The sequence below is a fragment of the Panulirus ornatus genome, chromosome 25 (genome assembly GCF_036320965.1).
Source record: "Panulirus ornatus isolate Po-2019 chromosome 25, ASM3632096v1, whole genome shotgun sequence".
Classification (NCBI taxonomy): Eukaryota; Metazoa; Arthropoda; class Malacostraca; order Decapoda; family Palinuridae; genus Panulirus; species Panulirus ornatus.
Window position 1 is genome coordinate 25,464,144 of NC_092248.1, and position 144,179 is coordinate 25,608,322.

The following is a 144,179-nucleotide window of genomic DNA, read 5'->3' on the forward strand; positions in this document are numbered from 1 at the left end:
AAATAAAGTGCGTAAGACAAGGGAGCAAATGGGAACTTCAGTGAAGGGGGCTAATGGGGAGGTGATAACAAGTAGTGGTGATGTGAGAAGGAGATGGAGTGAGTATTTTGAAGGTTTGTAGAATGTGTTTGATGATAGAGTGGCAGATATAGGGTGTTTTGGTCGAGGTGGTGTGCAAAGTGAGAGGGTTAGGGAAAATGATTTGGTAAATAGAGAAGAGGTAGTAAAAGCTTTACGGAAGATGAAAGCCGGCAAGGCAGCAGGTTTGGATGGTATTGCAGAGGAATTTATCAAAAAAGTGGGTGACTCTATTGTTGACTGGTTAGTAAGGTTATCTAATGTATGTATGATTCACGGTGAGTTGCCTGAGGATTGGCAGAATGCATAGTGCCATTGTACAAAGGCAAAGGGGATAAGAGTGAGTGCTCAAATTACAGAGGTATAAGTTTGTTGAGTATTCGTGATAAATTATATGGGAGGGTATTGATTGAGAGGGTGAAGGCATGTACAGAGTTTCAGATTGGTGAAGAGCAGTGTGGTTTCAGAAGTGGTAGAGGATGTGTGGATCAGGTGTTTGCTTTGAAGAATGCATGTGAGAAATACTTTGAAAAGCAAATGGATTTGTATGTAGCATTTATGGATCTGGAGAAGGCATATAATAGAGTTGATAGAGATGCATAGTGGAAGGTATTAAGAATATATGGTGTAGGAGGCAAGCTGTTAGAAGCAGTGAAAAGTTTTTATCGAGGATGTAAGGCATGTGCACGTGTAGGAAGAGAGGAAAGTGATTGGCTTTCAGTGAATGTAGGTTTGCGGCAGGGGTGTGTGATGTCTACTTGTATCTTAACTTTCTATAAAGGGAAACAGAAGGAGGAGTCACGTGGTGAGTGCTTATCCCCCTCAAAGACTCAGATTGGGGTGTCTAACTGTATGTGGATGTAACCAAGATGAGAAAAAAGGAGATAGGTAGTATGTTTGAGGAAAGGAACCTGGGTGGTTTGTCTCTGTGTAAAACGAAGCTCAAGGGTAAAGGGGAAGAGTGGTTTGGGAATGCCTTGGGAGTAAAGTCAGGGGTTAGTGAGAGGACGAGAGCTAGGGAAGAAGTAGCACTACTCCTGAAACAGAAGTTGTAGGAGTATGTGACAGAGTGTAAGAAAGTAAACTCTAGATTGATATGGGTAAAACTAAAAGTGGATGGAGAGAGATGGGTGATTATTGGTGCATATGCACCTGGGCATGAGAAGAAAGATAATGAGAGGCAAGTATTTTGGGAGCAGCTGAATGAGTGTGGTTTTTATGCACAAGACCGTGTTATAGTGATCGGTGATTTGAATGCAAAGGTCAGTTATGTGGCAGTTGAGGAAATAATTGGTATACATGGGGTGTTCAGTGTTGTAAATGGAAATGGTGAAGAGCCTGTAGATTTATGTGCTGAAAAATGACTGGTGATTGGGAATAACTGGTTTGAAAAGAGAGATAAACATAAGTACACGCATGTAAGAATGAGATATGGCCAGAGAGCGCTATTGGATTACGTGTTAATTGATAAGCGCGCGAAAGATAGACTTTTGGATGTTAATGTGTTGAGAGGCGCAACTGGAGGGATGTCTGATCATTATCTTGTGGAGGCTAAGGTGAAGATTTGTAGAGGTTTTCAGAAAACAAGAGAGAATGTTGGGGTGAAGAGAATGGTGAGAGTAAGTGGGCTTGGGAAAGAGATTTGTGTGAGGAAGTACCAGGAGAGAGTGAGTACAGAATGGAAAAAGGTGAAAACAAAGGAGGTAAGGGAAGTGGGGGAGGAATGAGATGTACTTAGGGAAGCAGTGATGGCTTGCGCAAAAGATGCATGGGGCTTGAGGAGCGTGGGAGGTGGGTAGATCAGATAGGGTAGTGAGTGGTTGGATGAAGAAATAAGACGATCAGTAAAAGAGAAAAGAGAGGCATTTGGACGATTTTTGCAGGGGAATATTGCAAATGAGTGGGAGATGTATAAAAGAAAGAGGCAGGAGATCAAGAGAAAGGTGCAAGAGGTGATAAAAAGGGCAAATGAGAGTTGGGGTTAGAGAGTATCATTAAGTTTTATGCAGAATAAAAAGATGTTTTGGAATGAGGTAAATAAAGTGCGTAAGACAAGAGAACAAATGGGAACTTCGACGAAGGGGGCTAATGGGGAGGTGATAACAAGTAGTGGTGATGTGAGAAGGAGATGGAGTGAGTATTTTGAAGGTTTGTTGAATGTGTTTGATGATAGAGTGGCAGATATAGGGTGGTTTGGTCGAGGTGGTGTCCAAAGTGAGAGGATTAGGGGAAACGATTTAGTAAACAGAGAAGAGGTCGTAAAAGCATTGCGGAAGATGAAAGCCGGCAAGGCAGCGGGTTTGGATGGTATTGCAGAGGAATTTATCAAAAAAGGGGGTGACTGTATTGTTGACTGGTTGGTAAGGTTATCTAATGTATGTATGATTCACGGTGAGTTGCCTGAGGATTGGCAGAATGCATAGTGCTATTGTACAAAGGCAAAGGGGATAAGAGTGAGTGCTCAAATTACAGAGATATAAGTTTGTTGAGTATTCCTGATAAATTATATGGGAGGGTATTGATTGAGAGGGTGAAGGCATGTACAGAGTTTCAGATTGGGGAAGAGCAGTGTGGTTTCAGAAGTGGTAAAGGATGTGTGGATCAGGCGTTTGCTTTGAAGAATGCATGTGAGAAATACTTAGAAATGCAAATGGATTTGTATGTAGCATTTATGGATCTGGAGAAGGCATATAATAGAGTTGATAGAGATGCATAGTGGAAGGTATTAAGAATATATGGTGTAGGAGGCAAGCTGTTAGAAGCAGTGAAAAGTTTTTATCGAGGATGTAAGGCATGTGTACGTGTAGGAAGAGAGGAAAGTGATTGGCTTTCAGTGAATGTAGGTTTGCGGCAGGGGTGTGTGATGTCTTCATGGTTGTTTAATTTGTTTATGGATGGGGTTGTTAGGGAGGTGAATGCAAGAGTTTTGGAAAGGGGGGCAAGTATCCAGTCTGTTGTGGATGAGAGGGCTTGGGAAGTGAGTCAGTTGTTGTTCGCTGATGATACAGCGATGGTGGCTGATTCATGTGAGAAACTGCAGAAGCTGGTGACTGAGTTTGGTAAAGTGTGTGAAAGAAGAAAGTTGAGAGTAAATGTGAATAAGAGTAAGGCTATTAGGTACAGTAGGGTTGAGGGTCAAGTCAATTGCGAGGAAAGTTTGAATGCAGAAAAACTGGAGGAAGTGAAGTGTTTTAGATATCTGGAAGAGGATTTGGCAGCGAATGGAACCATGGAAGCGGAAGTGAATCATAGGGTGGGGGAGGGGGCGAAAATTCTGGGAGCCTTAAAGAATGTGTGGAAGTCGAGAACATTATCTAGGAAAGCAAAAATGGGTATGTTTGAAGGAATAGTGTTTCCATCAATGTTGTATGGTTGCGAGGCGTGGGTTATGGATTGAGTTGTGCGCAGGAGGGTGGATGTGCTGGAAATGAGATGTTTGAGGACATTATTTGGTGTGAGGTGTTTTGATCGAGTAAGTAATAATAGGGTAAGAGAGATGTGTGGTAATAAAGTACGAGTGAGAGAGCAGAAGAGGGTGTTTTGTTATGGTTTGGTCACATGGAGAGAATGAGTGAGGAAAGATTGACCAAGAGGATATATGTGTCAGACGTGGAGGGAACGAGGAGAAGTGGGAGACGGAATTGGAAAAGGAATAGAGTGAATTGGAACGATGTGGTATACCGGGGTCGACATGCTGTTAATGGATTGAACCAGGGCATGTGAAGCGTCTGGGGTAAACCATGGAATGTTCCGTGGGGCCTGGATGTGGAAAGGGAGCTGTGGTTTCGGTGCATTATTCCATGACAGCTAGAGACTGAGTGTGAGCGAATGTGGCCTCTGTTGCCTTTTCCTAGCTTTACCTCGCACACATGAGGGGGAGGGGGTTGTTATTCCATTTGTGGCGAGGTGGCGTAGGGAATGAATAAAAGCAGACAGTATGAATTATGTACATGTGTATATATATATATGTCTGTGCGTGTATATATATGTATACAATGAGATGTATCGGTATGTATATATGCGTGTGTGGACGTGTATGTATATACATGTGTATGTGGGTAGGTTGGGCCATTCTTTCTTCTGTTTCCTTGCTCTACCTCGCTAACGCGGGAGAGAGCGACAAAGCAAAATAAAAAAAAATAGAATAATAATTCATATTTTATATATTTGTTTTACTTTGTCGCTGTCTCCTGCGTTAACGAGGTAGCGCAAGGAAACAGACGAAAGAATAGCCCAACCCACCCACATACACACGTGTATACATACCGCTCCACACACGCATATATACATACATATACATCTCAACGTATACATATATATATACACAGAGAGACATGCACATATATACACATTTACATAATTCATACTATCTGCCTTTATTCATTCCCATCGCCAACACACCACACATGAAATAATATTCCCCTCCGCCCGCATGTGCGCGAGGTAGTGCTAGGAAAAGACAACAAAGGCCACATTCGTTCACACTCGGTCTCAAGCTGTCATGTAATAATGCACCAAACCACTGCTCCCTTTCCACATCCAGGCCCCACAGAACTTTCCATGGTTTACCCTAGATGCTTCACATGTCCTGGTTCAATCCATTGACAGCACGTCGACCCCTGTATACCACAACGTTTCAATTCCCTCTATTCTTTGCACGCCTTTCACCCTCCTACATGTTCAGGCCCCGATCACTCAAAATGTTTTCACTCCATCTTTCCACCTCCATTTTGGTCTCCCACTTCTCCTCGTTTCCTCCACCTCTGACATATATATCCTCTTGGTCAATCTTTTCTCACTCATTCTCTCATTGTGACCAAACCATTTCAAAACATCCTCTTCTGCTCTCTCAACCACACTCTTTTCAGTACCAGACATCTCCCTTACCCTATTATTACTTACTCGATCAAACCACCTCACACCATATAGTGTCCTCAAACATCTCATTTCCAGCACATCCACCCCCCTCCGCACCACTCTATCTATAACCCACGCCTCTCAACCATATAACACTGTTGGAACCATTATTCCTTCAAACATACCCATTTTTGCTTTACGCGATAGTGTTCTCGACTTCCACACATTCTTCAACTCTCCCAGAACTTTCGCCCCCTTCCCCATCCTATGATTCACTTGTGCTTCCATGGTTCTATCCGCTGCCAAATCCACTCCCAGATATCTATAAAGCTTCACTTCCTCCAGTTTTTCTCAATTCAAACTTACCTCCCAGTTAACTTGTCCCTCAACCCTACTGTACCTAATAACCTTGCTCATATTCACATATACTCTCAGCTTTATTCTTTCACACACTTTACCAAACTCAGTTACCAGCTTCTGCAGCTTCTCACACGAATCAGCCACCAGCGCTGTATCATCAGCGAACAACGACTGACACTTCCTAAGCTCCCTCATCCACAACAGACTGCATACTTGGCAATTTTTCCAAAACTCTTGAATTCACCTCCCTTACATCTCCATCCATAAACAAATTAAACAACCATTGAGACATCACACACCCCTGCCGCAAATCAACATTCAAAGAGAACCAATCACTTTCCTCTCTTCCTACACGTACACATGCCTTACATCCTCTATAAAAACTTTTCACTGCTTCTAACAACTTGCCTCCCACAACATATATTCTTAATACCTTCCACACAGCAACTCTATCTATCAACTCAATCATATGCCTTTGCCAGATCCATAAATGTTACATACAAACCTATTTGCTTTTGTATGCATTTCTCACATACATTTTTCAAAGCAAACACATGATCCATACATCTTCTACCATTTCAGAAACCTCACTGCTCTTCCCCAATCAGATGCTCTGTGTATGCTTTCACCCTCTCAATCAATACCCTCCCATATAATTTACCAGGAATACTCAACAAACTTAAACCTCTGTAATTTGAGCACTCACTTTTATCCCCTTTGCCTTTGTACAATGGCACTATGCAAGAACTCCGCCAATCCTCAGGCACCTCACCATGAGTTACACATACATTAAATAACCTTACCAACCAGTTAACAGTACAGTCAAACCATTTTTTGATAAATTCCACTGCAATACCATCCAAGCCCGTTGCCTTGTCGGCTTTGATCTTCCGCAAAGCTTTTACTACCTCTTTTCTGTTTACCAAATCATTCTCCCTAACCCTCTCACTTTGCACACCACCTCGACCAAAACACCGTATCATCAAACACATTCAACAAAACTTCAAAATACGCACTCCATCCCCTTCTCACATCACCACTACTTGTTATCACCTCCCCATTAGCCCCCTTGCCTGAAGTTCCCATTGGTTCCCTTCTCTTACGCACTGTATTTAGCTCCTTCCAAAACATATTTTTGTTCTCCCTAAAACTTAATGATACTCTCTCATCCCAAGTCTCATTTGCCCTCTTTTTCACCTCTTGCACATTTCTCTTGACCTCCTACCTCTTTATTTTATACGTCTCCCATTCATTTGCATTATTTCCCTGCAAAAATCGTCCAAATGCCTCTCTCTTCTCTTTCACTAATGATCTTATTTTTTCAACCCACCACTCAATACCCTTTGTAATCTGCCCACCTCCCACGCTTCTCATGCCACAAGCATCTTTTGCGCAAGCCATCACTGCTTCCCTAAATACCTCCCATTCTTCCCCCACTCCCTTTACGTACTTTCTTCTCTCCCTTTTTCCATTCTGTACTCAGTGTCTCCTGGTACTTCCTCACACAAGTCTCCTTCCCAACTTCGCTTCCTCTCACCACTCTCTTCACCCCAACATTCTCTCTTCTTTTTTGAAAACCTCTACAAATCTTCACCTTTCCCTCCACAAGATAATGATCAGACATCTCTCCAGTTGCACCTCTCAGCACATTAATATCCGAAAGTCTCTCTTTCGCGCGTCTATCAATTAACACGTTATATAATAACGCTCTCTGGATATCTCTCCTATTTACATACTTATACTTATATATATCTCTTTTTTTAAACCAGGTATTTCCAATCACCAGTCTTTTTTTAGCAAATAAATCTACAAGCTCTTCACCTTTTCCGTTTACAACATTAAACATCCCATGTACACCAATTATTCCCTCAACAGCCACATTACTCACCTTTGCATTCAAATCACCCATCCATCACTATAACCCGGTCTCGTGCATCAAAACTAGTAACACACTGATTCAGATGCCCCTACTATACATTTCAGCGGAGGACAAACGCTGGTTTTCACGAATTTCTGCTAAACGAAACGTTGTATCACTATGATATTTCAGCACACTATTCTTAAAACCCGGGCCTAATTTATGGCTGATATACCACATTGCTATATGTGTTATGTGAGGAGTTTACTGAGTGATATCAAGCCTACACCAGTCATCATATCGAAGGCGTTATAGCGAATCGGACGAGTGTGGGGTACTCGTCTAACCCTCCCTCAACACCTTCATACACCCCCCCCTGACAACTCCCCCCCACCCCCCATATCGCAGTATTTCCCTCCCCATTTCCGTCTTCATCCCCATATTTACATCATCCATTGTCTATATTTGATTTTGTCGTATTCTAACTACGTACATAAGTAATAGGTATGACAGTATGTATATACGTATCATACATTAGTAATAATATGTAATACAGTTACTGTGTGTGGACGTAAAAACTGTAGTGCGTCAAACGACCATGAAGGCACCAGGTAGTCCCGTTGTTGATAACCGACGTGTCGACGGCGACCAGAAGGATGAAGTCAGTTTTGGTTTTGGACAACCAAATGAAATCGTTTATGGTTACTTCATGTGTTCTTTACGTTTTTAAATAAGAAATATATGCTTTAATATAATATCCACAGTCGCCCATATCCCCTCCCCATCTCTGAGGTATGGCGTACCCCATCCCGAGGCTACAACTCTAGCGACCACCGAGGCGCGCGCGGTCATCATCAGCAACAATGTGGTCGCGCACCAGCTACCGACGTGTCCGGAGCTGCTGTCGTCTAGCAGAGCTAGGTTGTAGCTGTTCCCCCCTGTGTTGTCGCTATCCTAACTTTGTTTTGAAGGTAATTTTTCTAAAGCTATTGTTCATCAGTATCTTTATAAGGTTGTTTTGTGCAAAATTAATATTTTATTGGGTGTCCGCAGAACTTCGCCTGGCCTTCTGCAACAGGCTCAGCCCCGAAAATTTTCTGCTTAGAACAATTGCCTGATCCTTTTTTGGGGGGTAGCTAGTTTTTTTTTTTTCCACTGTCTGGGGTGGTTTGCCACCCCAGACTTTGGAGTTAAGCCCCTAGGATGGACCCGGGTAAGCCATCCACTGCCCCCCTAGAGGGTAGTGAGGACGGACCTTCGATCAAAAGTAGAAATGCTGATTATGTTTTGGCCGCATCATGCGACCGGGGCAACGACCCTGGCCTCCCTCAATCCCTTCCTAATCAGGAAGGTCATTGATGGATCGTCTGGGTCTGTTGAAATGCCAGAATGGTCACACTTCAGAGTCTTGCACTCTTTCTGCAAGGTGCGGGAAGTGTGCTGAGGAGGGTCATACTGTGGAAGATTGTGCGAGGAACAGGATGTTGTGTGTTAACTGTAATGGCAACCACCCAAGCTCGGACCGGGCCTGTCCCCGGTTCCAGTTTGAGAAAGAACTGTGTACAACTAAGACTCAGAACAACATTTCATATGGCGAGGCTAGGAGGAAGGTTAAGGAGTCTCATGAGACTCCTAAACCTAATGAATCCTACGCGTCGGCTCTGAAATGTAAGTCGGTTATGTGTACGATCTCTACGCAAACTCCTTGTGACACGCCGACCGCCACTGCCAAGAACCCAGCTCCACCTAATCCTATACCAATTTCTCCACTCAAAGGCCGCAAAAAATCCTATGTCAACACCACATCCTCATCCAACAAATAAAGATAAGAAAGTGAACAAGACTAATGTATCCCTAAATTTAACTAAACTAGAATAAACTACGTCGCACGTCATTGTACCAGTACCTCCACCAAAGAGGTCTGTGATTCACAGGTCCACTTCGTTGGAGGACATAGAATTGTTGGAAGCCAGAACATCCGTCTCCAGGGACCGATCAAGTTCTCGCCCAAGTCCCGACATAAACGGGCTAAGAAAACTGGTCGGTTAAATAACTCTTACACTAACACGTTCAACATCATCCAGTGGAATTGTAGAGGCCTTAGGCATAAGCAAGCACAACTGCAACTGTTGCTTGCACTGTATAGGCCAGCCGTGATATGTCTACAGGAGACCCTTCTAAACGACACAGTCGTATAGAAGAGATGAGAATCGTGGGGTGGCTATCTATGTACAAAAATTTACCTCACACAGGAGTGACTTTAAATTCTACTGTAGACGCTGTCGCATGTAGAGTGAAATTTAATAACACGTACCTGGCCATTTGCTCAATTATTGCTCCGGTTCCAATGCACTTTATAATGATGAGTTAAACTTGCTTGTTAACCAGTTGCCCCCACCATAAAGTAGTTTTAGGAGACTTCAATGCCCATCGTTATCAATGGGGAAACATCCGGGCAGACGCCAGGGGAGAACAAATGGTTGATTTTATGATAAACGCCAACCTCGCTCTGCCAACCTCGCTATTCTAAACGATGGTAGTGGAATTCGTGTAGATGACCGAACTGGCAATATCTCGGCAATTGATTTATCCTTGTCATCGCCGGATATACTTAACGACATCACTTGGGGTATTTATGACGATTCCCTAGGAAGTGATCATTTCCCGATCTGTCTTTCTTATTCATGCGACATTATTACCAACCCGTCTCAGCCTAAATTTAACTATAAGAAAGCAGACTGGGTGTCATTTACATGCCAAGCCGTCCTTGATATATCTGGTGGTGACATTGATGCAAAAGTCCTCAAGGTTACCTCCACCATACTGAAGGCTGCTGAGAACTCTATACGTAAGGTTTCTACAATTTCCACAAAGCATAGAGTTTCTTGGTGGACACCAGATTGCCGAAATGCACTGCGTGAGCGCAATAAGAAATACAGGATTTTCGACAACGAGCCTTCAGATAATAACTTTGTTGCATACAAACGTGCGAGGGCTCAGGCAAGAAGAACTGTCAAACAAGCCAAACGAGACTCCTGGCGCGGCTTTGTCTCTACCGTGAACAAGGACACACCAATAAGTCAGGTCTGGTTCACAATTAATAAGATAAAGAGAAAATACAAGCCACCACTTCCTCCTCAAATCCTCCACCAAGATCGAATAATCGACGACCCGGTGGACATTGTCAACACACTCGTCAGGAGATCCTCAGAAACAAGCAGCTCGGCCAATTACGACCCGCGCTTCCTACACCACAAGCGACAGGCCGAGCTACAGTTACCAGACTTTGCCACAGAAGATACTTTTGATTACAATCAAACGTCCACCATGACAGAATTGCTTCTTGCCCTGAAATCCTGTAAAGGTGCGAGCCCGGGACCCAGCGGGATCACTTACGGGATGATCCAGCACCTTAGTCAGGCTAACCTGACTAAGCTGTTAGCATTGTACAATGAGATTTGGACGTCTCGAACGTTTCCAAACTCATGGCACTTTGCGCACGTCATCCACATCCCAAAAGGCTCCGGACGCCTTACGAATACAAATTCGTTTCGACCTATTGCGCTCATGAGCTGCATTTGTATGGTCATGGAGACAGTGGTTAACAGAAGGCTACTTTTTTGTTAGAATCGAAGGGTTTATTAAATGATCAACAGTGTGCTTTCCGTCGTAACAGAGACACATTGGATCATTTAATACACCTAGAACATTCTATCCTAGAGTCAATCAGTAAAATGCGTTTTTTTTTGGTTGCCGTATTTTTAGATTTAGAAAAAGCCTTCGACATGACATGGTGAAACGGAATTTTAAGCAAACTTTATGCGTTTGGTTTAAGAGGTTACTTACCCATATTCATTAAGTACTTTTTAAACAATAGAACTTTTGCTGTGAAACTTGCAACACTCGGTGTCACTTAGGACACGTTTGTCCAAGAGAATGGGATGCCGCAAGGCAGCGTTCTTAGCCCAACATTATCTAATATTATGATTAATGATATTCTCTCTCCAACTTCCGTCCCGCGAGATCTTAAATACTCACTTTATGCTGATGATTGTGCGCTATGGCACTCTTCGCCTAGTGCACAGTTTTCGGCTGAGCGGGTTCAAGTTGCGCTTAAGTCCGTTCATCGTTGGGCGCTACTGTGGGGATTTAAGTTCTCACCTAACAATAGTAACACGGTTGTCTTCACTCGAAAAATTAATATCCCGAATTTGCATTTAACGTTAGACAACAACCCGATCCGGTTTCGAAATACAGTTAAATTCCTCGGCTTAGATTTTGTTAAAGGACTAAATTGGAAAAGTCATGTCGACTATCTAGTAAAAAATTGCAGTAAAAGACTAAATGTTCTTAAATGCCTTTCCGGTTCCTTCTGGGGAGCCGACAGAAGACCTTCATTAATGATTTATAAGTCCCTAATTAGATCTAAATTAGACCATGGCTCTCAGGTGTATGCTTCGGCGAGCAAGTATACCCTGAGGAGGTTGGATGTGATACAGAATAAATGTTTACGGATGTGTCTCGGAGTCCTAACCTGTACCAGAGTTCCACGATTGGAAGTCGCGGCCCATGTACCTCCTCTCCGACTAAGACGCGAGATCCTGTCGTGGCAAAGCGGTATTCTGATAGCCAGAAGGAACAATACAACTGCCTGTCGCCTCATTCTAGAATGTTCACAGCTCGTCAGCAGAGGCGTCAGGCCCCTGGCCGTCAGAATACACTTCCTCAGTGAGAGCCCCGGTATTAAAGTAAATGAAGTGGACTCGCTGGTTAAGAATTCCCTACCCCCTTGGGTGGGCTCCAAAATTAACATCAAGACGAGCTGGCTACCAGCCAAAAAAGCACACACATCGGAGGGCGAGGTACACCAGCGTTTTCTTCAGGTCATCATTGATCACTTATCGTATGTTCACTTCTTCACTGATGGCTCCAAGACGGATGAATGTGTGGGTGCAAGTGTATGGTCGATGGAGTGTGCACTCAGATACCGCTTGCCGAACCATACATCTGTACTTGGCGCTGAATTGGTTGCCATTGATCAAGCCATAGACTATATAATTAATTCAAATTACAGTAAAGCCGTAATTTTTTTCTGATTCTCTTTCCGCTTTTAAAACAATAGGCTCTGAATATCCAGAGTCCTGTGAATTAAAAGGCAATATTATTGATAAACTAAACTCATGCAAAAAAGATATCGTCTTGATCTGTGTGCCTGGCTGGTCATTGTGATATATACGGCAATGAGCAGGCAGACAGCTTGGCTACGTCGACCTCAGAACTCGAGGAGATCGTTCCGATCCCTCGGGAGCTGGGCTCCTGCCTTTCCTTGGGGAAGAGATCAATCCATCTTCTGTGGCAGAGTCAGTGGACCGACCTGGCCATCAACAAGAAATACAAACAAGAAGTGGCGGACTGGCCGATCTCGTACCGCAAGAACAGAAGAGATGAGATCGTGCTGGCCCGCCTCAGAATGAACTGTACCTACACCACCCACCTGCAGCCATACACAACCAGAGGTTTTCCACCAGTATGCCAACAGTGTAAACAAACCTCTACAATAGAACACCTACTGCTGAAATGCAAGAGATACGAACAACATAGAAGGAAATTTTTTAACTACCACGTCAACCAAAACATTTCCCTCAACATCATTAATGTACACGGGGATAACCCGAGTACTATCGACAAATTGATGTTCTTTCTCAGAGAAAGAATTAATCAAGATGATGTAAGGTGGTTTGCTGATTCTCCACTGTGGCGGAGTCGGCTTGGTGTGCGGCTCCTCCTACTTGGGCTGGTCGCATGGTGGGTGGACGTGTCCATTCATTAGGCGGTCGGCCTCGGAGGGAGGTGGTCATCCTCCGGGTCGGCTGCGCCATGGTGTTGAGTCGGCGGACCTCCGACTAACTATTGTGTGTGCATGTCATGGTGGAAGACTGTCCCTAACCTGTCCTATCTTCTCGCATTCTTGGGTCAAATTCAACCGTGGATACTGTGCCGACTGGGTGGTATTTGCCGCCACGTCGGCCCAATACCCACAAATCTTTTATTTTCACTACTTATATTTATCATTATTTATCTTTATTATTATTACATCAAAATTACACATCTTTTTTTTAATAGGTATTTAGGAATGATGACATCAGTCATACATTAAATAGGGTTGCAGGCCTAATGACCTTCCTCATAGGTCGATGGCCGTAAAGCCCAACAAACAACAACAACAACAACCATGTTGTCCTTCTGCCTCCGTGGATGCAGGACAGCGTTTGTTCTTCGTCTTGTTGTCACGATGTACAAACGTGAATGCACCCGCGGTAGAACGTACATAAGTTTGAATAGGTACGTAGACAATATATTATGTTTCGAACATACATTATTACATTTATATACATATGAAATATGAACGTAAAGCAGACTGTATTGTATCGCAATGTCATATTAATTATCATAGTGAGGTGAGACGAAATGTGTAACATCATTTTTATGCACACAGGCCTTGCGAGCGAGTTGCGCACATCGTGGGCGTGACTGTGTCAAGAGTGAGGGACATAGTCAACACCACCACCACAACCTCCCCGGCACCACCACCACAGCCTCCCCGGCACCACCACCACAGCCTCCCCGGCACCACCACCACAGCCTCCCCGGCACCACCACCACCTACATCGGCTGGTTGTGATAACTTTACCCTCGGTGCAATACGGCGCCACATCCACAAGAAGTTTTGGAAAAACAATATTTAACTCTGAGAGTCATATCAGCCGACCTGAAAACACATGTTATCCTCCCGGAGGATACCTCTGACACAACAGTTTGGTGGATCCTGCACATCATGGGATTTCAATACAGACTGTCACAGCGAAAGATGTATGTAAGGAGGGAATCGCTGGACGATGTGTGTCGTCGGATTGACGCTCTGCGGGCTCTACAGCGCCACCGAGAGGAGGGAAGGAAGGTGGTATATGTGGGTGAGACATGGTTTTCCACTAGGATGGGCCACAGTAGGGAGTGGGTAGATACCACACAGGCTCCAAGCAACACCACGTACAGTCGTCAGGTAACACCTGGTGAAGGGGAGCGATTTGTAGTGTTGCTACCCAGCCAAGACCAACCAGGGTGATTATCATGGAGAAATGAATGCCGAACTGTTCCTGCGATGGCTAACAACGCAGCTCCTTCCGTCACTGCCAGAGCCATCGGTACTTGTGCTAGACAATGCACCATACCACAGCCAGGCCATCGGTACTTGTGCTAGACAATGCACCATACCACAGCCAGGCCATCGGTACTTGTGCTAGACAATGCACCATACCACAGCCAGGCCATCGGTACTTGTGCTAGACAATGCACCATACCACAGCCAGCTGACGGAGGAGAGTCGATGCCCTACCACAGCCACCAGGAAGGCGGACCTCATCAGATGGCTGGAGCAGCGCAAGATTTCCATCCCACCTGCTGCCACTCGCCCTGAGCTGCTGGTCCTCTGCCAGCAGAACCGTCCACAGCCCAAGTATAAGATCAACAACACCATCCGTATGTGGGGCCAAGAGGTCATACGGTTGCCACCTGGCCACCAAGAGCGCAACGCCATCGAGCAAGTAGGGGGATTTATGAAGCGTCATGTGCGCTCCACACTCCAGCAGTTTACCCGGACGGAACTAAAGGGAAGATTGGAAGAAGCCAGGAAATTGGTACACAAGGACGTGTGGGCGGGAGCTGTTCAGCACTCACATAAATCTGAAGAATACCAGAGGATTGACAACATACACGAGGGAGTCGAACCCGATATTATTAACATCGCCTGTGATGATGAAGACGATGACGTTTTCTTTGATAGTGATTACGAATATAGGTATACGTTTATACAAGTATACGTGGGTGGGATGGGCCATTCTTTTCTCTGTTTCCTTGCGCTACCTCGCCTTGCCTAAATGTGTGTGAATGTAACCAAGATGTGAAAAAAGGAGAGATAGGTAGTATGTTTGAGGAAAGGAACCTGGATGTTTTGGCTCTGAGTGAAACGAAGCTCAAGGGTAAAGGGGAAGAGTGGTTTGGGAATGTCTTGGGAGTAAAGTCAGGGGTTAGTGAATGGACAAGAGCAAGGGAAGGAGTAGCAGTACTCCTGAAACAGGAGTTGTGAAAGTATGTGATAGAATGTAAGAAAGAAAATTCTCGATTAATATGGGTAAAACTGAAAGTTGATGGAGAGAGATGGGTGATTATTGGTGCATATGCACCTGGGCATGAGAAGAAAGATCATGAGAGGCAAGTGTTTTGGGAGCAGCTGAATGAGTGTGTTAGTGGTTTTGATGCACGAGACCGGGTTATAGTGTTGGGTGATTTGAATGCAAAGGTGAGTAATGTGGCAGTTGAGGGAATAATTGGTATACATGGGGTGTTCAGTGTTGTAAATAGAAATGGTGAAGAGCTTCTAGATTTATGGGCTGAAAAAGGACTGATGATTGGGAATACCTGGTTTAAAAAGCGAGATATACATAAGTATACTTATGTAAGTAGGAGAGATGGCCAGAGAGCGTTATTGGATTACGTGTTAATTGACAGGCGCGCGAAAGAGAGACTTTTGGATGTTAATGTGCTGAGAGGTGCAACTGGAGGGATGTCTGATCATTATCTTGTGGAGGCTAAGGTGAAGATTTGTATGAGTTTTCAGAAAAGAAGAGTGAATGTTGGGGTGAAGAGGTTGGTGAGAGTAAGTGAGCTTGGGAAGGAGACTTGTGTGAGGAAGTACCAGGAGAGACTGAGTACAGAATGGAAAAAGGTGAGAACAATGGAAGTAAGGGGAGTGGGGGAGGAATGGGATGTATTTAGGGAATCAGTGATGGATTGCGCAAAAGATGCTTGTGGCATGAGAAGAGTGGGAGGTGGGTTGATTAGAAAGGGTAGTGAGTGGTGGGATGAAGAAGTAAGAGTATTAGTGAAAGAGAAGAGAGAGGCATTTGGACGATTTTTGCAGGGAAAAAATGAAATTGAGTGGGAGACGTATAAAAGAAAGAGACAGGAGGTCAAGAGAAAGCTGCAAGAGGTGAAAAAAAGGGCAAATGAGAGTTGGGGTGAGAGAGTATCATTAAATTTTAGGGAGAATAAAAAGATGTTCTGGAAGGAGGTTAATAAAGTGCGTAAGACAAGGGAGCAAATGGGAACTTCAGTGAAGGGCGCAAATGGGGAGGTGATAACAAGTAGTGGTGATGTGAGGAGATGGAGTGAGTATTTTGAAGGTTTGTTGAATGTGTTTGATGATAGAGTGGCAGATATAGGGTGTTTTGGTAGAGGTGGTGTGCAAAGTGCGAGGGTTAGGGAAAATGAGTTGGTAAAGAGAGAAGAGGTAGTAAAAGCTTTGCGGAAGATGAAAGCCGGCAAGGCAGCAGGTTTGGATGGTATTGCAGTGGAATTTATTAAAAAAGGGGGTGACTGTATTGTTGACTGGTTGGTAAGGTTATTTAATGTGTGTATGACTCATGGTGAGGTGCCTGAGGATTGGCGGAATGCGTGCATAGTGCCATTGTACAAAGGCAAAGGGGATAAGAGTGAGTGCTCAAATTACAGAGGTATAAGTTTGTTGAGTATTCCTGGCAAATTATATGGGAGGGTATTGATTGAGAGGGTGAAGGCATGTACAGAGCATCAGATTGGGGAAGAGCAGTGTGGTTTCAGAAGTGGTAGAGGATGTGTGGATCAGGTGTTTGCTTTGAAGAATGTATGTGAGAAATATTTAGAAAAGCAAATGGATTTATATGTAGCATTTATGGATCTGGAGAAGGCATATGATAGAGTTGATAGAGATGCTCTGTGGAAGGTATTAAGAATATATGGTGTGGGAGGCAAGTTGTTAGAAGCAGTGAAAAGTTTTTATCGAGGATGTAAGGCATGTGTACGTGTAGGAAGAGAGGAAAGTGATTGGTTCTCAGTGAATGTAGGTTTGCGGCAGGGGTGTGTGATGTCTCCATGGTTGTTTAATTTGTTTATGGATGGGGTTGTTAGGGAGGTGAATGCAAGAGTCCTGGAATGAGGGGCAAGTATGAAGTCTGTTGGGGATGAGAAAGCTTGGGAAGTGAGTCAGTTGTTGTTCGCTGATGATACAGCGCTGGTGGCTGATTCATGTGAAAAACTGCAGAAGCTGGTGACTGAGTTTGGTAAAGTGTGTGAAAGAAGAAAGTTAAGAGTAAATGTGAATAAGAGCAAGGTTATTAGGTACAGTAGGGTTGAGGGTCAATTCAATTGGAAGGTGAGTTTGAATGGAGAAAAACTGGAGGAAGTGAAGTGTTTTAGATATCTGGGAGTGGATCTGGCAGCGGATGGAACCATGGAAGCGGAAGTGGATCATAGGGTGGGGGAGGGGGCGAAAATTCTGGGAGCCTTGAAGAATGTGTGGAAGTCGAGAACATTATCTCGGAAAGCAAAAATGGGTATGTTTGAAGGAATAGTGGTTCCAACAATGTTGTATGGTTGCGAGGTGTGCACTATGGATAGAGTTGTGCGCAGGAGGATAGATGTGCTGGAAATGAGATGTCTGAGGACAATGTGTGGTGTGAGGTGGTTTGATCGAGTAAGTAACGTAAGGGTAAGAGAGATGTGTGGAAATAAAAAGAGCGTGGTTGAGAGAGCAGAAGAGGGTGTTTTGAAATGGTTTGGTCACATGGAGAGAATGAGTGAGGAAAGATTGACCAAGAGGATATATGTGTCGGAGGTGGAGGGAACGAGGAGAAGAGGGAGACCAAATTGGAGGTGGAAAGGTGGAGTGAAAAAGATTTTGAGTGATCGGGGCCTGAACATGCAGGAGGGTGAAAGGAGGGCAAGAAATAGAGTGAATTGGAGCGATGTGGTATACAGGGGTTGACGTGCTGTCGGTGGATTGAATCAGGGCATGTGAAGCGTCTGGGGTAAACCATGGAAAGCTGTGTAGGTATGTATATTTGCGTGTGTGGACGTGTGTATGTACATGTGTATGGGGGGGTGGGTTGGGCCATTTCTTTCGTCTGTTTCCTTGCGCTACCTCGCAAACGCGGGAACAGCGAAAAAAAAAAAAAAAAAAAATATATATATTTTTTTTTTTTTCTTTTTTTTTATACTTTGTCGCTGTCTCCCGCGTTTGCGAGGTAGCGCAGGGAAACAGACGAAAGAAATGGCCCAACCCACCCCCCCCATACACATGTACATACACACGTCCACACACGCAAATATACATACCTACACAGCTTTCCATGGTTTACCCCAGACGCTTCACATGCCCTGATTCAATCCACCGACAGCACGTCAACCCCTGTATACCACATCGCTCCAATTCACTCTATTCCTTGCCCTCCTTTCACCCTCCTGCATGTTCAGGCCCCGATCACACAAAATCTTTTTCACTCCATCTTTCCACCTCCAATTTGGTCTCCCCCTTCTCCTCGTTCCCTCCACCTCCGACACATATATCCTCTTGGTCAATCTTTCCTCACTCATTCTCTCCATGTGCCCAAACCACTTCAAAACACCCTCTTCTGCTCTCCCAACCAAGCTCTTTTTATTTCCACACATCTCTCTTACCCTTACGTTACTTACTCGATCAAACCACCTCACACCACACATTGTCCTCAAACATCTCATTTCCAGCACATCCATCCTCCTGCGCACATCTCTATCCATAGCCCACGCTTCGCAACCATACAACATTGTTGGAACCACTATTCCTTCAAACATACCCATTTTTGCTTTCCGAGATAATGTTCTCGACTTCCACACATTTTTCAAGGCTCCCAAAATTTTCGCCCCCTCCCCCACCCTATGATCCACTTCCGCTTCCATGGTTCCATCCGCTGACAGATCCACTCCCAGATATCTAAAACACTTCACTTCCTCCAGTTTTTCTCCATTCAAACTCACCTCCCAATTGACTTGACCCTCACCCCTACTGTACCTAATAACCTTGCTCTTATTCACATTTACTCTTAACTTTCTTCTTCCACACACTTTACCAAACTCAGTCACCAGCTTCTGCAGTTTCTCACATGAATCAGCCACCAGCGCTGTATCATCAGCGAACAACAACTGACTCACTTCCCAAGCTCTCTCATCCCCAACAGACTTCATACTTGCCCCTCTTTCCAGGACTCTTCCATTTACCTCCCTAACAACCCCATCCATAAACAAATTAAACAACCATGGAGACATCACACACCCCTGCCGCAAACCTACATTCACTGAGAACCAATCACTTTCCTCTCTTCCTACACGTACACATACCTTACATCCTCGATAAAAACTTTTCACTGCTTCTAACAACTTGCCTCCCACACCATATATTCTTAATACCTTCCACAGAGCATCTCTATCAACTCTATCATATGCCTTCTCCAGATCCATAAATGCTACATATAAATCCATTTGCTTTTCTAAATATTTCTCACATACATTCTTCAAAGCAAACACCTGATCCACACATCCTCTACCACTTCTGAAACCGCACTGCTCTTCCCCAATCTGATGCTCTGTACATGCCTTCACCCTCTCAATCAATACCCTCCCATATAATTTACCAGGAATACTCAACAAACTTATACCTCTGTAATTTGAGCACTCACTCTTATCCCCTTTGCCTTTGTACAATGGCACTATGCACGCATTCCGCCAATCCTCAGGCACCTCACCATGAGTCATACATACATTAAATAACCTTACCAACCAGTCAACAATACAGTCACCCCCTTTTTTAATAAATTCCACTGCAATACCATCCAAACCTGCTGCCTTGCCGGCTTTCATCTTCCGCAAAGCTTTTACTACCTCTTCTCTGTTTACCAAATCATTTTCCCTAACCCTCTCACTTTGCACACCACCTCGACCAAAACACCCTATATCTGCCACTCTGTCATCAGACACATTCAACAAACCTTCAAAATACTCATTCCATCTCCTTCTCACATCACCGCTACTTGTTATCACCTCCCCATTTACGCCCTTCACTGAAGTTCCCATTTGCTCCCTTGTCTTACGCACCCTATTTACCTCCTTCCAGAACATCTTTTTATTCTCCCTAAAATTTACTGATAGTCTCTCACCCCAACTCTCATTTGCCCTTTTTTTCACCTCTTGCACCTTTCTCTTGACCTCCTGTCTCTTTCTTTTATACTTCTCCCACTCAATTGCATTTTTTCCCTGCAAAAATCGTCCAAATGCCTCTCTCTTCTCTTTCACTAATACTCTTACTTCTTCATCCCACCACTCACTACCCTTTCTAAACAGCCCACCTCCCACTCTTCTCATGCCACAAGCATCTTTTGCGCAATCCATCACTGATTCCCTAAATACATCCCATTCCTCCCCCACTCCCCTTACTTCCATTGTTCTCACCTTTTTCCATTCTGTACACAGTCTCTCCTGGTACTTCCCCACACAGGTCTCCTTCCCAAGCTCACTTACTCTCACCACCTTCTTCACCCCAACATTCACTCCTCTTTTCTGAAAACCCATACTAATCTTCACCTTAGCCTCCACAAGATAATGATCAGACATCCCTCCAGTTGCACCTCTCAGCACATTAACATCCAAAAGTCTCTCTTTCGCACGCCTGTCAATTAACACGTAATCCAATAACGCTCTCTGGCCATCTCTCCTACTTACATAAGTATACTTATGTATATCTCGCTTTTTAAACCAGGTATTCCCAATCATCAGTCCTTTTTCAGCACACAAATCTACAAGCTCTTCACCATTTCCATTTACAACACTGAACACCCCATGCATACCAATTATTCCCTCAACTGCCACATTACTCACCTTTGCATTCAAATCACCCATCACTATAACCCGGTCTCGTGCATCAAAACCGCTAACACACTCATTCAGCTGCTCCCAAAACACTTGCCTCTCATGATCTTTCTTCTCATGCCCAGGTGCATATGCACCAATAATCACCCACCTCTCTCCATCAACTTTCAATTTTACCCATATTAATCGAGAATTTACTTTCTTACATTCTATCACATACTCCCACAACTCCTGTTTCAGGAGTATTGCTACTCCTTCCCTTGCTCTTGTCCTCTCACTAACCCCTGACTTCACTCCCCAGACATTTCCAAACCACTCTTCCCCTTTACCCTTGAGCTTCGTTTCACTCAGAGCCAAAACATCCAGGTTCCTTTCCTCAAACATACTACCTATCTCTCCTTTTTTCACATCTTGGTTACATCCACACACATTTAGGCACCCCACTCTGAGCCTTCGAGGAGGATGAGCACTCCCCGCGTGACTCCTTCTTCTGTTTCCCATTTTAGAAAGTTAATACAAGGAGGGGAGGATTTCCGGCCCCCCGCTCCCGTCCCCTCTAGTCGCTTTCTACGACACGCGAGGAATATATATATATATATATATATATATATATATATATATATATATATATATATATATATATATATATATATATATATATATATATATATATGTGTGTGTATTTCTTTTTTTTTTTGCTTTGTCGCTGTCTTCCGCGTTTGCGAGGTAGCGCAAGGAAACAGACGAAAGAAATGGCCCAACCCACCCCCATACACATCTATATACATACAATCCACACACGCAAATATACATACCTACACAGCTTTCCATTGTTTACCCCAGACGCTTCACATGCCTTGATTCAATCCACTGACAGCACGTCAACCCCGGTATACCACATCGCTCCAATTCACTCTATTCCTTGCCCTCCTTTCACCCTCCTGCATGTTCAGGCCCCGATCACACAAAGTCTTTTTCACTCCATCTTTCCACCTCCAATTTGATCTCCCTCTTCTCCTCGTTCCCTCCACCTCCGACACATATATCCTCTTGGTCAATCTTTCCTCACTCATTCTCTTCATGTGCACAAACCATTTCAAAACACCCTCTTCTGCTCTCTCAACCACGCTCTTTTTATTTCCAAACATCTCTCTTACCCTTACGTTACTTACTCGATCAAAACCACCTCACACCACACATTGTCCTCAAACATCTCATTTCCAGCACATCCATCCTCCTCCGCACAACTCTATCCATAGCCCACGCCTCGCAACCATACAACATTGTTGGAAACACTATTCCTTCAAACATACCCATTTTTGCTTTCCGAGATAATCTTCTCGACTTCCACACATTCTTCAAGGCTCCCAAAATTCTCGCCCCCTCCCCCACCCTATGATCCACTTCCGCTTCCATGGTTCCATCCGCTGACAGATCCACTCCCAGATATCTAAAACACTTCACTTCCTCCAGTTTTTCTCCATTCAAACTCACCTCCCAATTGACTTGACCCTCAACCCTACTGTACCTAATAACCTTGCTCTTATTCACATTTACTCTTAACTTTCTTCTTTCACACACTTTACCAAACTCAGTCACCAGCTTCTGCAGTTTCTCACATGAATCAGCCACCAGCGCTGTATCAACAGCGAACAACAACTGACTCACTTTCCAAGCTCTCTCATCCCCAACAGACTTCATACTTGCCCCTCTTTCCAAATTTCTTGCATTCACCTCCCTAACAACCCCATCCATAAACAAATTCAATAGCCATGGAGACATCACACACCCCTGCCGCAAACCTATATTCACTGAGAACCAATCACTTTCCTCTCTTCCTACACGTACACATGCCCTACATCGTCGATAAAAACTTTTCACAGCTTCTAACAACTTGCTTCCCACACCAAATATTCTTAGTACCATCCACAAAGCATCTCTATCAACTCTATCATATGCCTTCTCCAGATCCATAAATGCTACATACAAATCCATTTGCTTTTCTAAGTATTTCTCACATACATTCTTCAAAGCAAACACCTGATCCACACATCCTCTACCACTTCTGAAACCACACTACTCTTCCCCAATTTGATGCTCTGTACATGCCTTCACCCTCTCAATCAATACCCTCCCATATAATTTACCAGGAATACTCAACAAACTTATACCTCTGTAATTTGAGCACTCACTCTTATCCCCTTTGCCTTTGTACAATGGCACTATGCAAGCATTCCGTCAATCCTCAGGCACCTCACCATGAATCATACATACATTAAATAACCTTACCAACCTGTCAACAATACAGTCACCCCCTTTTTTGATAAATTCCACTGCAATACCATCCAAACCTATTGCCTTGCCGGCTTTCATCTTCCGGAAAGCTTTTGCTAAATCTTCTCTGTTTACCAAATAATTTTCCCTAACCCTCTCACCTTGCACACCACCTCGACCAGAACACCCTATATCTGCCACTCTATCATCAAACATATTCAACAAACCTCCAAAATACTCACTCCATCTCCTTCTCACATCACCACTACTTGTTATCACCTCCCCATTAGCCCCCTTCACTGAAGTTCCCATTTGCTCCCTTGTCTTACGCACTTTATTTATCTCCTTCCAGAACATCTTTTAACTTTCCCTAAAATGTAATGATGCTTTCTCACCCCAACTCTCATTTGCCCTCTTTTTCACCTCCTGCACCCTTCTCTTTACCTCCTGCCTCTTTCTTTTATACATTTCCCACTCATTTGCATTTTTCCCTTGCAAAAATCGTCCAAATGCCTCTCTCTTCTCTTTCACTAATAATCTTATTTCTTCATCCCACCACTCACTACCCTTTCTAATCAACCCACCACCAACGCTTCTCATGCCACAAGCATCTTTAGCACAGGCCATCACTGCTTCCCTTAATACATCCCATTCCTCCCCCACTCCCCTTACCTCCTTTGCTCTCACCTTTTTCCATTCCGTACTCAGTCTTTCCTGGTACTTCCTCACACAAGTCTCCTTCCCAAGCTCACCTACGCTCACCAATCTCCTCACCCCAAAATTCCCTCTTGTTTTCTGAAAACCCCGACAAATCTTCACCTTCGCCTCCACAAGATAATGATCAGACAACCCTCCAGTTGCACCTCTCAGCACATTTACATCCAAAAGTTTCTCTTTCGCGCGACTGTAAATTAACACGTAATCCAATAACGCTCTCTGGCCATCTTTCCTACTTACTTACGTATACTTATGTATATCTCGCTTTTTAAACCAGGTATTCCCAATCACCAGTCCTTTTTCAGCACATAAATCTAAAAGCTCTTCACCATTTCCATTTACAACACTGAACACCCCATGTATACCAATCATTCCCTCAACTGCCACATTACTCACTTTTGCATTCAAATCACCCATCACTATAACCCGGTCTTGTGCATCAAAACCACTAACACACTCATTCAGCTGCTCCCAAAACACTTGCCTCTCAGGATCTTTCTTCTCATGCCCAGGTGCATATGCACCAATAATCACCCATCTCTCTCCATCAACTTTCAGTTTTACCCATATCAATCTAGAATTTACTTTCTTACACTCTATCACATACTCCCACAACTCCTATTTCAGGAGTAGTGCTACTCCTTCCCTTGCTCTTGTCCTCTCACTAACCCCTGACTTTACTCCCAAGACATTCCCAAACCACTCTTCCCCTTTACCCTTGAGCTTCGTTTCACTCAGAGCCAAAACATTCAGGTTCCTTTCCTCAAACATACTACCTATCTCTCCTTTTTTCTCATGTTGGTTACATCCACACACATATAGACACCCTAATCTGGGCCTTCGAGGAGGATGAGCACTTCCCGCGTGACTCCTTCTGTTTCCCCTTTTAGAAAGTTAAAATACAAGAAGGGGAGGGTTTCTGGCCCCCTGCTCCCGTCCCCTTTAGTCGCCTTCTACGACACGTGAGGAATGCGTGGGAAGTATTCTTTCTCCCCTATCCATTTCCAGCGTTAGCGAGGTAGTGTTAAGAAGAGAGGACTGAGCCTTTGAGGGTATATATCCTCACTTGACGACCTTCTCTGTTCCTTCTTTTGGATAATTAAAAAAGAGAGGGGAGGATTTCCAGTCCCCCGCTCCCTTCCCTTTTAGTCGCCTTCTACGACACGAAGGGAATACGTGTGAAGTATTCTTTCTTCCCCTATCCTCATGGATAATATTCATATATGTATATATATATATATATATATATATATATATATATATATATATATATATATATATATATATATATATATTGAGGGTCAAGTCAACTGGGAGGTGAGTTTGAATGGAGAAAAACTGGAGGAAGTGAAGTGTTTTAGATATCTGGGAGTGGATCTGGCAGCGGATGGAACCATGGAAGCGGAAGTGGATCATAGGGTGGGGGAGGGGGCGAAAATTCTGGGGGCCTTGAAGAATGTGTGGAAGTCGAGAACATTATCTCGGAAAGCAAAAATGGGTATGTTTGAAGGAATAGTGGTTCCAACAATGTTGTATGGTTGCGAGGCGTGGGCTATGGATAGAGTTGTGCGCAGGAGGATGGATGTGCTGGAAATGAGATGTTTGAGGACAATGTGTGGTGTGAGGTGGTTTGATCGAGTGAGTAACGTAAGGGTAAGAGAGATGTGTGGAAATAAAAAGAGCGTGGTTGAGAGAGCAGAAGAGGGTGTTTTGAAGTGGTTTGGGCACATGGAGAGAATGAGTGAGGAAAGATTGACCAAGAGGATATATGTGTCGGAGGTGGAGGGAACGAGGAGAAGAGGGAGACCAAATTGGAGGTGGAAAGATGGAGTGAAAAAGATTTTGTGTGATCGGGGCCTGAACATGCAGGAGGGTGAAAGGAGGGCAAGGAATAGAGTGAATTGGAGCGATGTGGTATACCGGGGTTGACGTGCTGTCAGTGGATTGAATCAAGGCATGTGAAGCGTCTGGGGTAAACCATGGAAAGCTGTGTAGGTATGTATATTTGCGTGTGTGGACGTATGTATATACATGTGTATGGGGGGGGGTTGGGCCATTTCTTTCGTCTGTTTCCTTGCGCTACCTCGCAAACGCGGGAGACAGCGACAAAGTATAATAAAAAAATAATATAATATATATATATATATATATACATATATATATATATATATATATATATATATATATATATATATATATATATATATATATATATTATCCCTGGGGATAGGGGAGAAAGAATACTTCCCACGTATTCCCTGCGTGTCGTAGAAGGCGACTAAAAGGGAAGGGAGCAGGAGGCTGAAAATCCTCCCCTCTCATTTTTTTTAATTTTCCAAAAGAAGGAACACAGAAGGTGGCCAGATGAGGATATTCTCTCAAAGGCCGAGTCCTCTGTTCTTAACGCTACCTCGCTAATGCGGGCAATGGCGAATAGCATGAAAGAAAAAGAAAGATATATATATATATATATATATATATATATATATATATATATATATATATATATATATATATATATATGTATATATATATACATATATATATATATATATATATATATATATATATATATATATATATATATATATATATATATATATATATATATATATATATATATATATATATATATATATATATATACATATATATACATATATATATATTTATATATATATATATATATATATATATATATATATATATATATATATATATATATATATATATATATATATACATATATATATTTTAGATATCTGGGAGTGGATCTGGCAGCTTACTGAATTATGGAAGCGGAAGTGGATCATAGGGTGGGGGAGGGGGCGAAAATCCTGGGAGCCTTGAAGAATGTTTGGAGGTCGAGAACATTATCTCGGAAAGCAAGAATGGGTATGTTTGAAGGAATAGTGGTTCCAACAATGTTGTATGGTTGCGAGGCGTGGGCTATGGATAGAGTTGTGCGCAGGAGGGTGGATGTGCTGGAAATGAGATTGTTTGAGGACAATGTGTGGTGTGAGGTGGTTTGATCGAGTAAGTAACGTAAGGGTAAGAGAGATGTGTGGAAATAAAAAGAGCGTGGTTGAGAGAGCAGAAGAGGGTGTTTTGAAATGGTTTGAGCACATGGAGAGAATGAGTGAGGAAAGATTGACCAAGAGGATATATGTGTCTGAGGTGGAGGGAACGAGGAGAAGAGGGAGACCAAATTGGAGGTGGAAAGATGGAGTGAAAAAGATTTTGTGTGATCGGGGCCTGAACATGCAGGAGGGTGAAAGGAGGGCAAGGAATAGAGTGAATTGGAGCGATGTGGTATACCGGGGTTGACGTCCTGTCAGTGGATTGAATCAGGGCATGTGAAGCGTCTGGGGTAAACCATGGAAAGCTGTGTAGGTATGTATATTTGCGTGTGTGGATGTATGTATATACATGTGTATGGGGGTGGGTTGGGCCATTTCTTTCGGCTCTTTCCTTGCGCTACCTCGCAAACGCGGGAGACAGCGGCAAAAAAAAGAGAAAAAAAAAAAATATATATATATATATATATATATATATATATATATATATATATATATATATATATATATATATATATATATATATATATATATGTATAAGTGTAAGCTGGGAACAGGTTTCCTCCAATGCGTATAGAATTGAATAAGACAGCAAATTTATTTATACATCAGAATTATTATACCTTATCTATGTTCTCTATTTTCCTCATTATTTTTCGACTATTTGGTGGGTGGTCAAACACTGGTTGTTCAAAGTCATTCACGTAATTCTAATCAAGATTTAGCCTTCACAGAGACATCATCAGAAATCTATAAAAACGAGAGAAAACAGTGCATCATCAAGCTTGCAAATAAGATGTAAAACGAAGACGTACTACAAAGAACGTAAAATGATAGGGAAAACACCTAATCTATACAAATTAACAAAATGATGACGGTTAGTATGAGTTTCAACCGAAAGACAACATATGGATAATGAAACATATATGAAAACTTAGAGAGGAGAAGAACAGAATACTGCAGGAAATTGGAATAGGGACAATCTACGTCGAAATACACTAAATTAGGCCAAGCGAGACCGTTAGTGTCAAGTGGGACTCGTCTGGTTCTCTTTGGCCTTCATTACCCAAGACTATGTGAGTCTGTGACTCTTTACTCTTGTCTTGGAATAGCGGACTAGGTAGCTAGTGGCGGGTCAGTGACGTTTTTCCCCGTTCTGAAATGGCGTTAGGTCTACAGCATATTAGTGGGCCATCAAAAAGCTGTATTGTGGTAGTCATGTTTGTCTATATGTTGATGACAGGTGCTTTCTCTAATGTGAAAGGCTTCTAATATCTGTAGTCTTCTCCGATCACTATACCTCGTAGTGATTTTGGTGCTTTTTACTATAATCTCCCCCGTCAGCTTCGTTTCATGCCTTTCTTCATGTAGTTTGATTCCACCTTCTTGTAAGTGGAGTGAGATGAGGCAGCTCAGGGTGCAGGTTGTATGTCCAGTGTACTTTATGTGTTGGGGCTGACAGTCCCAATATTGCATCGGTTCTCATATACCACATCGGTGTGATTCAAACTTCCAGAGCGACATATAGTTGGTCATGGCCATTATCAATAACCCGAAAACATACGATTCATCTTCTTTTTCCTCTCTATTTTGTGCTGTATCTCTATTTTGTGCTGTATCATTAATAATCAATTTGACTGAAGATATGCCAGTAAATTAGCCAATAAAATGTCATTGATTTTATCGAACGAACTATGATAGTCCTTCCATAACTTGTGTACAATACGGGTTATCTTATGCCAAGGAAGGAAGAAGCGTACGTGTTGATATTTCACCTGAGTATACTGGAGAACACAGGAGTGTGTTGCGTTGTGGATAACATCACCAGGTGACAACTAGTGATGTGTTGCTTCACTACACGATCCACCATTGCGCCCACCTTGTCCAAGGTTCCGTCCATCTGGTCCTTGGGTCCACCCATCCGATCCATAGGTCCGTTATTTTGGTTCCTGTGTCCATCCACCTGGTCAGTAGTTCCGTTCACGGGCTCCACTGGTCCGTCCACCGCCTGACTGCCTATATTCTCAGTGTTCATCATCACTACAACCATCAGTGTCACATAACTGCATAGCGACAGCATAATGACCTGCAAGATAGGAAATATTTTTCATGAGTGCTTTTTATGAGTCTCATTCTGATTTGCAGATGACAAAACTACAGAGACAACTTCATACCTCTTAGCGGTGCGTTGCAATACACCATATCTCATTGAAGATGTAAATACATATTGAATAGCCCATCCCATTCCTAGCTCCTTCTGGCAAGACTCTCCTCCCCACAACTCTTTCATAAACAAGGTATTCGTCCCTTGATTTACCTCCATACCAGCATAATTATGTGACAAGCATCCTTGAAAACAGAATCAGATTCTGGAGACAAGATGCCAATGTCGCTACAGATGATTCTTCCATAACAAACAAATAACAAACAAATATCACGTATCAGTGTTGGATATCAGTCTCTGGTATAACACTAAACAGGATCATATGCTGTGATGTGGCAACAAAAAAGATATATCGGCTTCGGAAAGAGGAATGTAATGTCTATGAACTAGAAGAAATATTGATATCGAGCACATGAAGCAATGGCGTAGTTCTCTGTGTTCCTAAGAAGGAGAAACTTTAATTTGATGTTTTTTTCACTTGTATGTCAAGGTCATAGCTGGCCGTCAAGCCTAAGTCAATTAGAATTCATCCCTATTACCCATAAACTCTACAATGAAGTTCGCTACAGACGGGTTGCTTCTCCAACCCACTTCTGTCTCGTCCAAAATAACTTTCCATAAAAATCTATAAACCACAGAGCAAAGGTCCTCTCATATGATGACGTCCATGAAATCACATCTCAGCACCTTACACCATACAAAAATAAAAAAGCATACAACACTTCACCACACAAGGGAAGTGCTCACACACCTAAAAAAGGCCTTCATTTCAGCTTAGATTCTTAGAAACCCCTCCAATGTCCGTGGGATAGCGGTTAGCGTTTTTGGCGTGTATATATACATATATATATATATATATATATATATATATATATATATATATATATATATATATATATATATATATATATATATATATATATTATCCCTGGGGATAGGGGAGAAAGAATACTTCCCACGTATTCCCTGCGTGTCGTAGAAGTCGACTAAAAGGGGAGGGAGCGGGTGGCTGGAAATCCTCCCCTCTCATTTTTTTTTTTAATTTTCCAAAAGAAAGAACAGAGAAGGGGGCCAGGTGAGGAGATTCCCTCTAAGGCCCAATCCTCTGTTATTAACGCTACCTCGGTAATGCGGGAAATGGCGAATAGTATGAAAGAAAGAAAGACATATATATATATATATATATATATATATATATATATATATATATATATATATATATATATATATATATATATATATATATATATATATATATATATATATATATATGTGTGTGTGATGTCTCCATGGATGTTTAATTTGTTTATGGATGGGGTTGTTAGGAAGGTGAATGCAAGAGTCTTGGAAGGAGGGGCAAGTATGAAGTCTGTTGTGGATGAGAGAGCTTGGGAAGTGAGTCAGTTGTTGTTCGCTGATGATACAGCGCTGGTGGCTAATTCATTTGAGAAACTGCAGAAGCTGGTGACTGAGTTTGGTAAAGTGTGTGAAAGAAGAAAGTTAACCTTTCCTCACACACTCCCTCCATGTGACCAAACCACCTCAAAACACTGTCTTCTGCTCTCTCAACCACACTCGTTTTACTTCCACACATCCCTCGCACCCTTACGTTACTTGCTCGATCAAACCACCTCACACCACACATTGTCCTCAAACATCTCACTTCCAGCACATCCATCCTCCTGCGCACAACTCTATCCATAGCCCACGCCTCGCAGCCATACAACATTGTTGGAACCACCATTCCTTCAAACATACCCATTTTTGCTTTCCGAGATAATGTTCTCGACTTCCAAACATTCTTCAAGGCTCCCAGAATTTTCGCCCCCTCCCCCACCCTATGATTCACTTACGCTTCCATGGTTCCATCCGCTGCCACATCCCCGCTCAGATATCCAAAACACTTTACTTCCTCCAGTTTTTCTCCATTCAAATTTACCTTCCAATTGACTTGACCCCCAACCCTACTGCACCTAATAACCTTGCTCTTATTCACATTTACTCTCAACTTTCTTCTTTCACACACTTTACCAAACCCAGTCACCAGCTTCTGCAGCTTCTCACATGAATCAGCCACCAGCGTTATATCATCAGCGAACAACAACTGACTCACTTCCCAAGCTCTCTCATCCACAACAGACTGCACACCCGCCCCTCTTTCCAAAACTCCTGCATTCACCTCCCTAACAACCCCAACCATAAACAAATTAAACAACCACGGAGACATCACACACCCCTGCCGCAGACATGCATTCACTGAGAACCAATCACCTTCCTCTCTTCCTACAAGTACACATGCCCCACATCCTCGATAAAATCTTTACACTGCTTCCAACAACTCGCTTCCCACACATACTCCCAATACCTTCCACAGACCACCTCCATCAACTCCACCACACGCCCACTCCAAATCCACAAATGCCACATACAAATCCACTTGCCCCTCCAAGTATGTCTCACATACATTCCCCAAAGCAAACACCCGATCCACAAATCCTCCACCACCTCTGAAACTACGCTGCTATTCCCCAATCTGATCCTCTGCATATGCCTACACCCTCACAATCAATACCCTCCCATATAATTTCCCAGGAAATTCAAAATACTCACTCCATCTCCTTCTCACATCACCACTACTTGTTATCACCTCCCCATTAGCCCCCTTCACTGAAGTTCCCATTTGCTCCCTTGTCTTACGCACTTTATTTACCTCCTTCCAAAACATCTTTTTATTCTCCCTGAAATTTAATGATACTCTCTCACCCCAACTCTCATTTGTCCTCTTTTTCACCTCTTGCACCTTTCTCTTGACCTCCTGTCTCTTTCTTTTATACATCTCCCACTCATTTGCACCTTTTCCCTGCAAAAATCGCTCAAATGCCTCTCTCTTCTCTCTCACTAACAATCTTACTTCTTCATCCCACCACTCACTACCTTTTCTAATCAACCCACCTCCCACGCTTCTCATGCCACAATCTTTTGCGCAAGCCATCACTGCCTCCCTAAATACATCCCATTCCTCCCCCACTCCCCTTACCTCCCTTGCTCTCACCTTTCTCCATTCCGTACTCAGTCTCCCCTGGTGCATCCTAACACAAGTCTCCTTCCCAAGCTCACTCACTCTCACCACTCTCTTCACGCCAACATTCTCTCTTCTTTTCTGAAAACCCCCACAAAACTTCACCTTCGTCTCCACAAGATAATGATCAGACATCCCTCCAGTTGCACCTCTCAGCACATTAACATCCAAAAGTCTCTCTTTCGTGCGTGTATCAATTAACACGTAATCCAATAACGCTTTCTGGCCATCTCTCCTACTTACATACATATACTTTTGTATATCTCGCTTTTTAAACCAGGTATTCCCAATCACCAGTCCTCTTTCAGCACATAAATCTACAGGCTCTTCACCATTTCCATTTACAACACTGAACACTCCATGTATACCAATTATTCCCTCAACTGCCACATTACTCACCTTTCCATTCAAATCACCCATCACTATAACCCGGTCTTGTGCATCAAAACCACTAACACACTCATTCAGCTGCTCCCGACTCACTTGCCTCTCATGATCTTTCTTCTCATGCCCAGGGGCATATGCACCAATAATCACCCATCTCTCTCCATCCACTTTCAGTTTTACCCATATCAATCTAGAATTTACTTTCTTACACTCTATCACATACTTCCACAACTCCTGATTCAGGAGTAGCGCTACTCATTCCTTGCTCTTGTCCTCTCACTAACCCCTGACTTTACTCCCAAGACATTCCCAAACCACTCTTCCCCTTCACCCTTTAGCTTCGTTTCACTCAGAGCCAAAACATCCAGGTTCCTTTCCTCAAACATACTACCTATCTCTCCTTTAATCTCGTCTTGGTTGCATCCACACACATTTAGACACCCAATCTGAGCCTTCGAGGACGATATATATATATATATATATATATATATATATATATATATATATATATATATATATATATATATATATATATATATATATATATATATATATATGGATATATATATATATATATATATATATATATATATATATATATATATATATATATATATATATATATATATATATATATATATATATATATATATATATATATATATATATATATATATACATATATATATATATATATATATATATATATATATATATATATATATATATATATATATATATATATATATATATATATATATATATATATATATATATATATATATATAAATATATATATATATATATATATATATAGATATAGATATAGAATATATATATTGAAAGAGCAGAAGAGGGTGTGTTGAAATGATTTGGAGACATAGAGAGAATGAGTGAGGAAAGATTGACCTAGAGGATATATATGTCAGAGGTGAGGGGAAGAAGAAGAAGCGGGAGACCAAATTGGAGGTGGAAGGATGGAGTGAAAAAAGATTTTGAGTGTTTGGGGCCTGAACATGCAGGAGGGTGAAAGGCGTGCAAGGAATAGAGTGAATTGGAACGATGTGGTATACCATGGTCAACATGCTGTCAATGGATTGAACCAGGGCATGTGAAGCGTCTTGGGTAAACCATGGAAAGTTGTGTGGGGCCTGGATGTGGAAAGGGAAATGTGGTTTCGGTGCATTATATATGACAGCTAGAGACTGAGTGTGAACGAATGTGGCCTTTGTTTTCTTTTCCTAGTACTACCTCATGCGCTTGCAGGGGGAGGGGGGTGTCATTCCATGTGTGGCGGGGTGGCAACGGGAATGAATAAAGGCAGCAAACATGAATTATGTACATGTGTATATATGTATATATCTGTGTATGTATATATATTATCCCTGGGGATAGGGGAGAAAGAATACTTCCCACGTATTCCCTGCGTGTCGTAGAAGGCGACTAAAAGGGAAGGGAGCGGGGGGCTGGAAATCCTCCCCTCTCGTTTTTTTTTAATTTTCCAAAAGAAGGAACAGAGAAGGGGGCCAGGTAAGGATATTCCCTCAAAGGCCCAGTTCTCTGTTCTTAACGCTACTTCGCTATTGCGGGAAATGGTGAATAGTATGAAAAAAAAAAAAAAAAAATATATATATATATCTATATATATATATATATATATATATATATATATATATATATATATATATATATATATATATATATATATATATATATATATATATATATATATATATATATATATATATATATATATAGAAGCTGGTGACTGAGTTTGGTAAAGTGTGTGAAAGAAGAAAGTTAAGAGTAAATGTGAATAAGAGCAAGGTTATTAGGTACAGTAGGGTTGAGGGTCAAGTCAATTGGGAGGTGAGTTTGAATGGAGAAAAACTGGAGGAAGTGAAGTGTTTTAGATATCTGGGAGTGGATCTGGCAGCGGATGGAATCATGGAAGCGGAAGTAGATCATAGGGTGGGGGAGGGGGCGAAAATTCTGGGAGCCTTGAAGAATGTGTGGAAGTCGAGAACATTATCTCGGAAAGCAAAAATGAGTATGTTTGAAGGAATAGTGGTTCCAACAATGTTGTATGGTTGCGAGGCGTGGGCTATGGATAGAGTTGTGCGCAGGAGGATGGATGTGCTGGAAATGAGATGTTTGAGGACAATGTGTGGTGTGAGGTGGTTTGATCGAGTAAGTAACGTAAGGGTAAGAGAGATGTGTGGAAATAAAAAGAGCGTGGTTGAGAGAGCAGAAGAGGGTGTTTTGAAATGGTTTGGGCACATGGAGAGAATGATTGAGGAAAGATTGTCCAAGAGGATATATGTGTCGGAGGTGGAGGGAACGAGGAGAAGAGGGAGACCAAATTGGAGGTGGAAAGATGGAGTGAAAAAGATTTTGTGTGATCGAGGCCTGAACATGCAGGAGGGTGAAAGGAGGGCAAGGAATAGAGTGAATTGGATCGATGTGGTATACCGGGGTTGACGTGCTGTCAGTGGATTAAATCGGGGCATGTGAAGCGTCTGGGGTAAACCATGGAAAGCTGTGTAGGTATGTATATTTTGCGTGTGTGGACGTATGTATATACATGTGTATGGGGATGGGTTGGGCCATTTCTTTCGTCTGTTTCCTTGCGCTACCTCGCAAACGCGGGAGACAGCGACAAAGCAAAAAAAAAAAAAAAAGAATATATATATATATATATATATATATATATATATATATATATATATATGGAGAAGGCATATGATAGAGTTGATAGAGATGCTCTGTGGAAGGTATTAAGAATAGATGGTGTGGGAGGCAAGTTGTTAGAAGCAGTGAAAAGTTTTTATCGAGGATGTAGGGCATGTATACGTGTAGGAAGAGAGGAAAGTGACTGGTTCTCAGTGAATGTAGGTTTGCGGCAGGGGTGTGTGATGTCTCCATGGTTGTTTGATTTGTTTATGGATGGGGTTGTTAGGGCGGTGAACCCGAGAATTTTGGAAAGAGGGGCAAGTATGAAGTCTGTTGTGGATGGGAGAGCTTGGGAAGTGAGTCAGTTGTTCGCTGATGATACAGCGCTGGTGGCTGATTCATGTGAGAAACTGCAGAAGCTGGTGACTGAGTTTGGTAAAGTGTGTGAAAGAAGAAAGTTAAGAGTAAATGTGAATAAGAGCAAGGTTATTAGGTACAGTAGAATTGAGGGTCAAGTCAATTGGGAGGTAAGTTTGAATGGAGAAAAACTGGAGGAAGTAAAGTGTTTTAGATATCTGGGAGTGGATCTGGCAGTGGATGGAACCATGGAAGCGGAAATGGATCATAGGGTGGGGGAGGGGGCGAAAATCCTGGGAGTCTTGAAGATTGTGTGGAAGTCGAGAACATTATCTCCGAAAGCAAAAATGGGTATGTTTGAAGAAATAGTGGTTCCAACAATGTTGTATGGTTGCGAGGCGTGGGCTGTGGATAGAGTTGTTCGCAGGAGGGTGGATTTGCTAGAAATGAGATGTTTGAGGACAATGTGTGGTGTGTGGTGGTTTGATCGAGTAAGTAATGTAAGGGTAAGAGAGATGTGTGGAAATAAAAAGAGCGTGGTTGAGAGAGCAGAAGAGGGTGTTTTGAAATGGTTTGGGCACATGGAGAGAATGAGTGAGGAAAGATTGACCAAGAGGATATATGTGTCGGAGGTGGAGGGAACGAGGAGAAGTGGGAGACCAAATTGGAGGTTGAAAGATGGAGTGAAAAAGATTTTGAGTGATCGGGGCCTGAACATGCAAGAGGGTGAAAGGCGGGCAAGGAATAGAGTGAATTGGATCGATGTGGTATACCGGGGTTGACTTGCTGTCAGTGGATTGAATCAGGGCATGTGAAGCGTCTGAGGTAAACCATGGAAAGTTGTGTGGGGCCTGGATGTGGAAAGGGAGCCGTGGTTTCGGGCATTATTGCATGACAGCTAGAGACTGAGTGTGAACGAATGGGGCCTTTGTTGTCTTTTCCTAGCGCTACCTCGCACACATGAGCGGGGAGGGGGATGGTATTCCATGTGTGGCGAGGTGGCGATGGGAATGAATAAAGGCAGACTGTGTGAATTGTGTGCATGGGTTTATATATGTATGTGTCTGTGTGTGTATATATATGTGTACATTGAGATGTATAGGTATGTATATTTGCGTGTGTGGACGTGTATGTATATAGGTGCAAGAGGTGAAAAAGAGGGCAAATAAGAGTTGGGTGAAAGAGTATCCTTAAATTCTATGGAGAATAGAAAGATGTTTTGGAAGGAGGTAAATAAAGTGCGTAAGACAAGGGAACAAATGTGTACTTCATTGAAGAGGGCTAATGGGGAGGTGATAACAAGTAGTCGTGATGTGAGAAAGAGGTGGAGTGAGTATTTTGAAGGTTTGTTGAATGTGTTTGATGATAGATTGGCACATATAGGGCGTTTTGGTCGAGGTGGTGTGCAAAGTGAGAGAGTTAGGGAAAATGATTTGGTAAACAGAGAAGAGGTAGTAAAAGCCTTGCGGAAGATGAAAGCCGGCAAGGCAGCAGGTTTGGATGGTATTGCACTGGAATTTATCTAAAAAGGGGGTGACTGTATTGTTCACTGGTTGGTAAGGTTATTTAATGTATGTATGATTCATGGTGAGGTGCCTGAGGATTGTCGGAATGCGTGCATAGTGCCACTGTACAAAGGCAAAGGGGATAAGAGTGAGTGCTCAAATTACAGAGGTATAAGTTTGTTGAGTATTCCTGGTAAATTATATGGGAGGGTATTGATTGAGAGGGTGAAGGCATGTACAGAGCATCAGATTGGGGAAGAGCAGTGTGGTTTCAGAAGTGGTAGAGGATGTGTGGATCAGGTGTTTGCTTTGAAGAATGTATGTGAGAAATACTTAGAAAAAATAGGAAACAACTATTATACAACTATGTTCTATGAAGGTGCGCGTTCATAAGCACTTTATTCGTATTCATATACCTCCGCGTTGTACAGTTAGGTTCGGTAAAACGCTATCAGCTGGCTATGTGCGTCTGTTCGGAAACAACCGGTATAGACCCCGTTGCTCACCATTTGTGAGACGAAGGGTATTCGAGTACTTAGTATTTCGAATAGTTGTCTCCTATTATACAGTCCCATAGCCTAGTGGTTAGCATGCCTGCCTCTTGCACAGGGGTCCCGGGTTCGATCCTGGCTGTTGGAGGTTTGTATGTTCTATGAAGGTGCGCGTTCATATGCACTTTATTCGTATATATATATATATATATATATATATATATATATATATATATATATAGCTATAGATATAAAGAGCGTGGTTGAGAGAGCAGAAGAGGGTGTTTTGAAATGGTTTGAGCACATGGAGAGAATGAGTGAGGAAAGATTGACCAAGAGGATATATGTGTCGGAGGTGAAGGGAACGAGGAGAAGTGGGAGACCAAATTGGAGGTGGAAAGATGGAGTGAAAAAGATTTTGTGTGATCGGGGCCTGAACATGCAGGAGGGTGAAAGGAGGGCAAGGAATAGAGTGAATTGGATCGATGTGGTATACCGGGGTTGACGTGCTGTCAGTGGATTGAATCAGGGCATGTGAAGCGTCTGGGGTAAACCATGGAAAGTTGTGTGGGGCCTGGATGTGGAAAGGGAGCTGTGGTTTCGGGCATTATTGCATGACAGCTAGAGACTGAGTGTGAACGAATGTGGCCTTTGTCGTCTTTTCCTAGTGCTACCTCGCACACATGAGGGGGGAGGGGGATGGTATTCCATGTGTGGCGAGGTGGCGATGGGAATGAATAAAGGCAGACAGTGTGAATTGTGTGCATGGGTATATATGTATGTGTCTGTGTGTGTATATATATGTGTACATTGAGTTGTATAGGTATGTATATTTGCGTGTGTGGACGTGTATGTATATACATTGTGTATGGGGGTGGGTTGGGCCATTTCTTTCGTCTGTTTCCTTGCGCTACCTCGCAAACGCGGGAGACAACGACAAAGCAAAATAAATAAATAGATAAATCATAAGTATATAGGATGAAGGTATACGTGGAGCAGCTGCAGCAAATCCCTTTCACGGATGCTGTCACCATTAGGGAACAGTTAAGACTTGACGTTACTCTAAGGAAGTGAGGAAGAGGCAACACGAATCTGGCATACGCCATTGGACGTCTGGGATCAAAGAAAATCTCAGTGAGAGACTCAGAGAATATCAGATTCGCTTTGCCCAGCAGTACGCAGACGTGGGATTGGACTTCTGGGCGCGTTTCATTGGGTGCGATGAAAAGTCTTTCTCTTCATCACTTGGGGAAGTTCATTGCTGGCGCAGAAATAATGAAAGATAAGATTATATTAGTAGGATACTTATTGCAGAGACTACAAAATGCTGCAGGGTTTCACAATTATCTATCTATTCCTTTGCCTAAATCTACAAGGATATATAATTGATTACGTTGCCTATGGTTACTACGAATATCAGTTTGCTTTGTGAAGATATTACTCTGCTTATCTTTTCAATCGCGTTCCTACCCTTTGCTATATCTGCGTTGGCTGCAAGACAAGTTAATATCATAACATGAGGTAAATCCCAGTAATAAGTCTCTCCTACTTATTGTTCATCGGTTTATTAGTTTTTCATTATCATGTATCATAGATGTATACTGAATAACAGAATTATCAGTATATTTTCATGAGCTAGTTATGCGCGCTGCAACATCTGAGGTGGCCAGGAGCGGTCACGTCACTGCCAATATGTTGGGCTGGATCTACCTGCTCGGGGTAGGTGAACTGGTTGACATCGAGGGACGTTTAACTGCAGACTAATTTACAGAAATACTTGAAGAACTCATCCTCCGCTCGGTGTGGACCTGCACGCTACCCTGCCAGGAAAGGATCATCTTTATACGGGACAACTGCCCCATGCGCACGGCCAGGATCGTCAGACGCTGGTTCCAAGATCAGAGGATTGCTGAACTCCTCAAATGGCCAAGCAAAGCAAGCGATCTCAATCCTATAGAGAACACATGAGTACATATTGTTAATGTGTACTAGCCAGCACGGGAACGAACATCGGATCAGCTGGTACTGCACGCCAAGAGGGAGTGGGATATCCTGAGGAGGAGGCCTGAACTGGTGTTCAGGCACGTGGCTTCTGTTCCCGTAAGACTGCGGGAAGTAATTGAGATGGGCGGAGGCTGGACTGGCCACTGAGTATGGGTCTGAAATGTGAGCTTGAGAGCATGGCAGAGTGTGCGTGCATGTTTGAGTATGTTTGTGTCTATAAGTGTGGGTAGCTATGACTTGTGATAAACATGCTTTACCATTTTTAATTGACACCAGCTTTTCATATTAAGAACAACACAAATATACATACGAATAAAGTTCCCTTCTATGGTGTCTACCATATTGATAAATGCAAAGGTGAGCCAACAGTGAACTGTACCTACCTATAATGGGTTGAAGAAGGTCGTAAGGCTCGATATTCTGAGTTAAATTGCACCATAAGCTATCTGAAACCAATATTGTGATGATATAGACAAGTCAGAACACAAACACAATTTTAGTGGAGAAGGCTGGTCGCTCTGTAGCTTAAGTTTGTGGAATATTATCATATTTTTTGCTTACGTGTTATCCGTATCATTTCATACAAACGACTGTTAAACATTTATATCAATTACATATTATAAATGAAACCAGTTCGGGAAGGTTATCATTCCTAGTTATTCATCGTATAGATCTATTTTACGCTTCAACTGCTCCTATGCTGCCCTCAGGTGACGACTGCTGAACCATTCAGTCTGCTCGTTGAGTGGAGAACAGTTGTTAGCTTCAAAATGCCTGTTACGGTGTGTAAAGTTGTGATCTCTGGTGAGAGAAGCATGATAATGTTGCACACATTTGGATGTCATTTCCATCAACATAAGCAACATAATCAAACATGAGCAACGCGATAGTGTTGATTATTACTTAGAGCCAAAGACTGGATGAAAACAAAACATTCACGAGAAATAAAGCAGGACAGAGAAGTCGTCAAGTTAGATATCATATAATTGGAAATACTCGTCTGCTGATAACCTCATCTCCTTCATTCCATGGATAACCCTTACTGAAGGCGGATAGTTCTCGGACATCAGTAAAATCGTCTGCCGTTAAGCATGTTGATATATCAAACGGTTTGCAGTCTTCATCAAAACCCTAAGAATACCTTATCTAGTTGGAGCTACGATTTTAAACTTTTTTATGGTATTTCATACGAGTGAAATTGCCCAAGGTAATACAGAGCACACTATAACCGTGTGTGTCAATCTTAGTCAGCTTAATGCTTGACATATTCTTTTTGTGCTTGAAAGTAAAAAATGTGTGCAAAATGCATTACTATAATCTCATGAACTTTCCCAAGAATACGTCACTTTTCTTTTTTTACAATAACGATCCTGCCCAAATCTGAAGCCGTTATCGGTGAAAAAAAGAAAGAGAATTAAGAACAAAACGCGAAAATACAAGAAATGAAAGGGAAAGTTGATTTGATCTCCTGATATGTTTATATACCTTGCTCTTAAAGTTGTAAAGGTTGTAGTAAGAGAGAAGACAAATGAGGGAAGAGAGTATTAAGAGTGGCACTGCACGTGACTTTATCATTTTACTTTAGCTAACAACAGCCTGTTTTACTACGTCACTACACGATTATACTTAACGTAAGGGAGATCCCACACAGCGAAAGCGTAAATCTTCAGTGTGTAAATGTATTGAAATTGTCCAGCATAAAAGAATAACATGTCCATCAGCTCTTTGGAGTTGATTATTATAGTGTCTACCTTGTAACACACGCGAGGATCAAGCAACTCTAACCTATGAGAGCCACCGCCATGTACACTAACTTGATAATGCACTCGCCACCCAGAAGGGTTCAGGAAAATATCATGGATGTCAACTATGGGGCGACAGATCGCCGCTTTATCAAACATAACATTTTCAATACATTACATGAGGTGAGGTATCGTCTATATTGTTAACATAGATGGATGGACTAGACTAGGGAAGACAATGTGGGAGGCGTGTGCTGATGTGAGGCTAGCTGGGAGGCGTGTGCTGGTGTGAGGTTAGCTGGGAGCTGAGTGTTGGTGTGAGGCTAGCTGGTGGGTGAGTGTTGATGTGAGGCTAGCTAGGGGTGAGTGTTAGTGTGAGGCTAGCTGAGAGAAGAGTGTTGGCTAGAGGCTAGCTAGGAGGTGAGTGTTGGTGTGAGGCTAGCTGGGAGTTGAGGGTTGGTGTGAGGCTAGCTGGGAGGTGAGTGTTGGTGTGAGGCTAGCTAGGAGGTGAGTGTTGGTGTGAGGCTAGCTGGGAGGTGAGTGCTGGTGTGAGGCTAGCTGGGAGGTGAGTGCTGGTGTGAGGCTAGCTGGGAGGTGAGTGCTGGTGTGAGGCTAGCTGGGAGGTGAGTGCTGGTGTGAGGCTAGCTGGGAGGTGAGTGCTGGTGTGAGGCTAGCTGGGAGGTGAGTGCTGGTGTGCGGCTAGCTGGGAGGTGAGTGCTGGTGTGAGGCTAGCTGGGAGGTGAGTGCTGGTGTGAGGCTAGCTGGGAGGTGAGTGCTGGTGTGAGGCTAGCTGGGAGGTGAGTGCTGGTGTGAGGCTAGCTGGGAGGTGAGTGCTGGTGTGAGGCTAGCTGGGAGGTGAGTGCTGGTGTGAGGCTAGCTGGAGGTGAGTGCTGGTGTGAGGCTAGCTGGGAGGTGAGTGCTGGTGTGAGGCTAGCTGGGAGGTGAGTGCTGGTGTGAGGCTAGCTGGGAGGTGAGTGCTGGTGTGAGGCTAGCTGGGAGGTGAGTGCTGGTGTGAGGCTAGCTGGGAGGTGAGTGTTGGTGTGCGGCTAGCTGGGAGGTGAGTGCTGGTGTGAGGCTAGCTGGGAGGTGAGTGCTGGTGTGAGGCTAGCTGGGAGGTGAGTGTTGGTGTGAGGCTAGCTAGGAGGTGAGTGTTGGTGTGAAGCTAGGTGGGAGGTGAGTGCTGGTGTGAGGCTAGCTGGGAGGTGAGTGTTGGTGTGAGGCTAGCTGGGAGGTGAGTGCTGGTGTGAGGCTAGCTGGGAGGTGAGTGCTGGTGTGAGGCTAGCTTTGAGGTGAGTGTTGGTGTGAGGCTAGCTGGGAGGTGAGTGTTGGTGTGAGGCTAGCTGGGAGGTGAGTGCTGGTGTGAGGCTAGCTGGGAGGTGAGTGCTGGTGTGAGGCTAGCTTTGAGGTGAGTGTTGGTGTGAGGCTAGCTGGGAGGTGAGTGTTGGTGTGAACCTCGGTGGGAGGTGAGTGTTGGTGTGAGGCTAGCTGGGAGGTGAGTGCTGGTGTGAGGCTAGCTGGGAGGTGAGTGCTGGTGTGAGCCTCGGTGGGAGGTGAGTGTTGGTGTGAGGCTAGCTGGGAGGTGAGGGTTGGTGTGAGGCTAGCTGGAAGGTGAGTGCTGGTGTGAAGCTAGCTGGGAGGTGTGTGCTGGTGTGAGGCTAACTGGGAGGTGAGTGTTGGTGTGAGGCTAGCTGGGAGGTGAGTGTTGGTGTGAGGCTAGCTGGAAGGTGAGTGCTGGTGTGAAGCTAGCTGGGAGGTGAGTGCTGGTGTGAGGCTAGCTGGGAGGTGAGGGTTGGTGTGAGGCTAGCCGGGAGGTGAGTGCTGGTGTGAGGCTAGCTGGGAGGTGAGTGCTGGTGTGAGGCTAGCTGGGAGGTGAGTGCTGGTGTGAGGCTAGCTGGGAGGTGAGTGCTGGTGTGAGGCTAGCTGGGAGGTGAGTGCTGGTGTGAGGCTAGCTGGGAGGTAAGTGCTGGTGTGAGGCTAGCTGGGAGGTGAGTGCTGGTGTGAGGCTAGCTGGGAGGTGAGTGCTGGTGTGAGGCTAGCTGGGAGGTAAGTGCTGGTGTGAGGCTAGCTGGGAGGTGAGTGCTGGTGTGAAGCTAGCTGGGAGGTGAGTGCTGGTGTGAGGCTAGCTGGGAGGTGAGTGCTGGTGTGAGGCTAGCTGGGAGGTAAGTGCTGGTGTGAGGCTAGCTGGGAGGTGAGTGCTGGTGTGAGGCTAGCTGGGAGGTGAGTGCTGGTGTGAAGCTAGCTGGGAGGTGAGTGCTGGTGTGAGGCTAGCTGGGAGGTGAGTGCTGGTGTGAGGCTAGCTGGAGGTGAGTGCTGGTGTGAGGCTAGCTGGGAGGTGAGTGCTGGTGTGAGGCTAGCTGGGAGGTAAGTGCTGGTGTGAGGCTAGCATGGAGGTGAGTGCTGGTGTGAGGCTAGCTGGGAGGTGAGTGCTGGTGTGAGGCTAGCTGGGAGGTAAGTGCTGGTGTGAGGCTAGCTGGGAGGTGAGTGCTGGTGTGAAGCTAGCTGGGAGGTGAGTGCTGGTGTGAGGCTAGCTGGGAGGTGAGTGCTGGTGTGAGGCTAGCTGGGAGGTAAGTGCTGGTGTGAGGCTAGCTGGGAGGTGAGTGCTGGTGTGAGGCTAGCTGGGAGGTGAGTGCTGGTGTGAAGCTAGCTGGGAGGTGAGTGCTGGTGTGAGGTTAGATCTTTGAAGAGATTGTTGGGCGAGAGGATAGAGGTCTTAAGAGGAATGTTTTCGGCATCAGGGCCACAAACTGTTTGTAATACAGCAAACATCACTTTATTAACAACAATAATTTTTTATCAGTTGAAGGAAGTAACAGATAATGAGTGAGTATGTCCTCGACGGAGCGCTGTCAGACTTCAAGGAAGGTACATTGTATTTACTGAGAGCGTAACAAAATGATGAAGACTATCAACAACAACATCGTATTTCAGTGATATACACGTTAGTAAAGCATGTAGACGAAGGCGTTGATAAATATAGTATTTCACTTGATATGAATCAGTCAAACATTTGAGGCTTCGGTCTCATTATGAACCCACACCCCAGACAGATGTCCTTGACTCCACAAATACTTTTGGTTGCGCAGTGCCCTAAATATGAGTCATAATTTCCAATACAACTCACGTATTGTGCGAAATATATAGATATTGTACTAACGTATTACAAGGAACATATATATATATATATATATATATATATATATATATATATATATATATATATATATATATATATATATATATGTATATATATATATATATATATATATATATATATATATATATATATATATATATATATATATATATATATATATATCTTTCTTTCATATTATTCGCCATTTCCCGCATTAGCAAGGTAGCGTTAGGAACAGAGGACTGGGCCTTTGAGGGAATATTCTCACCTGGCCCCCTTCTCTGTTCCTTCTTTGGAAAATTAAAAAAAAAAAAAACGAGAGGGGAGGATTTCAAGCCACCCGCTCCCTCCCCTTTTATTCGCCTTCTACGACACGCAGGGAATGCGTGGGAAGTATTCTTTATCCCCTATCCCCAGGGATATATATATATATATATATATATATATATATATATATATATATATATATATATATATATATATATATATATATATATATATATATGTATATATATATATATGTATATATATATATATATATATATATATATATACATATATATATATATATATATATATATATATATATATATATATATATATATATTTTTTTTTTTTTTTTTTTTTTTATACTTTGTCGCTGTCTCCCGCGTTTGCGAGGTAGCGCAAGGAAACAGACGAAAGAAATGGCCCAACCCCCCCCCCCCCATACACATGTACATACACACGTCCACACACGCAAATATACATACCTACACAGCTTTCCATGGTTTACCCCAGACGCTTCACATGCCTTGATTCAATCCACTGACAGCACGTCAACCCCTGTATACCACATCGCTCCAATTCACTCTATTCCTTGCCCTCCTTTCACCCTCCTGCATGTTCAGGCCCCGATCACACAAAATCTTTTTCACTCCATCTTTCCACCTCCAATTTGGTCTCCCTCTTCTCCTCGTTCCCTCCACCTCCGACACATATATCCTCTTGGTCAATCTTTCCTCACTCATTCTCTCCATGTGCCCAAACCATTTCAAAATACCCTCTTCTGCTCTCTCAACCACGCTCTTTTTATTTCCACACATCTCTCTTACCCTTACGTTACTTACTCGATCAAACCACCTCACACCACACAATGTCCTCAAACATCTCATTTCCAGCACATCCATCCTCCTGCGCACAACTCTATCCATAGCCCACGCCTCGCAACCATACAACATTGTTGGAACCACTATTCCTTCAAACATACCCATTTTTGCTTTCCGAGATAATGTTCTCGACTTCCACACATTTTTCAAGGCTCCCAAAATTTTCGCCCCCTCCCCCACCCTATGATCCACTTCCGCTTCCATGGTTCCATCCGCTGACAGATCCACTCCCAGATATCTAAAACACTTCACTTCCTCCAGTTTTTCTCCATTCAAACTCACCTCCCAATTGACTTGACCCTCAACCCTACTGTACCTAATAACCTTGCTCTTATTCACATTTACTCTTAACTTTCTTCTTCCACACACTTTACCAAACTCAGTCACCAGCTTCTGCAGTTTCTCACATGAATCAGCCACCAGCGCTGTATCATCAGCGAACAACAACTGACACTTCCCAAGCTCTCTCATCCCCAACAGACTTCATACTTGCCCCTCTTTCCAGGACTCTTGCATTTACCTCCCTAACAACCCCATCCATAAACAAATTAAACAACCATGGAGACATCACACACCCCTGCCGCAAACCTACATTCACTGAGAACCAATCACTTTCCTCTCTTCCTACACGTACACATGCCTTACGTCCTCGATATATATATATATATATATACGTGAGGAATGCGTGAGAAGTATTCTTTCTCCCCTATCCCTGGGGATAGGGGAGAAAGAATACTTCCCATGCATTCCTCACGTCTCGTAGAAGGCGACTAAAGGGGACGGGAGCGGGGGGCCAGAAACCCTCCCCTCCTTGTATTTTAACTTTCTAAAAGGGACAACAGAAGAAGGAGTCACGCCAGGAGTGCTCATCCTCCTCGAAGGCTCAGATTGGGGTGTCTAAATGTGTGTGGATGTAACCAAGATGAGAAAAAGGGAGAGATAGTTAGTATGTTTGAGGAAAGAAACCTGGAGGTTTTGGCTCTGAGTGAAACGAAGCTCAAGGGTAAAGGGGAAGAGTGGTTTGGGAATGTCTTGGGAGTAAAGTCAAGGGTTAGTGAGAGGACAAGAGCAAGGGAAAGAGTAGCACTACTCCTGAATCAGGAGTTGTGGGAGTATGTGATAGAGTGTAAGAAAGTAAACTCTAGATTGATATGGGTAAAACTGAAAGTTGATGGAGAGAGATGGGTGATTATTGGTGCATATGCACCTGGGCATGAGAAGAAAAATCATGAGAGGCAAGTGTTTTGGGAGCAGCTGAATGAGTGTGTTAGTGGTTTTGATGCACAAGACCGGGTTATAGTGATGGGTGATTTGAATGCAAAGATGAGTAATGTGGCAGTTGAGGGAATAATTGGTATACATGGAGTGTTCAGTGTTGTAAATGGAAATGGTGAAGAGTTTGTAGATTTATGTGCTGAAAAAGGACTGGTGATTGGGAATACCTGGTTTAAAAAGCGAGATATACATAAGTATACTTATGTAAGTAGGAGAGATGGCCAGAGAGCGTTATTGGATTAGGTGTTAATTGATAGACGCACGAAAGAGAGACTTTTGTATGTTAATGTGTTGAGAGGTGCAACTGGAGGGGTGTCTGATCATTATCTTCTAGAGGCGAAGGTGAAGATTTGTGGGGGTTTTCAGAAAAGAAGAGAGAATGTTGGGGTGAAGAGGGTGGTGCGAGTAAGTGAGCTTGGGAAGGAGACTTGTGTCAGGAAGTGCCAGAAGAGACTGAGTACAGAATGGAAAAAGGTGAGAACAAAGGAGGTAAGGGGAGTGGGGGAGGAATGGGATGTATTTAGCGAAGCAGTGATGGCTTGCGCTAAAGATTGTGGCATGAGAAGCGTGGGAAGTGTGTTGATTAGAAAAGGTAGTGAGTGGTGGGATGAAGAAATAAGATTATTAGTGAAAGAGAAGAGAGAGGCATTTGGACGATTTTTGCAGGGAAAAAATGCAAATGAGTGGGAGATGTATAAAAGAAAGAGGCAGGAGTTCAAGAGAAAGGTGCAAGAGGTGAAAAAGAGGACAAATGAGAGTTGGGGTGAGAGAGTATCATTGAATTTCAGGGAGAATAAAAAGATGTTTTGGAAGGACGTAAATAAAGTGCGTAAGACAAGGGAGCAAATGGGAACTTCAGTGAAGGGGGCTAATGGGGAGGTGATAACAAGTAGTGGTGATGTGAGAAGGAGATGGAGTGAGTATTTTGAAGGTTTGTTGAATGTGTTTGATGATAGAGTGGCAGATATAGGGTGTTTTGGTCGAGGTGTTGTGCAAAGTGAGAGGGTTAGGGAAAATGATTTGGTAAATAGAGAAGAGGTAGTAAAAGCTTTAAGGAAGATGAAAGCCGGCAAGGCAGCAGGTTTGGATGGTATTGCAGTGGAATTTATTAAAAAAGGGGGTGACTGTATTGTTGACTGGTTGGTAAGGTTATTTATTGTATGTATGATTCATAGTGAGGTGCCTGAGGATTGGCGGAATGCGTGCATAGTGCCATTGTACAAAGGCAAAGGGGATAAGAGTGAGTGGTTAAATTACAGAGGTATAAGTCTGTTGAGTATTCCTGGTAAATTATATGGGAGGATATTGATTGAGAGGGTGAAGGCATGTACAGAGCATCACATTGGGGAAGAGCAGTGTGGTTTCAGAAGTGTTAGAGGATGTGTGTATCAGGTGTTTGCTTTGAAGAATGTATGTGAGAAATACTTAGAAAAACAAATGGATTTGTATGTAGCATTTATGGATCTGGAAAAGGCATATGATAGAGTTGATAGAGACGCTCTGTGGAAGGTTTTAAGAATATATGGTGTGGGAGGCAAGTTGTTAGAAGTAGTGAAAAGTTTTTATCGATGATGTAAGGCATGTGTACGTGTAGGAAGAGAGGAAAGTGATTGGTTCTCAGTGAATGTAGGTTTGCGGCAGGGGTGTGTGGTGTCTCCATGGTTGTTTAATTTGTTTATGGATGGGGTTGTTAGGGAAGTGAATGCAAGAGTTGTGGAAAGAGGGGCAAGTATGCTGTCTGTTGTGGATGAGAGAGCTTGGGAAGTGAGTCAGTTGTTGTTCGCTGATGATACAGCGCCGGTGGCTGATTCATGTAAGAAACTGCAAAGGCTGGTGACTGAGTTTGGTAAAGTGTGTGAAAGAAGAAAGTCAAGCGTAAATGTGAATAAGAGCAAGGTTATTAGGTACAGTAGGGTTGAGGGTCAAGTCAATTGGGAGGTAAGTTTGAATGGAGAAAAACTGGAGGAAGTAAAGTGTTTTAGATATATGGGAGTGGATCTAGCGGCGGATGGAACCATGGAAGCGGAAGTGAATCATAGGGTGAGGGAGGAGGCGAAAATTCTGGGAGCCTTGAAGAATGTTTGGAAGTCGAGAACATTATTTCGGAAAGCAAAAATGGGTATGTTTGAAAGAATAGTGGTTCCAACAATGTTGTATGGTTGCGAGGTGTGGGCTATGGATAGAGTTGTGCGCAGGAGGGTGGATGTGCTGGAAATAGATGTTTGAGGACAATATGTAGTGTGAGGTGGTTTGATCGAGTAAGTAATAATAGGGTAAGAGAGGTATATGGTAATTAAAAGAGTGTGGTTGAGAGAGCACAAGAGGGTGTTTTGAAATGGTTTTATTCAGAAGAATGAGTGAGGAAAGATTGACGAAGAGGATATATGTGTCAGAGGTGGAGGGAACGAGAAGTGGGATACTAAATTGGAGGTGGAAAGATGGAGTGAAAAAGATTTTGAGTGATCGGGGCCTGAACATGCAGGAGGGTGAAAGGCTTGCAAGGAATAGAGTGAATTGGAACGATATGGTATACCGGGGTCGACGTGGTGTCAAGGGATTGAACTGTGCCATGTGAAGCGTCTGAGATAACCATGGAAAGTTGTGTGGGGCCTGAATGTGGAAAGGGAGCTGTGGTTTCGGTGCATTATTACATGACAGCTAGAGACTGAGTGTGAACGAATGGGGCCTTTGGTGTCTTTTCCTAGCGCTACCTCGCACACATGAGGGGGGAGGGCGTTGTTATTCCATGTGTGGCGAGGTGGCGATGGGAACAAATAAAGGCAGACAGTATGAATTATGTACATGTGTATATATGTATAGGTCTGTGTGTGTATATATATGTGTACATTGAGATGTATAGGTATGTATATGTGCGTGTGTGGACGTGTATGTATATACATGTGTATGTGGGTGGGTTGGGCCATTCTTTCGTCTGTTTCCTTGCGCTACCTCGCTAACGCGGGAGACAGCGACAAAGCAAAATAAATATAGAGTAATTGGATAAATAAATGAATAAATAAATAAATATATATATATATATATATATATATATATATATATATATATATATATATATATGTATATATATATATATATATATATATATATATATATATATATATATATATATATATATATTTTTTTTTTCATACTATTCGCCATTTCCCGCATTAGCGAGGTAGCGTTAAGAACAGAGGACTGGGCCTTAGAGGGAATATCCTCACCTGGCCCCCTTCTCTGTTCCTTCTTAAAAAAAAAAAAAAAGAAAAAAAAAAACGAGAGGGGAGGATTTCCAGCCACCCGCTCCCTCCCCTTTTAGTCGCCTTCTACGACACGCAGGGAATACGTGGGAAGCATTCTTTCTCCCCTAACCCCAGGGATAATATATATATATATATATATATATATATATATATATATATATATATATTATTCCTATGAGTCCACGGGGAAAATGAAACACAAGTTTCCAAGTGCACTTTTGTGTAATAATCACATCATCAGGGGAGACACAAGAGAGAAATATAACAGTCTGTTGACATACATCGAAGAGACTATGCTAGGACGCCATTTGGTAAACTTGCGGTTGTCCAAGACAGACAACGAGCGTTAGTAAACTTACCATTTTACAAATTTTATCTACAATAAAATTATCTAATTTGTATAGATCATCACTAATATTAAGATTATAATTCTTTCTGTATTTGATGATAGAAGATTCAATGATATTTCTGTTGGTAATGAAGTTAGAGTTAATGACTGGGATGACATTACTACAGTCAATACAATTATCACAGTTTTTAAAGTGATTAAACAAGGAATTTGATTCTTGTTCCGTTCTTATACTATAATTATGTTGCTTAAGTCTAACGGAATGATCCTTACCAATCTGCCCAACATAAAACTTGTCACAATCTCTAGATAGCACTTTATAGATGCATCCAGGAGAATTTTCTGTTCAATTCCCGATTAAGATATTCTTTATAGTGCTATTGTTGCTGAAGGCAACATATACATTAAAGGATTTAAGCAACAACGGAAATAAAGTAAAATTATTATCAAAAGGGCGAACTAAAAGATTCTTGGTGCCAATGAGAGGTTTGGGCTCAACTCTATAAAATGATTTCTTTGCTAACTTAAGGGATTTATCAATAAAAGATCTAGGGTACTTTAACTTAGATCCAATGGAATATATCTTCTCAAACTCATCCTCAATAAACTCTGGACTGCAAGTACTTAATGCCCTAAGGAACATAAATTGAAATGACGATAATTTAACTCTGTCATGTTTAGATGAGTAATGATGGATATATGAGCATACATTAGTAGGTTTTCTGTATATACTAAACTTAAACTTGTTTCCTGCCTATGGATCATGCAATCTAAAAATGGTAACATATCATTATTTTCATTTTCTACAGTAAATTTGATGGAAGGTACTAAATTGTTAAGTAAGGCGAGAAATATTTGTAAATTTTCATTTGTTGGCCAAACACAAAAAACATCATCTACATACCTAAACCAAATTGCATTAGAAGGTAAGATATCCTTTAGTGATTTTGTTTCAAAAAATTCCATATAAAGATTACTTAGTACAGGTGAAAGAGGGTTGCCCTTTGCCGTACCAAATTTTTGAGCATAATAATCTCCATTGAATTGAAATATACAGTCTTTTGTACACAATTTTATCAGTTCAATGAAACCAGACTTTGAAGCAGATAAATGTATATCATCCAAGACACAAACTAATATTCTAAAAGGTCATCAACTCGAAATTTAGTGAAAAGTGAGGAAACATCAAAGCTAACTAGTTTGAAATCAAAATTAACATTGATATTGTTAAGCTTGTTAACTAAATCCATATTGTTCATGATATTAGAATTTGATACCTTACCCACTAAAGGGCTCGATAAAGAAACTAACCATTTTGACAATTTACATGTGATGGAGCCTACTGAACTCACTATAGGTCTTGCTGGAATTTTTTTTTTTGTTTTGTTTTGAGAAGTCTATACATATATGGCAATGAAAGGGACGAAGATGACAGACTTTTGATAAGAGAATCATTACCTTTCAACAACAACTTCATTTCTTTATTGAAACGGGAATTAACTGATTCTAGGGGATTTTTACTGAGTTTAGAATATGTTGTGTCACCATTTATAAGATCATTCACTTTAGATAATAGTTACTTTTGTCTAAAATCACAACAGTGTTAGCCTTACATGCTTTAGTAATACGTGTATTCTTGTCTTCTTTTTAAGGTGTTGATAGCTCTTATAAATCTCTTAGGGCAATTAGGTTCCACTGGTTTTGGCAAACTGCCATACACTAAACCCTTACAGATATCAATTTCATGATTAATGAAATTACTGTATTTCTCTAAATTACAAAAAAGACTTTGTGATATCAGTACAGCTGGCTTTCCTGTTAGAGCATACAAAACTTAATCCATAGACTAATTCACACAAGGCATTCTTATCTAGTTGTTTATTAAACAGGTTTATCACAAAAGAAGGGTTTGTGTTCTTAGTCCCGTCGCTGTTTTTAAAAAGATGGTCCAACATGCAATTTAGATTCATTTGTAGCCAATTGCGTTCATTTTTTAATCTATCATAGCAATAGTCCAACATCCGGTTCCTCCAATATGCCGGTGTTGCTATTTGAAAGGCACGTTTCTTCTCTCTTGTAATACGAAAGCCTCCTCCATTTCAATCTTCTTTAATTCAATATGTTTCTTTAAAATGACGTTTTGGAATTGGTCAGATGGTCGACAAGACAGCTGCAACAAACCCTGGGGTAGGACAGATCTTGGCAGCACTTATTCATCAAGGCATATCCTTAGGAATCCAAATCGTAGCTTCAGTTGGTTTGGCCTTGATTAACGATTTGGAGAAAGCTGTAACGAATGGAGAAAGTTCGGAACAGTTTGTAGAGAAGTAATAGAAGAGCCGTGTGGAATCCATGTTGGAAAGGATCACAATTTTGCGTGCGATCAAGATATTCCTATGAGTGCACGGGGAAAATGAAACACGATAAGTTCACAAGTGCACTTTCGTGTAATAATCATCATAAGGGGAGAAACAAGAGAGAAATATAACAGTCAGTTGATATACATCGAAGAGACGAAACTAGGACGCCATTTGGTAACCATGCGATTGTCCAAGACAGACAACGAGGGTTCGTAAACTTATCATTTTACAAATTTCATCAACGATAAAGTTATCTAATTTGTGCAGACCATCACTAATATTAAGATTATAATTCTTTCTGTATTTAATGATAGAAGATTCAATGATATTTCTAGTCGGTATAGAGCTAGAGTTAATAACTGAGATTGAATCAGGGCATGTGAAGCGTCTGGGGTAAACCATAGAAAGTAGTGTGGGGCCTGTACGTGGAAAGGGAGCTGTGGTTTCGGGCATTATTGCATGACAGCTAGAGACTGAGTGTGAACGAATGGGGCCTTTGTTGTCTTTTCCTAGCGCTACCTCGCACACATGAGGGGGGAGGGGGATGGTATTCCATGTGTGGCGTGGTGGCGATGGAAATGAATAAAGGCAGACAGTGTGAACTGTGTGCATGGGTATATATGTATGTGTCTGTGTGTGTATATATATGTGTACATTGAGATGTATAGGTATGTATTTTTGCGTGTGTGGACGTGTATGTATATACATCTGTATGGGGGTGGGTTGGGCCATGTCTTGGGAGTAAAGTCAGGGGTTAGTGAGAGGACAAGAGCACGGGAAAGAGTAGCAGTACTCCTGAAACGGAGTTGTGGGAGTATGTGATAGAATGTAAGAAAGTAAATTCTCGATTAATATGGGTAAAACTGAAAGTTGATGGAGAGAGATGGGTGATTATTGGTGCGTATGCACCTGGGCATGAGAAGAAAGATCATGAGAGTCAAGTGTTTTGGGAGCAGGTGAATGAGTGTGTCAGTGGTTTTGATGCACGAGACCGGGTTATAGTGATGGGTGATTTGAATGCAAAGGTGAGTAATGTGACAGTTGAGGGAATAATTGGTATACATGGGGTGTTCAGTGTTGTAAATGGAAATGGTGGAGCTTGTATATTTATGTGCTGAAAAAGGACTGGTGATTCGGAATACCTTGTTTAAAAAGCGAGATATACATAAGTATACGTATGTAAGTAGGAGAGATGGCCAGAGAGCGTTATTGGATTACGTGTTAATTGACAGGCGCGCGAAAGAGAGACTTTTGGATGTTAATGTGCTGAGAGGTGCAACTGGAGGGATGTCTGATCATTATCTTGTGGAGGCTAAGGTGAAGATTTGTATGGGTTTTCAGAAAAGAAGAGTGAACGTTGGGGTGAAGAGGGTGGTGAGAGTAAGTGAGCTTGGGAAGAAGACTTGTGTGAGGAAGTACCAGGAGAGACTGAGTACAGAATGGAAAAAGGTGAGAACAATGGAAGTAAGGGGAGTGGGGGAGGAATGGGATGTATTTAGGGAATCAGTGATGAATTGCGCAAAAGATGCTTGTGGCATGAGAAGAGTGGGAGTTGGGTTGATTAGAAAGGGTAGTGAGTTGTGGGATGAAGAAGTAAGATTATTAGTGAAAGAGAAGAGAGAGGCTTTTGGACGATTTTTGCAGGGAAAAAATACAATTGAGTGGGAGATGTATAAAAGAAAGAGACAGCAGGTCAAGAGAAAGGTGCAAGAGGTGAAAAAGAGGGCAAATGAGAGTTGGGGTGAGAGAGTATCATTAAATTTTAGGGAGAATAAAAAGATGTTCTGGAAGGAGGTAAATAAAGTGCGTAATAACCTTGCTCTTATTCACATTTACTCTTAACTTTCTTCTTTCACACACTTTACCAGACTCAGTCACCAGCTTCTGTAGTTTCTCACATGAATCAGCCACCAGCGCTGTATCATCAGCGAACAACTGACTCACTTCCCAAGCTCTCTCATCCCCAACAGACTTCATACTTGCCCCTCTTTCCAAAACTCTTGCATTCACCTCCCTAACAACCCCATCCATAAACAAATTAAACAACCATGGAGACATCACACACCCCTGCCGCAAACCTACATTCACTGAGAACCAATCACTTTCCTCTCTTCCTACACGTACACATGCCTTACATCCTCGATAAAAACTTTTCACTGCTTCTAACAACTTTCCTCCCACACCATATATTCTTAATACCTTCCACAGAGCATCTCTATCAACTCTATCATATGCCTTCTCCAAATCCATAAATGCTACATACAAATCCATTTGCTTTTCTAAGTATTTCTCACATACATTCTTCAAAGCAAACACCTGATCCACACATCCTCTACCACTTCTGAAACCACACTGCTCTTCCCCAATCTGATGCTCTGTACATGCCTTCACCCTCTCAATCAATACCCTCCCATATGATTTACCAGGAATACTCAACAAACTTATACCTCTGTAATTTGAGCACTCACTCTTATCCCCTTTGCCTTTGTACAATGGCACTATGCACGCATTCCGCCAATCCTCAGGCACCTCACCATGAGTCATACATACATTAAATAACCTTACCAACCAGTCAACAATACAGTCACCCCCTTTTTTAATAAATTCCACTGCAATGCCATCCAAGCCTGCTGCCTTGCCGGCTTTCATCTTCCGCAAAGCTTTCACTACCTCTTCTCTGTTTACCAAATCATATATATATATATATATATATATATATATATATATATATATATATATATATATATATATATATATATATATATATATATATATATATATATATATTATCTGTTATACTTTGTCGATGTCTCTTGCGTTAGCGAGGTAGCGCAAGGAAACAGAAGAAAGAATGGCCCAAACAATCCACATACACATGTATATACATACACCTCCACACACATACATATACATGCCTATACATCTCAACGTATATATATATATATACACATACAGACATATACATATATACACATGTACATAATTCATACTATCTGTCCTTATTCATGCCCGTCGCCACCCCTACACATATGAAATACCAACCCCCTTCCACCGCATGTGCGCGAGGTAGTGCTAGGAACAGAGAACAAAGACTTCATTCATTTACACTCAGTCTCTAGCTGTTATGTATAATGCATCAAAACCACAGCTCCCTTTCCACATCCAGGCCCCACAAAACTTTCCATGGTTTACCCCAGACCCTTCACATGCCCTGGTTCAATCCATTGACAGCACTTCGACCCCGGTATACCACATCCTTCCAATTCACTCTATTCGTTGCACGCCTTTCACCCTCCTGCATGTTCAAGTCCTGATCACTCAAAATGTTTTTCACGCCATCTTTCTATCTCCAATTTGGTCTCCCACTTCTCGTTCCCTCCACCTCTGCCACACATATCCTTTTTTTCAACACACACCCTGTTCTGCTCTCTCAACCACACTCTTTTTATCACCACACATCTCTCTTACCCTTTCATTACTTACTCGATCAAACCACCTCACACCACATATTGTCCTCAAACATATCATTTCCCTCACATCCACCCTCCTCCGCATAGCTCCATCTATAGCCCACGCCTCGCAACCATATAATATTATTGGAACCATTATTCCTTCAAACATACCCATTTTTGCTTTCCAAGATAATGTTCTCGACTTCCACACATTTTTCAACGCTCCCAGAACTTTCGCCCCCTCACTCACCCTATGGTTCACTTCCGCTTACATGGTTCCATCCGCTGCCAAATCCACTCCCAGATATATAAAACACTTCACTTCCTCCAGTTTTCCTCCATTTAAACTTACCTCCCAGTTGACTTGTCCCTCAACCCTACTGTACCTAATAACCTTACTCTTATTCACATTTACTCTCAGCTTTCTTCTTTCACACACTTTACCAAAATCAGTCACCAGCGTCTGCAGTTTCTCACCCAAATCAGGCACCAGCGATGTATCATCAGCGAACAACAACAGACTCACTTCCCAAGCTATCTCATCCACAACAGACTGTATACTTGCCCCTCTTTCCAAAACTCTTCCATTCATCTCCCAAACAACACCATCCATAAACAAATTAAACAACCCTGGAGACATCACACACTCCTGCCGAAACCAATATTCACTGAGAAGCAATCACTTTCCTCTCTTCCTACACGTACACATGCCTTGCATCCTTGATAAAAACTTTTCACTGCTTATAACAACATGCCTCCCACACCATATATTCTTAATAACTTGCACAGATCATCTCTATCAACTCTATCATATGCCTTCTGTAGATCCATAAATGCTACATACAAATCCATTTGCTTTTCTAAGTATTTCTCACATATATTCTTCAAAGCAAACTCCTGATCCACACATCCTCTAACACTTCTGAAACCACACTGCTCTTCCCCAATCTGATGCTCTGTACATGCCTTCACCCTCTCATTCAATACCCTCCCATATAATTTCCCAGGAATACTCAACAAACATATACCTCTGTAATTTGAGCACTAACTTTTATCCCCTTTTCCTTTGTTCAATGGCACTATGGAAGCATTCCACTAATCGTCAGGCACCTCAACATGAGTCATACATACATTAAATAACCTTACCAACCAGTCAGCAATATAGTCACATCCTTTTTTATTAAATTCCACCGCAATACCATCCAAACCCGCTGACTTGCCGGCCTTCATTTTCCGGAAAGCTTTTACTACCTCTTCTCTGTTTACGAAAACATTCTCCCGAACCCTCTCATATTGCTCAACACCTCGACCAAAACACCCTATATCTGCCACTCTATCATCAAACACATTCAACAAACCTTCAATATACTCACTCCATCTCCTCATACCACCATTACTTGTTATCACCTCCCCACTAGCCTCCTTCACTGATGTTCCCATTTGTTCCCTTGTCTTACGCACTTTATTTACCTCCTTCCAAAACATCTTTTTATTCTTCCTAAAATTTAATGATACCCTCTCACCAAGTCTGTATCATAGAGTATTTACTTCCACAACCCTCCCCAATATATGACTACATAACAGTGACTGAAACTGCAATAAATCGACCAATCACACTCAATGACACAAACATTAACCCTCCCTGCATGACTTGTACCACAATCTCCGAGTTTACTATTTGAGTTTCTGTCAGAAGTCGCCAATTGTTTCGTGGTTCTTTGTTCCACATTCATACCTGCTTACCTTCATCTATTCCTGTCGCTACCCCACCCCACAGGAAGTAGCATCGTTACCCTCCGCTTAATCGGTGCAACGTCGGGAAAATAGACAAAAAAGGCCACATTCGTTCACGCTTAGCCTATACCTGTCATGTGAAATGCTCCTAAACTACAGCTTCTTACCCACATCCAAGCTACACAGACCTTCCCATGGTTTACCCCAGACGCTTCGCATGACCGGGATCAGTCCCTTGACAGTAAAATGACTCCGTTATACCACATCGTTCCAATGCAATCTATTCCTCGCACGCCTGTCACCCTCCTGTAAGCTCAGGCCCCGATCGCTCAAAATCTTTACACCATCCTCCACCTCCAATTTGGTCTGCCACTTCTCCTTGTTCCCTCCACCTCCAACAGATTTCTTCTGCTCTCTCAACCATACCCTTTTGATTTCCACACTTTTCTCTTACATTTACATTACCTACTCGATCAAACCACCTCACACCATATATTGTCCTCAAACATTTCATTTCCAAGAAATCCACCATCCTCCGTACAACACTATCTATAACCCATCCCTCGCAACAATACCCATTTTTGCTCTCCGAAATAACGTTTTCTCTTTCCACACATTCCTCATCACTCCTAGAACCTTCGCCCCCTTCCCCACCCTGAGACTCACTTCCTCCTCCTTGGATCCATCCGCTGCTAAATCCACTGCCAGATATCTAAAACACCTCACTTCCTCCAGTTCCATTCATACTTACATTCCAATTAACTTGTCCCTCAACCCTATTAAACCTAATAACCTTGCTGTTCTTCACATTTACTCTCAATTTTCTCCTTTCACACACTTTTCCAAAGTAGGTCACCAACCTCTGCAGTTTCTCATACGAATCAATCACGAGACCTGTATTATCGGCGAACAAAAACTGTCCCTGTCATCCCTACCGTAAACCGACGTTCACTGGGAATCAGTCACTCTCCTCTCTTTCTAATCGTACACATGATTACATCCTTGGTAAAAAAAAATTTCACTGCTTCTAACAACTTACCTCCCACACCGTATACTCTTAAAACCTTCCACAAAGCATTTCTATCAACTCTATCATATGCCTTCTCCAGATCCATAAATGCAACATAGAAATTCATTTGATTTTTTAAGTATTTCAAAGCAAACACCTGGTCCACACATCCTCTATCACTTTGGAAACCACACTGCTCTTTCCCAGTCTGATACTCTGTACATACCCTCACCCTTTCAATCAGTACCCTTTCATTTAATTTCCCAGGAATACTCAACAAACTTATGCCTCTCAAGTTTGAACACTCACGTTTATCCACTTTGCCTTTGTACAATAGCACTATGCATGCATTCCGCCAATCTTCAAGCACTTCACCATGGCCACACATACACTGAATATCCTTACCAAACAATCAACATCACGTTCACCCAGTTCTATAATAAATTCCACTGAACTTCCATCCAAACACGCCGCCTTGCCGGATTTTAACTTCTGCAAAGCTTTCAATACTTCTTCTCTCTTCACCAAATCATTCTCCCTGACCCTCTTACTTAGTACACCACCCAAACCAAAACACCCTACGTCTGCCACTGTATCATCAAATGCCTTCATCAAACCTTCAAAATACTCACTCCATCTCCTTTTCACTCCATCACTACCTGGTATCACTTCCCGACTTGCGTCCTTCACCGATGTCCCCGTTCTCTTGTCTTACGCACGTTATTTACCTCCTTCCAAAACATCTTTTTATTCTCCCTAAAATCTAATGATACTCTCTCACCCCAACTCTCATTTGCCCTCTTTTTCAACTCTTGCACCTTTCTCATGACCTCTTGCCGCTTTCTTTTATACATCTCCCAGTCATTTGCACTACTTCCCTACAAATATCGTCCAAACGCCTCTCTTTACTCTTTCACCAACAATCTTACTTCTTCATCCTACCACTCACCACCCTTTCTAATCTGTCCACCTCCAGCCTTTCTCATACCACATGCATCTTTTGTGCAAGCCATCACTGCTTCCCTAAATAGATCTCATTCTTCCCCCACTCCCCTCACGTCATATGCTCTCACCTTTTGCCACTCTACACTCTACCTCTACTGATACTTCCTCACACAAGTCTCCTTTCCAAGCTCACTTCCTCTCACCACTCTCCTCTCTCCAACATTCTCTATTCTTTTCTAAAAAACCTCTACAAACCTTCACCTTCGCGTCCTTAAGATAGTGATCAGACATCCCTCCAGCTGCCCCTCTCAGCACATGAACATCTAAAAGTCTGTTTTTTACACACTTATCAATTAACACGTACTCCAGTAATGGGTTTTGACCATCCCTCCTACTCACATACATATAACTATGTATGTCTCTCATTTTAAACCAGGTATTCCTAATCACCAGTCCTATTTCAAGCAAACAAATCCACAAGCTCTTCACCATTTTCATTTACAACACTGAACACCCCATGTACATCAATTATATCCTCAACTGCCACATTACTCACCTTTTCATTCAAATCACCCATCACTATAACCCGGTCTCTTGCATCGAAGCTGCTAACACTATCATTCAGCTGCTCCCAAAAAACTTGTCTCTCATGACCTGTCTTCTCATGACAGTTGCATAGGCACTAATTATCACCCATCTCTCTCCATTCACTTTCAGTTATACCCAAAACAATCTAGAAATCTATTTTTTACACTCTATCACATACTCACACAATTCCTGCTTCAGGGATATTGTTACTCTTTCCTTAGATCTTGTCCTCTCACCAACCTCTGACTTGACTTCCTGTTTCCCGCGTCAGCGAGGTAGCGCCAGAAAGCAGACGAAGATCGGCCAATCCATTCACACACACACACACACACACACACACACACACACACACACACACACATATATATATATATATATATATATATATATATATATATATATATATATATATATATATATATATATATATATATATATATATCTTTTCTTTCAAACTATTCGCCATTTCCCGCATTAGCGAGGTAGCGTTAAGAACAGAGGCCTGGGCCTTTGAGGGAATACCCTCACCTGGCCCAATTCTCTGTTCCTTCTTTTGGAAAATTAAAAAAAATGAGAGGGGAGGATTTCCAGCCCCCGCTCCCTCCCCTTTTAGTCGCCTCTACGACACGCAGGGAATACGTGGGAAGTATTCTTTCTCCCCTATCCCCAGGGAAATATATATATATATATATATATATATATATATATATATATATATATATATATATATATATATATATATATATATATATATATATATATTATATATATATATTATTATATATATATTATACTTTGTCGCTGTCTCCCGCGTTTGCGAGGTAGCGCAAGGAAACAGACGAAAGAAATGGCCCAACCCCCCCCCATACACATGTATATACATACGTCCATACACGCAAATATACATACCTACACAGCTTTCCATGGTTTACCCCAGACGCTTCACATGCCCTGCTTCAATCCACTGACAGCACGTCAACCCCGGTATACCACATCGCTCCAATTCACTCTATTCCTTGCCCTCCTTTCACCCTCCTGCATGTTCAGGCCCCGATCACACAAAATCTTTTTCACTCCATCTTTCCACCTCCAATTTGGTCTCCCTCTTCTCCTTGTTCTCTCCACCTCCGACACATATATCCTCTTGGTCAATCTTTCCTCACTCATCCTCTCCATGTGCCCAAACCACTTCAAAACACCCTCTTCTGCTCTCTCAACCACGCTCTTTTTATTTCCACACATCTCTCTTACCCTTACGTTACTCACTCGATCAAACCACCTCACACCACACATTGTCCTCAAACATCTCATTTCCAGCACATCCATCCTCCTGCGCACAACTCTATCCATAGCCCACGCCTCGCAACCATACAACATTTTTGGAACCACTATTCCTTCAAACATACCCATTTTTGCTTTCCGAGATAATGTTCTCGACTTCCACACATTCTTCAAGGCCCCCAGGATTTTCGCCCCCTCCCCCACCCTATGATCCACTTCCGCTTCCATGGTTCCATCCGCTGCCAGATCCACTCCCAGATATCTAAAACACTTCACTTCCTCCAGTTTTTCTCCATTCAAACTCACCTCACAATTGACTTGACCCTCAACCCTACTGTACCTAATAACCTTGCTCTTATTCACATTTACTCTTAACTTTCTTCTTTCACACACTTTTCAACAAGTTATCTCCCACACAATATACTCTTAAAACCTTTCACAAAGCATCTTTGTCAACCCTATCATATGCTTTCTCCAGATCCATAAATGCTTGCAAATCCATCCGGTTTTCTGCATTTCTCACATGCATTCTACATAGCAAACACCTGATCCACACATCCTCTACAACTTCTGAAACCACACTGCTTTTCCCAGTCTCATACTCTATACATGTCTTCACCCCCTCAATCAATGACCTCACATACAATTCATGCCTCTGTAATTTGGACATTTACCTTTATCCCCTTTGCCTATGTACAGTGGCACTATGCATGCATTCCGCCAATCCTCGGGCACTTCATCATGAACCATACATACACTGAATATCCTCACCAACCAGTCAGCAACAGAGTCACCCCCTCCTTAATAAATTTCACTGCAGTACCATCCAAACCCGTCGCCTTACTGGATTTCATCTTCCGGAAGGGTTTCGCTACCTCTTCTCTGTTTCTCAAACCATTCTCCTTCACCCTCTCACTTCGCACACCACCTCGAACAAAACACACTATACCTGTCACTGTGTCATCGAACACATTCAGCAAACGTTCCAAATATTCACTCCATCTCCTTCTCACTCTCATCATTACTTGTTATTACCTCCCCACTTGTCCCCTTCACCGATGTTCCCATTTGTTCTCTTGTCTTGCCCACGTTATTTACCTCCTTCCAAAACATCTTTTTATTCGCCCTAAAATCTCATGATACTCTCTCACCTAGCAACTCTCTTTTGCCCTGTTTTTCACCTCTTGCACCTTTCTCTTGACCTCCTGCAGCTTTCAACTACACATCTCCCAGACATTTGCACTACTTCCCTGCAAGTATTGCCCAAGCGCCTCTCTCTTCTCTTTTGCTTATAATCTTACTTCATCCCACCATTCACTACCCTTATTAATCTGTCCACCTCCGACCCTTCTCATGCCACAGGCATCTTTTACGCAAGCCATCACTGCTTCCTTGAATATATCCCATTCCTCCCACTCCCCTCACGTCATATGTTCTCACCTTTTACCATTCTACACGCAAGTCTCCCTTCCAATCTCACTTACTCTCATTTTTCTCCCCCCCCCCCCCCAACATTCTTTCTTCTTTTCTGGAAACCTCTTCAAATCTTCACCTTTGCCTCTACAAGATACTGATCAGACATCCCTCCAGTTGCCCCTCTCAGCACATTAACATCCAAAAGTCTCTCTTTTACACACCTGTTTATTAACACTAAATCCAATAACGCTCTTTGACCATCTCTCCTTCTTATATACGTACACGTATCTTCATATCTCACTTTAAACCAGATATTCCCAATCATCAGTCCATTTTCAGCACACTAATCCTCAAGCTCTTTACCGTTTCCATTTACAACACTAAACACCCGTGCACACCAGTTATACCCTCAACTGCTACATTACTCAATTTTGCATTTAAATCACACATCACTATCAACCGGTCTTGTGCATGAACACTGTTAACACGCACACTCAGCTGCTACCATGGTTCCCATGATCTTTCTTCTCATAACCACTGTCAGTTTTACTAATATCGCTCTTGAGTTTACTTTCTTACAGTCTATCACATATTCCCACAACTCCTGTTTCAGGAGTAGTGCTAATTCTTCCCTTGCTCTTGTCCTCTCACAAACCCCTGACTTTACTCCCCAAACATTTCCAAACCACTCTTCCCCTTTACCCTTGAGTTTCGTTACACTCAGAGCCAAAACATCCAGGTTCCTTTCCTCAAACGTATTACCTTTTTTCTCATCTTGGTTGCATCCACACACATTTAGGCACCCCAATCTGAGTCTTCGAGGAAGATAAGCACTCCCCTCTTGATTCATTCTTCTGTTTCCGCCTGTTAGAAATTCAAATACAAAGCTGATCCCCAAACTCCCGCCTCCTTTAGTCTCCTTCTACGACACGCGTCAAATACGTGGGAAGTATTCTTTCTCCTCTATTCCCTGGGATAGGGGAAATATATATATATATATTTCTAATTTTCCAAAAGAAGGAACAGAGGGAGCAGGTGAGGTTATTCCAAAAAAGGCCCAGTCCTCTGTTCTTAACGCTACCTCGCTAACGCGGGAAATGGCGAATAGTTTAAAAGAAAGATATATATATATATATATATATATATATATATATATATATATATATATATATATATATATATATATATATATATATTTTTTTTTTTTTTATTATACTTTGTCGCTGTCTCCCGCGAAAGAAATGGCCCAACCCCGCCCCATACACATGTATATACATACGTCCACACACGCAAATATACATACCCACACAGCTTTCCATGGTTTACCCCAGACGCTTCACATGCCTTGATTCAATCCACTGACAGCACGTCAACCCCGGTATACCACATCGCTCCAATGCACTCTATTCCTTGCCCTCCTTTCACCCTCCTGCATGTTCAGGCCCCGATCACACAAAATCTTTTTCACTCCATCTTTCCACCTCCAATTTGGTCTCCCTCTTCTCCTCGTTCCCTCCACCTCCGACACATATATCCTCTTGGTCAATCTTTCCTCACTCATTCTCTCCATGTGCCCAAACCATATATATATATATGTATGGGAAATTATATGGGATGGTATTGATTGAGAGGGTGAAAGCATGTACAGAGCATCAGATTGGGGAAGAGCAGTGTGGTTTCAGAAGTGGTAGAGGATGTGTGGATCAGGTGTTTCCTTTGAAAAATGTATGTGAGAAATACTTAGAAAAGCAAATGGATTTGTATGTAGCATTTATGGATCTGGAGAAGGTATATGATAGAGTTGATAGAGATGCTCTGTGGAAGGTATTAAGAATATATGATGTGGGAGGCAAGTTGTTATAAGCAGTGAAAAGTTTTTATCGAGGATGTAAGCCATGTGTACGAGTAGGAAGAGAGGAAAGTGATTGGTTCTTCGTGAATGTCGGTTTGCGGCAGGAGCGCGTGATGTCTCCATGGTTGTTTGTTTATGGATGGGGTTGTTAGGGAGGTGAATGCAAGAGTTTTGAAAAGAAAGGTAAGTATGCTGTCTGTTGTGGATGAGAGAGCTTGGGAAGTTAGTCAGTTGTTCGCTGATGATACAGCGCTGGTGGCTGATTTGGGTGAAAAACTGCAGAAGCTGGTGACTGAGATTGGTAAAGCGTGTGAAAGAAGAAAGCTGAAAGCCAATGTGAACGATAGCAAGGTTATTTGGTAGAGTAGGGTTGAGGGTCAAGTCAATTGGGAGGTAAGTTTGCATGGAGAAAAACTGGAGGAAGTGAAGTGTTTTAGATATCTGGGAGTGGATTTGGCAGCGGATGGAACCATGGAAGCGGAAGTGGATCATAGGGTGGGGGAGGGGGCGAAACTTCTGGGAGCATTGAAAAATGTGTGGAAGGCGAGAACGTTAACTCGGAAAGCAAAAATGGGTATGTTTGAAGGAAAAGTGGTTTCAACAATGTTATGTGGTTGCGAGGCATGGGCTATAGATAGAGTTGTGCGGAGGTGGGTGGATGTGCTAAAAATGAGATGTTCGAGGACAATATGTGGTGTGAGGCGGTTTGATCGAGTAAGTAATGAAAGGGTAAGAATGATGTGTGTTGATAAAAAGAGTGTGGTTGAGAGAGCAGAAAAGGGTGTTTTGAAATGGTTTGGGCACATGGAGAGAATGAGTGAGGAAAGCTTGACCAAGAGGATATATGTGTCGGAGGTGGAGGGAACGAGAAGTGGGAAACCAATTTTGAGGTGGAAAGATGGAGTGAAAAAGATTTTGAGTGATCGTGGCCTGAACATGCAGGAGGGTGAAAGGCGGGCAAGGAATAGAGTGAATTGGATCGATATGGTATGCCGGGGTCGACGTGCTGTCAATGGATTGAATCAGGGCATGTGAAGCGTCTGGGGTAAACCATGGAAAGTTCTGTGGGGCCTGGATGTGGAAAGGGAGCTGTGGTTTCGGGCATTATTGCATGACAGCTAGAGACTGAGTGTGAACGAATGGGGCCTTTGTTGTCTTTTCCTAGCGCTACCTCGCACACATGAGAGGGGAGGGGGATGTTATTCCATGTGTGGCGAGGTGGCGATGGGAATGAATAAAGGCAGACAGTGTGAATTGTGTGCATGTGTATATATTTATATGTCTGTGTGTGTATATATATGTGTACATTGAGATGTATGGGTATGTATATTTGCGTGTGTGGACGTATGTATATACATGTGTATGGGGGTGGGTTGGGCCATTTCTTTCATCTGTTTCCTTGAGCTACCTCGCAAACGCGGGAGACAGCGACAAAGCAAAATATATATATATATATATATATATATATATATATATATATATATATATATATATATATATATATATATATATATATATATATATATATATATATATATTTTCAAACTATTCGCCATTTCCCGCGTTAGCAAGGTAGCGTTAATAACAGAGGATTGGGCATCTGAGGGACTATCCTCACCTGGCCCCCCTTCTCTGTTCCTTCTTTTGGAAAATTTAAAAAAAAACAAGAGGGGAGGATTTCTAGCCCCCCGCTTCCTCCCCTTTTAGTCGCCTTCTACGACACGTAGGGAATACGTGGGAAGTATTCTTTCTCCACCGTCCCCAGGGATAATATATATATATATATATATATATATATATATATATATATATATATATATATATATATATATATATATATATATATATATATTATATATATAGGATTTCCAGCCAAGCCACGATTAACGCAGCAGCCCCAAGGCTAGAATAAAAAGCTTGTGTTGGCTGTGAGCTGGTGTCTGTCCAGAATTCGACCCCGTGTGGCTCGTATTTATAGTCACTTACAGTAATCATTGTACCATCGAATCTCGCTAACATTAGTCTTGAATGCCAGCTTGCTTTTGCTAATGACTATGGACTTTACACTCATGAAGACATGTTCCTTCTCATGTTCTTTTCCATTTCATATGGTTAGGTAAAGTCTATCTTCATGGCTGATCACTTACACAGAACATAAGCTTCATGACCGCTCTGGGATATACTGACATTTTTACTAGGCATCACCCATACGTCACTCCCTGCAGATACCATCTTGTTGATACCAGCTGATTACACTTTACTGACTGTCTCCTGGTCAAACGAGGAGTTCCAGACATGCCAAGCTCCTTTGATGTCAACAGGTAGTGCAGGATGAGAGCGTTACTTCAGCCAAATCCTCCCATCGTATGTGCATTTTTCTGTGATTATAAATGCTGAAGAAGTGGCGCCTTACAGACCTTCCACAACGATTGTGAAAGTATGATAGTATACATAACATTATAGAGGAGGAAGAACAATGTGCCTTTTTACATATGATACAATCAATTTTTAATATTTGGAATATTCCATTAAATTGAAAATTCACGTTAAGAGGTTTTAACATAAACTTTGGCTAGATGGTTCTGTTTATTATACGACCAACAAAAATTATTCAATTCAAACGTTCAGAGGGAAAGTTATTTGTGCATAATTGAATTTTGTGACTATCCCAGATTTATACGGCAACGTATAAGAAATAGAGGTTATTTAAATACCTTATGTGCTCAGTTGTCTTATATTTACTTTTTGCTGTGTATAGATAATGGACAAGGAAAATATAAGTAATGAGAGAATATATGGTCATAGATCTATCCTTAACAGATGAAGAACATGCTAAAGATTTCCCGGTTGGTGGATGTAGCTTTGATGACCCTAACAGTTGATGGGGCTAAAAACTTTACCACCAACCATACATCACACTGAGCGACTCATACCTCCTGCGGTGATACACCAACAAGTATTGATTTAATGGACTAAGTGATTTACAAAGACTAAAAAATATATATTTTGTCGGCACTTTTTCGAGGCGTCAGACCAGCATAAGCAGTAGTTTCCTTATCTTGTGTACGATGTGAGAAACGAGGCTTTCTGTGGTAGGCTCTTGTCTGGACTGTTCCTTCCTCTTGCCACCGTCGGATCCATCTGTACACTGTGGTCACGCTTGACCTGGTCTCATAGGCCACCTCCCGGACTGACAGACCACACAGCCACATCCATACCATTCTGGAACGGTGAGCTATAACGAATGGGTTGTCTGTGGTGGCCCAGTCCATTGAAATCCTTCTGTCAAACAGAATTATGGTGTTCATCACATGTGTTACGTTGTGCATCTGTACCATTCAATTATTATCTCACATAAAAGCAGTTGATGATTTGGTGATTCATTATTAGCGGTTGGACTATTGCCATGAAAATCCAAAGAGCAAACTTGTCATTCGTTTTGTTGTTTTCTGCGCAGATGAATGATTGCAGAAGTGAATATATTCTCAAACAGCATCAACTCTGTTACGCTGAATACACAGGTATGGAGACAAACACATATTTACGATTGTTGTTTTAGTGGTTCCTACATTTGAAACATACTGACTAGTCTCTAATGGATGACAAACAGTTCTGTGCAATGGAGGAGAGAACAGTGAGAGTAATTGGATCATCTGTTCGAGTACTACTATTTGGTGATAGTCATTTGGTACTATGACGAAGGTGGTCCAGAGTTAGGGTTAACTCGAGGGCTTCCAGCCGCACTCTTTCACCCTCTCTTAGTCGCCTTCTACAACACGCAGGGAATATGTGGGCAGTATTCTTTCTCCCTTATCTCGCCTTCATCCATTCCCGCCGCATCCCCGCCCCACAAGGTATAGCATTGCCACCCCTTCGTCAGCAAGGTAGCATCATGAAACAGACGAAAAATGCTATATCCGCTCACCATCAGTCTCTAGCTGTCATGTGTAATGCACCAAAACCACTGTTCCTTATCCACATTCAGGCCCCACAGACCATCCCATGGTTTATCCCAGACGTTTCACATGCCCAGTGCAGTCCATTGACAACACGTCGACCCCGATGTACCACACCGTTCCAATTCACTTTATTTCTTCCACGCCTTTAACCCTCAGACATATTCAGGCCCTGATCGCTCAAAATCTTTTTCGCTCTATCTTTCCACCTCCAATCTGGTCTCCCATTTTTCCTTGTTCCCTCCACCTCTGACACATATATTTTCTTTGTCAACCGTTCCTCACTCATTCTCTCCATACGTCCAAACCATTTCAACACACCCTCTTCTGCTCTCTCAACCACACTCTTTATATTCACAACACATCTCTCTTACCCTTTCATAACTTACTCGATCAAACCACATCACACTACATGTTGTCCTCAAACATTTCATTTCCAATACATCTACCCTCCACCACGCAACCATATGATATTGCTGGAACTACTATTCCTTCAAACATACCCATTTCTCCTCTCCGAGATAACATTCTTTCTTTCCACAAATTACTCGTTGCTCCTGGAACCTTCACCCCTTCACTATCCTAGAACTCACTTTCGCTTCCATGGTTCTATTTGCTTCCAGGTTCATCCCCAGATATCTAAAACGCATCAATTCCTCCAATTTTTCTCCATTCAAACTTACATCCCAATCAACTTGTCCCTCAACCCTACGAAGCCTAATAACCTTGCTCTTACTCACATTTACTCTAAACTTTCTCCTTTTAGACACTTTTCCTACCTCAGTCACCAACTTCTGCACTCACTCGAATCAATCATTGGTTAACAACAAAAGAATCACTTCTTAAGCCTTCTTATCCCGAATAGCCTGCATACTCGACCCTCTTTCCAAAACTCTTGCATTAACCTCCTTAGCCACCCCAACCATAGACAATCAAACAATCATGGTGATGTCACACACTCCAGCCGTAAACCGACCTTCATTAGAAACCATTCACTCTCCTCTCTTCCTACTCGTACACACGTCTTACACGATAAAAACGTCTCATATCTAGCGCTTACCTACCACATCTTATACTCTTAAGATCATACAAAAAGCATTTTTATCAACCCTATCATATGCCTTCTCCAGATTCATAAATGCCACATATAAATCCTAGTTTTTCTAAGTATTGTTCCCACACATTCGTTAAAGGAAACACCTCATCCATGTCCTCTACCACTTTTGAAGCCGCACTGCTCTCCCTCAGTTTGATGTTCTCTATATGCCATCATCCTCTCAGTCAATACTCTCCCATACAATTTTCTAGGCATAGTCAACAAACTCATGGCTCTGTACTTTGAATACTCACATTTAATACTTTTGCCTTTATACAGTGCCACTATACATGCATTCTGGAAATCTTCAAGCTCTTCGCCATGATCCATTCATACACTAAATATCCTTTCCAATCAATCAACAGCACAGTCATCCCCTTCATCAATAAGTTCAGCTACAATATCATCCACTCCCACCGCCTTGCCGCATTTCTTCTCGTGCCACCAGACCACTCTCCATGACTCTCTCACCACGCATACCATCTCGACCAAACATATCTTTATTCTCCCTAAATTTTAATGATATTATATCACACCAACTCTCATTTGTCCTCATTTTCAGCTCCTGTTCCATCTTCTTGACCGCTTTCTCTTTTATATCTCGCAATCCTTTGCGCTCCTTCCTTGTAAGTACCTCCAAAGTGCCCCTCTTTTCTGTTCCACTAACAATTTACTTTTCACTCCGCCACTCACTACCCTCTCTAATCTGCTCACCTCCCACCTTTCGCATGCCAAAAGCAACACTTGCACATGCTATAACTGCGTCTCTAGATACATTCCATTCCTCATCCACTCCCTCACCTCACTTTCTCTCAACTTTTGCCATGCCACACCCAATCTCACTGGGTATTTCTTTACGGAAAATCTCCTGTCCAAGCTCATTTACTCCCACCACTCTCTTTTTCCCGACATTGTTTCCTATTTCTTAGAAAAGCTATACATATCATCACCCTTGTTCCCACAACATAGTGATCAAACATCCAACCAGCTGCCCCTTTCAGCATGTTTACGTCCATATGGTTATCAATGGATACGCAATCTAATAATGCCTTTTGGCCATCTCTCCAACTCACATACGAAGACTTATATATATCTCTCTTTCTAAACCAAGACATGTCTTGGATATTCGCATATTTACCAAATGGCGTCCTAGCTTCGTCTCCTCGATGTGCATCAACTGACTTATATTTCTCTCTTGTGTCTCCCATGATGATATGATTATTACACGAAAGTGCGATAGGGAACTTATCGTGTGTCATTTTCCCCGTGGACTCATAAAAAATTTAAATCTTTTCCAATATATATATATATATATATATATATATATATATATATATATATATATATATATATATATATATATATATATATATATATATATATATATATATATTTTTTTTTTCTTTTTTAAACTATTCGCCATTTCCCGCGTTAGCGAGGTAGCGTTAAGAACAGAGGACTGGGCCTTTTTTGGAATATCCTCACCTGGCCCCCTTCTGTTCCTTCTTTTGGAAAAAAAAAAAAAAAGAGGGGAGGATTTCCAGCCCCCGCTCCCTCCCCTTTTAGTCGCCTTTTACGACCCGCAGGGAATACGTGGGAAATATTCTTAATCCCCTATCCCCAGGGATATATATATATATATATATATATATATATATATATATATATATATATATATATATATATATATACGCTTTTTTTTTTTTTTTCTTTGTCGCTGTCTCCCGCGTTTGCGAGGTAGCGCAGGGAAACAGACGAAAGAAATTGTCCTCTTTTGGAAAAAAAAAAAAAAGAGGGGAGGATTTCCAGCCCCCGCTCCCTCCCCTTTTAGTCGCCTTTTACGACACGCAGGGAATACGTGGGAAATATTCTTAATCCCCTATCCCCAGGGATATATATATATATATATATATATATATATATATATATATATATATATATATATACGCTTTTTTTTTTTTTCTTTGTCGCTGTCTCCCGCGTTTGCGAGGTAGCGCAGGGAAACAGACGAAAGAAATGGCCCAACCCACCCCCCCCATACACATGTATATACATACGTCCACACACGCAAATATACATACCTACACAGCTTTCCATGGTTTACCCCAGACTCTTCACATGCCCTGATTCATTCCACTGACAGCACGTCTACCCCGGTATACCACATCGATCCAATTCACTCTATTCCTTGCCCTCCTTTCACCCTCCTGCATGTTCAGGCCCCGATCACACAAAATCTTTTTCACTCCATCTTTCCACCTCCAATTTGGTCTCCCTCTTCTCCTCGTTCCCTCCACCTCCGACACATATATCCTCTTGGTCAATCTTTCCTCACTCATTCTCTCCATGTGCCCAAACCATTTCAAAACACCCTCTTCTGCTCTCTCAACCACGCTCTTTTTATTTCCACACATCTCTCTTACCCTTACGTTACTTACTCGATCAAACCACCTCACACCACACATTGTCCTCAAACATCTCATTTCCAGCACATCCATCCTCCTGCGCACCACTCTATCCATAGCCCACGCCTCGCAACCATACAACATTGTTGGAACCACTATGCCTTCAAACATACCCATTTTTGCTTTCCGAGATAATGTTCTCGACTTCCACACATTCTTCAAGGCTCTCAGAATTTTAGCCCCCTCCCCCACCCTATGATCCACTTCCGCTTCCATGGTTCCATCCGCTGCCAGATACACTCCCAGATATCTAAAACACTTCACTTCCTCCAGTTTTTCTCCATTCAAGCTCACCTCCCAATTGACTTGACCCTCAACCCTACTGTACCTAATAACCTTGCTCTTATTCACATTTACTCTTAACTTTCTTCTTTCACACACTTTACTAAACTCAGTAACCAGCTTCTGCAGTTTCTCACATGAATCAGCCACCAGCGCTGTATCATCAGCGAACAACAACTGACTCACTTCCCAAGCTCTCTCATCCCCAACAGACTTCATACTTGCCCCTCTTTCCAAAACTCTTGCATTCACCTCCCTTAACAACCCCATCCATAAACAAATTAAACAACCATGGAGACATCACACACCCCTGCCGCAAACCTACATTCACTGAGAACCAATCACTTTCCTCTCTTCCTACACGTACACATGCCTTACATCCTCGATAAAAACTTTTCACTGCTTCTAACAACTTGCTTCCTACACCATATATTCATAAAACCTTCCACAGAGCATTTCTATCAACTCTATCATATGCCTTCTCCAGATTCATAAATGCTACATACAAATCCATTTGTTTTTCTAAGTATTTCTCACATACATTCTTCAAAGCAAACACCTGATCCACACATCCTCTACCACTTCTGAAACCACAATGCTCTTCCCCAATCTGATGCTCTGTACACGCCCTCATCCTCTCAATCAATACCTTCACATATAAATTACCAGGAATACTCAACAAACTTATACCTCCGTAATCTGAGCACTCACTCTTATCCCCTTTGCCTTTGTACAATGGCACTATGCACGCATTCCGCCAATCCTCAGGCACCTCACCATGAATCATACATACATTAAATAACCTTACCAACCAGTCAACAATACAGTCATCCCCCTCTTTTAATAAATTCCACTACAATACCATCCAAACCTGCTGCCTTACCGGCTTTCATCTTCCGTAAAGCTTTTACTACCTCTTCTCTACTTACCAAATCATTTTCCCTAACCCTCTCACTTTGCACAACACGTCGACCAAAACACTCTATATCTGCCACTCTATCATCAAACACATTCAACAAACCTTCAAAATACTCACTCCATCTCCTTCTCACATCACCACTACTTGTTATCACCTCCCCATTAGCCCCCTTCACTGAAGTTCCCATTTGCTCCTTTGTCTTACGCACTTTATTTACCGCCTTCTAAAACATCTTTTTATTCTCCCTAAAATTTAATGATACTCTCTCACCCCAACTCTCATTTGCCCTCTTTTTCACCTCTTGCACCTTTCTCTTGACCTCCTGCCTCTTTCTTTTATACCTCTCCCACTCATTTGCATTTTTCCCTGCAATAATCGTTCAAATGCCACTCTCTTCTCATGCCACAAGCATCTTTTACGCAAGCCATCACTGCTTCCTTAAATACATCCCATTCCTCCCCCACTCCCCTTACCTCCTTTGTTCTCACCTTTTTCCATTCCGTACTCAGTCTCTCCTGGTACTTCCTCACACAAGTCTCCTTCCCAAGCTCACTTACTCTCACCACCCTCTTCACCCCAACATTCTCTCTTCTTTTCTGAAAACCCCCACAAATCTTCACCTTCGCCTCCAGAAGATAATGATCAGACATCCCTCCAGTTGCACATCTCAGCACATTAACATCCAAAAGTCTCTCTTTCGTGCGTCTATCAATTAACACATAATCCAATAACGCTCTCTGGCCATCTCTCCTACTTACATACGTATACTTATGTATATCTCGCTTTTTAAACCATGTATTCCCAATCACCACTCCTTTTTCAGCACATAAATCTACAAGCTCTTCACCATTTTCATTTACAACACTGAACACTCATTGTATACCAATTATTCCCTCAACTGCCACATTACTCACCTTTGCATCACTATAACCCGGTCTTGTGCATCAAAACCACTAACACACACACATATATATATATATATATATATATATATATATATATATATATATATATATATATATATATATATATATATATATATATATGTATATATATATATATATATATATATATATATATATATATATATATATATATATATATATATATATATATATATATATATATATATATATATATATATATATACACACATATATATATATATATATATATATATATATATATATATATATATATATATATATATATATATATATATATATATATATATATATATATATATATATGTATATATATGCTTTTCTAAGTATTTCTCACATACATTCTTCAAAGCAAACACCTGATCCACACATCCTCTACCACTTCTGAAACCACACTGCTCTTCCCCAATCTCATGCACTGTACATGCCTTCACCCTCTCAATCAATACCCTCCCATACAATTTGCCAGGAATACTCAACAAACTTATACCTCTGTAATTTGAGCACTCACTCTTATCCCCTTTGCCTTTGTACAATGGCACTATGCACGCATTCCGCCAATTATCAGGCACCTCACCATGAGTCATACATACATTAAATAACCTTACCAACCAGTCAACAATACAGTCACCCCCTTTTTTAATAAATTCCACTGCAATACCATCCAAACCTGCTGCCTTGGCGGCTTTCATCTTCCGTAAAGCTTTTACTACCTCTTCTCTGTTTACCAAATCATTTTCTGGAGAAGGCATATGATAGAGTTGATAGAGATGCTCTGTGGAAGGTATTAAGAATATATGGTGTGGGAGGCAAGTTGTTAGAAGCAGTGAAAAGTTTTTATCGAGGATGTAAGGCATGTGTACGTGTAGGAAGAGAGGAAAGTGATTGGTTCTCAGTGAATGTAGGTTTGCGGCAGGGGTGTGTGATGTCTCCATGGTTGTTTAATTTGTTTATGGATGGGGTTGTTTGGGAGGTGAATGCAAGAGTTTTGGAAAGAGGGGCAAAGATGAAGTCTATTGGGGATGAGAGAGCTTGGGAAGTGAGTCAGTTGTTGTTCGCTGATGATACAGCGCTGGTGGCTGATTCATGTAAGAAACTGCAGAAGCTGGTGACTGAGTTTGGTAAAGTGTGTGAAAGAAGAAAGTTAAGAGTAAATGTGAATAAGAGCAAGGTTATTAGGTACAGTAGGGTTGAGGGTCAAGTCAATTGGGAGGTGAGTTTGAATGCAGAAAAACTGGAGGAAGTGAAGTGTTTTAGATATCTGGGAGTGTATCTGGCAGCGGATGGAAACATGGAAGCGGAAGTGGATCATAGGGTGGGGGAGGGGGCGAAAATTCTGGGGGCCTTGAAGAATGTGTGGAAGTCGAGAACATTATCTCGGAAAGCAAAAATGGGTATGTTTGAAGGAATAGTGGTTCCAACAATTTTGTATGGTTGCGAGGCGTGGACTATGGATAGAGTTGTGCGCAGGAGGATGGATGTGCTGGAAATGAGATGTTTGAGGACAATGTGTGGTGTGAGGTGGTTTGATCGAGTAAGTAACGTAAGGGTAAGAGAGATGTGTGGAAATAAAAAGAGCGTGGTTGAGAGAGCAGAAGAGGGTGTTTTGAAATGGTTTGGTCACATGGAGAGAATGAGTGAGGAAAGATTGACCAAGAGGATATATGTGTCGGAGGTGGAGGGAGCAAGGAGAAGATGGAGACCAAATTGGAGGTGGAAAGATGGAGTGAAAAAGATTTTTTGTGATCGGGGCCTGAACATGCAGGAGGGTGAAAGGAGGGCAAGGAATAGAGTGAATTGGAGCGATGTGGTATACCGGGGTTGACGTGCTGTCAGTGGATTGAATCAAGGCATGTGAAGCGTCTGGTGTAAACCATGGAAAGCTGTGTAGGTATGTATATTTGCGTGTGTGGACGTATGTATATACATGTGTATGGGGGGGTTGGGCCATTTCTTTCGTCTGTTTCCTTGCGCTACCTCGCAAACGCGGGAGACAGCGACAAAGTATAATAAATAAATATAAATATATATATATATGTGTGCGTGTGTTTGTGTGTGTGTATGTGCGTCTGTTTGTGTATGTGTGTGTGTCGGTTTGTGCGTGTCTGTGCGTGTGTTTGTGTTTGTATGTGTGTGTGTGTGTGTGTGTGTGTGTGTGTGTGTGTCTGTTTATCTTAATAGCATTTAGATTATCAACGTAGTTCATAACTCCGCCACTTACCCTGTACAAGCGATCTTTTGTTGATAGTTTGTATCCGGGTATTGCTAACAGAGCCATTAAGTGTTTATTCTCAGAGTTCACCCACGTTTCTGAGATTGCAATAATGTTTGGTTTTTCGGCAACTATATAGGATATAAGTTTATCGCGTTTCGTAATCATGTTCCGGGCGTTTGTGTATATGAAATATGTTTTCTTTTGAGTTGATTTCTTGAATGAATTTGCCTTTTTGTACTGTCGGTATGTGTGTGTGTGTTTGTATTATCACTGTTAATGTCTGCGTCGTGTGCAGCAGCGGGAGAGAGACGGTTCTTCATCTGTTTTGGGTTCGCCGCCTTACTCTGACCCTCCCCGCACTGGATCCTACCAGAATCGTTCTTAAAAGTTACCTGAGAGTTGACCTGTAGCTGTGCTAACCCGCTACTTGTATACTGCCAGAGTTGTCCCCAGCTGACCCTACTTGACCTTTCCCTGCTAATTCCTCTGCCTGTGAGGATCGAGGATCCCTACTGTCGAGGCTCCATCCATCCTCTACCTTGTTCCTCAGATCCCTCATGTAGTTCTTTCGTTAGCCAGATCGTGATTTGCTCTCCTGAGTAGTGTATTTCTGTCGAACAAATAGCCTAATATTCTCATGCAGTACTCTGCCAAGGCGGGCTTTCCCTATTCCATGTAAGTGAAGACCATCCCTAGTGTACAGAGATCTATCATGACTAAAATGGTCCCAAAGGTCTATACTAAACACACGATCCTCCTCCCTACAGAGAGCTTCCATTCTTCTGTTTATCCCCAACATTCTACTGAGGGTACAGGAATCGACGTCATACCTTAGCAGCAATACCGATATCATAAGTTTCCTACGACTTTCCTTGAACTTGTTAATAAGTTCCCTATACCTTGCTACAATTTCTTCTGGTCTCTCATTAACTGCCTCGTTCGTCCCCAACTGAACGACAAAAATAACAATCCTCGGGATTGTTTGAGACAATGTCGTCAAACTTATCTAGGACGTGTTCTGTCTTAGCACCTGTATAACACAAGTTCTTCATATTTTTACCCTCCGCACAGAACTCCTGGTCCTGATGTTTGACTATAGATGCGCCGACCCGGATGATGCTACGGCCATCCTGCACTTCATCATCCAGTACACTAAACCTGTTGTGAGTGGAGAGTTCGTTCGGTTGTTGGGTAATGCGACGACAAGTTTTCCTAGCAGGTTGGAAGGTGGAAGTATCTTCCAGCTTCATCTCTACGGTTGCTATCCTATTATCTAAACTATCTACCCTAGATGATATACCTATGTCTGTTTCCTGCATCGCAACCGCTTTCCCCGCTAAGAACCCAGCTTCCTCTTCCCACCCTGTCGGTGTTTTTTTTTTAACACCTACCGAACGCCTATCAAATACACCGAAGAACAAACAAAAAGTGTACTCGCCTTCATCTCTGAGGAGAAAGTCCCTGGTGAAATCCCAGTGGTATCTTGGGTAGGCAACTCGAGAAGCTGGACACATTCCAGGATTTTCACTAAATTTCAAAAAATTTATTGATTCAAAAATATTTTACTAAGATTCAAGGGGTCACAAAGCGCCACACAGAAAGACCTCTTTGAAGCTGGGTCAGCGAGTGCGTCAGAAGAGCACGTCTGTCCTCGACAAGGGTTGGTGGCCAAGTGTGAAAGCAGAAGAGGGTGTGCGGAAATGCTTTGGACATGCGGACTGAACGGGTGAGATAAGATTGACAAAGAGGATATACGTGTCAGAGGTGGAGGGAACAAGAAGAGGGAAACCATATTGGAGGAGGAAAGGAGTGAAGGAAGCTACGAGTGACCGGTGCCTGAACATACAGGAAGGAGGCAGCTGTCCACGGGATGGGCAGAACTGGAACAATGTGATAAATTTGGGTTAGCGTGCAGTCGGTGTAATGACCAGGGCAAATGATATTTCTCGGTTAAGCCATTCAAAAATGTCTGGGGCCTGAGTGTTGACAGTGAGCTGTCGTTGTGATGAATGGCTCATGACTGCAGGTATGGATTTGAGCGTATATGACCTTTCTTCATCTGTTTCTTAGCGGATTGTTGCCGGGAATGGAAAAAGGCAAGCATATTGTAAGTATGTACATATGTATATATTGATATATCTGCGCAGTAAATGTGTATATATTTATATGTATGAATGTATATGTAGGTGTATATGCTTGTCTGATATATACATATTATATATATATATATATATATATATATATATATATATATACATATATATATATATTATATATATATATATATATATATATATATATATATATATATATATATATATATATATATATATATATATATATATATATATATATATATATATATTATATATATATATATATATATATATATATATATATATATATATACGCTTTTTTTTTTTTTTCTTTGTCGCTGTCTCCCGCGTTTGCGAGGTAGCGCAGGGAAACAGACGAAAGAAATGGCCCAACCCACCCCCCCATACACATGTATATACATACGTCCACACACGCAAATATACATACCTACACAGCTTTCCATGGTTTACCCCAGACTCTTCACATGCCCTGATTCATTCCACTGACAGCACGTCTACCCCGGTATACCACATCGCTCCAATTCACTCTATTCCTTGCCCTCCTTTCACCCTCCTGCATGTTCAGGCCCCGATCACACAAAATCTTTTTCACTCCATCTTTCCACCTCCAATTTGGTCTCCCTCTTCTCCTCGTTCCCTCCACCTCCGACACATATATCCTCTTGGTCAATCTTTCCTCACTCATTCTCTCCATGTGCCCAAACCATTTCAAAACACCCTCTTCTGCTCTCTCAACCACGCTCTTTTTATTTCCACACATCTCTCTTACCCTTACGTTACTTACTCGATCAAACCACCTCACACCACACATTGTCCTCAAACATCTCATTTCCAGCACATCCATCCTCCTGCGCACCACTCTATCCATAGCCCACGCCTCGCAACCATACAACATTGTTGGAACCACTATGCCTTCAAACATACCCATTTTTGCTTTCCGAGATAATGTTCTCGACTTCCACACATTCTTCAAGGCTCTCAGAATTTTAGCCCCCTCCCCCACCCTATGATCCACTTCCGCTTCCATGGTTCCATCCGCTGCCAGATACACTCCCAGATATCTAAAACACTTCACTTCCTCCAGTTTTTCTCCATTCAAGCTCACCTCCCAATTGACTTGACCCTCAACCCTACTGTACCTAATAACCTTGCTCTTATTCACATTTACTCTTAACTTTCTTCTTTCACACACTTTACTAAACTCAGTAACCAGCTTCTGCAGTTTCTCACATGAATCAGCCACCAGCGCTGTATCATCAGCGAACAACAACTGACTCACTTCCCAAGCTCTCTCATCCCCAACAGACTTCATACTTGCCCCTCTTTCCAAAACTCTTGCATTCACCTCCTTAACAACCCCATCCATAAACAAATTAAACAACCATGGAGACATCACACACCCCTGCCGCAAACCTACATTCACTGAGAACCAATCACTTTCCTCTCTTCCTACACGTACACATGCCTTACATCCTCGATAAAAACTTTTCACTGCTTCTAACAACTTGCTTCCTACACCATATATTCATAAAACCTTCCACAGAGCATTTCTATCAACTCTATCATATGCCTTCTCCAGATTCATAAATGCTACATACAAATCCATTTGTTTTTCTAAGTATTTCTCACATACATTCTTCAAAGCAAACACCTGATCCACACATCCTCTACCACTTCTGAAACCACAATGCTCTTCCCCAATCTGATGCTCTGTACACGCCCTCATCCTCTCAATCAATACCTTCACATATAAATTACCAGGAATACTCAACAAACTTATACCTCCGTAATCTGAGCACTCACTCTTATCCCCTTTGCCTTTGTACAATGGCACTATGCACGCATTCCGCCAATCCTCAGGCACCTCACCATGAATCATACATACATTAAATAACCTTACCAACCAGTCAACAATACAGTCATCCCCCTCTTTTAATAAATTCCACTACAATACCATCCAAACCTGCTGCCTTACCGGCTTTCATCTTCCGTAAAGCTTTTACTACCTCTTCTCTACTTACCAAATCATTTTCCCTAACCCTCTCACTTTGCACAACACGTCGACCAAAACACTCTATATCTGCCACTCTATCATCAAACACATTCAACAAACCTTCAAAATACTCACTCCATCTCCTTCTCACATCACCACTACTTGTTATCACCTCCCCATTAGCCCCCTTCACTGAAGTTCCCATTTGCTCCTTTGTCTTACGCACTTTATTTACCGCCTTCTAAAACATCTTTTTATTCTCCCTAAAATTTAATGATACTCTCTCACCCAACTCTCATTTGCCCTCTTTTTCACCTCTTGCACCTTTCTCTTGACCTCCTGCCTCTTTCTTTTATACCTCTCCCACTCATTTGCATTTTTCCCTGCAATAATCGTTCAAATGCCACTCTCTTCTCATGCCACAAGCATCTTTTACGCAAGCCATCACTGCTTCCTTAAATACATCCCATTCCTCCCCCACTCCCCTTACCTCCTTTGTTCTCACCTTTTTCCATTCCGTACTCAGTCTCTCCTGGTACTTCCTCACACAAGTCTCCTTCCCAAGCTCACTTACTCTCACCACCCTCTTCACCCCAACATTCTCTCTTCTTTTCTGAAAACCCATACAAATCTTCACCTTAGCCTCCACAAGATAATGATCAGACATCCCTCCAGTTGCACATCTCAGCACATTAACATCCAAAAGTCTCTCTTTCGTGCGTCTATCAATTAACACATAATCCAATAACGCTCTCTGGCCATCTCTCCTACTTACATACGTATACTTATGTATATCTCGCTTTTTAAACCATGTATTCCCAATCACCAGTCCTTTTTCAGCACATAAATCTACAAGCTCTTCACCATTTTCATTTACAACACTGAACACTCATTGTATACCAATTATTCCCTCAACTGCCACATTACTCACCTTTGCATCACTATAACCCGGTCTTGTGCATCAAAACCACTAACACACACACATATATATATATATATATATATATATATATATATATATATATATATATATATATATATATATATATATATATATATATATATGTATATATATATATATATATATATATATATATATATATATATATATATATATATATATATATATATATATATATATATATATATATATATATATATATACACACATATATATATATATATATATATATATATATATATATATATATATATATATATATATATATATATATATATATATATATATATATATATATATATATATGTATATATATGCTTTTCTAAGTATTTCTCACATACATTCTTCAAAGCAAACACCTGATCCACACATCCTCTACCACTTCTGAAACCACACTGCTCTTCCCCAATCTCATGCACTGTACATGCCTTCACCCTCTCAATCAATACCCTCCCATACAATTTGCCAGGAATACTCAACAAACTTATACCTCTGTAATTTGAGCACTCACTCTTATCCCCTTTGCCTTTGTACAATGGCACTATGCACGCATTCCGCCAATTATCAGGCACCTCACCATGAGTCATACATACATTAAATAACCTTACCAACCAGTCAACAATACAGTCACCCCCTTTTTTAATAAATTCCACTGCAATACCATCCAAACCTGCTGCCTTGGCGGCTTTCATCTTCCGTAAAGCTTTTACTACCTCTTCTCTGTTTACCAAATCATTTTCTGGAGAAGGCATATGATAGAGTTGATAGAGATGCTCTGTGGAAGGTATTAAGAATATATGGTGTGGGAGGCAAGTTGTTAGAAGCAGTGAAAAGTTTTTATCGAGGATGTAAGGCATGTGTACGTGTAGGAAGAGAGGAAAGTGATTGGTTCTCAGTGAATGTAGGTTTGCGGCAGGGGTGTGTGATGTCTCCATGGTTGTTTAATTTGTTTATGGATGGGGTTGTTTGGGAGGTGATTGCAAGAGTTTTGGAAAGAGGGGCAAAGATGAAGTCTATTGGGGATGAGAGAGCTTGGGAAGTGAGTCAGTTGTTGTTCGCTGATGATACAGCGCTGGTGGCTGATTCATGTAAGAAACTGCAGAAGCTGGTGACTGAGTTTGGTAAAGTGTGTGAAAGAAGAAAGTTAAGAGTAAATGTGAATAAGAGCAAGGTTATTAGGTACAGTAGGGTTGAGGGTCAAGTCAATTGGGAGGTGAGTTTGAATGCAGAAAAACTGGAGGAAGTGAAGTGTTTTAGATATCTGGGAGTGTATCTGGCAGCGGATGGAAACATGGAAGCGGAAGTGGATCATAGGGTGGGGGAGGGGGCGAAAATTCTGGGGGCCTTGAAGAATGTGTGGAAGTCGAGAACATTATCTCGGAAAGCAAAAATGGGTATGTTTGAAGGAATAGTGGTTCCAACAATTTTGTATGGTTGCGAGGCGTGGACTATGGATAGAGTTGTGCGCAGGAGGATGGATGTGCTGGAAATGAGATGTTTGAGGACAATGTGTGGTGTGAGGTGGTTTGATCGAGTAAGTAACGTAAGGGTAAGAGAGATGTGTGGAAATAAAAAGAGCGTGGTTGAGAGAGCAGAAGAGGGTGTTTTGAAATGGTTTGGTCACATGGAGAGAATGAGTGAGGAAAGATTGACCAAGAGGATATATGTGTCGGAGGTGGAGGGAGCAAGGAGAAGATGGAGACCAAATTGGAGGTGGAAAGATGGAGTGAAAAAGATTTTTTGTGATCGGGGCCTGAACATGCAGGAGGGTGAAAGGAGGGCAAGGAATAGAGTGAATTGGAGCGATGTGGTATACCGGGGTTGACGTGCTGTCAGTGGATTGAATCAAGGCATGTGAAGCGTCTGGTGTAAACCATGGAAAGCTGTGTAGGTATGTATATTTGCGTGTGTGGACGTATGTATATACATGTGTATGGGGGGGTTGGGCCATTTCTTTCGTCTGTTTCCTTGCGCTACCTCGCAAACGCGGGAGACAGCGACAAAGTATAATAAATAAATATAAATATATATATATATGTGTGCGTGTGTTTGTGTGTGTGTATGTGCGTCTGTTTGTGTATGTGTGTGTGTCGGTTTGTGCGTGTCTGTGCGTGTGTTTGTGTTTGTATGTGTGTGTGTGTGTGTGTGTGTGTGTGTGTGTGTGTCTGTTTATCTTAATAGCATTTAGATTATCAACGTAGTTCATAACTCCGCCACTTACCCTGTACAAGCGATCTTTTGTTGATAGTTTGTATCCGGGTATTGCTAACAGAGCCATTAAGTGTTTATTCTCAGAGTTCACCCACGTTTCTGAGATTGCAATAATGTTTGGTTTTTCGGCAACTATATAGGATATAAGTTTATCGCGTTTCGTAATCATGTTCCGGGCGTTTGTGTATATGAAATATGTTTTCTTTTGAGTTGATTTCTTGAATGAATTTGCCTTTTTGTACTGTCGGTATGTGTGTGTGTGTTTGTATTATCACTGTTAATGTCTGCGTCGTGTGCAGCAGCGGGAGAGAGACGGTTCTTCATCTGTTTTGGGTTCGCCGCCTTACTCTGACCCTCCCCGCACTGGATCCTACCAGAATCGTTCTTAAAAGTTACCTGAGAGTTGACCTGTAGCTGTGCTAACCCGCTACTTGTATACTGCCAGAGTTGTCCCCAGCTGACCCTACTTGACCTTTCCCTGCTAATTCCTCTGCCTGTGAGGATCGAGGATCCCTACTGTCGAGGCTCCATCCATCCTCTACCTTGTTCCTCAGATCCCTCATGTAGTTCTTTCGTTAGCCAGATCGTGATTTGCTCTCCTGAGTAGTGTATTTCTATCGAACAAATAGCCTAATATTCTCATGCAGTACTCTGCCAAGGCGGGCTTTCCCTATTCCATGTAAGTGAAGACCATCCCTAGTGTACAGAGATCTATCATGACTAAAATGGTCCCAAAGGTCTATACTAAACACACGATCCTCCTCCCTACAGAGAGCTTCCATTCTTCTGTTTATCCCCAACATTCTACTGAGGGTACAGGAATCGACGTCATACCTTGGCAGCAATACCGATATCATAAGTTTCCTACGACTTTCCTTGAACTTGTTAATAAGTTCCCTATACCTTGCTACAATTTCTTCTGGTCTCTCATTAACTGCCTCGTTCGTCCCCAACTGAACGACAAAAATAACAATCCTCGGGATTGTTTGAGACAATGTCGTCAAACTTATCTAGGACGTGTTCTGTCTTAGCACCTGTATAACACAAGTTCTTCATATTTTTACCCTCCGCACAGAACTCCTGGTCCTGATGTTTGACTATAGATGCGCCGACCCGGATGATGCTACGGCCATCCTGCACTTCATCATCCAGTACACTAAACCTGTTGTGAGTGGAGAGTTCGTTCGGTTGTTGGGTAATGCGACGACAAGTTTTCCTAGCAGGTTGGAAGGTGGAAGTATCTTCCAGCTTCATCTCTACGGTTGCTATCCTATTATCTAAACTATCTACCCTAGATGATATACCTATGTCTGTTTCCTGCATCGCAACCGCTTTCCCCGCTAAGAACCCAGCTTCCTCTTCCCACCCTGTCGGTGTTTTTTTTTTAACACCTACCGAACGCCTATCAAATACACCGAAGAACAAACAAAAAGTGTACTCGCCTTCATCTCTGAGGAGAAAGTCCCTGGTGAAATCCCAGTGGTATCTTGGGTAGGCAACTCGAGAAGCTGGACACATTCCAGGATTTTCACTAAATTTCAAAAAATTTATTGATTCAAAAATATTTTACTAAGATTCAAGGGGTCACAAAGCGCCACACAGAAAGACCTCTTTGAAGCTGGGTCAGCGAGTGCGTCAGAAGAGCACGTCTGTCCTCGACAAGGGTTGGTGGCCAAGTGTGAAAGCAGAAGAGGGTGTGCGGAAATGCTTTGGACATGCGGACTGAACGGGTGAGATAAGATTGACAAAGAGGATATACGTGTCAGAGGTGGAGGGAACAAGAAGAGGGAAACCATATTGGAGGAGGAAAGGAGTGAAGGAAGCTACGAGTGACCGGTGCCTGAACATACAGGAAGGAGGCAGCTGTCCACGGGATGGGCAGAACTGGAACAATGTGATAAATTTGGGTTAGCGTGCAGTCGGTGTAATGACCAGGGCAAATGATATTTCTCGGTTAAGCCATTCAAAAATGTCTGGGGCCTGAGTGTTCACAGTGAGCTGTCGTTGTGATGAATGGCTCATGACTGCAGGTATGGATTTGAGCGTATATGACCTTTCTTCATCTGTTTCTTAGCGGATTGTTGCCGGGAATGGAAAAAGGCAAGCATATTGTAAGTATGTACATATGTATATATTGATATATCTGCGCAGTAAATGTGTATATATTTATATGTATGAATGTATATGTAGGTGTATATGCTTGTCTGATATATACATATTATATATATATATATATATATATATATATATATATATATACATATATATATATATATATATATATATATATATATATATATATATATATATATATATATATATATATATATATATATATATATATATATATATATATATATATATATATATATGTATATATATATATATATATATATATATATATATATATATTTTTTTTTTTTTTTTTATACTTTGTCGCTGTCTCCCGCGTTTGCGAGTTAGCGCAAGGAAACAGACGAAAGAAATGGCCCAACCCCCCCCATACACATGCACATACACACGTCCACACACGCAAATATACATACCTACACAGCTTTCCATGGTTTACCCCAGACGCTTCACATGCCTTGATTCAATCCACTGACAGCACGTCAACCCCTGTATACCACATCGCTCCAATTCACTCTATTCCTTGCCCTCCTTTCACCCTCCTGCAAGTTCAGGCCCCGATCACACAAAATCTTTTTCACTCCATCTTTCCACCTCCAATTTGGTCTCCCTCTTCTCCTCGTTCCCTCCACCTCCGACACATATATCCTCTTGGTCAATCTTTCCTCACTCATTCTCTCCATGTGCCCAAACCATTTCAAAACACCCTCTTCTGCTCTCTCAACCACGCTCTTTTTATTTCCACACATCTCTCTTACCCTTACGTTACTTACTCGATCAAACCACCTCACACCACACATTGTCCTCAAACATCTCATTTCCAGCACATCCATCCTCCTGCGCACAACTCTATCCATAGCCCACGCCTCGCAACCATACAACATTGTTGGAACCACTATTCCTTCAAACATACCCATTTTTGCTTTCCGAGATAATGTTCTCGACTTCCACACATTTTTCAAGGCTCCCAAAATTTTCGCCCCCTCCCCCACCCTATGATCCACTTCCGCTTCCATGGTTCCATCCGCTGCCAGATCCACTCCCAGATATCTAAAACACTTCACTTCCTCCAGTTTTTCTCCATTCAAACTCACCTCCCAATTGACTTGACCCTCAACCCTACTGTACCTAATAACCTTGCTCTTATTCACATTTACTCTTAACTTTCTTCTTCCACACACTTTACCAAACTCAGTCACCAGCTTCTGCAGTTTCTCACATGAATCAGCCACCAGCGCTGTATCATCAGCGAACAACAACTGACTCACTTCCCAAGCTCTCTCATCCCCAACAGACTTCATACTTGCCCCTCTTTCCAGGACTCTTGCATTTACCTCCCTAACAACCCCATCCATAAACAAATTAAACAACCATGGAGACATCACACACCCCTGCCGCAAACCTACATTCACTGAGAACCAATCACTTTCCTCTCTTCCTACACGTACACATGCCTTACATCCTCGATAAAAACTTTTCACTGCTTCTAACAACTTGCCTCCCACACCATATATTCTTAATACCTTCCACAGAGCATCTCTATCAACTCTATCATATGCCTTCTCCAGATCCATAAATGCTACATACAAATCCATTTGCTTTTCTAAGTATTTCTCACATACATTCTTCAAAGCAAACACCTGATCCACACATCCTCTACCACTTCTGAAACCGCACTGCTCTTCCCCAATCTGATGCTCTGTACATGCCTTCACCCTCTCAATCAATACCCTCCCATATAATTTACCAGGAATACTCAACAAACTTATACCTCTGTAATTTGAGCACTCACTCTTATCCCCTTTGCCTTTGTACAATGGCACTATGCACGCATTCCGCCAATCCTCAGGCACCTCACCATAAGTCATACATACATTAAATAACCTTACCAACCAGTCAACAATACAGTCACCCCCTTTTTTAATAAATTCCACTGCAATACCATCCAAACCTGCTGCCTTGCCGGCTTTCATCTTCCGCAAAGCTTTTACTACCTCTTCTCTGTTTACCAAATCATTTTCCCTGACCCTCTCACTTTGCACACCACCTCGACCAAAACACCCTATATCTGCCACTCTGTCATCAGACACATTCAACAAACCTTCAAAATACTCATTCCATCTCCTTCTCACATCACCACTACTTGTTATCACCTCCCCATTTACGCCCTTCACTGAAGTTCCCATTTGCTCCCTTGTCTTACGCACCCTATTTACCTCCTTCCAGAACATCTTTTTATTCTCCCTAAAATTTAATGATACTCTCTCACCCCAACTCTCATTTGCCCTTTTTTTTCACCTCTTGCACCTTTCTCTTGACCTCCTGTCTCTTTCTTTTATACTTCTCCCACTCAATTGCATTTTTTCCCTGCAAAAATCGTCCAAATGCCTCTCTCTTCTCTTTCACTAATACTCTTACTTCTTCATCCCACCACTCACTACCCTTTCTAAACAGCCCACCTCCCACTCTTCTCATGCCACAAGCATCTTTTGCGCAATCCATCACTGATTCCCTAAATACATCCCATTCCTCCCCCACTCCCCTTACTTCCATTGTTCTCACCTTTTTCCATTCTGTACACAGTCTCTCCTGGTACTTCCCCACACAGGTCTCCTTCCCAAGCTCACTTACTCTCACCACCTTCTTCACCCCAACATTCACTCCTCTTTTCTGAAAACCCATACTAATCTTCACCTTAGCCTCCACAAGATAATGATCAGACATCCCTCCAGTTGCACCTCTCAGCACATTAACATCCAAAAGTATATATATATTTTTTTTTTTTATACTTTGTCGCTGTCTCCCGCGTTTGCGAGATAGCGCAAGGAAACAGACGAAAGAAATGGCCCAACCCACCCCCATACACATGTATATACATACGTCCACACACGCAATATACATACCTACACAGCTTTCCATGGTTTACCCCAGACGCTTCACATGCCTTGATTCAATCCACTGACAGCACGTCAACCCCGGTATACCACATCGCTCCAATTCACTCTATTCCTTGCCCTCCTTTCACCCTCCTGCATGTTCAGGCCCCGATCACAAAAAATCTTTTTCACTCCATCTTTCCACCTCCAATTTGGTCTCCCTCTTCTCCTTGCTCCCTCCACCTCCGACACATATATCCTCTTGGTCAATCTTTCCTCACTCATTCTCTCCATGTGCCCAAACCACTTCAAAACACCCTCTTCTGCTCTCTCAACCACGCTCTTTTTATTTCCACACATCTCTCTTACCCTTACGTTACTCACTCGATCAAACCACCTCACACCACACATTGTCCTCAAACATCTCATTTCCAGCACATCCATCCTCCTGCGCACAACTCTATCCATAGCCCACGCCTCGCAACCATACAACATTGTTGGAACCACTATTCCTTCAAACATACCCATTTTTGCTTTCCGAGATAATGTTCTCGACTTCCACACATTCTTCAAGGCCCCCAGAATTTTCGCCCCCTCCCCCACCCTATGATCCACTTCCGCTTCCATGGTTCCATCCGCTGCCAGATCCACTCCCAGATATCTAAAACACTTCACTTCCTCCAGTTTTTCTCCATTCAAACTCACCTCCCAATTGACTTGACCCTCAACCCTACTGTACCTAATAACCTTGCTCTTATTCACATTTACTCTTAACTTTCTTCTTCCACACACTTTACCAAACTCAGTCACCAGCTTCTGCAGTTTCTCACATGAATCAGCCACCAGCGCTGTATCATCAGCGAACAACAACTGACTCACTTCCCAAGCTCTCTCATCCCCAACAGACTTCATACTTGCCCCTCTTTCCAAAACTCTAGCATTTACCTCCCTAACAACCCCATCCATAAACAAATTAAACAACCATGGAGACATCACACACCCCTGCCGCAAACCTACATTCACTGAGAACCAATCACTTTCCTCTCTTCCTACACGTACACATGCCTTACATCCTCGATAAAAACTTTTCACTGCTTCTAACAACTTTCCTCCCACACCATATATTCTTAATACCTTCCACAGAGCATCTCTATCAACTTTATCATATGCCTTTTAGATATCTGGGAGTGGATCTGGCAGCGGATGGAACCATGGAAGCGGAAGTGGATCATAGGGTGGGGGAGGGGGCGAAAATCCTGGGAGCCTTGAAGAATGTGTGGAAGTCGAGAACATTATCTCGGAAAGTAAAAATGGGTATGTTTGAAGGAATAGTGGTTCCAACAATGTTGTATGGTTGCGAGGCGTGGGCTATGGATAGAGTTGTGCGCAGGAGGATGGATGTGCTGGAAATGAGATGTTTGAGGACAATGTGTGGTGTGAGGTGGTTTGATCGAGTAAGTAACGTAAGGGTAAGAGAGATGTCTGGAAATAAAAAGAGCGTGGTTGAGAGAGCAGAAGAGGGTGTTTTGAAATGGTTTGGTCACATGGAGAGAATGAGTGAGGAAGGATTGACCAAGGGGATCTATGTGTCGGAGGTGGAGGGAACGAGGAGAAGTGGGAGACCAAATTGGAGGTGGAAAGATGGAGTGAAAAAGATTTTGTGTGATCGGGGCCTGAACATGCAGGAGGGTGAAAGGAGGGCAAGGAATAGAGTGAATTGGATCGATGTGGTATACCGGGGTTGACGTGCTGTCAGTGGATTGAATCAGGGCATGTGAAGCGTCTGGGGTAAACCATGGAAAGCTGTGTAGGTATGTATATTTGCGTGTGTGGACGTATGTATATACATGTGTATGGGGGGGGGGGGTGGGCCATTTCTTTCGTCTGTTTTCTTGCGCTACCTCGCAAACGCGGGAGACAGCGAAAAGAAAATATATATATATATATATATATATATATATATGTGTGTGTGTGTGTGTGTGTGTGTGTGTGTGTGTGTGTGTGTGAGTGGATGTGTCTTTCTTCTCCAGTTTCCTGATGTTACTTCGGTAACATGGGAAAATCAGCAGGTTTGAATGGTATTGCGGTATAATCTATCAAGGAAGGGGGTGACTGTGTTGTTCATTGGTTGGTAAGGATATTTAGTGTATGTGTGGATCATGTTGAAGTGCCTGAGGAAAAGCGGAATGCATGAATAGTGCCGTTGCACAAAGGCAAATGGGTTAAAAGTGAGTGTTCAAACTACAGAGGACTACGTTTTTTGAGTATTCCTGGGAAATTATATGAGAGGTTATTGATTGAGAGGGTAAAGGCATGTACAGAGCATCAGATTGGGGAAGAGCAGTGAGGTTTCAGAAGTGGTAGAGGATGTGTGGTTCAGGTGTTTGCTTTGAAGAGTGTGTGTGAGAAATACTTACAAAAACAGAAAGATTTGTATGGAGCATTTACGGATCTGGAGAAAGCATATGATAGGGTTGATATAGATGTTTGCTGGAAGGCCTTAAGAGCATATGGTGTAGGAAGGAAGCTGCTAGAAGCAATGAAAAAATTTTACCAAGGATATATGGCATGTGTACGAGTAGGAAGAGAAAGAGTGATCGGTTCCTCGTGAAGGTAGGTCTGCAGCAGAGGTGTATGAGATCCCCATGGTTGTTTAATTTGTTTATGGACGAAGGTGGTTAGAGAGCTAAATGCAAGAGTTTTGGAGATAGGGAAAAGTATGCAGCAGTCTACTGGGGATGAAAGGGCCTGGGAAGTGTCAGTTGTTCGCTGATGATACAGCTGTGATGGCTGAATCGAGTGAGAAACTGCAGAAGTTGGTGGCTAAGTTTGGAAAAGTGTGTGAAAGAAGAAAGTTGTGAGTGAATGTAAATAAGAGCGAAGCTATTAGGCTCAGTATGGTTGAGGGAAAAAGTAATGGGAATGTAAGTTTGTATGGGGAAAAATTGGGGGGAGTGAAGTGTTTTAGGTATCTGTCAGTGGACATAGCAGCAAATGGAACCATGGGGAAATGGGCGAAGGTTCTGGGAGCAATGAAGAATGTGTGGAAAGAGATGATGTTATTACGGAGAGCAAAAATGGTTATGTTTGAAGGAATAATGGTTCCAACAATATCATATGGTTGGGAGGCATAAGCTATAGATAGGGTTGTACAGAATATGGTGGATGTGTTGGAAATGAAATATTTGAAGACAATATGTAATGTGAAGTGGCTTGATCGAGTAAGTAATAAAAGAGTGAGGGAGATGTGTGGAAATAAAAAGTTGTGGTTGAGAGCAGAAGAGGGTGTGTTGAAATGGTTTGGCCACATGGAGAGAATGAGTGAGGAAGGATTGACAAAGAAGATACAAGTGTCAGAGGTGGAGGGAAAAGGAGAAGCGGGATTCCAAATTGGACGTGGAAGGATGAAGTGAAAAAGACTTCGAGATATAGGAACCCGAGCATGCATGAGGGTGAGAGGGGTACAAGGAATAGAATGAATTGGAACGATGTGGAATACAGGGGAAAAGGTGCTATTACTGGACTGAACCAGGGCTGGAAAACGTTTGGTTAAACCATAGAAAGGTCTCTGGGGCCTAAAAGTGGAAAGCGAGCTGCCCTGCTTCAGTCCATTGACAGCACGTCGACTCTTGTATATCACATCGTTCCACTTCACTCTATTCCTTGCATTCCTCTCACCCTCCTGTATAATTAGGCCCCGACCGTTCAAAAATCTTTTTCACCCTATCCTTCCACTTCCAAATTGGATCCCGTTTCTCCTTGCTCCCTCAACCTCTTACACATATATCCTCTGTGTCAATCTTTCCTCACTCATTTTCTCCATATATCCAAAGGCACCTCAATGCACCCTCTTCTGCTCTCTCAACCACACTCTTTTTATTTCCACTCATCTCTCTTACCCCTTCAATATTTGCTCTTACAAACCACCTTACACACATAAAGTCCTCAATCATCTCATTTCCAACGCGTCTGCCCTCTTCTGTACAATCCTATCTATATCCCACGCTCCACAACCGTATAACGTTGTTGGAACAACTGTTCCTTAAAAACATATCCATTTTTGCTATCCGAGATAACGTTCTCACCTTCCATATATTCTTCGCTCTCAGAACCTTCGCCCTCTCCCCCACCCTGAGACTCACTTCTGCTTACATGGTTGCATTCGCTCCTAAATCGACTCCCAGATATCTAAAACACTTCACTTACCCCCGTTTTTCTCCATTCAAACTTACCTCCCAATTAACTTGTCCCTCAACTCTACTGAACCTAATAACCTTGCTCGTATTCACATATACTCTCAGCATTCTTCTTTCACATACACTTTACCAAACTCAGTCAACAACTGCAGTTTCTCACCCGAATCAACCATCAGCGTTGTATCATCAGCGAACAATAACTGACTCACTCCCTAATACTTGCCCCTCTCTCCAAAACTCTACCACTTGCCTCCATAATCACCCTATCCATAAACGAAATATTCAGCCTTAGGGACATCACACACCATTCCCGCAGGCCGACATTCACTGGGAACTAAACATTCTCCCCTCTTCCTACTCGTACATATGCCTTTTATCCTTGGTAAAAACTTTCCACTGCTTCTAGTAGCTTATCTCACATACCATATACTCAAATACTTCCACAAAGCATCTCCATCAACCCTATCATATGATTTCACCAGATCCATAAATATTACATAAATTCCATTTTTTTCTAAGTATTTCTCACACACATTTTTGAAAGCAAACACCTGATCAACACATCCTCTACCGCTTCTGAAACCACAATGCTCTTCCCCAGTCTGATGCTTTGTGCGTGCCTTCACCCTCTCAATCATCACTCTCCCATGCAATTTCCCAGGAATGCTTAAAAAACTTATGCCTCTGTAGTTTAAACACACACCTTTATCCCCTTTGCCTTTGTACAATGGTTCTATGCATGCATTCCCCCAATCTACAAGCACCTCACCATGATCCATACATACAATGAATATCCTTACCAACCAGTCAACAACACAGTCACCCCCTTCCTTGATAAATTCTTCTGCCATACCATCCAAACTCGCCGCCTTGCCGGCTTTCATTTTCCGCAAATCTTTCACTACCTCTTCTCTCTTAACCAGGCCATTCTCCCTGATCCTTTTACTTTGCACACCATCCAGAGCAAAACACCCTAGATCTGCGTCTCTATCTTCAAACACATTCAACAAACCTTTACAATACTCACTCCACTTACTTCTCACTTCATCACTATTTGTTCTTACTTTCCCCCTTCCCTCTTCACTGATGTTCCCATTTGTTCTCTAGTCTTACGCACGTTATTTACCGCCTTCCAAAGCATATTTTCATCCTCCCTAGCGTTAATGATACTCTCTCACCCCAACTCTCACTTGCCCTCTTTTTCCTTTCCTGCACCTTTCTCTTCACCTTCTGCCGCTTTCTTCATGACTCTCCCAGCCATTTGCTCTTCTACCTTATAAGTATCGTCCCAACGCCTCTCTCTTCTCTCTCACAAACTTTACTTCTTCATCCCACCACTCACTACCCTTTCTAATCTACCTAACTCCCACCTTTCTCATCCACATGCATCTTTTGCATATGCTATCACTGCTTCCCTTAATGCGTCCCATTCCTCACCTAATCCTCTCACGACATTTGCTCTCACCTTTTGCCATTCTATATTCAATCTCTCCTGGCATTTCCTCACACAAGTCTCCTTTCAAAGCTTACTTACTCTCACCACTCTCTTCTCACAGCATTCTCTCTTCTTTTTTGAGAACCTCTGAAATCTTCATCGTTGCCTCCAAATTATAGTGATCAGACATCCCCTCTGCTGCCCTTCTCAGCACATTTACATCCAAAAGTCTTTTTTACACGCCTATCAATTAGCACGTAATCCAGTTATGCCCTTTAACCATCTCTCCTGCTCACATACATATACTTATGTATATCCCTCTTTTTAAACCAGGTATGCCCAATCACCAGTCTTTTTTTCGCACAGAAATCCACAATCTCTTCACCATTTCCATTCACAACACTGAACACCCCATGTACACCAATCATATCCTCAACTGCCACATTACTCATCTTCGCATTTAAATCACCCATTACTATAACCCGGTCTCGTGCATCAAAGCTGCTAGCACACTCACTCAGCTGCCCCAAAAACACTGGTCTCTCATTTTTCTCATGACAAGGTGCATAAGCACCAATCATCACCTATTTCTTTCCATCCACTTTCAGCTTTACCCATACCCATCTAGAATTTAATTTCTTATACTCTATTACATACTCCCACAACTCCTACTTCAGTAGTGCTACTCCTTCCTTAGCTCTTGTCCTCTCCCCAACCCCTGACTTTACTCCCAAGACTTTTCCGAACCACTCTTCCCCTTTACCCTATAGCTTCGTTTCACTCGAAGCCAAAACATCCAGGTTCCTTTCCTCAAACTTACTACATATCTCTCCTTTCTTCTTATCTTGGTTACATCCATGCACACATTCAGACACCCCTATGTGAACCTTAGAGGGAAGGATGAGCACTCCCCGCTTGACTCCTTCTGTTTTCTCTCTTAGAAATTGAAATTCGTTGAGTACCTGCTGGAATAGACTCTTCAGTATTCATTTTTTATTGGAGTACAAGCTTGAATGGGCTCCGCAATACTCATCAGTTGTTGGAGTATCTGCTGGAATGGGACGACTTTTATCCCTGAGGACTTCGATTATCGTCCCATGAAGGCCACTGTTTACATAGGTGGTTTTTAACTGTTATTTTGTCTTTTCCAGAACACCTATCCTGACGAACTATCCTGAGCCTTACTAAATCATTCCTGCGACGATAAAGTATGTAAGAGAAGAAAACAGAAGCTCCTGTGGTAGATTAGATTACCTTATTGCAACCCGAGCAAAACAACTCATTCTGATGACAACTCATTCTGATAACATGCTTATGCGGGAGAACACTTGGGCTACGTCAATGTATATCATATATCGTTTCCATTTATCATACGTATTAGCTTCTAACTCTGGCATTGAGCCTTGTTTGCATCACTAAGAAATTCAAAGAACATCATCACTAAGCTATAGAGCCACCTCATCGTTAAACTGCATCTTCACTACCCTGCTTGCCTCTGAACTGAACCTTATTGGTCAAGTGTTTGGGGAGCAGCTGAGAGACTGTTTTAGTAGTTTTGATACACGAAACCGGCTTATAGTGATGGATGATTTGAATGCAAAGGTGAGTAATGTGCCAGTTGAGGGAATAATTGGTATACATGAGGTGTTCAGCGTTGTAAATGGAAATGGTGAAGAGCTTGTAGATTCATGTGCTGAAAAAGGACTGGTGATTGAGAATACCTGGTTTAAAAAGAGAGATATACATGAGTATACGTATGTAAGTAGGAGAGATGGCCAGAGAGCATTATTGGATTACGTATTAATTGATAGGCGCGCGAAAGATAGACTTTTGGATGTTCATGTGCTAAGAGGTGCAACTGGAGGGATGTCTGATCATAATCTTGAGGAGGCGAAGGTGAAGATTTGTAGAGGTTTTCAGAAAAGAAGAGAGAATGTCGGGGTGAAAAGAGTGATGAGAGCAAGTGAGCTTGGGAAGGAGACTTGTGTGAGGAAGTACTTGGGAGAGAATGAGTACAGATTGGAAAAAGGTGAGAACAAAGGACGTAAGGGGAGTGGAGGAGGAATGGGATGAATTTAGGGAAGCAGTGATGGCTTGAGCAAAAGATGCTTGTGGCATGAAAAGCGTGGGAGGTGGGCAGATTAGAAAAGGTAGTGAGTGGTGGGATGAAGAAGTAAGACTATTAGTGAAAGAGAAGAGAGAGGCATTTGGACGATGTTTGCAGGGAAATAATGCAAATAACTGGGAGATGTATAAAAGGAAGAGGCAGGAGGTCAAGAGAAAGGTGCAAGACGTGAAAAAGAGGGCAAATGAGAGTTGGGGTGAGAGAGTATCATTTAATTTTAGGGAGAATAAAAAGATGTTTTGGAAGGAGGTGAATAAAGTGCGTAAGACACGGGAACAAATGGGATCTTCAGTGAAGGGGGATAACGGGGAGGTGATAACAAGTAGTGGTGATGTGAGAAGGAGATGGAGTGAGTATTTTGAAGATTTGTTGAATGTGTTTCATGAGAGTGGCAGATATAGGGTGTTTAGGTCGAGGTGGTGTGCAAAGTGAGAGGGTTAGTTAAAATGATTTAGTAAACAGAGAAGAGGTAGTAAAAGCTTTGCGGATGATGAAAGCCGCCAAGGCAGCGGGTTTGGATGGCATTGCAGTGGAATTTATTAAAAAAGGGGATAACTGTATTGTTGACTGGTTCGTTAGGTTATTTAATGAATGTATGACTCAAGTTGAGGTGCCTGAGGATTGGCGGAATGCTTGTATAGTGCCATTGTACAAAGGCAAAGGGGATAAAGGTGAGTGCTAAAATTACAGAGGTATAAGTTTGTTGAGGATTCCTAGGAAATTATATGGGAGGGTATTGATTGAGAGGGTGAAGGGATGTACAGAGAATCAGATTGGGGAAGAGCAGTGTGGTTTCAGAAGTGGTAGAGGATGTGTGGATCAGGTGTTTGCTATGAAGAATGTATGTGAGAAATACTTAGAAACGCAAATGGAGTTGTATGTACCATTTATGGATCTGCAAAAGGCATATGATAGAGTTGATAGAGATGCTCTGTGGAAGGTATTAAGAATATATGGTATGGGAGGCAAGTTGTTAGAAGCAGTGAAAAGTTTTTATCGAGGATGTAAGGCATGTGTACGTGTAGGAAGAGAGGAAAGTGATTGGTTCTCAGTGAATGTAGGTTTGCGGCAGGGTTGTGTGATGTCTCCATGGTTCTTTAGTTTGTTTATGGATGGGGTTGTTAGAGGGGTGAATGCAACAGTTTTGGAAAGAGGGGCAAATATGAAGTCTGTTGTAGATGAGAGAGCTTGAGAAGTGAGTCAGTTGCTGTTCGCTGATGATACAGTGCTGGTGGCTGATTCATGTGAGAAATTGCAGAAGCTAGTGACTGAGTTTGGTAAAGTGTGTGAAAGAAGAAAGCTGAGAGTAAATGTGAATAAGAGCAAGATTATTAGGTACAATAGGGTTGAGGGTCAAGTCAATTGGGAGGTAAGTTTGAATGGAGAAAAACTGGAGGAAGTAAAGTGTATTAGATATCTGGGAGTGGATCTAGCAGCGGATGTAACCATGGAAGCGGAAGTAAATCTTAGGGTTGGGGAGGGGGCGAAAGTTCTGGGAGCGTTGAAGAATGTGTGGAAGTTGAGAACATTATCGCGGAGAGCAAAAATGGGTATGTTTGAAGGAACAGTGGTTCCAACAATGTTGTATGGTTGCGAGGCGTGGGCTATGGATAGAGTTATGCGGAGGAGGGTGGATTTGCTGGAAATGAGATGTTTGAGGATAATATGTGGTGTGAGGTGGTTTGAGCGAGTAAGTAATAATAGGATAAGAGAGATGTGTGGTAATATAATGTGGTTGAGAGAGCAGAAGAGGGTGTGTTGAAATGGTTTGGTCACATGAAGAGAATGAGTGAGGAAAGATTGACAAAGAGGATATATGTGTCAGAGTTGGAAGGAATAAGAAGTGGGAGACCAAATTGGAGGTGGAAAGATGGAGTGAAAAAGATGCTGATTGATCGGGGCCTGAACATGCAGGAGGGTAAAAGGCGTGCAAGGAATAGAGTAAATTGGGACGATGTGGTATACCGGGGTCGACGTGCTGTCAATGGATTGAACCAGGGCATATGAAGCGTCTGGGGTAAACCATGGAAAGTTGTGTGGCGCCTTGATGTGGAAAGGGAGCTGTGGTTTTGGTACATTATCACATGACAGCTAGAGACTGAGTGTGAACGAAAGTGGCCTTTGTTGTCTTTTCCTACGACTACCTCGCACACATGCGGGGAAAGAGGGCTGTTATTTCATATGTGGCGGGGTGGCGATGGGCATGAATAAAGGCGGACAGTAGAAATTATGTACATGTCTAATTGTATATGTCTGTGTGTGTATATATATGCATACGTTGAGATATATAGGTATCTATACGTGCGTGTGTGGACGTGTATGTATATACATGTGTATGTGTGTGGGTTGGGCCATTCTTTCGTCTGTTTCCTTGCGCTACTTCGCTAACGCGGGAGACAGCGACAAAGCAAATTGAAAAAAAAAAATAACTTAAATCATAGTCTCTGAGCTCTTAAAAAGAATTTAGAGTAATGTGCTCATGTTTATCTCTTCATGTGGTTTATATTGTACTATAGTTGATAGAGAGAGAGAGAGAGAGAGAGAGAGAGAGAGAGAGAGAGAGAGAGAGAGAGAGAGAGAGAGAGAGAGAGAGAGAGAGAGACAGACAGACAGACAGAGATGAAGCTAGGAATATAAGAGCTGACACATAGTAAAAGACCGAGACAATGGTAGAGTTATAGAAATATAAAGACATGTGTTAAGAGTAAAACGAAAATCAAGGAACTATTTCCTCCTGGAATACACTACACATGGCGATTATAAACACACATTACATATGACATCTGTAAACACACACGCAAATTATTGCACCGGCCAATAAATGTACTGTTTATGAATTATCATAAGTGAGACTTACGCTAAAGAAAAAGTGGGAGAAAAATGAGATATTTGTTAATTGCCATATGGTATATAACTCACTTCTAAAGTACTATTACTTATGATTACTCACTTTAATATGCATTCAAAGGTACCTACTTACAGAATCCTTCCAATGGTACTCCAAGTAATAGCCTTTAGTCACCGTACTCGCACTGCGATGTGCACACTCCTCTGCTGCTCAGATGCAAGTGTGGCAAGAAACGCCTGCTTGAATTACTTATATACAGTAGCCAGACACCTCAAAAAAATGCTAGTATTGATTTTGTAAGTTCGTAGGAAAACAAAGAAAATAAACAATAGAGTGTGATGTATTATGTACGGGCAATTATATGGGAGGGTATTCATTGAGAGGGGTGAAGGCATGTACAGAAATTCAGATTGGGGAAAAGCAGTGTGGTTTCAGAAGTGGCAGAGGATGTGTGGATCAGATGTTTCCTTTGAAGAATGTATGTGAGAAATACTTAGAAAAAAAATGGATTTGTATGTAGATTTTATGGATCCGGAGAAGGCATATGATAGAGCTGATAGAGATGCTCTGTGGAAGGTATTAAGAATACATGGTGTGGCAGGCAAGTTGTTAGAAGCAGTGAAAAGTTTTTATCGAGGATGTAAGGCATGTGCACGTGTAGGAAGAGAGGAAGCGATTGGTTCTCAGAGAATGTTGGTTTGCAACAGGGGTGTGTGATGTCTCCAGGATTGTTTGATTTCTTTATGGATAGCGTTGTTAAGGAGGTGAATGCAAGAGTTTTGGAAAGAGGGGCAAGTATGCAGTCTGTTGTGGATGAGAGAGCTTGGGAAGTAAGTCAGTTGTTGTTCGCTAATGATACAGCGCTGGTGGCTGAATCATGTTAGAAACTGCAGAAGCTGGTGACTGAGTTTGGTAAAGTGTGTGAAAGAAGAAAGCTGAGAGTAAATGTAATTAAGACCAAAGTTATTAGGTACAGTAGGGTTGAGGGACAAGTCAACTGGGAGGTAAGTTTGAATGGAGAAAAACTGGAGAAGGTAAAGTGTTTTAGATATCTGGGAGTGGATTTCGCAGCGGAAGGAAACATGGAAGCGGAAGTGAATCATAGGGTGGGGTAGGGGGCGAAATTTCTGGGAGCGTTGAAGAATGTGTGTAAGTCGAGAGCATTATCTCGGAAAGCAAAAAGGGGTATGTTTGAAGGAATAGTGGTTCCGACAATGTTATATGGTTGCGAGGCGTGGGCTATGGATAGAGTTGTGCGGAAGAATGTGGATGTGCTGGATATGGGATGTTTGAGGACAATATGTGGTGTGAGGTGGTTTGATCGAGTGCTTAATAATAGGGTAAAAGAGATGTATGGTATTAAAAAGAGTGTGGTTGAGAGAGCAAAAGAGGGTGTTTTGAAATGGTTTGGTCACATGGAAAGAATGAGTGAGGAAAGATTGAGCAAGAGGATATATGTGTCAGAGGTGGAGGGAACGAGGAAAAGTGGGAGACAAAATTGGAGGTGGAAAGATGGAGTGAAAAAGATTTTGAATGATCGGGGCCTGAACATGCAGGAGGGTGAAAGGCGTGCAAGGAATAGAGTGAATTGGAACGATGCGGTATACCAGGGTCGACGTGCTGTCAATGGATTGAACCAGAGCATATGAAGCCTCTGGGGTAAACCATGGAAAGTTCTGTGAGGCCTGGACGTGGAAAGGGAGCTGTCGTTTCAGTGCATTATACATGACAGCTGGAGACTGAGTGAGAACGAATGTAGCCTTTGTTGTCCTTTCCTAGGGCGACTTAGCGCACATGCGGGAGGAGGGGTTTGTTATTTCATGTGTGGCGGGGTGGCGATGGTAATGAATAAAGGCAGAGACTATCAATTATGTAAATGTATATATAGGTAAATATCTGTGGGTGCATATTTATACGTATACGATGAGATGTATAGATATTCATATTTGGGTGTGTGGACGTGTATGTATATACATGTGTATATATATATATATATATATATATATATATATATATATATATATATATATATATATATATATATATATATATATATTATTTATTTTCATCTCATTTATTTTGCTTTGTTCCTGTCTCACGCGTTAGCGAGGTAGCGCAAAGAAACAGACGAAAGAATGGCCCAACCCACACACATACAGATATATATACATACGCGTCCACACACTCAAACATACATACCTATACATCTCAATGTACACATATATATACACACACAGACATATACATATAAACACATGTACATAATTAATACTGTCTGCCCTTATTGATTTCTATCGCCACCTCGCCACACGTGGAATAACATCCCCCTCCCCCTCATGTGCATGAGGTAGCGCTAGGAAAAGACAAAAAAGCCCCATTCGTTCACACTCAGTCTCTAGCTGTCATGTAATAATGCACCGAAACCACAGCTCCCTTTCCACATCCAGGCCCTACAGAACTTTCCATAGTTTACACCAGACACTTCACAGGCCCTGGTTCAGTCCATTGTCAGCACGTCGACCCCGGTATACCACATCGTTCCAATTCACTCTATTCCTTGCACGCCTTTCACCCTCCTGCATTTTCAAGCCCCGATCACTCAAAATCTTTTTCACTCCATCTTTCCACATCCAATTTGGTCTCCCACTTCTCGTTCCCTCCACCTCTGGCATATATATCATCTTGGTAATTCTTTCATCACTCATTCTCTCCATGTGACCAAACCATTTCAAAACACACTCTTCTGCTCTCTCAACAACACTCTTATTATTTCCACACATCTCTCTTACCCTTACATCAATTACTCGATCAAACCATCTAACACCACATATTGTCCTCAAACATCTCATTTCCAGCACACCCACCCTCCTGCGCACAACACTATCCACAGCCCACGCCTCGCAGCCATACCTTTACTTCCTCCAGTTTTTCTCCATTCAAAACTTACCTCCCAATTGACTTGACCCTCAACCCTACTCTACCTAATAACCTTTGCTCTTATTCACATTTACTCTTAACTTTCTTCTTTCACACACTTTACCAAACTCAGTCACCAGCTTCTGCAGTTTCTCACATGAATCAGCCACCAGCGCTGTATCATCAGCGAACAACAACTGACTCACTTCCCAAGCTCTCTCATCCCCAACAGACTTCATACTTGCCCCTCTTTCCAAAACTCTTGCATTCACCTCCCTAACAACCCCATCCATAAACAAATTAAACAACCATGGAGACATCACACACCCCTGCCGCAAACCTACATTCACTGAGAACCAATCACTTTCCTCTATTCCTACACGTACACATGCCTTACATCCTCGATAAAAAACTTTTCACTGCTTCTAACAACTTGCCTCCCACACCATATATTCAAAAATACTAACTCCACCTCCTTCTCACATCACCACTACTTGATATCACCTCCCCATTAGCCCCCTTCACTGAAGTTCACATTTGTGCCCTTGTCTTACGCACTTTATTTACGTCCTTCCAGAACATCTTTTTATTCTCACTAAAATTTAATGATACTCTCTCACCCCAACTCTCATTTGTCCTCTTTTTCACCTCTTGCACCTTTCTCTTGACCTCTTGCCTCTTTCTTTTATACATCTCCCACTCATTTGCATTTTTTCCCTGCAAAAATCATCCAAATACCACTCTCTTCTCTTTCACTAATAATCTTACTTCTTCATCCCACCACTCACTACCCTTTCTAATCAACCCACCTCCCACGATTCTCATGCCACAAGCATCTTTTGCGCAATCCATCACTGATTCCCTAAATACATCCCATTACTCCCCCACTCCCCTTACTTCCATTGTTCTCACCTTTTTCCATTCTGTACTCAGTCTCTCCTGGTATATATATATATATATATATATATATATATATATATATATATATATATATATATATATATATATATATATATATATATATATATATATATATATATATATATATATATATATATATATATATATATATATATATATATATATATATATATATATATATATATATATATATATATATATATATATATATATATATATATATATATATATATATATATATATATATATATATATATATATATATATATATTCTTTTTTCTTTCTTTTAAACTATCCGCCATTTCCCGCATTAGCGAGGTAGCGTTAAGAACAGAGGACTGGGCCTTTGTGGAATATCCTCACCTGGCCCCCCTCTGTTCCTTCTTTTGGAAAATTAAAAAAAAGAAACAAAAAATGAGAGGGGTGGATTTCCAGCCTCCCGCTCCCTCCCCTTTTAGTCGCCTTCTACGACACGCAGGGAATACGTGGGAAGTATTCTTCATCCCCTATCCCCACGGATATATATATATATATATATATATATATATATATATATATATATATATATATATATATATATATATATATATATATATATATATATATATATATGTGAATGTGAATGTGAAGCGTCTAGGGTAAACCATGGAAAGCTGTGTAAGTATGTATATTTGCATGTGTGGACGTATGCAGATACATGTGTATGGGGGTGGGTTGGACCATTTCTTTCGTCTGTTTCCTTGCGCTACCTCGCAAACGCGGGAGACAGCGACAAACCAAAAAAAAAAGAAAAAAAAAATATATTTATATATATATATATATATATATATATATATATATATATATATATATATATATATATATATATATATATATATATATATATATATATATATTTATATATATATATATATATATATATATTTATATATATATATATATATATATTTTTCTTTCTTTTTTCTTTTTGCTTTGTCGCTGTCTCCCGCGTTTGCGAAGTAGCGCAAGGAAACAGACGAAAGAAATGGCCCAACCCACCCCCATACATATGTATATACATACGTCCACACACGAAAATATACATACCTACACAGCTTTCCATGGTTTACCCCAGACGCTTCACATTCACATTCACATATATATATATATATATATATATATATATATATATATATATATATATATATATATATATATATATATATATATATATATATATATATATATATATATATATATATATATATATATATATATATATATATATATATATATATATCCCCTATCCCCAGGGATATCCCTTGGGATAGGGGATTAAGAATACTTCCCACGCATTCCTCACGTGTCGTAGAAGGCGACTAAAGGGGACGGGAGCGGGGGCCCAGAAACCCTCCCCTCCTTGTATTTTAACTTTCTAAAAGGGGAAACAGAAGGAGTCACGCGAGGAGTGCTCATCCTCCTCGAAGGCTCAGATTGGGGTGTCTAAATGTGTGTGGATTTAACCAAGATGAGAAAAAAGGAGAGATAGGTAGTATGTTTGAGGAAAGGAACCTGGATGTTTTGGCTCTGAGTGAAACGAAGCTAAAGGGTAAAGGGGAAGAGTGGTTTGGGAATGTCTTGGGAGTAAAGTCAGGGGTTAGTGAGAGGACAAGAGCAAGGGAAGGAGTAGCACTACTCATGAATCAGGAGTTGTGGGAGCATGTGATAGAGTGTAAGAAAGTAAATTCTAGATTGATATGGGTAAAACTGAAAGTTGATGGAGAGAGATGGGTGATTATTGGTGTATATGCACCTGGGCATGAGAAGAAAGATCATGAGAGGCAAATGTTTTGTGAGCAGCTGAATGAGTGTGTTAGTGGTTTTGATGCAAAAGACCGGGTTATAGTGATGGGTGATTTGAATGCAAAGGTGAGTAATGTGGCAGTTGAGGGAATAATTGGTATACATAGAGTGTTCAGTGTTGTAAATGGAAATGGTGAAGAGCTTGTAGATTTATGTGCTGAAAAGGGACTGGTGATTGGGAATACCTGGTTTAAAAAGCGAGATATACATAAGTATACGTCTGTAAGTAGGAGAGATGGCCAAAGAGCGTTATTGGATTACGTGTTAATTGATAGACGCACGAAAGAGAGACTTTTGGATGTTAATGTTCTGAGAGGTGCAACTGGAGGGATGTCTGATCATTATCTTGTGGAAGCAAAGGTGAAGATTCGTGAGGGTTTTCAGAAAAGAAGAGAGAGTGTTGGGGTGAAGAGAGTGGTGAGAGTAAGTGAGCTTGGGAAGGAGACTTCTGTGAGGAAGTGCCAGGAGAGACTGAGTACAGAATGGAAAAAGGTGAGAACAAAGGAGGTAAGGGGAGTAGGGGAGGAATGGGATGTATTTAGGGAAGCAGTGATGGCTTACGCAAAAGATGCTTGTGGCATAAGAAGCGTGGGAGGTGGGTTGATTAGAAAAGGTAGTGAGTGGTGGGATGAAGAAGTAAGAGTATTAGTGAAAGAGAAGAGAGAGGCATTTGAACGATTTTTGCAGGAAAAAATGCAAATGACTGGGAGAGGTATAAAAGAAAGGGGCAGGAGGTCAAGAGAAAGGTGCAAGAGGTGAAAAAGAGGGCAAATGAGAGTTGGGGTGAGAGAGTCTCATTAAATTTCAGGGAGAATAAAAAGATGTTTTGGAAGGAGGTAAATAAAGTGCGTAAGACAAGGGAGCAAATGGGAACTTCAGTGAAGGGGGCTAATGGGGAGGTGATAACAAGTAGTGGTGATGTGAGAAGGAGATGGAGTAAGTATTTTGAAGGTTTGTTGAATGTGTTTGATGATAGAGTGGCAGATGTGGGGTGTATTGGTCGAGGTGGTGTGAAAAGTGAGAGGGTTAGGGAAAATGATTTGGTAAATAGAGAAGAGGTATTATAAGCTTTACGGAAGATGAAAGCCGGCAAAGCAGCAGGTGTGGATGGCATTGCAGTGGAATTCATTAAAAAAGGGGGTGACTGTATTGTTGACCGGTTGGTAAGGTTATTTAGTGTATGTATGATTCATGGTGAGGTGCCTGAGGATTGGCGGAATGCGTGCATAGTGCCATTGTACAAAGGCAAAGGGGATAAGAGTGAGTGCTCAAATTACAGAGGTATAAGTTTGTTGAGTATTCCTGGTAAATTATATGGGAGGGTATTGATTGAGAGGGTGAAGGCATGTACAGAGCATCAGACTGGGGAAGAGCAGTGTGGTTTCAGAAGTGGTAGAGGATGTGTGGATCAGGTGTTTGCTTCGAAGAATGTTATCTCGGAAAGCAAAAATGGGTATCTTTGAAGGAATAGTGGTTCCAACAATGTTGTATGGTTGCGAGGCGTGGGCTATGTATAGAGTTGTGCGCAGGAGGGTGGATATGCTGGAAATGAGATGTTTGAGGACAATATGTGGTGTGAGGTGGTTTGATCGAGTAAGTAATGTAAGGGTGAGAGAGATGTGTGGAAATAAAAAGAGTGTGGTTGAGAGAGCAGAAGAGGGTATTTTGAAATGGTTTGGTCACATGGAGAAAATGAGTGGGGAAAGATTGACCAAGAGGATATATGTGTCAGAGGTGGAGGGAACGAGGAGAAGTGGGAAACCAAATTGGAGGTGGAAAGATGGAGTGAAAAAGATTTTGAGTGATCGTGGCCTGAACATGCAGGAGGGTGAAAGGCGTGCAAGGAATAGAGTGAATTGGAACGATGTGGTATACCGGGGTCGACGTGCTGTCAGTGGATTGAACCAGGGCATGTGAAGCGTCTGGGGTAAACCAGGCAAAGTGTGTGGGGCCTGGATGTGGAAATTGAGCTGTGGTTTCGGTGCATTATTACATGACAGCTAGAGACTGAGTGTCAACAAATGGGGCCTTTGGTGTCTTTCCTAGCGCTACCTCGCACACATGAGGGGGGAGGGGGTAAATATATGTTTTCTTTTTTTTTATATATACATATATATATATATATATATATATATATATATATATATATATATATATATATATATATATATATATATATATATATATATATATATATATATAAATATATATATATATATATATATATATATATATATATATATATATATATATATATATATATATATATATATATATATATATATACAAGTCCATAATTCATACACTCTGCCCTTATTCATTTCCGTTGCCACCCCGCCATACATGAAATGACAACTCCCTCCCCTGCATGTGCGCGAAGTAGCTCTAGGAAAGACAAATAGTGCCACATTCGTTCATACTCATTCTCTAGCTGTCATGTATAATGCACCGAAACCACTACTCACTTTCCACACCCAGGTCCCACAAAACTTTTCATGGTTTACCCCAGGTGCTTCACATGCGTTGCTTCAATCCACCGACAGCACGTCGACCCAGATATACGACATCGTTCTAATTCACTCTATTCCTTGCACGCCTTTCACCCTCCTGCATGTTCAGGCCCCGATCACTCAAAATCTTTTTCACTCCATCTTTCCACCTCCAATTTGGTCTCCCACTCCTCGTTCCCTCCACCCATGAAGCATATACCCTCTTTGTCAATCTTTCCTCACTTATTCTCTCCATGTAACCAAACCATTTCAAAATACCCTCTTCTGCTTTCTCAACCACACTCTTGATATTACCACAAATCTCTCTTACTCTTTCATTACTTACTCAATCAAACCACCTCACACCATATATTGTCCTCAGACATCTCATTTCCAATACGTCCACCCTCCTCTGCACAATTCTATCAATAGCCTATGTCTCGAACCATATAACATTGTTGGAACCACTGTTTCTTCAAACATACACATTTTTGCTTTCCAAGATAACGTTCTCGACTTCCACACACTCCTTAACGTTTCCAGAACTTTCCCCCACTCCCCCATCCTATTATTCAGTTCCGCTTCCCTGGTTCCAACCGCTGGGAAATCCACTCCCAGATATCTAAAGCACTTCACTACCTCCAGTTTTTCTCCATTCAAACTTACCTCCCAATTAACTTGTCCCTCAACCCTACTATACCTAATAACCTCATTCTTAATCACATTTATTCTCAGCTTTCTTCTTTGACACACTTCACCGAACTCAATCACCAGCTTCTGCAGTTTCTCACTCGAATCAGCCACCAGCTCTGTAGAATCAGAGAACAAAATTTGTTGGACAATCACATGTTTACCAAATAGCGTCCTAGTTCCGACTCTTCGATATATATCAACTGACTTATATTTCTCTCTTGTGTCTCCCCTCATGATGTGATTATTACACGAAAGTGCAATTAGGAACTTATCGGGTCTCATTTTTCCCATGGACTCATAGGTATATATATACATATTTTATTTTATATATATTTATTTTGCTTTGTCACTGTCTCCCGCGTTAGCGAGATAGCGCAAGGAAACAGACAAAAGATTGGCCCATCCCACCCACATACACATGTAGATACATACACGTCCACACACGCAAATATTCATACCTATACATCTCAATGTATACATATATATAAAAAACACACAGATATACACATATACACATGTATATAATTCATACTGTCTGCCTTTATTTATTCCCATTGCCACCTCGCCATATATAGAATAACAGCCCCCTCCCCCCTCATGTGTTCGAGGTAGCACTAGGAAAAGACAACAAAGGCCCCATTCGTTCACACTCAGTCTCTAGCTGTCATGTAATAATGCACCGAAGCCACAGCTCCCTTTCCACATCCAGGCCCCACACAACTTTCCATGATTTACCACAGACGCTTCACATGCCCTGGTTCAATCTATTGACAGCACGTCGACCCCGGTATACCACATCGTTCCAATTCACTCTATTTCTTGCACGCCTTTCACCCTCCTGCATGTTCAGGACCCGATCACTCAAAATCTTTTTCACTCCATCTTTCCACATCCAATTTGGTCTCCCACTTCTCCTCGTTCCCTCCACCTCCAACACACATATCCTCTTGGTCAATCTTTCCTCACTCATTCTCTCCATATGACCAAACCATTTCAAAACACCCCCTTCTGCTCTCTCAACCACACTCATTTTATTACCACACATTTCTCTTAAACTTCCATTACTCACTCGATCAAATCACCTCACACCACACATTGTCCTCAAACATCTCATTTCCAGCACATCCACCCTCCTGCGCACAACTCTATACATAGCCCACGCCTCGCAACCATACAACATTGTTGGAACCACTATTCCTTCAAACATACCCATTTTTCCTTTTCGAGATAATGTTCTCGACTTACAAACATTCTGCAAGGCTCCCAAAATTTTCGCCCCCTCCCCCACCCTATGACTCACTTCCGCTTCCATGGCTCCATCCGCTGCCAGATCCACTCCCAGATATTTAAAACACTTTACTTCCTCCAGTTTTTCTTCATTCAAACTTACCTCCTAACTGACTTGACCCTCAACACTAGTGTACCTAATAACCTTGCTCTTATTCACATTTACTCTTAACTTTCTTCTTTCACTCACTTTACCAAACTCAGTCACCAGCTTCTGCAGTTTCTTACATGAATCAGCCATCAGCGCTGTATCATCATCAGCGAACAACTGACTCACTTACCAAGCTCTCTCAACCACAACAAGACTGCATACTTACCCCTCTTTCGAATACTCTTGCATTCACCTCCCTAACAACCCCATCCATAAACAAATTAAACAAACATGGAGACATCACACACCCCTACCGCAAACCTACATTCAGTGAGAACCAATCACTTTCCTCTCTTCCTACACGTACACATACCTTACATCCTCGATAAAAACTTTTCACTGCTTCTAACAACTTGCCTCCCACACCATATATTCGTAAAACCTTCCACAGAGCATCTCTATCAACTCTATCATATGCCTTCTCCAGATCCGTAAATGTTACATACATATGTATATATATATATATATATATATATATATATATATATATATATATATATATATATATATATATATATATATATATATATATATATATATATATATATATATATATTTTTTTTTAAACTATTCGCCATTTCCCGCGTTAGCGAGTTAGCGTTAAGAACAGAGGAATGGGCCTTTGAGGGAATATCCTTACCTGGCCCCCTTCTCTGTTCCTTTTGGAAAATTAAAAAAAAAAGAAAAGAATAATGAGAAGGGAGGATTTCCAGCCCCCCGCTCCCTCCCCTTTTAGTCGCCTTCTACGACACGCAGGGAATACGTGGGAAGTATTCTTTCTCCCCTATCCCCAGGGATATATATATATATATATATTCTATTCCGCTTTGTCGCTGTCTCCCGCGTTTGCGAGGTAGCACAAGGAAACAGACGAAAGAAATGGCCCAACCCACCCCCATGCACAATGTATACAAACACACGTCCACACACGCAAATATACATACCTATACATCTCAATGCACACATATATATACATACACAGACACATACATATATACCCATGCACACAATTAGCACTGTCTGCCCCCATTCACTCCCATCGCCACCTCGCCACACATGGAATACCTTCCCCCTCCCCCCTCATGCGTGCGAGCTAGCACTAGGAAAAGACAACAAAGGCCCCATTCGTTCACACTCAGTCTCTAGCTGCCACGCAATAATGCACGAAACTACACCTCCCTTTCCATATCCAGGCCCCACAAAACTTTCCGTGGTTTACCCCAGACGCTTCACATGCCCTGATTCAATACACTGACAGCACGTCAACCCCGGTATACCACATCGATCCAATTCACTCTATTCCTTGCCCTCCTTTCACCCTCCTGCATGTTCAGGCCCCGATCACACAAAATCTTTTTCACTCCATCGTTCCACCTCCAATTTGGTCTCCCACTTCTCCTCGTTCTCTCCACCTCCGACACATATATCCTCTTGGTCAATCTTTCCTCACTCATTCTCTCCATGTGCCCAAACCAAAACTCTTGCATTCACCTCCCTAACAACCCCATCCATAAACAAATTAAACAACCATGGAGACATCACACACCCCTGCCGCAAACCCACATTCACTGAGAACAAATTAGTTTCCTCTCTTCCTACACGTACACATGCCTTACATCCTCGATAAAAACTTTTCAATGCTTCTAACAACTTGCCTCCCACAACAGATATTCTTAAAACCTTCCACAGAGCATCTCTATCAACTCTATCATATGCCTTCTCCAGATCCATAAATGCTACATACAAATCCATTTGTTTTTCTAAGTATTTCTCACATAAATTCTTCAAAGCAAACGCCTGATCCACACATCCTCTACCACTTCTGAAACCACACTGCTCTTCCCCAATCTGATGCTCTGTACATGCCTTTACCCTCTCAATCAATACCCTCCCATATGATTTAACAGGAATACTCAACAAACTTATACCTCTGTAATTTGAGCACTCACTCTTATCCCCTTTCCCTTTGTACAATGGCACTATACAAGCATTCCGCCAATCCTCAGCCACCTCACCATGAATCATACATACATTAAATAACCTTACCAACCAGTCAACAATACAGTCACCCCCTTTTTTAATAAATTCTACTGCAATAGTATCCAATCCTGCTTCCTTGCCGGCTTTCATCTTCCGTAAAGCTTTTACTACCTCTTCTCTATTTATCAAATCATTTTCCCTAACCTTCTCACTTTGCACACCACCTCGACCAAAACACCCTATATCATCAAACACATTCAACAGACCTTCAAAATACTCACTCCATCTACTTCTCACATCACCACTACTTGTTATCACCTCTCCATTTGCCCCCTTCACTAAAGTTTCCATTTGCTCCCTTGTCTTACACACTTTATTTACCTCCTTCCAAAACATCTTTCTATCCTCCCTAAAATTTAATGATACTCTCTCACCCCAACTCTCATTTCCCCTCTTTTTCACCTCTTGCACCTTAATCTTGACCTCCTGCCTCTTTCTTTTATAACTCTGCCACTCATTTGCATTTTTTCCCTGCAAAAATTGTCTAAATGCCTCTCTCTTCTCTTTCACTAATAATCTTACTTCTTCGTCCCACCACTCACTACCTTTTCTAATCAACCCACCTCCCACGCTTCTCATGCCACAAGCATCTTTTGCTCAAGCCATCACTGCTTCCCTAAATACATCCCATTCCTCCCCCACTCCCCTTATCTCCTTTGTTCTCACCTTTTTCCATTCTGTACTCAGTCACTCATGGTACTTCCTCACACAAGTCTCCTTCCCAAGCTCACTTACTCTCACTACTCTCTTCACCCAAACATTCTCTCTTCTTTTCTGAAAACCCCCACAAATCTTCACCTTCGCCTCCAGTTGCACCTCTCAGCACATTAACATCCAAAAGTCTCTCTTTCGTACGTCTATCAATTAACACGTAATCCAATAACGCTCTTTGGCCATCTCTCCTACTTACATACGTATACTTATGTATATCTAGCTTTTTAAACCAGGTATTCACCAGTCCTTTTTCAGCACATAAATCTACAAGCTCTTCACCATTTCCATTTACAACACTGAACACTCCATGTATAACAATTATTCCCTCAACTGCCACATTACTCACCTTTGCATTCAAATCACCCAACACTATAACCCGGTCTTGTGCATCAAAACCACTAACACACTCATTCAGCTGCTCACAAAACACTTGCCTCTCATGATCTTTCTTCTCATGCCCAGGTGCATATTCACCAATAATCACCCATCTCTCTCCATTAACTTTCAGTTTTACCCATATCAATCTAGAATTTACTTTCTTACACTCTGTCACATACTCCCACAACTCCTGATTCAGGAGTACTGCTACTCCTTCCCTTGCTCTTGTCCTCTCACTGACCGCTGACTTTACTCCCAAGACATTCCCAAACCACTCTTCCCCTTTACCCTTGAGCTTCGTTTCACTCACAGCCAAAACACCCAGGTTCTTTTCCTCAAACATACTACCTATCTCTCCTTTTTTCTCATCTTAGTTACATCCACACACATTTAGACACCCCAATCTGAGCTTTCGAGGAGGATGAGAACTCCACGCGTGAGTCCTTCTTCTGTTTCCCCTTTTAGAAAGTTAAAATACAAGGAGGGGAGGGTTTCTGGCCCCCCGCTCCCGTCCCCTTTAGTCGCCTTCAACGACACGTGAGGAAGGCGTGGGAAGTATTCTTTCTCCCCTATCCCTAGGGGGATAGGAGAGAAAGTGCACTTGGGAACGAAAGTGCACTTGGGAACTTTTCGTGTTTCATTTTCCCGTGAACCCATAGGAATATATATATATATATATATATATATATATATATATATATATATATATATATATATATATATATATATATATATATATATATATATATACATACATATATTTCTTTTTTTCCTTTGTCGCTGTCTCCCGCGTTTGCGAGGTAGCGCAAGGAAACAGATGAAAGAAATGGCCCTCCTGCATATTCAGGCCGCGATCACACAAAATCATTTTCACTCCATCTTTCCACCTCCAATTTGGTCTCCCACTTCTCCTCGTTCCCTCTACCTCCAACACATATATCCTCTTTCTCAATCTTTCCTTACTCATTCGCCCCATGTGCCCAAACCATTTCAAAACACCCTCTTCTGCTCTCTCAACCACGCTCTTTATATTTCCACACATCTCTTTACCAATTTGCGTTCCTTTACTCGATCAAACCACCTTCACACCACACAATTCCTCAAACATCTATTCCAGCCATCACCTCCTGCGCGACAAAACAATCATCCACTCCAGCCTCTACGCCTACTGTCGACTATCACAATACCAGAACACTTGATCTGGCAACACTCATACACTTTGAGCCGTGCACAACAATACCCCATCTCTTTTGCTCTCGAGCTTCAATATGCTTCCTCGGACCTTCCCACATATACCACACTACTCTCTCACAAGGCATCCAACGCGCATTCTACGCCCCACCCATCACCCACCCCCGATGTGACTCCACTTCCCGTTCACCCAGGCTTGTCTCTCCTCCGCTCGCTCAAGTATGACCTCTCTCAGTATCTCCAGCTCTGAGAGTCTCACAAATGAAATCGAATGTTACCCTCGAACCAGTTTAGTGTCTCATTCAAACACTTGTAGTCATGCCAATAAGTTGATAAAGTGATCTACTACCCAACCTTCGTCACCTGTACTCGACCTTCTATCTCTCGCCGCTCTAGAGGTCACACTTTTAAACTCCTTGAGACTTTTTGATTAGTATATACACCTATACCTTTACCAAATGATCATGTCAACCCGTCACTCTACGCTGAGATAGACATATGCGACTATCTAGGCAACAGCGCTGTCATCATCACTCAACGTAACACAAATCTCAACTGCAATCACACTTCACCAAGCTCTCCTCATCCACCACAGACACATTCCAGTCTCCTTGCCCCCCTACTTGCCCACACTTCTTCTTGCAATTTTTTGAATATTCGCCACTTTCACACGCACGCGTCAACGACCGTTGCGTTAAGACCAGTAGTACAGGGCCTTTTTGAATCATGAACGCTTAATCTTGACTCAGCATGTCTACTAGCAATTTTGGAAAACAATCAAATGAATCGCTCCGTAGCGGAGAGTTCAGCTACTTCGATGATCCGCCGCAAAATAACCGTCCACCCTATACATACTACCACTCTCGCCCAGAGGCGCAAAACGTGGGAAGTATTCTTAATTCCCCCTATGTCCTTCGAGGGCCTATAATATCATATTATTATGAACGCACCTATAATCCTACCTACTCTAATATCTCGTATCCCTCTCTCTCCCAACAGACTCCTAATCTCTCCCCCCTACAACTTAGTCATCTGAAGACCACCCCCTACAAGATTAGCACGACTCACATCTTAATGTATCACGACGTCTACACCATAATAAGACCCTCTCACCTCACCTCTTACTATATCACCCTAGGGCCAACCTTCGGGCGAGACAAGTCTCTCACTCTCCACACGTATATGCAACTGACCGCTGTCATATCTGCAGCACCCGCGTCGACTATACTCTACATCTGGCCGATCGGAGACGAGCGTGGCACTGCACATTTCCTCCACCAACCGTCTCTATTGCTTAGCTCTCTTACTAGTTCCCTCCAATAATACAAATCAGTGATAACTAAGATATGCTAGGCGTGTCGATCTCTCGTGGACGCCTGACACTTCTCCCTTCACTATAGATACTGATCTCCATAATAGATAGTTATCTATCCCTACTATGAGACCCGCAATCCTCCACTCTCTCTCAATCCGACGATCATGTCTGAATACACGATTGTACTGTCTCATGTCATAGACTAATAACACAGACCACTGTCACTGTAACCTTAAATCTTTTCACTTTTATAATATCAAGAAACTCCATAAGTTCTAATAATAATCAATGATTTCTGGATAGATGATAATGTTACTTATCGTAATACTCTTTAAGACTTACCTCATGCATCTCATCGTTACACAGTTTCAACATTATAAAAAAAAATATAAAATCCCTACACTATTGATGTTGTCATTCATGCTGATGTGCATTATAGATATGTTTACAGAGATAAAACAAATAACAATATTACTCCCCTCAATGTGTACAATATTCCGTGAAATCATCTTCGCCTCTCTACTGTGTACCCCGCGCAGGCACTATACTATCCTGCAGATAGCAATAGTAGGTACGCTTTATGTACATGTCACGAAGAGCTCCTCCCCTCTGCCACGATGTGACACAAAGTGTGAGTACTGTATCCCGTTCCTACGTCCTCCTGACACCAGTATTGACATGCGTCCCTCCGCGTGTCCTAAGACAGAGAACCTCTACTACTGAATGCCCTTATGAGTTCACATGAGGTATACTACTAACCACTGCAGCACAGTAGATTGCTCGATTATATTTGTAACACACTATTGTCTATTGGTGTCGGATGCTATAACATCCAATATTCAACACTCCACACCCTCTCTTAGTCATAGATAGACTCCAACTCCACTCAAGAATGTGTGCTCCGACATGCGCCATATTCTTCCACTCGAATGACCTGACTACTCCTAGAGAATAAGTGTAACGACTGACACGAATGTTCACACTACGAACTCTCAAATACGCCGCTCCTCCTCCCCCTCTCCTCCTCGCTTCACTCCCTGCCGAGCAATATATCGAGGCGTTTGCGTGGACTCAATTCTGCTCCCATACAGAGAGCGACTGTCAGAGGACCATCTCCCCTGATAAGAGTCATGCCCGCCACGTCGAACATGTCACATCTGGCTACCACGAAGACCACGCTCATTGTGGTGACGTTATGCTGACAGCCACTCAGTGGCTCTCCCAATGTGTCCTGTATACATGTGTGTCTGTTAGTCGCGGATGGAAGAACCGACTCAGGCGCAGCTATGCTCATCTGTACGCTTCAAAAGCATTCATTTCCTCGACGCAGCCTGGCGACGTCGCCTGATGTATCCGTAGAGCCAGGCCCTGAGCTGAGGCGTAGCGTCGGAATGATACGTCTATGTCGATCTCGACCCCCACGCCTCGCAACCAATTAGAGAGACTTTATATCTATTGTATACTGGACAAACACTGAATCTGACTCTATCGCTCACATACTCCTTGCTCATTATCTCTGCCCAGTCCCACTTTCCGATCCGACTATTGTCTCTCGACTTCCACCAACATCATTCTCCTCTCTAGCCGTCCCCACAAATTTCTCGTCCCCCCTCCCCACCCTTGATCACTTCCGCTTCCATGGTTCCATCGCCTGGACAGATCCAAATCCCCAGCTATCTAAAACACTTCACTTTCCTCCAGTTTTTCTCCATTCAACTCACTCCAATTGACTCTGAAGTGCGATGCCTCACCTACTGCATTACTTAATAACCTTGCTCTTATTCACTTTTTACTCTTAACTTTCTTCTTACACACACTTTTTCTACCTCAAACTCAGCACAGCTTCTGCCGTTTCTCCAGAATCAGCCACCAGCGCTGTTCATCAGCGAACAAACTGATCACTTCCAAGATCTCCTCATCCCCAACAGACTTCATACTATGCCCTTTTCCAGGACTCTTGCATTTACCTCCCTAAAAAACCCCATCCATAAAAAAAATTAAACAAACCAGGAGACATCACACACCCTGCGCAAAACCTACATTCACTGAGAACCAATCACTTTCCTCTCTTCTACACGTACCACATGCCTTTCATCTCGATAGAAAAACATTTCACTGTTTTACACTTGCCTCCAACACCATATATTATTAATACCTTCAAGAGCATCTCTATCAAACTTCATTTCATATGCCTTCTCCAGATTCCTAAATGCTACATACAAATCCATTTGCTTTTCTAAGTATTTCTCACATACATTCTTCAAAACACCTGATCCACACATCCTTACACTTCTGAAACCCACACTGCTCATCCAATCTGATGCTCTGTACATGCTTCAAAACAATCACTCTAGATAGTAGAACCTTCAGACACAATGAAATGTGAAGGAAAACAGGGAATTGGGAAAAATGTAGCTTAGACATTGAAGCCCAATTGATAAGAAACATAAAAAAACTTTATTAAATACTAAAAAATAAAATAAAAAGGCGTTTTTTTTTTTTTTGTAATTGTTTTGTAGCTTTTTAGTTGTTTTTTTTTATGTGTTAGATTTTTTTTTTTTTTTTTTTTTTTTGTTGTTAGTTGGTTTTTTTTTTTTGTTTTGTTTTTGTTTTTTAAACCATTTTTTTTGTTAAGAGTTTTTTTTTTATTTTATTCTTTTTTTTTTTTTTAGATATTTTGTTTGGTTTGTTTTTTTTTTGTTTTTTTATTTCGTGTTTGGTAAGTATTTTTTTTTTTTTTGTGTTTTCGTTTGCTGTTTTTTTTTTTTATTTGTTTTTTTGTTTTTTTGTTTGTTTTTTTTAGTTTTTGTTTTTTTTTTTTTGGTTTATGTTTTTTTTTAAATTTGTGGTTTTTTTTTTTTTTTTTTTTTTTATTTTTTGTTATTTATTTATGTTTTATTTTTTTTTTGTCTTTTAAATTGTTTGAGAACTGATTTTGACGTTTGTTGTAAATAAATTATACATTTCCTTTTTTCCATAGCAGAAGTTGAGCCATTATGTGACATTTCATTTTTATCATTCTTTTTCAAGCTAGAAGTTTCAGTTTTCTAAATGTTTCTTACTTTTTTTCATTGTTTTATTTTTGTATGTGTGTTTTGTGTGTATATGTGCGTATGTTGTGTATAGTGTGTATGTGTATTGTATATATATTGTTATTACCCCTGGGGATAGGGGTGAAAGGATATTCCACGTTTTTCCCGCGTGTCGTAGAAAGGCCCAGGGGGGGGGGGGCGGGGGCCCGGAAACCCTCCCCCCCTTTTATTAACTTTCTAAAATTGGAAAAAGGAAGAGTCACGCGGGGAGTGTTTCATTCCTCAAAGGGTCAGAGTGGGGTGCAAAATGTGGTGGATGTAACCAAGTTGTGAAAAAAGGAGAGATGGGTAGTATTTTGGGAGGAAGGGAAACCCTGGATTTTTTGGGGTTTGAGTGAAACGAGCTCAGGGGTAAGGGGAAGAGTGGTTTGGAATTTGTCTGGGAGTAAAGTCAGGGGTTAGTGAGAGGACAAGAGAAAGGGGAAAGGGAGTGGGCAATACTCCTGAAACAGGAGTTGTGGGAGAATGTGATAGATTTGTAAAAAATAAATTCTCGATTAATATGGGAAAAAACTGAAAGTTGAGGGAGGAGGTGGGTGGTTTTTTGGGTGCTTATGCACCGGGGCTGAGAGAAAAAATTCAAGAGAGGCAAGTGTTTTGGGAGAGCTGAATGAGTGTGTTATTTGGTTTTGATGCACGAGACGGGTTATAGTGAGGGGTGATTGAATGCAAAGGTGAGTAATTTTGCAGGGGGGGGAAATTTTTTTGGTTTTCATTGGGTGTCAGTGTTTAAAGGGAAAAAGGTGAAGAGCTTGTAGATTTATGTGTGAAAAAAGATGATGATGGGAATCCGGGTTTTTAAAAAGCGAGTTTATACATAAGTATACTTATGTAAGTAGGAGAGATGGCCAGAGGCGTTTTTGGATTTCCCGTTTTTTTAAACAGGCCCCGGGGAAGAGAGACTTTGGGATGTTAATGTGCTGAGGGTGAAAACTGGGGGGAAGCCTGATCATTATCTTGTGGAGGCTAAGGTGAGATTTGTATGGGTTTTCAGAAAAGAAGATGAATGTTGGTTTTGAGAGGTGGTGGAGAAAGGTGAGCTTGAGAAGGAGACCTGTGTAGGAATTCCCAGGAGAGACTGATACAGAAATGGAAAAAGGTGAGAAAAATTTAAAGTAAGGGGAGTGGGGGAGGAAAATGGGGTGTATTTAGGGAATCAGGGGAGGATTGCGCAAAAGATGCTTGTGGCATGAAAAAGAGTGGAGGTGGTTGTTAGAAGGGTAGTGATTGGGTGGGATGAAGAAGGGGTATTAGTGAAAGACAAGGGAAAGGCTTTTTGGACGATTTTTGCAGGGAAAAAAAATGCAATTGATGGGAGTGTTAAAAGAAAGAGAAGGGGGTCAAGAGAAAGGTGCAAGAGGGTAAAAAAAAAAGGGCAAATGGGGTTTTGGGGGTGAGAGAGTATCATTTAATTTTAGGGAGAATAAAAAGATGTTCTGGAAGGAGGTAAATAAAGTGCGTAAGACAAGGGAGCAAATGGGAACTTCAGTGAGGGTGCAAATGGGGAGGTGATAAGTAGTGGTGATGTGAGAAGGAGATGGAGTGAGTATTTCGAAGGTTTGTTGAATGTGTTTGATGATAGAGTGGCAGATATAGGGTGTTTTGGTCGAGGTGGTGTGCAAAGTGAGAGGGTTAGGGAAAATGATTTGGTAAACAGAGAAGAGGTAGTGAAAGCTTTGCGGAAGATGAAAGCCGGCAAGGCAGCAGGTTTGGATGGTATTGCAGTGGAATTTATTAAAAAAGGGGGTGACTGTATTGTTGACTGGTTGGTAAGGTTATTTAATGTATGTATGACTCATGGTGAGGTGCCTCAGGATTGGCGGAATGCGTGCATAGTGCCATTGTACAAAGGCAAAGGGGATAAGAGTGAGTGCTCAAATTACAGAGGTATAAGTTTGTTGAGTATTCCTGGTAAATTATATGGGAGGGTATTGATTGAGAGGGTGAAGGCATGTACAGAGCATCAGATTGGGGAAGAGCAGTGTGGTTTCAGAAGTGGTAGAGGATGTGTGGATCAGGTGTTTGCTTTGAAGAATGTATGTGAGAAATACTTAGAAAAGCAAATGGATTTGTATGTAGCATTTATGGATCTGGAGAAGGCATATGATAGAGTTGATAGAGATGCTCTGTGGAAGGTATTAATAATATATGGTGTGGGAGGAAAGTTGTTCGAAGCAGTGAAAAGTTTTTATCGAAGATGTAAGGCATGTGTACGTGTAGGAAGAGAGGAAAGTGATTGGTTCTCAGTGAATGTAGGTTTGCGGCAGGGGTGTGTGATGTCTCCATGGTTGTTTAATTTGTTTATGGATGGGGTTGTTAGGGAGGTAAATGCAAGAGTTTTGGAAAGAGGCGCAAGTATGAAGTCTGTTGGGGATGAGAGAGCTTGGGAAGTGAGTTAGTTGTTGTTCGGTGATGACACAGCGCTAGTGGCTGATTCATGTGTGAAACTGCAGAAGCTGGTGACTGAGTTTGGTAAAGTGTGTGGAAGAAGAAAGTTAAGAGTAAATGTGAATAAGAGCAAGGTTATTAGGTACAGTAGGGTTGAGGGTCAAGTCAATTGGGAGGTGAGTTTGAATGGAGAAAAACTGGAGGAAGTGAAGTGTTTTAGATATCTGGGAGTGGATCTGGCAGCGGATGGAACCATGGAAACGGAAGTGGATCATAGGGTGGGGGAGGGGGATGAAAATTCTGGGAGCCTTGAAGAATGTGTGGAAGTCGAGAACATTATCTCGGAAAGCAAAAATGGGCATGTTTGAAGGAATAGTGGTTCCAACAATGTTGTATGGTTGCGAGGCGTGGGCTATGGATAGAGTGGTGCGCAAGAGAATGGATGTGCTGGAAATGAGATGTTTGAGGACAATGTGTGGTGTGAGGTGGTTTGATCGAGTAAGTAACGTAAGGGTAAGAGAGATGTGTGGAAATAAAAAGAGCGTGGTTGAGAGAGCAGAAGAGGGTGTTTTGAAGTGGTTTGGGCACATGGAGAGGATGAGTGAGGAAAGATTGACCAAGAGGATATATGTGTCGGAGATGGAGGGAACAAGGAGAAGAGGGAGACCAAATTGGAGGTGGAAAGATGGAGTGAAAAAGATTTTGTGTGATCGGGGCCTGAACATGCAGGAGGGTGAAAGGAGGGCAAGGAATAGAGTGAATTGGAGCGATGTGGTATACCGGGGATGACGTGCTGTCAGTGGATTCAATCAAGGTATGTGAAGCGTCTGGGGTAAACCATGGAAAGCTGTGTAAGTATGTATATTTGCGTGTGTGGACGTATGTATATACATGTCTATGGGGGGGGGTTGGGCCATTTCTTTCGTCTGTTTCCTTGCGCTACCTCGCAAACGCGGGAGACAGCGACAAAGTATAAAAAAAAATATATATATATATATATATATATATATATATATATATATTTTTTTTTTTTTTTCTTTGTCGCTGTCTCCCGCGTTTGCGAGGTAGCGCAAGGAAACAGACGAAAGAAATGGCCCAACCCCCCCCCCATACACATGTATATACATACGTCCACACACGCAAATATACATACCTACACAGCTTTCCATGGTTTACCCCAGACGCTTCACATACCCGATTCAATCCAATGACAGCACGTCAACCCCGGTATACCACATCGCTACAATTCACTCTATTCCTTGCCCTCCTTTCACCCTCCTGCATGTTCAGGCCCCGATCACACAAAATCCTTTTCACTCCATCCTTCCACCTCCAATTTGGTCTCCCTCTTCTCCTTGTTCCCTCCACCTCCGACACATATATCTTCTCGGTCAATCTCTCCTCACTCATCCTCTCCATGTGCCCAAACCACTTCAAAACACCCTCTTCTGCTCTCTCAACCACGCTCTTTTTATTACCACACATCTCTCTTACCCTTACGTTACTCACTCGATCAAACCACCTCACACCACACATTGTCCTCAAACATCTCATTTCCAGCACATCCATCCTCCTGCGCACAACTCTATCCATAGCCCACGCCTCGCAACCATACAACATTGTTGGAACCACTATTCCTTCAAACATACCCATTTTTGCTTTCCGAGATAATGTTCTCGACTTCCACACATTCTTCAAGGCCCCCAGGATTTTCGCCCCCTCCCCCACCCTATGATCCACTTCCGCTTCCATGGTTCCATCCGCTGCCAGATCCACTCCCAGATATCTAAAACACTTCACTTCCTCCAGTTTTTCTCCATTCAAACTCACCTCCCAATTGACTTGACCCTCAACCCTACTGTACCTAATAACCTTGCTCTTATTCACATTTACTCTTAACTTTCTTCTTCCACACACTTTTCCAAATTCAGTCACCAGCTTCTGCAGTTTCTCACATGAATCAGCCACCAGCGCTGTATCATCAGCGAACAACAACTGACTCACTTCCCAGGCTCTCTCATCCCCAACAGACATGAATTCATACTTGCCCCTCTTTCCAAAACTCTTGCATTTACCTCCCTAACAACCCCATCCATAAACAAATTAAACAACCATGGAGACATCACACACCCCTGCCGCAAACCTACATTCACTGAGAACCAATCACTTTCCTCTCTTCCTACACGTACATATGCCTTACATCCTCGATAAAAACTTTTCACTGCTTCTAACAACTTTCCTCCCACACCATATATTATTAATACCTTCCACAGAGCATCTCTATCAACTCTATCATATGCCTTCTCCAGATCCATAAATGCTACATACAAATCCATTTGCTTTTCTAAGTATTTCTCACATACATTCTTCAAAGCAAACACCTGATCCACACATCCTCTACCACTTCTGAAACCACACTGCTCTTCCCCAATCTGATGCTCTGTACATGCCTTCACCCTTCTCAATCAATACCCTCCCATATAATTTACCAGGAATACTCAACAAACTTATACCTCTGTAATTTGAGCACTCACTCTTATCCCCTTTGCCTTTGTACAATGGCACTATGCACGCATTCCGCCAATCCTCAGGCACCTCACCATGAGTCATACATACATTGAATAACCTTACCAACCAGTCAACATTACAGTCACCCCCTTTTTTAATAAATTCCACTGCAATACCATCCAAACCTGCTGCCTTGCCGGCTTTCATCTTCCGCAAAGCTTTCACTACCTCTTCTCTGTTTACCAAATCATTTTCCCTAACCCTCTCACTTTGCACACCACCTCGACCAAAACACCCTATATCTGCCACTCTATCATCAAACACATTCAACAAACTTTCAAAATACTCACTCCATCTCCTTCTCACATCACCACTACTTGTTATCACCTCCCCATTTGCGCCCTTCACTGAAGTTCCCATTTGCTCCCTTGTCTTACGCACTTTATTTACCTCCTTCCAAAACATCTTTTTATTCTCCCTAAAATTTACTGATAGTCTCTCACCCCAACTCTCATTTGCCCTTTTTTTCACCTCTTGCACCTTTCTCTTGACCTCCTGTCTCTTTCTTTTATACATCTCCCACTCAATTGCATTTTTTCCCCGCAAAAATCGTCCAAATGCCTCTCTCTTCTCTTTCACTAATACTCTTACTTCTTCATCCCACCACTCACTACCCTTTCTAATCAACCCACCTCCCACTCTTCTCATGCCACAAGCATCTTTTGCGCACTCCATCACTGATTCCCTAAATACATCCCATTCCTCCCCCACTCCCCTTGCTTCCATTGTTCTCACCTTTTTCCATTCTGTACTCAGTCTCTCCTGGTACTTCCTCACACAGGTCTCCTTCTCAAGCTCACTTACTCTCACCACCCTCTTCACCCCAACATTCACTCTTCTTTTCTGAAAACCCATACAAATCTTCACCTTAGCCTCCACAAGGTAATGATCAGACATCCCTCCAGTTGCACCTCTCAGCACATTAACATCCAAAAGTCTCTCTTTCGCGCGCCTGTCAATTATCACGTAATCCAATAACGCTCTCTGGCCATCTCTCCTACTTACATAAGTATACTTATGTATATCTCGCTTTTTAAACCAGGTATTCCCAATCATCAGTCCTTTTTCAGCACATAAATCTACAAGCTCTTCACCATTTCCATTTACAACACTGAACACCCCATGTATACCAATTATTCCCTCAACTGCCACATTACTCACCTTTGCATTCAAATCACCCATCACTATAACCCGGTCTCGTGCATCAAAACCACTAACACACTCATTCATCTGTTCCCAAAACACTTGCCTCTCTTGATCTTTCTTCTCATGCCCAGGTGCATATGCACCAATAATCACCCACCTCTCTCCATCAACTTTCAGTTTTACCCATGTTAATCGAGAATTTACTTTCTTACACTCTATCACATACTCCCACAACATACCTACACAGCTTTCCATGGTTTACCCCAGACGCTTCACATGCCTTGATTCAATCCACTGACAGCACGTCAACCCCGGTATACCACATCGTTCCAATTCACTCTATTCCTTGCCCTCCTTTCACCCTCCTGCATGTTCAGGCCCCGATCACACAAAATCTTTTTCACTCCATCTTTCCACCTCCAATTTGGTCTCCCTCTTCTCCTCGTTCCCTCCACCTCCGACACATATATCCTGTTGGTCAATCTTTCCTCACTCATTCTCTCCATGTGCCCAAACCACTTCAAAACACCCTCTTCTGCTCTCTCAACCACGCTCTTTTTATTTCCACACATCTCTCTTACCCTTACGTTACTCACTCGATCAAACCACCTCACACCACACATTGTCCTCAAACATCTCATTTCCAGCACATCCATCCTCCTGCGCACAACTCTATCCATAGCCCACGCCTCGCAACCATACAACATTGTTGGAACCACTATTCCTTCAAACATACCCATTTTTGCTTTCCGAGATAATGTTCTCGACTTCCACACATTCTTCAAGGCCCCCAGAATTTTCGCCCCCTCCCCCACCCTATGATCCACTTCCGCTTCCATGGTTCCATCCGCTGCCAGATCCACTCCCAGATATCTAAAACACTTCACTTCCTCCAGTTTTTCTCCATTCAAACTCACCTCCCAATTGACTTGACCCTCAACCCTACTGTACCTAATAACCTTGCTCTTATTCACATTTACTCTTAACTTTCTTCTTCCACACACTTTACCAAACTCAGTCACCAGCTTCTGCAGTTTCTCACATGAATCAGCCACCAGCGCTGTATCATCAGCGAACAACAACTGACTCACTTCCCAAGCTCTCTCATCCCCAACAGACTTCATACTTGCCCCTCTTTTCAAAACTCTTGCATTTACCTCCCTAACAACCCCATCCTTAAACAAATTAAACAACCATGGAGACATCACACACCCCTGCCGCAAACCTACATTCACTGAGAACCAATCACTTTCCTCTCTTCCTACACGTACACATGCCTTACATCCTCGATAAAAACTTTTCACTGCTTCTAACAACTTTCCTCCCACACCATATATTCTTAATACCTTCCACAGAGCATCTCTATCAACTCTATCATATGCCTTCTCCAGATCCATAAAAGCTACATACAAATCCATTTGCTTTTCTAAGTATTTCTCACATACATTCTTCAAAGCAAACACCTGATCCACACATCCTCTACCACTTCTGAAACCACACTGCTCTTCCCCAATCTGATGCTCTGTACATGCCTTCACCCTCTCAATCAATACCCTCCCATATAATTTACCAGGAATACTCTACAAACTTATACCTCTGTAATTTGAGCACTCACTCTTATCCCCTTTGCCTTTGTACAATGGCACTATGCACGCATTCCGCCAATCCTCAGGCACCTCACCATGAGTCATACATACATTAAATAACCTTACCAACCAGTCAACAATACAGTCACCCCCTTTTTTAATAAATTCCACTGCAATACCATCCAAACCTGCTGCCTTGCCGGCTTTCATCTTTCGCAAAGCTTTTACTACCTCTTCTCTGTTTACCAAATCATTTTCCCTAACCCTCTCACTTTGCACACCACCTCGACCAAAACACCCTATATCTGCCACTCTATCATCAAACACATTCAACAAACCTTCGAAATACTCACTCCATCTCCTTCTCACATCACCACTACTTGTTATCACCTCCCCATTTGCGCCCTTCACTGAAGAACCCATTTGCTCCCTTTTCTTACGCAATTTATTTACCTCCTTCCAGAACATCTTTTTATTCTCCCTAAAATTTAATGATACTCCCTCACCCCAACTCTCATTTGCCCTCTTTTTTCACCTCTTGCACCTTTCTATTGAGCTCCTGTCTCTTTCTTTTATACATCTCCCACTCAATTGCATTTTTTCCATGCAAAATCGTCCAAATGCCTCTCTTTTCTCTTTCACTAATAATCTTACTTCTTCATCCCACCACTCACTACCCTTTCTAATCAACCCTACCTCCCACTCTTCTCATGCCACAAGCATCTTTTGCGCAAGCCATATATATATATATATATATATATATATATATATATATATATATATATATATATATATATATATATATATATATATATATATATATATATATATATATATATATATATATATATATATATATATATATATATATATATATATATATATATATATATATATATATATATATATATATGCGAGGTAGCGCTAGGAAAAGACAACAAAGGCCACATTCGCTTACACTCAGTCTCTAGCTGTAATGTAATGATGCACGGATTCCACAGATCCCTTTCCACATCCAGGCCCCACACAACTTTCCATGGTTTACCCCAGACGCTTCACATGCCCTGGTTCAATCCACTGACAGCACGTCGACCCCGGTATACCACATCGTTCGAATTCACTCTATTCCTTGCACGCCTTTCACCCTCCTGCATGCTCAGGCCCCGATCACTCAAAATCTTTTTCTCTCCATCTTTCCACCTCCAATTTGGTCTCCCACTTCTCCTCGTTCCCTCCACTTCTGACACATATATCCTCTTGGACAATCTTTCCTCACTCATTCTCTCCATGTGACCAAACCATTTCAAAGCACCCTCTTCTGCTCTCTCAACCACACTCTTTTTATTACCACACATCTCTCTTACCCTATTATTACTTACTCAATCAAACCACCTCAGACCATATATTGTCCTCAAACATCTCATTTCCAGCACATCCACCCTCCTCCGCACAACTCTATCCATAGCCCACGCCTCGCAACCATGCAACATTGTTGGAACCACTATTCCCTTAATAATACCCATTTTTGCTTTCCGAGATAATGTTCTCGACTTCCACTCATTCTTCAAGGCTACCAGAATTTCATCAAATTATCAAAAAATAAAGGCATGTATATGAGCAGGAAGGAAAAGGCTGAAAGGTTCTAGTTGTAGGTGGGTTTACGTGGGGGTGTGCAATACCAACCTGGTTGGTTGATCTGTTTTTGGATTGGATGGTGAGGAAGATGGCTATGAGGATCTTGGAAAGAGGGACTGGTATGCAGTCTGTTGAGGATGTGAGAGGCCTGAGAGGTGAGTCAGTTGCTCTTTGCTGATGAAACTGATCTGGTGGTAGAAATGAATGAGAAACTGCAGAAACTGGTAAGTGGAAGGACGAGAGTTAATGTTAATAAAATGAAGGTTATTAGATTTTGCAGCGGAAAGAGACTGGTTGGTTAGAGTGAGAGTCTAAATGGAGTCAACATGGAGGATACGAAATATTCTAAATACCTGGTAATAGATAAGGCAAAGACGAGTATGTTTGCTGGTATAACAATCTCGATGGTATTGTAGTGATCTAGGGCATGGGCTGATGATGAGAGTATTCGAAGAAGGATTGATGTGCTTTTAATGAAATATTTGAATGCAACATGTGGCGTTAAGTTTGATCGAGTATGGAAGGACAGAGTAAGTGTAAGGTGTGGAAAATAGACCAGCATGTATGAGAGAGCTGAAGATGGTCTACGATGGTTTGGGCACATGGAGAGGATGAGGCTAGAATGAATAAGAGGGTATAAATTTAGCACGTGGAGGTAACAAGGAAAAGGGGAAAACTGAGGAAGAAGTGGAGGAATGAAGTGAAAAGTGCTTTTAGTGTTCAGGCTTGAATATACAGGAAAGTGTGAGGTGTGCATGGGATAAAGTGAATTCGGTGATGTGCTATCACTAAGGTGAACCAGAACATATGAAGCGTTTAGGGAAATCTACGGAAAAATATTTGGGGCTTGGTGGTGGATAGAGCTATGGTTTTGTTGTATTGTACATTGCAGCTGGAGAGTAGATATGAACAAGTGAGGCCGTTCTTCATATGTTTCTAGAACTACCTGCTTTGCGGAAAACAGCAAAGAAATACGAAATAATAGTGATAAAAGTTTATTCGTGAAACATATCAATGTTTTCAGAATGATTCTCCAAAACCAGTAATGAGACAAAAATTCATTTCGTAATGTTTTTTCTGAGCTTCTGAGATGGCATATCTGTACATTATCTAGAATATAGCAGTATAGCTTGGAAAAAAATTCTTTTATGGAATTAACATAATGTAGAGTACATGAATCTATATGATGTGTTTCGTAACAAAAATATTTTCTTGTCTATTTTTTTGTGTCATTTTATCCGTTATTTTTGTGATATACAGCAAAAGCACAATGTAATATCGTAAGAGAACGAAACCTGTCCAGGAGGAGCACATTACGGGAAAGCATTGTACAACACAGCCAAGATGTAATATATATGAGGTACTGGATTGTTGTACAGCTGCTGATACTGAGTTAGTAAAGCTTTTCCTGCTACACTTTCCTATACAACTACATCTCTATACTTGATACCAGTTCTTGAATTATTACTTCTCTATTCACAAGGGTAATGATACACCCAGTTCCACGGTGAGTAACTATATTCTTCCACTGACAGTCTCAGAAGAACACGGATAGTAAATGTAAGGAAAACATCGGTAAAAAATCATGTTTTAGAAATAGATTCATCGCAACTTTGGACTCATGAAAACTTGTCCTTGAAGAAATGCAATTTTCTCGAACACCTGGGGTCTCGTACGGTGCAGTCTACATCTAATGGTTGTATATAACTATGATCAGAATTCTTGATGTTCTGGTAAATATGGTGATAGATTACTATTCTCCAAATATCCTGTGCATTCCGTGATATAACCGTAAAAAATTTTCTGATGAATAGAAGCACGTAGACAGATAGTCAGGCACATATAATTTTATGCACATATTCCTACAATACGTATTATGTTCTCTTACTTATGACCGTGGTGTAGTATTAACTTATGGGCAAAAGTAAGCTGCGTCTCTGGGCAATTCTTTGTATCTTATGGATGTAGCAGTAGCGATCTAGTCATGCAAGCCACAATATCTTATTCAAATACTTAACTCAAGACCTTGTATTCTTGGTCTGAATTCCTACTACACTGGAGCGTTAGCGAATCTTGTAGCAGGAGAGGGGAAGGTTTTCTCCCAGTATGGTGTCGAGGGCGAGGCCGAAGCCCAGGAAAAGCAAGTAAAAGGCGCTCTGCATATTCTTCAGCCCCAGCACCACTTGCCTCCTCTCCTCCTGGAGAAAGAAAGATACGTGGCTGACATTGATCTAGTGCGAGAGCTACTGGAGTTCCTTTACTTCTTCAGAATAAACACTCAGGTACTCGGTGATATAGTCTGTGTATGAGGAACTAAAGAATCATGAATGGATATTACTAATTAGGGGGTGAATTGTTTTGGGAGTAAAGTCAGGTGTTCGTGACAGGACAAGATCAAGGAAAGGAGTAGTACACTCCTGAAACAGGAGTTGTGGGAGTATGTGATAGAGTGTAAGAAAGTAAACTCTAGATTGATATGGGTAAAACTGAAAGTAAAGGAGAGAGATGGGTGACTATTGGTGCCTAAGCACCTGGGCATAAGAAGAAAGATCATGAAAGGCTAGTGTTTTGCGAGCAGCTAAGTGAGTGTGTTAACAGTTTTGATGTACGAGACCGGGTTATAGTGATGAGTGATTTGAATGCAAAGGTGAGTAATGTGGCAGTTGAGTTAATAATTGGTGTGCATGGGGTGTTCCGTGTTGTAAATGGAAATGATGAAGAGCTTATAGATTTGTGTTCTGAAAAAGGACTGGTGATTGGGAATACCTGGTTCAAAAAGAGAGATACAAAAGTATAGTTATTAAGTAGGAGAGATGGCCAGAGAGCGTTATTGGATTACGTGGCAATTGATAGGCGCGCGAAAGACTTTTGGATGTTAATGTGCTGAGAGGTGCAACTGGAGGGATGTCTGATCATTATCGTGTGGGGGCGAAGGATGGTATTTGTAGAGATTTTCAGAAAAAAAGAGAATATGTTTGGGTGAAGATAGTGGTGAGAGTAATTGAGCTTAGGAAGGAGACTTGTGTGAGGAAGTACCAGGAGAGACTGAGTACAGAATGGAAAAAATGTGAAAGCAAAGGACATAAGGAGAGTGGGGGAGGAATGTGATGTATTTAGGTAAGGAGTGATGGCTTGCGCAAGACATGTTTGTGGCATGAGAAGCGTTGGAGGTGCGCAGATTATAGAGGGTACTGAGTGGAGGGATGAAGATGTAAGATTATTATTGAAAGAGAAGAGAGAAGCATTTGGACGATTTTTGCAGGGAAATAGTGCAAATGAGTGGGAGATGTATAGCAGAAAGAGGCATGACGTCAAGAGAAAGGTACAAAAGGTGAAAAAGTGGGCAAATGAAAGTTGGGGAGAGAGAGTATCATTAGATTTTAGGGAAAATATAAAGAAGTTTTGGAGGGAGGTATATGAAGTGCGTAAGACAAAAGAACAAATGGGAACATCGATGAAGGGGGTTAAGGAGGAGGTAATAACAAGAAGTGATGTGAGGAGATGGAGTGAGTATTTTGAAGGTTTGTTGAATGTATTAGATGATGGAGCGGCAGATATAGGGTGTCTTGGTCGAGCTGGTGTACAAAGTGAGAGGGTTAGGAAGAACAATTTGGTAAACAGAGAAGAGGTAGCGAAAGCTTTGCGGAAGAAGAAAGCCGGGAAGGTAGCCAATTTGGATGGTATTGCAGTGGAATTTATCAAAAAAGGGGGTGAGTGTATTGACGAGTGGTTGGTAAGGATATCTAATGTATACAGGGTTCATGGTGAAGTGCCTGAGGATGGGCAGAATGCATGCATAGTGCCATTATAAAAAGGCAAAGGGGATTCAAGCGAGTGTTCTAATTACAGAGGTATAAATCTGTTGAGTATTACGAGGAAATTATATGGGAGGGTATTGATTAAGAAAGTGAAGACATGTACAGAGCATCAGATTCGGGAAGAGCAGTGTGGTTTCAGAAGTGGTAGAGGATGTGTGGATCAGTGTTTGCTTTGAAGAGTGTAGGTGAGAAATACTTACAAAAAAAAATGGATTTGTATGTAGCATTTATGGATCTGGAGAAGGCATATGATAGACTTAATAGAGATGCTCTGTGGATGGTATTAAGAACATATGGTGTGGAAGGTAAGTTGCTAGAAGCAGTTAAAAGTTTTTATCGAGGATGTGAAGCATGTGTTCGAGTAGGAAAAGAAGAAAGTGATTGGTTTTAGTGAATGTCAGTTTGCAGCAGAGGTGCGAGATGTCGCCATGGTTCTTTAATTTGTTTATGGATGGGGTTGCTAGGGAGGTGAATGCAAGAGTTTTGAATAGAGGGGCAAGTATGCAGTCTGTTGTGGATGAGAGGGCTTCAAAAGTGAGTCAGCTGTTATTCGCTGATGGCTGATTCGCTAGTGGCTGATTCAGGTGAGAAACTACAGAAGCTGAGGATTAAGTTTGGTAAAGTGTATGAAAGAAGAAAGCTGAGAGTAAATGTGAATAAGAGCCAGGTTATTAGGTACAGTAGGGTTGAGGGACAAGTAGAATTGGGAGGTGAGTTTGAATGGAGAAAGACTGGAGGAAATAAAGTGTTTTAGATATCTGCGAGTGGATCTGGCAGCGGATGGAACCATGGAAGCAGAAGTGAGTCAGAGGGTGGGGGAGGAGTGGAAAGTTATGGGAGCGTTGAAAAAGTCTGTGAAAGGTGAAAAAAATTATCTCTGAAAGCAAAAATGGGTATGTTTGAAGAAATAGCGGTTCCAATAAGGTTATATGGTTCCGAGGCGTGGACTATACATAGGGTTTTCAGAAAGATGGTGGATGTCTTGGAAATGAGATGTTTGAGGGCAATATGTGGTGTAAGGTGGTTTGATCGAGTAAGTAATGATAGGTTAAGAGAGATGTTTGGTGGTAAAAAGAATGCAGCTGGGAAAGCAGAAGAGGTTGTTTTGAAATGGATTGGTCACAAGGAGAAAATGAGTGAGGAAAGACTGATCAAGAGGATATATGTGTCAGAGGTGGAGCAAACGAGGAGAAGGGGGAGATCAAATTGGAGGTGGAAAGATGCAGTGAAAAAGATTTTGAGTGATCGGGGCCTAAACATGCAGGAGGGTGAAAGGCGTGCAATAAATATAGTGAATTGGAACGATGTGGTATACCGGGGTCGACGTGCAGTCAATGGATTGAACCAGGGCATGTGAAGCGTCTGGGGTAAACCATGGAAAGTTCTATGTGGTCTGGATGTGGAAAAGGAGCTGTGGTTTCAGTGCATTATACATGACAGCTGGAGACTGAATGTGAACGAAAGTGGCTATGGTTGTCTTTTCCTAGCGCAACCTCGCGCATATACAAGGGGACGGGGTTGGTATTTCATTATGTGGCGGAGTGGCGACGAGAATGAATAAGGTCAGAGAGTATGAATTATGTACATGTGGATATATGTATATGTCTGTGTATATATATATATATATATATATATATATATATATATATATATATATATATATATATATATATATATATCTTTTTTTTTTTTTTTTTTTTCCGCTGTCTCCCGCGTTTCCGAAGTAGCGCAAGGAAACAGACGAAAGAAATGGCCCAACCCACCCCCATACACATGTATATACATACGTCCACACACGCAAATATACATACCTACACAGCTTTCCATGGTTTACCCCAGACGCTACACATGCCCCGATTCAATCCACTGACAGCACGTCAACCCCGGTATACCACATCGCTCCAATTCACTCTATTCCTTGCCCTCCTTTCACCCTCCTGCATGTTCAGGCCCCGATCACACAAAATCTTTTTCACTCCATCTTTCCACCTCCAATTTGGTCTCCCTCTTCTCCTCGTTCCCTCCACCTCCGACACATATATCCTCTTGGTCAATCTTTCCTCACTCATTCTCTCCATGTGCCCAAACCATTTCAAAACACCCTCTTCTGCTCCCTCAACCACGCTCTTTTTATTTCCACACATCTCTCTTACCCTTACGTTACTTACTCGATCAAACCACCTCACACCACACATTGTCCTCAAACATCTCATTTCCAGCACATCCATCCTCCTGCGCACAACTCTATCCATAGCCCACGCCTCGCAACCATACAACATTGTTGGAGCCACTATTCCTTCAAATATACCCATTTTTGCTTTCCGAGATAGTGTTCTCGACTTCCACACATTCTTCAAGGCTCCCAGAATTTTCGCCCCGTCCCCCACCCTATGATCCACTTCCGCTTCCATGGTTCCATCCGCTGCCAGATCCACTCCCAGATATCTAAAACACTTCACTTCCTCCAGTTTTTCTCCATTCAAACTCACCTCCCAATTGACTTGACCCTCAACCCTACTGTACCTAATAACCTTGCTCTTATTCACATTTACTCTTAACTTTCTTCTTTCACACACTTTACCAAACTCAGTCACCAGCTTCTGCAGTTTCTCACATGAATCAGCCACCAGCGCTGTATCATCAGCGAACAACAACTGACTCACTTCCCAAGCTCTCTCATCCCCAACAGACATCATACTTGCCCCTCTTTCCAAAACTCTTGCATTCACCTCCCTAACAACCCCATCCATAAACAAATTAAACAGCCATGGAGACATCACACACCCCTGCCGCAAACCTACATTCAAATATGTCTGAGTATATATATGTCTGCGTATATATATATATATATATATATATATATATATATATATGTATATATATATATATATATATATATATATATATATATATATATATATATATATATATATATATATATATATATATATATATATATATATATATATATATATATATATATATATATATATATATATATATATATATATATGTATATATATACATATATATATATATATATATATATATATATATATATATATATATATATATATATATATATATATATATTTTTTATACTTTGTCGCTGTCTCCCGCGTTTGCGAGGTAGCGCAAGGAAGCAGACGAAAGAAATGGCCCAACCCCCCCCCCATACACATGTATATACATACGTCCACACACGCAAATATACATACCTACACAGCTTTCCATGGTTTACCCCGGACGCTTCACATGCCTTGATTCAATCCACTGACAGCACGTCAACCCCGGTATACCACATCGCTCCAATTCACTCTATTCCTTGCCCTCCTTTCACCCTCCTGCATGTTCAGGCCCCGATCACACAAAATCTTTTTCACTTCATCTTTCCACTTCAAATTTGGACTCCCTCTTCTCCTCGTTCCCTCCACCTCCGACACATACATCCTCTTGGTCAATCTTTCCTCACTCATCCTCTCCATGTGCCCAAACCACTTCAAAACACCCTCTTCTGCTCTCTCAACCACGCTCTTTTTATTTCCACACATCTCTCTTACCCTTACGTTACTCACTCGATCAAACCACCTCACACCACACATTGTCCTCAAACATCTCATTTCCATCACATCCATCCTCCTGCGCACAACTCTATCCAAAGCCCACGCCTCGCAACCATACAACATTGTTGAAACCACTATTCCTTCAAACATACCCATTTTTGCTTTCCGAGATAATGTTCTCGACTTCCACACATTCTTCAAGGCCCCCAGAATTTTCACCCCCTCCCCCACCCTATGATCCACTTCCGCTTCCATGGTTCCATCCGCTGCCAGATCCACTCCCAGATATCTAAAACACTTCACTTCCTCAAGTTTTTCTCCATTCAAACTCACCTCCCAATTGACTTGACCCTCAACCCTACTGTACCTAATAACCTTGCTCTTATTCACATTTACTCTTAACTTTCTTCTTCCACACACTTTACCAAACTCAGTCACCAGCTTCTGCAGTTTCTCACATGAATCAGCCACCAGCGCTGTATCATCAGCGAACAACAACTGACTCACTTCCCAAGCTCTCTCATCCCCAACAGACTTCATACTTGCCCCTCTTTCCAAAACTCTTGCATTTACCTCCCTAACAACCCCATCCATAAACAAATTAAACAACCATGGAGACATCACACACCCCTGCCGCAAACCTACATTCACTGAGAACCAATCACTTTCCTCTCTTCCTACACGTACACATGCCTTACATCCTCGATAAAAACTTTTCACTGCTTGTAACAACTTTCCTCCCACACCATATATTCTTAATACCTTCCACAGAGCATCTCTATCAACTCTATCATATCCCTTCTCCAGATCCATAAATGCTACATACAAATCCATTTGCTTTTCTAAGTATTTCTCACATACATTCTTCAAAGCAAACACCTGATCCACACATCCTCTACCACTTCTGAAACCACACTGCTCTTCCCCAATCTGATGCTCTGTACATGCCTTCACCCTCTCAGTCAATACCCTCCCATATAATTTACCAGGAATACTCAACAAACTTATACCTCTCTAATTTGAGCACTCACTCTTATCCCCTTTGCCTTTGTACAATGGCACTATGCACGCATTCCGCCAATCCTTAGGCACCTCACCATGAGTCATACATACATTAAATAACCTTACCAACCAGTCAACAATACAGTCACCCCCTTTTTTAATAAATTCCACTGCAATACCATCCATATATATATGTATATATATATATATATATATATATATATATATATATATATATATATATATATATATATATATATATATATATATATATATATATATATATATATATATATATATATATATATATATATATATATATATATATATATATATATATATATATATATATATATATATATATATATATATATATATATGTATATATATATATATATATATATATATATATATATATATATATATATATATATATATATATATTTATATATATATATATATGTATATATATATATATATGTATATATATATATATATATATATATATATATATATATATATATATATATATATATATATATATATATATATATATATATATATATATATATATATATATATATATATATATGTACATATATATATATATATATATATATGTACATATATATGTACATATATATATATATATTTCTTTTTTTTATTATACTCCGTTGCTGTCTCCCGCGCTAGCAAGGTAGCACAAGGAAACAGACGAAAGAATGGCCCAACCCACCCACATACACATGTATATACATACACATCCAAACACACACATATACATATCTATACATCTCAACGTATACATATACATATATATATATATATATATATATATATATATATGTAGGTTTGCGGCAGGGGTGTGTGATGTCTCCATGGTTGTTTAATTTGTTTATGGATGGGGTTGTTAGGGAGGTGAATGCAAGAGTTTTGGAAAGAGGGGCAAGTATGAAGTCTGTTGGGGATGAGAGAGCTTGGGAAGTGAGTCAGTTGTTGTTCGCTGATGATACAGCGCTGGTGGCTGATTCATGTGAGAAACTGCAGAAGCTGGTGACTGAGTTTGGTAAAGTGTGTGGAAGAAGAAAGTTAAGAGTAAATGTGAATAAGAGCAAGGTTATTAGGTACAGTAGGGTTGAGGGTCAAGTCAATTGGGAGGTGAGTTTGAATGGAGAAAAACTTGAGGAAGTGAAGTGTTTTAGATATCTGGGAGTGGATCTGGCAGCGGATGGAAACATGGAAGCGGAAGTGGATCATAAGGTGGGGGAGGGGGTGAAAATTCTGGGGGCCTTGAAGAATGTGTGGAAGTCGAGAACATTATCTCGGAAAGCAAAAATGGGTATGTTTGAAGGAATAGTGGTTCCAACAATGTTGTATGGTTGCGATGCATGGGCTATGGATAGAGTTGTGCGCAGGAGGATGGATGTGCTGGAAATGAGATGTTTGAGGACAATGTGTGGTGTGAGGTGGTTTGATCGAGTGAGTAACGTAAGGGTAAGAGAGATGTGTGGAAATAAAAAGAGCGTGGTTGAGAGAGCAGAAGAGGGTGTTTTGAAGTGGTTTGGGCACATGGAGAGAATGAGTGAGGAAAGATTGACCAAGAGGATATATGTGTCGGAGGTGGAGGGAACGAGGAGAAGAGGGAGACCAAATTGGAGGTGGAAAGATGGAGTGAAAAAGATTTTGTGTGATCGGGGCCTGAACATGCAGGAGGGTGAAAGGAGGGCAAGGAATAGAGTGAATTGGAGCGATGTGGTATTCCGGGGTTGACGTGCTGTCAGTGGATTGAATCAAGGCATGTGAAGCGTCTGGGGTAAACCATGGAAAGCTGTGTAGGTATGTATATTTGCGTGTGTGGACGTATGTATATACATGTGTATGGGGGGGGGGTTGGGCCATTTCTTTCGTCTGTTTCCTTGCGCTACCTCGCAAACGCGGGAGACAGCGACAAAGTATAATAAAAAAAAAAAAAATAATAATAATATATATACATATATATATATATATATATATATATATATATATATATATATATATATATATATATATATATATATATATATATATATATATATATATATATACATATATATATATATATATATATATATATATATATATATATATATATATATATATATATATATATATATATTAAAAATTTAGTCCCATTCTGTCGAACTGAATCGTTTCCAGTTTTCTTTGGATCACAAGGTCTCGTAATAAGATCTGTTGCGTTTTAACTCGAATCTGTCCACCACCAAGACTAACTAGGATTTGTTTTTGCTTATGATTTAATATTACCCATTGAACAATGGCCAATCAGTCAAAGGTGTGAAAATCAGTTGCCAGACAGAATTGGCATTATAATGACTGGTATTTAAGAAGATGTTCAAGATTCAAGTATTGAGGCTTAAACAATTTGTTACTTCAAATTACTAAGTCACTTGTAAAGGCAGTGCTTGAGAATAAGTCCCTAAAGGGTATTTTCAAAGAACTTACAGATGATGTAAATTGAGGATAGCAGAATTATCGTGGGTAAAGGATAAGCAAAAGAATGTCAGACTTGAATGTAAGATATAAGAGATTGGGTTCAGCCCTTAATGATGGGATAGTTGTGGTAGAACAAAGGAATTCAAAATGATTGAAAGGTAACTGGAATCAAGAAACTTTTATATTGATACCAGCAAATCAACCTGTGACAAGATTATATATATATATATATATATATATATATATATATATATATATATATATATATATATATATATATATATATATATATATATATATATATATATATATATATATATTCATTTCAAGCTAAAAGTTTGTTTTCTAAATTGTTTCTTACATTTTTCATATGTATATATATGTATGTGTGTGTGTGTGTGTGTGTGTGTGTGTGTGTGTGCGTGTGTATATATATATGTATATTATCCCTGGGGATAGGGGTGAAAGAATACTTCCCACGTATTCCTCGCGTGTCGTAGAAAGCGACTAGAGGGGACGGGAGCGGGGGGCCGGAAATCCTCCCCTCCTTGTATTAACTTTCTAAAATGGGAAACAGAAGAAGGAGTCACGCGGGGAGTGCTCATCCTCCCCGAAGGCTCAGAGTGGGGTGCCTAAATGTGTGTGGATGTAACCAAGATGTGAAAAAAAAAAAAGGAGAGATAGGTAGTATGTTTGAGGAAAGGAACCTGGATGTTTTGGCTCTGAGTGAAACGAAGCTCAAGGGTAAAGGGGAAGAGTGGTTTGGAAATGTCTGGGGAGTGAAGTCAGGGGTTAGTGAGAGGACAAGAGCAAGGGAAGGAGTAGCAATACTCCTGAAACAGGAGTTGTGGGAGTATGTGATAGAATGTAAGAAAGTAAATTCTCGATTAATATGGGTAAAATTGAAAGTTGATGGAGAGAGGTGGGTGATTATTGGTGCATATGCACCTGGGCATGAGAAGAAAGATCATGAGAGGCAAGTGTTTTGGGAGCAGCTAAATGAGTGTGTTAGCGGGTTTGATGCACGAGACCGGGTTATAGTGATGGGTGATTTGAATGCAAAGGTGAGTAATGTGGCAGTTGAGGGAATAATTGGTATGCATGGGGTGTTCAGTGTTGTAAATGGAAATGGTGAAGAGCTTGTAGATTTATGTGCTGAAAAAGGACTGATGATTGGGAATACCTGGTTTAAAAAGCGAGATATACATAAGAATACTTATGTAAGTAGGTGAGATGGCCAGAGAGTGTTATTGGATTACGTGTTAATTGACAGGCGTGCGAAAGAGAGACTTTTGGATGTCAATGTGCTGAGAGGTGCAACTGGAGAGATGTCTGATCATTATCTTGTGGAGGCTAAGGTGAAGATTAGTATGGGTTTTCAGAAAAGAAGAGTGAATGTTGGGGTGAAGAAGGTGGTGAGAGTAAGTGAGCTTGGGAAGGAGACCTGTGTGAAGAAGTATCAGGAGAGACTGTGTACAGAATGGAAAAAGGTGAGAACAATGGAAGTAAGGGGAGTGGGGGAGGAATGGGATGTATTTAGGGAATCAGTGATGGATTGCGCAAAAGATGCTTGTGGCATGAGAAGAGTGGGAGGTGGGCTGTTTAGAAAGGGTAGTGAGTGGTGGGATGAAGAAGTAAGAGTATTAGTGAAAGAGAAGAGAGAGGCATTTGGACGATTTTTGCAGGGAAAAAATGCAATTGAGTGGGAGAAGTATAAAAGAAAGAGACAGGAGGTCAAGAGAAAGTTGCAAGAGGTGAAAAAAAGGGCAAATGAGAGTTGGGGTGAGAGACTATCAGTAAATTTTAGGGAGAATAAAAAGATGTTCTGGAAGGAGGTAAATAGGGTGCGTAAGACAAGGAAGCAAATGGGAACTTCAGTGAAGGGCGTAAATGGGGAGGTGATAACAAGTAGTGGTGATGTGAGAAGGAGATGGAATGAGTATTTTGAAGGTTTGTTGAATGTGTCTGATGACAGAGTGGCAGATATAGGGTGTTTGGGTCGAGGTGGTGTGCAAAGTGAGAGGGTTAGGGAAAATGATTTGGTAAACAGAGAAGAGGTAGTAAAAGCTTTGCGGAAGATGAAAGCCGGCAAGGCAGCAGGTTTGGATGGTATTGCAGTGGAATTTATTAAAAAAGGGGGTGACTGTATTGTTGACTGGTTGGTAAGGTTATTTAATGTATGTATGACTCATGGTGAGGTGCCTGAGGATTGGCGGAATGCGTGCATAGTGCCATTGTACAAAGGCAAAGGGGATAAGAGTGAGTGCTCAAATTACAGAGGTATAAGTTTGTTGAGTATTCCTGGTAAATTATATGGGAGGGTATTGATTGAGAGGGTGAAGGCATGTACAGAGCATCAGATTGGGGAAGAGCAGTGTGGTTTCAGAATGGTAGAGGATGTGTGGATCAGGTGTTTGCTTTGAAGAATGTATGTGAGAAATACTTAGAAAAGCAAATGGATTTGTATGTAGCATTTATGGATCTGGAGAAGGCATATGATAGAGTTGATAGAGATGCTCTGTGGAAGGTATTAAGAATATATGGTGTGGGAGGCAAGTTGTTAGAAGCAGTGAAAAGTTTTTATCGAGGATGTAAGGCATGTGTACGTGTAGGAAGAGAGGAAAGTGATTGGTTCTCAGTGAATGTAGGTTTGCGGCAGGGGTGTGTGATGTCTCCATGGTTGTTTAATTTGTTTATGGATGGGGTTGTTAGGGAGGTAAATGCAAGAGTCTTGCAAAGAGGGGCAAGTATGAAGTCTGTTGGGGATGAGAGAGCTTGGGAAGTGAGTCAGTTGTTGTTCGCTGATAATACAGCGCTGGTGGCGGATTCATGTGAGAAACTGCAGAAGCTGGTGACGGAGTTTGGTAAAGTGTGTGGAAGAAGAAAGTTAAGAGTAAATGTGAATAAGAGCAAGGTTATTAGGTACAGTAGGGTTGAGGGTCAAGTCAATTGGGAGGTGAGTTTGAATGGTGAAAAACTGGAGGAAGTGAAGTGTTTTAGATATCTGGGAGTGGATCTGTCAGCGGATGGAACCATGGAAGCGGAAGTAGATCATAGGGTGGGGGAGAGGGGCGAAAATTCTGGGAGCCTTGAAGAATGTGTGGAAGTCGAGAACATTATCTCGGAAAGCAAAAATGGGTATGTTTGAAGGAATAGTGGTTCCAACAATGTTGTATGGTTGCGAGGCGTGGGCTATGGATAGAGTTGTGCGTAGGAGGATGGATGTGCTGGAAATGAGATATTTGAGGACAATGTGTGGTGTGAGGTGGTTTGATCGAGTGAGTAACGTAAGGGTAAGAGAGATGTGTGGAAATAAAAAGAGCGTGGTTGAGAGAGCAGAAGAGGGTGTTTTGAAGTGGTTTGGGCACATGGAGAGAATGAGTGAGGAAAGATTGACCAAGAGGATATATGTGTCGGAGGTGGAGGGAACGAGGAGAAGAGGGAGACCAAATTGGAGGTGGAAAGATGGAGTGAAAAAGATTTTGTGTGATCGGGGCCTGAACATGCAGGAGGGTGAAAGGAGGGCAAGGAATAGAGTGAATTGGAGCGATGTGGTATACCGGGGTTGACGTGCTGTCAGTGGATTGAATCAAGGCATGTGAAGCGTCTGGGGTAAACCATGGAAAGCTGTGTAGGTATGTATATTTGCGTGTTTGGACGTATGTATATACATGTGTATGGGGGGGGGGCCATTTGTTTCGTCTGTTTCCTTTTTTTTTTTTTTTTTTTTTTTTTTCCAAAAGAAGGAACAGAGAATTGGGCCAGGTGAGGGTATTCCCTCAAAGGCCCAGTCCTCTGTTCTTAACGCTACCTCGCTAATGCGGGAAATGGCGAATAGTTTGAAAGAAAAAGAATATATATATATATATATATATATATATATATATATATATATATATATATATATATATATATTTCTTTTTTTTATTATACTCCGTTGCTGTCTCCCGCGCTAGCAAGGTAGCACAAGGAAACAGACGAAAGAATGGCCCAAACCACCCACATAAACAAGTATATACATACACATCCAAACACACACATATACATATCTATACATCTCAACGTATATATATACATATATATATATATATATATATATATATATATATATATATATATAAAGGGGAACTAAATGTTTATAGTTGTGTTACTGGAGTGATAGTTTTCATGCATGGTGTTTTGACAAGAAAATAGTGAAGTTGGAGAAAAATGTAGCTTAGACATTGACGCTTATTGATTCAGTGGTGAAATTGATGAGAACTGCTATTGACGTTTGTGTGAATAAATTGTACATTTCCTTTACCATAGCCAGAGGTTGAACCATTATGTGACGTTCATTTTTTCATTCATTTCAAGCTAAAAGTTTGTTTTCTAAATTGTTTCTTACATTTTTCATATGTATATATATGTATGTGTGTGTGTGTGTGTGTGTGCGTGTGTGTGTGTGTGTGTGTGTGTGTGTGTGTGTGTGTATATATATATGTATATTATCCCTGGGGATAGGGGTGAAAGAATACTTCCCACGTATTCCTCGCGTGTCGTAGAAAGCGACTAGAGGGGACGGGAGCGGGGGGCCGGAAATCCTCCCCTCCTTGTATTAACTTTCTAAAATGGGAAACAGAAGAAGGAGTCACGCGGGGAGTGCTCATCCTCCTCGAAGGCTCAGAGTGGGGTGCCTAAATGTGTGTGGATGTAACCAAGATGTGAAAAAAGGAGAGAATGGTAGTATGTTTGAGGAAAGGAACCTGGATGTTTTGGCTCTGAGTGAAACGAAGCTCAAGGGTAAAGGGGAAGAGTGGTTTGGAAATGTCTGGGGAGTGAAGTCAGGGGTTAGTGAGAGGACAAGAGCAAGGGAAGGAGTAGCAATACTCCTGAAACAGGAGTTGTGGGAGTATGTGATAGAATGTAAGAAAGTAAATTCTCGATTAATATGGGTAAAATTGAAAGTTGATGGAGAGAGGTGGGTGATTATTGGTGCATATGC